The 110,507-nt window shown below is 39.0% G+C and overlaps 10 protein-coding genes across 10 annotated transcripts; 5 read left to right on the top strand and 5 right to left on the bottom strand.

Annotated features, from left to right (window-relative positions):
* Window positions 1-28,241: 28,241 nt before the first annotated feature.
* Window positions 28,242-37,744, bottom strand: psat1 (phosphoserine aminotransferase 1). Its single transcript, XM_042488141.1, has 9 exons — window positions 37,549-37,744; window positions 35,937-35,997; window positions 34,867-34,936; window positions 34,375-34,580; window positions 33,090-33,262; window positions 32,663-32,832; window positions 31,600-31,728; window positions 29,773-29,910; window positions 28,242-29,579 (listed from the first exon to the last, which is right to left on the bottom strand). The coding sequence occupies exons 1-9, from the start codon at window positions 37,603-37,605 to the stop codon at window positions 29,477-29,479; spliced, it is 1,107 nt and encodes a 368-aa protein (XP_042344075.1). The 5' UTR covers window positions 37,606-37,744; the 3' UTR covers window positions 28,242-29,476.
* Window positions 37,745-40,060: 2,316 nt separating this feature from the next.
* kiss1rb (KISS1 receptor b) lies at window positions 40,061-43,209 on the bottom strand. Its single transcript, XM_042488181.1, has 6 exons — window positions 42,990-43,209; window positions 42,118-42,242; window positions 41,695-41,830; window positions 40,768-41,006; window positions 40,529-40,681; window positions 40,061-40,359 (listed from the first exon to the last, which is right to left on the bottom strand). The coding sequence occupies exons 1-6, from the start codon at window positions 43,207-43,209 to the stop codon at window positions 40,120-40,122; spliced, it is 1,113 nt and encodes a 370-aa protein (XP_042344115.1). The 3' UTR covers window positions 40,061-40,119.
* A 4,994-nt stretch (window positions 43,210-48,203) lies between these two features.
* Window positions 48,204-54,162, bottom strand: isca1 (iron-sulfur cluster assembly 1). Its single transcript, XM_042488257.1, has 4 exons — window positions 54,082-54,162; window positions 51,235-51,288; window positions 50,012-50,117; window positions 48,204-49,238 (listed from the first exon to the last, which is right to left on the bottom strand). Exons 1-4 carry the CDS (start codon window positions 54,160-54,162, stop codon window positions 49,090-49,092), a joined length of 390 nt encoding a protein of 129 aa, XP_042344191.1. The 3' UTR covers window positions 48,204-49,089.
* Window positions 54,163-55,351: 1,189 nt separating this feature from the next.
* tut7 (terminal uridylyl transferase 7) lies at window positions 55,352-71,190 on the bottom strand. The gene is made up of 29 exons (XM_042487877.1): window positions 71,119-71,190; window positions 69,136-69,568; window positions 68,313-68,467; window positions 67,921-68,037; window positions 67,597-67,774; window positions 67,340-67,428; window positions 66,892-66,943; window positions 66,165-66,234; window positions 65,776-65,902; window positions 65,540-65,659; window positions 65,301-65,423; window positions 64,597-64,774; window positions 62,949-63,646; window positions 62,629-62,779; window positions 61,295-61,381; window positions 61,019-61,119; window positions 60,674-60,731; window positions 60,432-60,535; window positions 60,260-60,349; window positions 60,044-60,157; window positions 59,654-59,731; window positions 59,380-59,557; window positions 59,065-59,112; window positions 58,883-58,974; window positions 58,686-58,801; window positions 58,387-58,577; window positions 58,095-58,168; window positions 57,933-57,996; window positions 55,352-57,107 (listed from the first exon to the last, which is right to left on the bottom strand). Exons 2-29 carry the CDS (start codon window positions 69,548-69,550, stop codon window positions 57,049-57,051), a joined length of 3,927 nt encoding a protein of 1,308 aa, XP_042343811.1. The 5' UTR covers window positions 69,551-69,568; window positions 71,119-71,190; the 3' UTR covers window positions 55,352-57,048.
* A 1,514-nt stretch (window positions 71,191-72,704) lies between these two features.
* Window positions 72,705-74,770, top strand: LOC121943995 (cyclin-O). Its single transcript, XM_042487633.1, has 3 exons — window positions 72,705-73,058; window positions 73,876-74,061; window positions 74,153-74,770. The coding sequence occupies exons 1-3, from the start codon at window positions 72,705-72,707 to the stop codon at window positions 74,768-74,770; spliced, it is 1,158 nt and encodes a 385-aa protein (XP_042343567.1).
* Window positions 74,771-77,178: 2,408 nt separating this feature from the next.
* LOC121943973 (multicilin) lies at window positions 77,179-80,071 on the top strand. Its single transcript, XM_042487594.1, has 7 exons — window positions 77,179-77,262; window positions 77,342-77,411; window positions 77,513-77,592; window positions 78,047-78,107; window positions 78,266-78,492; window positions 79,441-79,551; window positions 79,631-80,071. Exons 1-7 carry the CDS (start codon window positions 77,179-77,181, stop codon window positions 80,069-80,071), a joined length of 1,074 nt encoding a protein of 357 aa, XP_042343528.1.
* A 2,618-nt stretch (window positions 80,072-82,689) lies between these two features.
* On the top strand, window positions 82,690-96,597 carry LOC121944700 (cell division cycle protein 20 homolog B-like). The gene is made up of 12 exons (XM_042488588.1): window positions 82,690-82,833; window positions 84,397-84,456; window positions 90,996-91,218; window positions 92,307-92,416; window positions 92,886-92,937; window positions 93,220-93,333; window positions 93,566-93,783; window positions 93,939-94,033; window positions 94,201-94,429; window positions 95,247-95,372; window positions 95,446-95,569; window positions 96,243-96,597. The coding sequence occupies exons 1-12, from the start codon at window positions 82,690-82,692 to the stop codon at window positions 96,338-96,340; spliced, it is 1,593 nt and encodes a 530-aa protein (XP_042344522.1). The 3' UTR covers window positions 96,341-96,597.
* gpx8 (glutathione peroxidase 8 (putative)) lies at window positions 86,100-89,567 on the bottom strand. The gene is made up of 3 exons (XM_042488360.1): window positions 89,295-89,567; window positions 88,871-89,132; window positions 86,100-86,649 (listed from the first exon to the last, which is right to left on the bottom strand). Exons 1-3 carry the CDS (start codon window positions 89,499-89,501, stop codon window positions 86,486-86,488), a joined length of 633 nt encoding a protein of 210 aa, XP_042344294.1. The 5' UTR covers window positions 89,502-89,567; the 3' UTR covers window positions 86,100-86,485.
* A 2,197-nt stretch (window positions 96,598-98,794) lies between the features above and the next one.
* On the top strand, window positions 98,795-103,552 carry LOC121944794. The gene is made up of 5 exons (XM_042488691.1): window positions 98,795-98,901; window positions 99,853-100,221; window positions 100,723-101,031; window positions 101,458-101,562; window positions 101,660-103,552. The coding sequence occupies exons 1-5, from the start codon at window positions 98,856-98,858 to the stop codon at window positions 101,782-101,784; spliced, it is 954 nt and encodes a 317-aa protein (XP_042344625.1). The 5' UTR covers window positions 98,795-98,855; the 3' UTR covers window positions 101,785-103,552.
* A 734-nt stretch (window positions 103,553-104,286) lies between these two features.
* Window positions 104,287-108,432, top strand: LOC121944665 (granzyme A-like). Its single transcript, XM_042488539.1, has 5 exons — window positions 104,287-104,378; window positions 104,570-104,708; window positions 106,237-106,369; window positions 107,321-107,596; window positions 107,693-108,432. Exons 1-5 carry the CDS (start codon window positions 104,315-104,317, stop codon window positions 107,849-107,851), a joined length of 771 nt encoding a protein of 256 aa, XP_042344473.1. The 5' UTR covers window positions 104,287-104,314; the 3' UTR covers window positions 107,852-108,432.
* The last annotated feature ends 2,075 nt before the right edge of the window (window positions 108,433-110,507 follow it).

Raw genomic sequence — 110,507 nt, 5'->3', positions numbered from 1 at the left:
GCTTAACCACCGCGTTCAGTCATTTAGCCGCACTAACTGACTGTGTCGAAAATCTTAATCATCTTCTGCTGCATTACCCTTTGCATTCCTTCTCTCTGTCTCTGGATTTGTTATTGCCTCTAATAGCTACATTTATAATCGTCATATGTGTGTCCCTAATTGTGTCTTTAAGCCGCTGCGCCGCTTTACCATGAGAAAGGAGGACTTCTATCATTGTTGTATCTTTTATTTTCTCTCGCTCAAAAACACACACAAGTGTATAAATTGTTATCCACAATATGACACCACATCAATCCTCTCTCACCCGGTCAGTCTGTCTGCTTCTGTCTCACTGTCTTTCCTGTTGTCTCTGCCTCTCCCTCATACATACAAGGTTTTGTGCACACATACACACTGCCTCAGCCATTCAAATACACATCTCTATCTACCACACATACAAACTAATATCTCAGGTAAGCACAGAGCCTATAGTGACCTGCTGTCGTCTGCGTGAATCCACTAAGGCTCAGAAAAGGTAATATCATGCCCTCCCTCTTTCCCCTCCACGGGTTGAAGCGTGATGTGGGCGAGCAGGGGAGGTGCAGAGGTGAGGGAGGGGGGCAGGTGAGGAGGAATAAACAGATTTATTTGCCTGCGCCCCTCTCTGATTATTTTGCCCCTGCCTTTTGTTCCAGACCTTATGAAACCCAAATGTCAAGTGAGACGAGGGCCTCATATCGAGCCCTGTCAATCACATCCCTTTGCGCACCTGAAGCCCTGACGCCGGATTATTGGCTTCAACACAAGGGCTGCCTTTGCCGCCCGCCACGACGCCTCAGACGCCTTCAACAGCCAGGTTTTTTTTTTCTAAAGAGGAACTTCATTTGGCAGCTGATGCGCAGGTGATTGCACAGGAGCAGATTTGGACGGTAGATGGGTAGCGAGCTGAATATGTGTGTGTGTGTGTGTCAATGGGGGGTGGACTGGGTGGTCTATCGACGGAGGGGGGATTAAGGGGGAGGAGGTGAGGTTGGAATGGGTTGAGGTGGGGTGTGGGTGGCCTTAACATCTTGCTCAGTGCACTGATCCCAATGAGCTATCAGGACCTGTACATATGTCTCTTAACCCCCCTGCAGCTCTCTGTCTCCAGTCCTTCCTCCTTTCACACACACACACACACACACACACACACACACACACACACACACACAAACACACACACACGTCTCTTATATTGTACTGCCTCACTTTTTACTAACTTTGCCATCCATGCACTCACACACAGACTCACTGGTCACAGTATTAAAGAAGCTTTTCAGCGATGTAGAAAAGGACCTCACATAAAACCAAACTGTCTCTGCAGCAAAGAGACGCAAATACTTTTAAAATTGGTGCTACATGATCAGAGAAAACCGAGAAAAGAGTGCTTTTGCTCAAGAGGTAGAAAACCTGCAGCTACCAGAATGCTACGCTCCCCCCGGTGGGTGACATTGGGGATTTGCTTGAGTGAAACAATAACGGCGGCTGATTCTTGTGTTAAACGACAAAAACATGTTTCTGAAAAAGTCTGAGACATGAAATGGGCAACTCAGCTTTATATTCAATCAGCGCTGCTTAATTTTACAGTTTGATCAATGTTTTTTCAGCCTTGGATTTCACTGTGCAGGAAGTAGTGTGCGCACTTCCTGTTTACCAACTCTCACCATTATTTTGAAATTGGGAATTAAATTACATTTCTGAAAATATTTTAGGTGAGAAATAGGCAGTGCAGTTACGTAACTCTAAATAATATTCGATCAGTGCTTCCTGGTTTTACAGTTTGATATTATTTTGGTCAAAGTTTGAGAGACAGAGAGAGAAAGGTGGATGTGTCTCTTGATCATCTGTATACTCGTTGAGGCGGCGGCTGGCAATGTGCAACTATGGGCAATATGAAAATGGGAAGTACAGCCTGTAGTTGAAGCAATGGTCCCAAGAGACGGTGAAACTCCACCAAATGATGTAAATTACGTTGTCGGGGGAGGAGGGATGTCTGGCACTGATTAGATGGAAGAAAGTCTACCACAGTTCATCTACACATTGTTTTGTTACAAAGCTGGTTAAAAATCAGCAAAATATCTCTTTAACCCTCCTTCTGTCAGGATTTAAAAGAGTTCTCAACCTCATCAACAACATTTACTGGCAGCCTGTCATTGTACTGTTTGTCCATAACAGTGAATACCGATTGTAACCATTCGCATTAAATACAAAAACCAGATTGCAGCAGGTGTTGGTGAGTTTTCTAGTCAAGTCGGAAAGAGGCTTTAGCTTTCTAATGAACAAACATCAATAACCTGCTTGACGATTATTCTATCATCTAAGTTGTTATTTTTTTCGGTCAAACATATGAGGGATTTCCGGGAGGTGATACATAGATTTCACAGAGTAATTGTGGATTCAAAACTTCCGGATGATCCGCTTAGCTTCTCAAGAGTTATTCAATGCAATAACACCTGTTTTAGTGCCTGCTGCATCATGCCTGAGGGAGCCAGGTCCTACCAACAAGCACATAGCCAAACCATCATGTGACCTATAAAAGCATTTCCATTGCAGTTTTGTGAAATATGGCTTTTTCGCTTGAAATACCACTTCATGCAAGCATAAAAACTTTTGCAGTAAAGGAGAGTTTTTTTCAAAATTGGCACAGTGTATTTTATATGAACAATTTCAACTTGTGCTATATAAGTGTAAATGCAAATTGAAATACCACTTCATGAAAATATTAAAACTTAAGCAGTAAAGGAGAGTTTTTTTCAAAATTGGCACAGTGTATTTTATTTGAACAATTTCAACTTGTGCTATATAAGTGTAAATGGAAACCAGCCTATTGTAGATGCAAAGGCAACTCAAAGTGCTTTACAAATACAAGAAAGACAGCATAAGACACAAATCTTAAGAATGTAAACCCTTTCAAAATGAATTAAACTGATAAAAACTGACATCAAAATGTGGACGCTGTTTTTCCTGCTGCAGGCGTCTGTTGTTGTCCTAAAGGTCAGCAGAGTTACAGAGGTATATTTGCTATAGAACAAGCACAGTGGTATTGTCCTTTCACAGCCGCACCATCCTCAGGGTATAAAGAATAATATTAAAACACCTGTCTGTCATTGTCCATGTGTGTGTGTGTGTGTGTGTGTGTGTGTCTTGGAGGTTAACTGTCTAACTAATCATACTTCAGTGAGCACTAACCACTGGCCCGTGTTCCTAAATCTCCTGTCCTTACAGCAAGCCGCGTCTAATCTCTCATGCTTGCCCCTTTAACACGTCATTAATCCCCGGCGGCCGCCCCTTTGAACAGGGAGCTTGTGTGAAGGGATAACCAGGCCTCCTCAGACACAGAGACAGAGAGGTGGAGGCAGTGCTGGATTTACTCCGCTACCAGCAGGTTAATCCTGCCTCCGAACAGAATGAGGGGGGAGAGTCGGTGTGTGTGTGTGTGTGTGTGTGTGTAAGTGTGTCTAAGTGTGTGCGTGTGTCTTTATTGGAGACAGTTAAGGATCGGCTCCATCACGGTAATGACTCTGGGGGAACATCAGCATCTGGTGCTCAAAGTCATCCAGTCCCCCAAAAGGAACATACAGATTGCTGCCATTTCTTTATTAGATTACAAATGGATGGATGCAAGTGTTTGCGCTGATAAAAACCGAAATAGCATGCAGCGACCAGATGACAAACAGACCGAGACGCTGAAGGCAGAGAAGGGGAGACAGACCTGGATGAAGAACAATTAATTAACAGGGAAGTGGTGAACAGCTGAAAAGCAGAAATCCTGAGGGCCCTAAATAATGCAGAAAGCTAATCAGAGCTACAACATCCCAAAACGTACATGACACCAGTTTATGGCAGACGTCATAGAAGAAATATTGTGGTTAACGCTTTACTTTGAGTCCCCTTGTCTATAAGCACTTGGCTATATAAACATTTCTACATGTCTTACAAAAAACTACGTATTCCAGAGTTAATAAGGACATTTAATTTAAGGAACAGTATGCTGTAAAATATGACATGTTGATCTTACTTAGAATCTTGGAAACCTATTGCCTTGAAAAAGGAAAGTAAATATGACTATAAATCTTAATATATGTGTATTTTATATCAAAGTGATAAGTTTACTTGAAATCTAGCTGTATTGACTTAATTTTGGGAAGCTGTTGCCACTTAAAAATGAATAGTAAAATTACCTTGTTCCAAGTGTTTAGCAACTTTAGTAAACCAAGTTAGTCTGACTTAGCTTGACCATCATAAAGAGGATTTTGCCAGTGATTAAGTAAGAAGATCTGCAAGTTCTGTTTTCTTAATATATTACAGCAAAAATACAAACATGGCGGACTAAAATGCAACATGAATACAGATGTATAGCACAGTAAACTTGTTTTACTTAAGTTGCTAAAACTCAGTAAGATTGATTTAATTAAACTTGTCATTTTTAAGTTGCAACAACTTTATTAAATCAATCAATGAAAAAATCAATCAGATATTAACTTAACATTAAGACTATTTGTCATATTTACTTACATTTTTCAAGGTATTCAGTGTCCTAGATTTTTTTTAAAGTGAAGTCAACTTGTCAGATTTTACAATGTATTTGTTGACAAATAGAACTTCTTGCTTCTTGCCTGGAGATATACAGAATATAAATAGTCTACATTAGCAAATACGTATATCTGCCCACAGCCCCACCCACAGGCAAAAAGGTCAAATGTATGGCATGTCACCTAGGCGAGACGACCCAGCTGCAGACTACTGTTCAGGACTGACAAACAGAACCAGTGTTTTAGCGAGTATTGCTATGTTTCCACTGGCTTTTTAGGATCCACTGGTGGGTGTTTTGTAGCATCCTGTCAGTGTTTCCTTCTGCTTTTTAGGATCCAATCAATGGTGCTTTGTAGTGACCCATCTATGAGTTTCCATCAGCTTTTCAGGCTTTTTACTAAGACATTGTGTCCCCCAATTAGGGTACCTTAAGCCAAATTATGACATTTTCCAAGTGTTTTTTGTGCCTAAATATAATCACACATTAATAACAGCACTGTTAAAAATGTGAAGTTTTAAAGTATCTGCGACATAATAACATGCCTTTTTAACGCACCGGTTGTTTGCAGAAAGGTATGCCAACATTTAATCTGGCGACTGAATTGCGGTTAGATCAGGAAATGTCTCAGGTCATGGGGAGAGAGGAGAGTGGGTTCAATTAAGAAACTCTCAACAATTTACAAAAATAAAAAAAGAAATACATTTGGTTCTAAATAAAATATTTTCATCATTGCTTATAGTTTGGATTTGCATTTATTAAAAAGTTTATGTACTGCTTAGAATTGCTTACTATGGGGAAAATAAACAGTGAACATTTTGAATTTTTACACGTGTTTTTATCTGTACTAAAAGGCATTAGTCTACCTCATGTTTGCTCCACTGTAACAAATCAATTCCCTAAATACACGCTAAAAAAAAAACTGCAAAAAACTTGCAAATGTAATTGTTGTTCAGTTTGGTGTACCGCATTCACAAGGCGACAGAAAGCATGCTAACTTTTCTTTTCAATATAAAAAGTCCTTTGTCTGCTGTGTGGTCTCGGATATGCAGTCGGACTTTTAAAATTCTGTCTCCTCTTCAGTCTAAAAGACTAATCAGCCACTCCGCAGGGCTCTGGCTGCTAACCAGTACTAATTCTGCCTCCTGCTGGCTGGTGACACACACTGGGACAGCCATGATTGGCTGTTTAGCGCCAGGGGGTACACCTCTGATTGTCTGCTTAGCATATTTTCTCCCCTCATCCTGATGGCACATACTCGCTCTTATCCTCATTGTGCGGCACAAAGCAATAGAAATGTTATAGATGTCTGCGCGCGTGTCTGCGGGTGTATGTGTTTTATATCGCATGCCACAAGAGTGTGTTTGGTAAAACAAAAAATTCATCACCAAGCTAAACCTCCATCCTCCTCTTTCCTCTCTCCTTTATTGTTCCCCCTCTCTCTCTTTTTTCCTCCTTCTCTTCCGCCGCGGCACAGATCAGATAGAATGTCACCTCTACAAACTGCCGCAAGCTAATTAGCTGTTAGCCATGTTTGTGTTCTTGACTGATGACAGGATCATTTACTCTGGTCTCCAGCTGGCTCTGTTTGTCGGAGCCATCTCATTAGCATGGCAAATTAGTCCCACTCAGTCAGGGTTCTGCCTCGCCCAATGGGAAGTGATTGGAATGCAAATCAATCAAGAGGGCGGGGAAATGGAAATCACTAAATTGTTGTGAAGAGGCCAGAATGAGAATATTGTGTAAACTTTTATTTTGGAGGGGATTACAAAAATAAAATCAAGTCGGCTTGTTTGCTGGAAACTGGAAACAAAAGTGGAAAAGGTCAAGATTGAGCCAATTTGGGATGGATTTGTTACTAGCGGAGAGAAGAAGAAAAAAACATTCAAGGGTGATGCTTTGCACTGTTGCATGTGATTGCCATTACACTGAGGAAATTGACTGTAAACTGTAGAAGCATAACTCTGAATTTGTGAGTTTAATTCCCCTAAAAGCTCAGCTTCATTCCCAATACCGACGCCCAGATCTAATCAACAGCAGCCATTCATCAAATCAGTGCCAGGACAACCAGGTACAATATGACTCTGAATTAAATAAAACAAACCAATCCTGAGGGGAAAAAAATAAAATATATCAATAAACAAACAAGATTCAGCATATTAACAAGCAACATTGCCTGGCAGAGGAACCTTGTTTGTCATCATTGCTCCGTAATTCTGCTAAGTGAGCCGTTAATACTTTCCCGGCGTAAAACAATCTCTTTAATTTAATATTCTGTCATCAGGTTTTCCTCCTCATCAGCAGGAAGTTATTGATCACTCTCAAGGCTGCTTTCGCAACAAGACAGCAGCAATTTTCTCTGCATATCATTCAAATCAAAAGGTGCATTTGCATTTCCCTTCTAGCCGTTATTTGACTGAAGTGGAGGTAAGTTTGCAGAGCGCATATAGCACATGTAGGAACCTACACTATTTTTTGCCCGTACAGAACAATAGATAACAGAGCCACTGGGGTTTTCTGGGTACATTTAAGTTGTTAGGGGTGCAGGAGGTCTCTGTCTCGCTCTCTCTTTTCTGTGTGTGTTTTACTCCTTCAAGTCAATCTCTGAGAAGCTGCCGCTATCTCCAGTTTCATTTGTCGACAGGTCTGGCAGCAAGGAGGGAGCGGAGGGAAGGGAGGCGCGGGGCTGGTGGTGGAGAGAAGGATGGAGGTGGAGAGAAGGAGGGGGAGCAGTAATGTAAGAAAATTGGAGGATTAGACGGCGAGCCCTCTTCCTGTCTGCTGCAACCCCCCTCCTCCTCCTCCTCCTCCTCCTCCTCCGCCCTTCTTCCTCCTTCTCATGCCTCCATCCAACCCTCAGACTATAATAACACAGCCTGACAAACTGACGACCAGCTCCCCTCCCTTCCTCCGCTCTCTCCGTTATCCCTAACAGATCTGTCATACCTCTTCTTTCCCCCTGGCTTCCTCCTCTTTTTGCAGATCCTCGGACTTTCTCCCTCTTACTTCATCTTTTTCGGTTAAAAGCAGAATTACACTCTATTTGCGTCTCTCTCAGCCTATCTATCTCACTGTCATTCTCAATTACTGTGCTCCCCGCCTGCCATCATCAGCTTCTATAATCTTTACCTGATCCATGCTATAAAGGAATATGCAAGATCTCTATATCCAAGTTTGAGGCAGATTTTCATTGTCACAGTGCATGCTGGGTAACAGAGTATAGAGATGTGGCGGTGACACGACACAAGGCAAAGAGGTTGTACTAGTGATGGTGGAGTTGGGTCGAGGGGGTGAGCAATGAGTGGGAGTTTCAGAGTGTACGTGGAGGGGTCTGAAAGGGCCTAAATGGATCTGCGATTGGACTCTCTGAGGTCGTCATCAGCCAAGATTGGAGGCCATTAGGGCCTATTTAAAAGAATTACTTCCAGGATGCAATCAAAAACCCTGATAGGTAATCAATGGCAACTAGATCAGAGCACAAAGGCAGTCCATGTGTCTCAATCAGCCACCATTCAGCAGGACAGGGAGATCAGTACCAGCCAGAAACTGCATTCACTTTCTGGATTGCATGCACACACGCTGCACATAATATACCTGAGACACAATATGCATGCACACAATACACACTGTTAGAAACGTGTACTGTCACTTGGACAATACTATGCATTGCCAGAATATCCGCACACACACGACAGTAAGTTGATCTGCAGATGGCCATGTTACACTGATCTGCTCCCAGACAGTGATTTATCAGGAGGCACATAATGCCTCTGACACCACCCCCTGAGCTTTAAAAGAAGAATTACAGGACATGAAGGGGAGAGATGGAAGGAGCAATGGAGGTAGAAAGAGAGAGAAAAAAATGAGAGGGGAGGAGGGTGGAGTAATGGGGGAATAGGTAAGAGCGAAGGAAGGGAGGAGGTTGTGGACAGACAGCTTGATTTATTAGAACCTTCTAGTTAACGGAGCACCTCTAGAGTAGTGCGCGCACACACACACACACACACACACACACACACACACACACACACCTGCAGCATCCAGTGCAAGTGATGAGTGGGGAGAGGTTGGTAATGCTGCTCAATGATGCGTGTGGCGTTTAGTTCAGACTGAGTGCGCCCGTTTCTCCAGCCATGCAGGCTCACAATATGCCCTGACTGGCGGACAAAGAGAGAGAAAGACAGCATCAAGGCCACAAATTGGGTCAATATGCCTCATTCATAAACAGAGCAGAACCCTCAAAGCACCCCCCGACACACTGAGGGGTAAAATTAGCACCCACATTCGAGCTGCAGGGCGTCAGGGTGCATGCAAACATGCACACATACATATGCAAACAGAGACCCAAGAATGCGCAATAACTCAATTTATTAGGTTATATACACCAGCGCATATAAATGCAGAAACACATATACCAATAGGAACAATAATAGTCCTGACATGATAAAACACCATCAAGAAGGGGATATGAAACACAGCGCGCTCCCTGCAATAAGATTACAGGCTATCAGCCCTCAGTAGATTTGCCAGCGGGAGTCCCCAGTATAATAAAATCAGATTAAAGGACAATCATATTTATTTCTAGTATATACAATATATCAAGGTTGCTCAGTAGCTCTTATTGTGATAGGCTGTGAAAAGGCGAGCCTCTGTGTACTCTCCTTCTTCTAAGTTGACGTTAGGCTGTGTTTAATGAGCTTCAGGTGTCAAGGAGTCGGGAATGTAACAGGATGTGTTGGCGAGGCTTATTGATTTATTGTTTTTCAAAGAAGTTTTTGTACTTTTGTTATTGCCTGGCTGTCACCCGTAATGTCATTTCAGAATCATTCCAGGTGAATAAAAGTTGAGGGACGGTGTGTAAATGTGAGCGTGTGATTGCTCTGCAGCTGGATAAAATATTAGAAAATAAGAAGACTCCAAGAGGTTAATGTGTATTCTGACACATAAACAGATTGCCTACTGTGTAAGCACGTGCAACCATTTTAATTTTTAGGGATTTATAATCAGAAAAGAGGCATAAGAGTTGATTACAATTAACCTGGAATAACATCCCTTTTCTTATGCTGCTTTCAGATGCCTTTCACAAGTATTTACCCTGGGAACCCTGAGCAAATGTGTCTGATTTCTTTTGAAAAAAGCAAAAAACAACTTGGTAAGAAATGTCAAGCTATTTGTACAAAATTAGAATTTTTTTACGCAGGGGAAAATGTTGAAAGCTAATCTTTATTTGTAATTATAATAATTACATATTTTAAATTGTTTAACAGAATTATTATTATCGTTACCATTTTTTTCAGGTGATTTTCCTGTTTTTTTTTTCTCTTTTTCACTTTCCCATTATTTTGTTAGTTGGTTTGTTTGTTTGCTTTTTGGCTAATTCCTATAGTTTTCAAAGAAATCATGCCAATTTTCTTAGGTTTGAAAGGCTTAACCTCAATACTATAAAATATTTGACTGTACATTTACACAAAATTACTAGTTACATTACTTTCACAGTGAGTTACTGTATTATTATTTTTTTTTTTAATAGTTAATAGCTTCCTCTGACACAATCAATCCCAAATCACACACAGTATGGAGTATAACAAATCATACCATAAAACTACTTGTTTAAAGAAAGAAATTACTATGTGTCACTAAAATGTGGCAGTCTATACTGTTTTTTTGTGTGCAGGTGCACTGCCTGTATAAATGTTACAGAGTATAATGGTTTTTGGCTCAGATGTTCCTCAGTAGGTCGTCAAACACTCAGTGCAGGTGTCCTTCCTCATTAATTAAAGCCTCAGAAGGTTACATTGGCAGGAGATATACACAAACCAAAGGTACTGTTTGCTTAAATGTGAGCTCATGACCAACATGTTTTCTTTAAAGATATATTATAAAATCTTTAAAACATTTTAAAAAAGATATATTAATCATTTCTGAAGGAAGCAGACAATGTAGACAATGTACCGTGATGCTGACTATACTGGTGTTTCTGATCCTGCAAGCAAAAAGTTTGTTGTATACATGCAGGATAAATATATAGTACCTATTTTAAATCTGCTATAATAAATGTTTTCTATTGAAATTAAATGAGTGTTGGTGGGATGAAATGGTTCTCTAATAGTGATGAACCCAGAGATTATCACTTATCTCAAACAACATCCTTCTTGGTTTCCACAGTTGCTGTTTTTCTGTATGGACACAACCAGCTCTCTATAGCTCATTTTGTTAGTCAGTTGAATGGTTTGTCAGTCACTTGGTGGACAGAAATTTTGCTCATAGGAGCCTGAAATTCAGCATGGAGGTTGCAGCTATAGCTAAGTCACACTTTTTGTTGTCTTTTTTTTTTCAGAGAAAAAGCCCTATCTACAAAGCCACAATGCATAACCTGCACAGCTCCAGGCACCACATAGACAAAGTTAGCAACTCACTGGTGAACATGGTGGAGCATTTAGTGGCTAAAGAACCAAATATCTCCATCAAGAGTTGATAGAAACCAAAAAACAGCTAGAAGAGGGTGACTTTTGACTTTTGACTTTTTCGTCGGAAGTCAGACGCTCAACTCCAAAATAAAGCTAATGTTCTATCTGTTGGACTTACAAAATGACAACTATTTGCTAACATAATCGCCATACTTCAAGTGGAAAGCAATACGTTTTCAACTTTTCAATTCTACCTCCACCCAGCTTCTCCAAGTGGTATTAGTGTTGACGCCACTGTCACGAAGACTAGTGGGATCGCTTTCCGTTTTCCTTAGAGCTCAGCAACTATCCACAGACGAGCAGTCTACACTAAACAACATCAACACACATAACACTGAGGGGAGAAGAAAAAACATGTTCCCTAAAGAGGTAAAATTGCCTAATTTTGTAATTATTGTAGATATATTTTATTTGCTTTTAAGTTAATGAAACAGATTCTGTTTCTGTAACCTAGCACTGTGACAGTTTCTGTAATCTAGCATTACTTGATTTTGATCATTACTATGAACTTCATTCGTCATAGATTACTTGTTCTTCCCTCTATACCATTTCTACTACTACTGTGGACACTTATGACAACTACAAAATCACTTGCTCACAGCAAAATTCCTTGGCTGTGAATAGTTAGCACTGGACCTGGGATAACAAACTTTTGTGTCGTACATCGATCTTTCATTTTTCCCCGAATATTGTATTTGGAGGCCAGCAGAATAGCACAGTGAAAGCTAGACTAATAGCAAACCAATTTTAACAGAGTCTTTTCATTGTTCTATAGCCATTATGTTGCGCAATTAACATTGTATTGACAATTAAATGTTTAAACAAAAAAAAAATCTCTGAAGGCTTTAAAGAGATATATCAATGTTGTGTTTGCAGTAATGCTGCTTTAAAGGTCACAGAAAACAGAGTTGTGTGATGGGATGTAAAGAAATAAATAGTAATTAACGTAACTAGGCAACAACAAATGCTCCTTATTTTGCATGACAGTATATACTAACATAATTTAGAAAATGAATGTTATCTTGTAAATTCAAAAAGACCTTTACATAAACAGAAATGATCCTGTTTCGATTGTTAATTGTTTTAACTTTAAATGCTAGTCATTGCTCATGTGACAAGGAGACCGAACGCAAAAGCCACTGAACTACACATAACTGCGTCACATTTATGAAACATTACACTGAAAAACAGTATCTCTCTTGAACTATATTAAATTGAAAGTCTAAATTAGAACAAATGGAATATACATTCTGACTAAGGTCTAAAATCTAGCATGTACGTACAGATTTGCTCTCAGTTTGTATTCTTTATAATTTTACCCTCATCTACAATGAAGCTCTCTCAACAGCCAGAAGATTAGGCATGTGGTGTTTTTTCACCGCTCTCACTGCAGTGTCTGAGGTCACTTTGCACCATGGTATACACTTAATTTGGTACTTGTCTCTTGACTGAGAAGCTCATTTCCCTCCATACTTTTTCCTCCACTGAATACAGGCTCCGTGCACTCTGCCCCCAGCCAGCTTTGTGCTTATGCAACCAGCTGTTTGTCTGCTTTGCTCATCCTGTCCAGGGAAACCAACTGTCTAAACAGCACTTGTATCATTGGACCGTAGAGGTTGTTATCAGAGCCTGATAATACAAAGAAGGCTGAAAGCCCAAATAAATTCAGCTGATTCCATCAGAGGAGGGAGGGCTGCTTCTTTTGCAACGATTAAGGTTGTTAAAAGAAGTTATCTATGCAGTGACTGGCAGTATCCTCCAACATCTTCGGCAGATTTTACTGTCTGGATAAAGGCTGATTAATAGATTGTTCTTTGTGCATTCTAGTGGAGTGAAACCATGTTTTCTCTTAAAGCCATGTTAAGAGCTATCAAGGATGATTTAACAAAACAGCAAGATGGACTGAACGCCAGATGCAATTCAAATTTACTGCAATCAGTAACGCCAAGGGTGATAGTGTCCAGGCAGGCAGGAGTACCATCATGGTATTAGCTGCTGTACCTGCATTTATGCAGGTGACAAGTTTTTGTAGTGGTGCACACCAGAAAATGGGGCTCCCGTTGAAACAGACGTCACAGCAGTGTCGCATGGCAGTGTCGCACGGCATCACTTTGACGACCAGATACAATGAGGCGGTACTATCTTCTAATGGAAAATGACCCCCACAAAAGTACCCGACACCAAAGGCAAGCAGAGTAGAGTAGAGCCGGTACCATGTAGTGGAAATGCGCCAAAAGAGAGAACTGACTGACGCTCAGGGCAGGTCTTTTCTTCCGTCTTCTCCTGAAACAATGTGAAAAAACTCTTTGAAATACCAAAGACACACAATACCACAAACAAACTAACTAATGGAGGTGGCCAGCAGCTCCCATGTTCAGCGAGGTAAAATTACTGTTTTTGTTTATGGAGTCTGGCTTTGAAGAGAACATGAATAAGTTTCACTCTACGATCAGTTCACCGTCAGTTCGCCATTCTGTTTGGGAAGTGCTGAGCATACGACTGGATAAATGAGACTTGGACAGTACTGCATGAGTAGTGTAAGAGTTTGTTAACAGATGCTTTGATGTAGTTTTGCTGTTGTTAAACATGGACCCTTATAACTTCAATTCATCAAGAATTTTCTTTGTTTTTCAATTCTTCATTCAACGTGGAGGCATGGGTTAAAAAAAAAGTTGTCTTTACAAATTCAACGTAACATGGAGTGAGTATATGAAATACAAACGGCCATTTGGAGAGTGAAGTGTTCCTTTAACAGGTGCAGAAATCCTATTTTCTTGCTAATTCAAATACCTTTTTTTCTATTCTCCAAACAACTAAAAACCATTATTGTATTAATGTTTAAATGTACAACCTCTGTCCAAGTTTGCATTAATGTTTGTATTCCTCTTTTTTAAGCTCTGGGAAATTGCAACTTTGCCTAATTATTCTCAAATAACAGCCTAAAATGCAAAACTGGGAGACTCAGACTTTTTAGCGCTCCTCTCGCCCACACGACTAGATGTCCCTTTCCTCTCCCTAAATGCCACACAATTATGAGTGGCTCCAGGTTTGGCAGGCCAAGATGGTTGGGGGTTGTTGAGGAGTGAGATTGCATGCGTGAGTGCACAAGCGTCTGTGTGTTTGTGCTGTGTGTACATTTGTGTGAACAGAGAAGTCATCTTATTTACCCACCTTGGTGTTAGGGGTGGCCATCGCCCGCCCAGCTAAATGCCATGCAAATGCTGCCGCTGCCGTCAAGCTGCCAATCACAACGCTTTTGGCATTCACTGCATGCCGCGGGAGCATTTACAGCGTCTGTGATCTTTACTAAATGAGAAATAACCCTAGCCTGTCCAAGCTGGCCGCGACGTTTAAACAACGCTATCCCCAAATTCCCACTGGAAAAATGCTGTGAAGTGAAGACATCGTATTGTGTCAGAGGAATGATAAAGAAAACAAAGGGGGTGGAGGGGAGGTGGGTGGATGTGTGGGTGGTAAGGGAGGTGTCTTACTCCCATAGTACAGCCTCATTATGATGATGTGATTTGCCGGAATGGCAGCAGCGGCTCTCGTCACTAATACCAGCTCCCCTGAGCCACGAAACAGCGCTTTATTAAACTTTATGAAAGGCTTAGCTGTCCAATTTATGAGCCTGCCTGCTGAGGACATGAGCGTGCAGAGACAGAGGAAACACTGCAGCACTACATCAGATGAGATTACACTGAACAAAAAGTTTTACCCCCGACAGTACTTTTTCTCTCGCTTTATTCAGAGATGCAAACACAAGACCTTTGTTAAATTGTTCTTACAAGAGGAGAAGGAATCAGATCAGCTCACTAACTAATAGATGTTCCCATCATCGTCCATCTGTTGAAACACTCAAAATTCTGGCTTTAATTAAAACAGTTTGATGTGCTTTTATAAGTAGAATAAGACAAAATAACATGTCAAAGTCAGGATGATTTGCAGAACTATGTTATATTCATTTGTTTAATCCTGTGATTTTGTGTGTTAACAACAGGTCTTAAAACTAAACTACAATTTTAAAGAGAAGAATATTCATAGAAAACTATAACTTATAAAAAAGGTTAAGTTACTACAAAGCCAAAAATAAAGAGAAATTAATTTGGTTAATTTTGATTACAAAATGTGACATAGCGGGTCATTGTAAAGGGACATAACCAATCAGTGCTTTGTAAGTTATAAGTTAGAAACAATTCTTAGCATTCCAATGATTTTTGAAGTTTTACGGTAAGATGCATGGTATATATTTTTTTGAAGTTTTAAAAACTATTAGCAGTTACCTTACCTAAATGTTGCAGTGTATATGATCTACAAATCAGACCAAACAAGACAATTTAAAATTTGTCTTCATTCAGGAGGCTCAATCCTAATGCGTGTGTCACTACAACTTAACCCTAACCCTTAGTTTTGCATGTTAAAAAAAGGTGGCTAACATGCTAGCTAACATTAAATTTGTTTATGACAGTCCTGCATTTACCGTGACAGAAATCACCACAGCTGATGACAGCATATTTGAAACGTCTGACAACAAACTTGTCGCTTCCAACTACTCCATTACTATTGTTCATAGAGACAAAGGGGCACTCCAAAATAAGGGGTTAGGGTAAAATCAGAGATGGGACTGGGCCAGAACATGTACAAACAATTATCATTATATTGTCAGCTGCACAGAAGAAATGCCAACAAGTACAGACAGTTTGCTGTCATCAGCATTACATTTAAAAGACATACTGTGATTATAAATGTAAACTGTAGCGGCCCACATACAGAGCCCTGAGGAGCCCCATATTTCACCTTTGGCCGTCAGGCTGTCCGGTAAAGGGTGAATAGATTTTATGAAATGATGATAGAGGGTCAAAGCAACCACTTGATATTTTATTTAAGGTGTACTGTAAGGCTTTGTCAGATACACAGATTTGAATTTTAATTATAACTTGCTCTGGAAGTCCCTGCCCACTACAAATTTAGTTTCCAAGAATTTTGTTTCCCCATCATACCCTTTCATGTTTAAAGCTGTTCAGTTTTTTATACTAGGCATATTTTATGGGTCTCAAAGCTTCCTTATCAAAAAAGCAGATCATTACACCATTAGTTTAATAGTATGATTATTCCCTATTATTCTCCCTTACACACCTGAGAAATAAAAGATAATTGTTTAAAGATGATGAGAGAAGCCTGATGAAATTCTTTTTGTACTCCTGGTGAATCTGGGACTGCAAAATTGTCTGAAACCAACATAATGTTTGAGTGGATTGATAGTTTACTGTACTGATGATGAATTTGAGTATCCATTCTGATTTTCTGCACTGTGGCTGCACAGATTACTCATGACAGTCATGATTATACACAAAAATAGTGCCCACAGAGCTGTGTGTACCTTGCTCAATCCACTCCTGGTGGCAAAAAAACTGCCTCATTAACTCCTGTGTCTTTGCTGACATTCTGTTATCACACACTGACAGACACACACAGATAAACACGTGCATTAAATATTCACTAAAGTGTTTGTGTTGGCAGAAAGACAGCCAGGCAAACACACACACACTCGTGCATGCACTTGCACACACATGAATACAGATCCCCAGGCAGCAATTAGTCCTGCCCCATAAGAGTCCCCCCACCACACCACCTCACTGAACTGTAGGTGCAAATTTAAATTTGTGTAGATGCACTGACATGAGTTTCTCATCATACATGAACATGTCAGGTTCATGCAGAGGCAAAGAGAGGTTTGCTCACTCACATGCACATTGTACACAGAAAACACATTATTAAAAGTTTTTTTTTTGTCAAGAAGAGATTTGTTTCTTGTCTGTTGAGAGCTGACAAAAAGTGTGATTAAAAACAGAGCTTATAGTAAAGCTACCGTCTGTAAAAGGGAAACAGAAGATTTTAGATCATTTTAAAGCAATTATTTGGTCATTTTGACTAATTTAGACTGCCTGTTCAGTATGTATTTTATATAATCAAAACGAACACAATTTCTCTTTAGGATAAAAAGAAAATGCTGAAGTTCATTGCCAAGTAGAATAACAACTATTGAGATCTGCAAAGTTTGTAAGCTTACTTTATCTAATGAATTCAATAGTTATCCAAGGTGATTTTTTTCTTTCATGCCAGCTATTATTTTTGAAGGTCTAGAGTGACAAAGTGTCGGCGTTATCTTTCATACTTTTCTGAATTTAATGTGATGATCTCAAGACAAAATATCGGCCGTGTCAAAGAAAAGATTAAACACATTTTTGAAGTTCAGAGTCTAACTGATGAGATGTGTCATACTGAATTAAGAATATTTATCAGCAAGTGAAGCATGTTGGTATTAACCCAATTGCCATAAAAAATGTAAGTATTGCACGATGACATTGTTCTGCAAATTACAGATACATTACCTTTGAATGTTATTATGTGGCAGATATGTTGACATTTCTACATTTCAGTTATGCTGTAATTAACGTGTGGTTAGGCTTAACAACAAAAACCTCCTGGTTATGTTAAGGAAAAGATCAGATTCTGAGGGGGTACAGATAGGTGAGTGGGGAGAGTGGGTGCCCCATGTACAAAGGCAATGTCCGTGCCACAGCGGCTGTGGGTTCACTTCCAGCCCGTGGTCCTTTGTGCATGTCATCTCCTCTCTCTCCCTCTTTCATGCTTATACTGGCCTGTCAAATAAAGCCAACAAAGCCAAAAAATAATCTTAAAAAAAATCATGTTTTGTCTTAAAATAGTCTAGCCAGTTTTTGCATGGCACAATCACAGCAGGCAAAGCAGCAATGTATGGTGCCTATCTGGTCTTCCAACCATGTAAAGCACTTTTACTCTACACGGCACATTCACCAATTCACACTTTCACACCAGTGGCTGAGGCTAACGTACAAGGTGCCACCTGCTACTCATTAGGCTATCACAGGCACTCACACACCGATGGAACAGCCATAGGGAGCAAATTGGTGTTCAGTATCTTGCCCATTACTGGACGATACTTCTACATGCAGACTAGAGGAGACCGAGAACAAACTGCCAAACTTCTGATTAGTGGATGACCCGCTCTACCTCCTTAGCCATAATAGAGGGAAAAACAGGAATAACTTACTAAACCACAACCATGTTTTGTTGGTCTCAAACAGGGTGTCCATCAGCCCCAACAAAATGTAGCAAGACGTTTATTTAAAACAAAAACAGGAGTGTGTCACGCAAGCACTGTCTTTGGTGGGGTTTATTTTATTGCAATTCAAAGATTTATTGGTAGGGGAGACAAGGTTGAACAAGAAACCCGTCGCTCAACCAGAATATCACAGCAAAATTCATGGGTTTTTGTTCTGTTTTTTGTTATTTCAAAATCATGGGTAGATGGCAATAAGCAACTTAAGAAAAAAAAAGAAAAAAGTAAAAGTAAAAAAGTAAAAATTTTAAAAAAATTATATGGCCTGAGAAAAAGGGTTTAAAGATTATAACAGTCCTGTAAAATGATTCTCTGAACATTTTCCCTTGCTTTTTAAAAAAAATAAAATTTTAAATCTACTAAATTTTTTTTGCAATTTGCAGGTCATGTCTTTTCCCCCATGTTTTTGAAAAAAATCAAACCAGTTTGCTCAGGGTTCAAAGCTTTAAATACTAGTTACCACAGGTAGATTTCTGCTAAAAAATACAAAAAATAAATTGTTCATGTAAACCCTCAAAAAACTCATTAGGTTATTATTTTTGCATGACAAAGTCCAGGACAGGAAATGTTTAGCCAACCTGTAGCAGATCAGGAAATGTGGAGTAATCAGAATAAAATAAATTCATCACCTGATTTTGTGCATAACCTGTTTTATCGCAATAATCTGTTTTGTAAACGTAGTCAGTGATTTAGCAAAACCATTTCAACAAAGCAAATGTTCAGTGATTCTGTTTCACCTGAATAAGTTAAGCACACTTGTACCTCCGCGGCGCTGAATGAATGAGTGTCAACGGTGGCAAAATGACAACGTAACACTAAAATCAATGGCACTCTGCTGCTAATGAATGACAAGGCTAATTGCAGGAACGGCTTGTTGCTCTTTGGTTTAGATAAATACTCCGACAAGTGAAGTGCTTTAATTATCCCCAGTGTGTTTGTGCCTGAGCGCTGCCGCCGCCGCTTCACTCGAGATGCCTGCCGAATGAGACAAGCTAATTAAGAGTGATTTCCCCGCTCCCTACTCATTAATAACACAGCAGCAATTAAGAGGAGCTAGCGGAACATGGTGCATTTGGTGCTAATAAGATTAGCCTCATGGAGCAATGAGTTTACGAGAGAGACAGAGACGCACACAGAAAGGGAAAGGTAACGCTGGGAGGGAGATTCAATTGAGAGGGAAAGATATAAGAAGGTGTTGAAAGGAAGGAGAGTGATAGTGTGGCTGTTAAGAATTGAGACTGGAGAAATGAGACAAGAAGAGCAAAGGAGGCAGAGAAAAGACAGAGTAGGAAGGAAAAGACAAATGAAGTTAAATGAGGAAGGGGATGGTGCAGAGAAGGAGGAAGAAAGAGACGAAAACGAGAGAAATTGCTTGCTTCGGATTCAGACAACCTATTTTTTTTTTTTCATTTCATCGCATGAATCACCAGATTGGCCTTTAAATGAGCTGTTGCATAAAGGACATTCAGTTTCATGAGCTCCCTGAATAATAGCAGAGGCAGGAAGAGACTGTGCACCTCTCATTGTGACAGCATTTAATTACCAACAATACTTCAGCCTGTGTGAGGGAGATTATGGTGGTAATAAACAAATTCAGGATGTAGACAAAAATGCAGTATGTAGGTTGTGTTTACACTCAGGCACCAGTTTATGACATGCAGGTACAACAATCGGTACACGGAACATTAACATGGTGAATTAGATCACCTCTATGAGTCACATGGCTGTGGTTTGCTATAAAAAGCAGCCAAACCGGCTTCAAGGGGTTTCCTTACTAAATGAAATAATAGGATGAGCCAAATTAGGGGCCTGAGTGATTTGGAGCAGGATCTAACTGTTAATGTTTGGTGGTTTGACCGAATCTCATGAGCAAAGACCTATAGTCTACAGCTGTGAAAGACCTATAGTCTACAGCTGTGAAAGACCTATAGTCTACAGCTGTGAAACACGACTTATGGCCCATGAGCCAAATCTGGCCCTCAGGTGCCCCCCCCCCAACCATTTTCTAATTGATAATAAAAATAAAGTGATTCACAATTTTTTTTGTTTTATTTTTACTATACACAAGGTGCCAGAGTGTATGACACAAAAATCGAGCTTTTTATCACAAAAAAAGGGCCAATAGAGGATCCCCCGACAGAGGTCTTAGAGGCCCCTAATGTCCTAGAATGCTAGAAAAGTCCTAAAATATTCGCTTAACCGAAGAGCTGTCACGGGAATAAATACAAGTTTCAAGATAAGTAATGATTAAAGTAAAATTAGTAGATTAGTAAATTAGATATTTTTTGCATCTTTTCAAGTGGCTTGACTACCATGTATTTCCTAAATTATACAATATTACAGATTTTTAATGCATTTTGTAATCTCAAATGGTTGAAAAACAGTGCATATGGCTGCCATGAATGAAAAAAAAAAACACCCGGGGGAGCATGCTCCCAGACACACCTAGATTTGGGTTAAGCCCCAAATGTTTATTAAGTCTGGCTCAACCCCTGCTGCAGACGATGCACATCTGTATAAAAATCATGGTCGTTCACTTGAAATCTAAACTATTCATAAATCTCAGGATGGACGCGCAGGAGCAGTCAGGGGGTGCCCAAAATCACTGAGACTCATCATCTGGACGGCACAGAAGTGTGTCCATCCAACATTTGTTTAAATACCTCAAGATATACCAAGTACTGACATTGCTGTGCTGCTAGAAAGTCCCAGCACTTAAACACCTCTCCAAAAAACTGAAATATGCTTTGGGGGGGTCAACTCACCCTTCTATAGTTGGAATCTAAACCTATAATGATAGTGGTTCTCTGAGCATGTTGTTTGTGTGATTTCAAACTTTGCACTTTGCAATTAACGCATAAATCTGTGTTTTTTGTGTGAGCGCTGACCTTGTTGTGGCACTGTTGAACAAACTAGCTCATTTACAGAATACAGACATTTTCAAGCACTTCCTTTTCTGTTGCTTCTTTGAAAACAAACTGAAAAAAAAACAGTCTTGTCCATGTGTTCATGAATAATAACCCTAACAGCAAAAGATTTTAAACAAAGAGCCACCCTAGACTGAATGTTGATGCTGTCCATAACCACTGCACGTACGTATATTTATTGTGCTCTTGGTTCTGAAAAAAACTTGTTTGACCAAATTAAAGCAGGTGGTGATGCAGGTTTTATGATCAATACACTGGGCATCACATAGCATCACTCTATATGACTTACAGTTGTGCATTTCCCTATAGGACTTCTGTATGCAGCAGTTTTGGAGTAAAACACATTCACTTTTTCCCTTTATGTGGAAAAGCGTACTTGATGTTCTGTAACGCACACTGAGCTGTTCCAGGTAAAAGGACTAAACTAGTTCAAGGATAAATTCTGAATTGAGTGATCCTCTTTGGGCAGACAGTATATACAGTATCTATAGAAAACAGACCCAGAGGCAATTCAAACTGTGTGTGTGAGTGTGTGTGTGTGTGTGTGTCTGAAATAGGCTGTATAAAGGATGTCAGTCACAGTAACTTTTCATGCTGCAAGCATGGAGCTCTTGACAAGAGACTCAATCAGCAGCACTAAAGCCTGCCTCTGCCTCCTCTGCCTCTGCCACCCTACTTTTGTGTCGACTAATCTCCTCTGTAGGATGTAGAGGAGCCATTTGATATTGTCTTCCCCGGTGTTTTTCATTATCACCGTCTTACTGCAGCCTGCCGGTGGCATTACCTCGACATTAGTGGGCTTGACAGGACGAGAATCACCACACAATCCTGTCACAACCTCCCATCTCTGCTGTAACCCTACTCGCATTTCAAAGCCCCTCTGCCTCTTCTTATTTTTCACTTGCTTTTTTTTGCTGCTTTGAGGCGGATCTGCAGCAGGGTCATGGACAATATTTTGGGGGGTGCTGCTGAGAGGCTAGGCAGTTTGTTGGAATCCAAATTGCATTTAGACAGAGTAGGGTATAAAGAACTTGTCACAGAGATACAAGAGCAAAATCTCCGTAGTGCAGATTGAATTCAATGCACAAACATCTATACTATTTCCACATATATCCCTCACAAATACGTCTCTTCTCACACAAAGAGTTGGAATTAGCTTCAATTCACCACTAACGAGGATTCTTTCCCAAACGTGATCTGTTTTTTCTTCACTGTCAAAAACGCACACTGCACAGTCCATTTCACAGCCACCAGCACAAACAGCAAGGTTTGTTCAACACAGTCATGCACTCGCAAACATACACAAATTGTTGACAGGCTTGTTCCAATTAATGCATGACTGCTATCAATTACTGCGCCCTCCTGTGGCTGTTGTAGCCGAAAGCAGCAGATTTGTTTAGACTAAAAGATCTGCACCTTCATTTACATGCTTTGTTCCAGTTCTTTCTCCAGTCTCTTAGCTTTGCATGAGCAGCTTTTCTCTCCTGAAACAGAGATACAAACATAGAAACAGAGATATTGGAGGAAAGATTTCATACTAATCCTTTCGCATCATTTACTGTACCTCTCTTGCCTCAGGTGACAGTGGATCTTATTGTGTTTCAGCCTCAACTTGAGGTCCCAACCCAACAGATATTTATCTCTGATTGTCTCATATTTCTTTTAACCTGCCTATCCACATGGTACCCAGAATCTTGATTCAATCCACAGTGAGTCAGTCCATCACTGTGCATTAGGGTAAAATAATGCAACTATTCTCCCCAATCTCTATCGCCCCCTGGTGTCTGTCTGCAGCATAGGTCATAAAGCCCACCCTTTCATGTTAGTGACTGGGACATTACTCAAATACACACTAAATACATTTTTCCCAAAGATGGTCTCTGTCACTGAAGAAGTGAAATCACCATCCCATAATGGCAGCACCCATATCTCGAACATTTTAACCTCACTTAAGAATAGCGGGGGAGTGTAGAGGCTTTGGTACGGACATTTGTGGTGTCCAGAGGATGAATCTCAAACACCACCATGAGACTGACAATTGTGGTTTTGAGTAAAAAATCTCTTGGACTTGGATAGACGTGATCCCCTGACTTTCTCATCAGCCTTAGCTGTACGTTGTTTTTTGTGCCAAACAGCAAATATCAACATGTTAGGATACTAAGACAAGATGATGGTAAATGGTGAAGACTCATTGCCAGCCATGCAGCATCTCTTATTTGAGGCAATTTGATTTTTTTCATTTGCATTTGTCGTTAAACACAACGACAATCACTGTCTCCTCCATACATACTTCACCAAAGCTGAGCCCAATGCAAACATGCAAGTTTGATTTGCCACGTTTTATTAACCCGACTGCTTGGATTTAATGGGGGCGAACGGGAAGCAAATAATTGCCATTATTCTTTTTGTTCATGTATCGCTCACTGTTTGTGAGCATGTTCACATGCAGATGCTAGCAGATAACTGTCCAGTTTCACAGAGCCGCCAGCTTCAAAGCTGCACAACACCTTGATCCAAACACAAGGTGTTGCAAATGTTTAAGTTGCCATCTTGGACACGGTCCCAATAGACATCCCACACCGTTCTGGAGCACCATGACTATAAAGTGCTCCAGAAGATGTTTAACCAGGAGCTGAACTACAAACACACTGTGTGTAAGCTTAAATAGCATAACTGTCTGTCAAGATGCAGTTTCAGGTCTTGGTACACTGAAGATGAGACACCAAATCATCCTAGGAGCTACAGATGAAGTGAAGAAGCAGATGTGTGCTCATGCCCCTGTGGCTCTAATGGGAGCGGAGTAGACTTCCCGCAGCTGATGAAAGCATGAAGGCTTTCAAGGCCTTTGTTGAAGACGACCATGAGCCAGAAGACAAACTGTTGCTGAAACACCTGCAGCCTCCGAAAGCTCCAGATATCAATGCAAAGAAAATGATAAGGCGGTCTCTTATCACACTGACAGAAAACTCATCTGGCTTAAAGCAATACCTCACTCTGGAAGAACATTTTTACCTTTCAGCACACAACTCTCCGCAGCAGGTCCAACATCTCCCGCTCTGGGGATCCACAGTCAACACCAGCATTCAGACTTTCTCCCCTGCTCTTGGTATTGATATTTGCTAACAGCCAAAATTACTTTTTGGAAAGAATCATCCGGGATGTTATATAAAATAATAACTCCTGGATCAACTTTACCTTGTGTTTCATTACATTTCAAAATGAAAGTAAGAAAATAGCTAGCTGCTTTTTCGTCTTTTTTTTTTTTGACTCAAAAGGAGTCCGTTTCAGAGGCGACACTTTATGATGACCTGCCATCGAGTTTTCAAGAGGCATGTTAAATCTATGTGGGGGAAAAAATGAGTTAAATGGGAAATATCACTTAAAGGATCTTGCTTTTACAAAAGTGGGCTACAACATAATACAAATGCTAAGCCTGAAAACGTTTTGAGAGGCTGCAAGGTGAAGAGTTCAATTCCCACTTATTCCACACAGCCATTCATGCACTGATAGATTTGTAAAGGATGAAAGAGAAAAGCACTGACAAAATGGTGCATCTCATGCTCTATTAACTCCATGCCCACTACACACTAATAGCCTTTTTACACGAGTTGACATCAGAGGTGTTTTTTCCTCTTATTCTCCTAAATTAACCAGCTACTGGAAAGTGAATTATAACATTTGCCTTATAACAAAAAAACTGCAAACAACATGCTTTTCTTTGTCTAATATGGATATTTTTCAGAGCTTGCGATTTATTTTCAAAGAAATAAATGCTAACGAACATTAGAGAGTGAAATGCAATCATGCTGAGCGCTCGGCATTTTTGTTTTTCTCTCAAAACATTATGAAGAAGAGATGTTTTCGGAAAAGATACTAATTTTGTTCTGTAGTTGAGCACTCCTCGCTTGTGGTGGTGACTTAACCTTATCAGAGGAAATCACACAAATCAGTGTGTGTGTGTGTGTGTGTGTGTGTGTGTGTGAATACAATACAATGCCTTTTCTTTTTTTGAGTAATTGTCAATAATTTGTTGCTTCAATCCATGTTTTGTTTGTTTTTGTATGTTAATCACCACATTATTCACATTTTTACACTATTATTACTCTATTATCATATATTATTTTCCACATGATGTTGGTCTTTTCATGTATATGCTTTGTCAACATGATTTAGTTAACATTTTAAAGAAATAAATCCTAAATGAATGGGATGGGCAGCACCAGACATCACTATAAAAGGAGTCAGATCACCTTTGATTGCCTCTATGCTTGTAAATGTTTCGTGTTTCTTGTTGAACACTTCCACCTAGAGGCCAATTGCAGCAAAAACAGTTTCTAGTCCCATCTGCCGAGACTCTCAAAAACTCTGCTATACTATGAACCATTGAGACCTCTCATGTCACCTGGGACCAGTGCCCCGTTGTGTCCCCGGAGTCAAGACTAAACCTGAAGAAGCAGCATTTAGTTTTAATGCACCACATAGCTGAAACCAAAAACCTGCAGGTCTGCTGCAACTCGGTTTTAAACAAAGGCTGAAAATGTATGATTTTTATTATTCAAATATTATTCATTTCTTACACTGCACCATCGATTTGTTTCTTGGATTGTATTATAATATTTTATTTTCTATTCTGTTGCTGTTTAACGTTTTTAATTGGATTAAAATGTTCTTTTATAATGTGTTACTTTTGATGTTTTATGTAAAGCACTTTAAATTGCCAAACTGTGATATATTAATAAACTTGCCTTGCCTTAATTCTTGAGCATCTTTTGGGTTACGAGTGTGACCTTTTCTGGTCCAGATTTTTTTTTTGTCCGTTCTGTTTTGTTTGTTTCTTGAAAAATGATTTTTAATTTGATTATTTTGTGCCTTGTTTGAAACAGTATTTTAAGTACATTATAGTTGCAATATTTTTTCAGTATATTCAGGCAGTCTCTACAGAAAACTTTTTACATATATTTGAATATACATACCTATAAGAGACTCGCTGATGAACCCCACCACCCAAATTTGTCTTCCCCTTTTATTTATGTTGACACTTTTTGTTTATCCAACACTAACCAATAGCAGAGTTCCCACACCTTTAGCATCAGATTCAGCGACTGTTGTGTTTCACCAGCCCAGTTCCCTTAAATTCAAGGACCAAACATGGCATAGCAGTATGAGACTCGGATCCAGGTTACCTGAGAGAGAATTTTCATAATGAGAAGTAGCAGGCTCCGCAGAAGCTCCCAGAAAATTAAAAAGAGAAAGATACGAAACAATAAATTGTGTAAGCTGGGTGATAGACAGATTTAATTATGAATTAAAGAGCTGTTCTTGTTCTTAAATGTAGAGAGGATGAGATTTGCAATCCATGGATCGACTGATAAATTGTTGAATGTGTGGCGGCCTTTTAGAACATGCTTGCTTAACCAGTTGTAAATATATTTATCTCCTGTTAAATCGGTGCATAATGTACCTTTGTTACTGCAACTAATGTTAGTGTTTGTGTAGGTTTTGCAACTTTTTGTTGTTTTGGAATTACTTTGTTTTTTTCCTTCTTGCAAAGAGGGATGTGGTTATTAATTTATTTTTTATTCCCACTGCAACAGACTTATGAAATAGTCACTACTTTTTTTAAATGTAGCTATGCACACTTTTTTAGATATCTATTGAACTGTTGTGTGGTTTTATGTGTCTCATGAGTGTGAACGCTTTTTTTTCATGTTGTTTGAGACCCTGACTGAAAGCAATTTTCTGTCACTATATGATATTAAATAAAGTTTTTTGGATCTTGAATCTATTACTGATACTTTGCATAGAAAACCAAATAAATCAATTGTTTGTTGTTGTTTTTAAGAAACTATTCTTGCATAGATGTATAAAATCAAGCACTTTAATGACCCATGTCTTTTAAGGTCTATTGTCTTTTAAGGCCTTAGTCACAAGCTTTCAAGGATTTCATGGACACGTGGGCACCCGGCCGTACAAGCTTTAGCCTCTTAATCGAAAATTCGCACTTCAACAATGGACAAGCCCATTAACAGACAATTCAAAAATGCCAATCTGCCTCTATGAAGCAAAGAGTTGGATATATTATCAACTTCCAATCTTCTACCACCATGAAAAGAGTGAAATTCTCCATTTTCCTGTTTTGCAACTCCTCTAGGGAGGTCAAAGGTCAGGGTGAGATGCGCTCAGCGCTCCTGGAGCGGATACGGCTGCTGCGTCTTGCTGAAGAACAGCCTCAGCGGGGTGAAGGCAGCGGGGAACTGGCCTCTGGACATCCAGACGGAGGACAGTGTCTCTCACCATGAAGCCGTCCTGCCGCCCTGCTGATGTTATGTGGACCTGTTCACTCCTACATACCGAGCTGTTTCTGCTGTCAGTGAAGTCGTAGGAGGTGACCGCTTAACCTCGCAGGCAAAAGACTAACTGTGCTTGTAAAGTAGCTGTGCTGCATATTATCATTATTTAAGAGCAACTTACTGACAGGCTAAAACGCTTTTTGTCACTGCCCCCAAAACCAGCCATACTGATGCGATTCCATTGACCTCCATTGTTTTGGGGTCGAGGCAGAAATCTTGGACACTGACATCTAAAAATCTGATCACACAAAACTTAAAAATGTCTGCATGGCTAAATATCACTACAGGTAAGTCAGAAATATGCTTTTCAGAAGTTTAGCGAACTAATCCTTTAAAGTTATATTAACCAAAGTAACAACCACAGCCAATCTGACTGGTGAGGGTACGTTTGTACAGCAGTGGGTCATTTTTCTAAGAATATCTGGATTGTGACAATTCTTAATAAAATTCCTCATTAAATCAGAACCAGACTGGCATCACATTGCTCACTTTGGTTGTGTAACACTACTCCTCTGGTCTCAGAGGTGAGAAATGGTCGCTTATTAGTGGTGTTTCCATTCAACAGTCCAGTGAATTTTTAACACTTTTAAACATGTGCAGAAAAGAAATGCCAATTGGACGCATCAGGTTTCAAGCAAGGTTATTATAGTTCACTAAAGCTAAACTAAAAACTAAAACTAAGTGTGAAAAACCGTAGTTACCAGAAATAAAATAAAAAAAGTGTTAAGAGAAAAAAAGGAAAACTAACTAAAACAATAATGTTCTTACAAAACTAAAACACATATATAAAGTAAGAGTTGTAAGTTTTATTCTTTGCCAGTTTAGTCAAATTTGTGAACACAGCCAGCATGAGGAGGCATTGGTGTATCCGTTTCTCAAGACTGGGATGTCTAAATAACTCTGAGTCAACTGCCTTCAAAAAATGGTTGCTCTGTTGTAATACCTTTTCTGAACTTCCTAAATCTTGCTCCTAAAACTAAGAAAAACTAAACGTTTAATTAACAAAAACAAAAGGGAGACAAAGCCAATCCACTCTGGTAACTAGAATAAAAATGAAAAGCTAAATACTAATAAAAAGGGAAGAATACAAACTATAATCAGCGTGGTTTAAAGTGAATAAACTGAGCTACACAAAGCACTTTTGTCAAAAAGTTGGCATTATAGGCTATTCGATTTAGACATGGCTGTGTTTTGACAGTAAACAGAGTAGAGGAAGTAGAGGCTGCAAGCTGATGGGAGAAAAATGAAGCGAGGTCTTAAAGAATTTGTTTCAAGTGGGCAAGTTTCAGTTGTTCTTTCATGTCAGCGAGAATTTACCATAATTCATACTGTTCAGGCACAAAGGCAAATTGGGAATAACCAAAAAGTAGCAGACAGTAGATAAAGTGCTTCAGTCATGTTAAATGTTTGCTACTTACTCAGCAAAGGTGTTTCCATATCCTATTTAGCGCATTAACTCTTTTTCACGAAAGGTAAAAAAAACCACCCAATGACTGTTTTTCTTTTGCAAAATTTAGGATGTTCTAGCAAATGTTGGGATCTCCGTGCAGCTTTTTGTAATGTAACACTTCAAAGTGCACATAAAAATATGTTTAGGAATCTGATATTGGCTCAAAATGGTTATAAAATACAGAATGCTGTTTATAGTAAAATGCACTCAAGACAATAGATTGTGCTGCAAAACTTAAATATTGCCAAGTTAATATTTACTGGAATGTAAATGTATTTTAAACAGCTAACAAGAATTACCTACAGTATTTACATTAAAGCACTGTTAGTCAACAAATGCATTAAAACAGTAATTCTAAGACACACACATGTATTTAAGACATTACTGGCAATAGTAGTGGTTAAAGCTTATTAGGAAACATTGAACAGGTTTTACAAAATGTGTCTAAAGGTGCACCTTCCAGATCCAACATGGATCTTATCTAGAAGAAGCAAACTTTTATTTTCAGCTGTAAAATGTAGTTTTGAAATGCTTCTGTGTGATGTCACCTGACTTTTGAGACTGGCTTGTTTTACTGGTGCTCTTTCAGGAACTCTTTCATATAGGTGGCCAGGGCTGCAGTGTCCTCCAGCGTCACAGCGTTATACAGAGATGCCCGAATTCCTCCAACTGACCTGCAGGGGGAGACAAAGCATGATGACCGACGTCCACAAACAGAAAGAACACAAATCCATCATGCATCTCATTTCTAACTTTACCTAACCTCCTTACTTATGAAAAAATAATCGGTATTCTCTCTAGTAACACATGAAAGTTAGCAATAAAGAAGTTATTAATGCAACAACAGGAGGCATGTGTTTGACTGACCTGTGTCCTTTCAGCGATATCATTCCACGTTTGGATGCACCGGCCAGAAAGTCCTTTTCCAAAGCTTCGTTGCCTTCTTTCTTCCCCACACGAAACGGTACGTTCATGCGGCTTCGACAAGTCACGTCTACGGGACACCTGGACAGGTGGACACACCCCTAAGTTTCTCCAAATTCAACGTTGCAATTAATTAGATTAAACCTTTTTTTAAAATAAATGTTACATTGATTGTAGACTGTCTGGTCCTTAGTTTGGTTCACTAGCTAAAAATAGCACAATTAAGTTGTTGTTTTTCATGTGTATGCATGACATGTTTTTTTTCTTAAGGGTTTAATTTTTTGCTTTGGTCTTTAAGGCTCAACAATAACGGTGAAAACCAATTCTTGGCCTTCGGTTAGAATCAGACAGATGATGTCTACACTGTATTAAAAGCTCCCCAGCAATTTTTATTGTGTAGCATTTTTACATAGAGTCCATTTAATACAGTGTACAGTTATTGCCTTAGTTTGATTTTTGGATCCGGGACCTGTGAAAGTTTTTTTTGGAAGTGCGTACCCTCCTCACTGCTTGTTCTTGGCCTTTGGTTGCCATCTGTGGCAGCCACTTCTTAACATATAAAAAACAGGGCCAGCAAACAGCAAAACTTCCAATGAAAATAAGTGCATTTTTAACAATAGTTGCAGAAGTATTTAAATAGAAAACGCCCCATTTAAAAACACAGCAGGTGCGTTTGTGGGTTTACCTAAGGCACAGGTGTGTTTGAGAGACAACGCTGGAGCAAATTCATTTGTTTGAGTGTGGTGTGAATTAAAAAACAAGAACCAGATGGACCTGAACAAAAAACAAACAGGAAATTTGTCTTGGGAGGTAAAGTATAGCAGCATCTTCAGCTGGACTGAAAGCATTTATAACACACACCTCAATAAGTCACACATCAAGTTTGTTTTTGGGTGATTAAGTATCTTAATCACCCAAAATATGGTGACTAAGAAAGGAAAACATATTTACAGAAATTAAAGAAAGCTCTCATTTTTGTCAATTTGTTCGAGGTCAGCACAGTAAAAGTCTGTTTGCCAAAATAATGGAAAAGCATTTTATGTTTGACGTCAAGAGCCGACTCTTTATCAGCTTTTTTTTTCAGATCAAGTGACAGCATCGTTTCATAGCTTTATTAAATTTGAAGGTGCGTGTGTGAATCGGCAGGGCTGCAATGCTGCCCTTTAGCCCTCCATCACAGACATTTAGGTAAAGATAAAGAGTATTAAAAGCAATTCATCATCAGTCTGAGGTTTGGGATAAAAGACCTTAAAGTTTGTGGTTTATTGTCTCTTTATAAGATAATGAGGCTGCAGATGTTAATTCTGTTGGGATACCAAATGATGGAAATGTGTTTTTTGTTGCTCTTGGAGCAGCTGTATTGTACACCACCACATCTCCGTCAGTTGAAGAGTTAGACCATGATTCAGCCGGGGATGCTACACAGTATTTCATGCTAATACAAGTGACTTAAAATGTAAAATTTCAGAACAAATAAATAGTTTGCACATCTATTTCCAAACAGGTGCCTGAGAGAGTGAGCACAGCTTGCAGAGAAACTTAAAAACTTGCCTAACCTGCAAAAATAATTACCTGATTGTGGCAAACCTGCCTGACCACCTGTTATTCTTGCAAGTTTGACAGTGTGCGGGAGTTTTTACTGAAAGTTTGAAACCTTAAAACAGATTGTGGACCTGGACTGGCACTGATGGTTCAGCATTCCCAGAAAGTTTGGACTTTCGTTGAATTCTACCATTTCTACCTCTGCTGTGGAAGTTTTGTTTTACTTACTCATAGAAACCATTAGAGGTGTTGATGATGTCATAAATCATGGAGGACTTCTGCTTGTTGAGCACCTCCATAGCAGCACTGCCTCCGTTGTTCTTAATCCACTCCAGAACCAGACCCATGATGTAGATACTAAAGCAAATAAGATTTAAACAAATGTTAAATTAAAAAATATGATTTTTTTTATATATAACTAGGATGATAATTCTGATTTTTAGATAAAATAGAACAGAAATACTTAATTAACCCCGTGAGGGAAATTGTTTTGTTACAGCAGCATATAAAAGCAGCAACTGAAAATATTTGTTAAAAAGGCAAAATAATGCAAATATATATACAAAGGAAGGCACTTAACATAGAATAAAAGAGAATAAAATAAAATAAAATAAAATAATAATAAAGATTCATTCATTAGGAGAATATAATATTTTGGTAAATACACTTACTTGCTTTCTTACCAAGACTTAGATGAGAAAATCGATGTTTATATGTGACATTTAAGGCTACAGCCAGCAGATGGTTATTTTAGCTTAGCACACATTAAAGCCTGGAAACAGCTAAGGAAGTACTCCAGGAAGTAAGCGGGTCCCAGTCCAGTGCATGAACCCCCAGAAAACCACACAAAAGACATATGATGTGCTGGTTAATGAGCTTTAGAGGTGCTGGTAATTTTTTTTTTTTTCTTTACCTTTAAACGGAGCCAGGCAAGCTTTTTCCCCGTTTCCAGTCTTTACGTAAGCTAAGTTATCCAACTGATGGCTGTAGCTTCACATTTAACAAACAAGAGAGTGACATCGACCTTTTCATCCAACTCCCAGCAAGAAAGCTAACAAGCACATTTCCCAAAATGCTAAACTATATTTTAAAAAAATGTCTAGTGAAAAATGCAACCAGGTATTTCAGGAGACACAGAAAAAAGTTTTAAAAAATTAACATGTTAATAAAAAAAAAAACAAAAAAAAACAAACATGTAGATTATACAGATGCATTTAACCAGCAGGCAGGTATACGCTGATAATCTGTAAGAAACATGCTTAAAGTGATAAAAACAGAGGCGAGTGTGTACCTGAAACACGGCGGTGTGTTGTAGAGGGAGTTGTTTTCAGTCTGCACCTTGTAGTCCAGGACAATGGGACACTCTTTGAGGGCGTGGCCTATCAAGTCCTCTCGCACGATGACCACAGTTACCCCAGCACAGCCGACGTTCTTCTGAGCGCCGGCGAAAATCAGCCCAAACTACAAAATGCAAAGAGGACACATCTTTCTTTATTAACCTGTGAGGCAGAAACTTAAATTCGCCTTTGGAAGATCAACACGAGGAAATGTTTTTACCTAAGTCGAATATGAGTGCTGCCAACAGAATTTCTCTTATAGTTTAGGAATAATAAATGTTTTCCTGACTATCGATCCAGTCAACATGGAAATTTGAGGCAAAACTTTGGCTCAGAAGCAAAAGAACTGAATATTTTATTCAGTATTATTCTTGTGTTCACCTTCGACACGTCCACAGGTCGAGACAGGAAGTTGGAGGACATATCGCTGACGAGAACAACCCCGTTAGTCTCAGGTGTGAAGTTGTACTCCACGCCGTGGACCGTCTCGTTGCAGCAGTAGTACACGTATGAGGCTGAGGGGTTCAGGGTCCAGCTGCTGGGGTCCGGGATTTCTGGCAGGAGCAACAACAGAATATTGTTAAAGAAGATCAACAGAGTTAAACCAGTTTCTCTGGTTAGTTTTTAAATACAGTTGTCTAAAGCAAATCACTGACTTGTTAAAAAAAAAAAAAAGAAAAAAAAGTCTGTACAGGAAAAAAGAAAATTTGCTCTGTCATTTTTCAAAACCTAGGAAAATTCCTGACTAATTGTCCTGATGTTTAAAGTTTACAGTTAGACTAGACGACCAGTCTAAAAGCACACAATAATACAATTTTGTTTTTTTTAAATTGTGCTCAGTTTTGACTATTTTCTTATATTGTAGAAGCCATTTGAAATAGTGAATCATATTTGTCCAAATAAAAGATGACAAGTCACTAAATAAAAACTGACAAATAAGAAACGTTTAGAAACAACTCATCTCCAATCAAAAACCACACACACACACGTGGTAACTGTCCTGCATGAGTGTGCAGACACACACACACACACACACACACACACACACACACACACACAGGGCTACATTCTGCCAGTGCAAACATGTGTGAGGCTCAGACATTCTTTCTGCGCTGAGCGTCTGCAGACAGCTGCAAACAAGCTAGTTGGAGCACAGAAGGCTCGACATATTTTGACTTTGTATGACAAATCTGAAAGTAATTTTGCATTTTTTTTTTTTTTTTAACTGTGAAACTGCATCCAAAATTAGAACAAACAAGAACCCTGCTGAAAGCCTCGAACCCGACCATGTGGAAAAGGCTGCTGGCATTCCAGAGTCTTTCACAGGTCGTCTGCTCTATTGTTTATTACCTAACAGCCTGGGCACGCAGCCAGGGTGTGCACAGGGACTGTCATTAATGCAGCGCGAGTGACAATGGCCACATCATCAGAGCTGAAACTAGTTTTTAATGAAGTCATTATATTTAATTAAAAAAAAAAAGAAATTTATCTTGTTATCCTTTAAACTATTTGTTACATAAACTTCATTCTAGGACTAAACTTTGTCACCAAAACATGCCTGCTATTAAAAAAATGTTGATTTAAGCAAATATTTATTTATTTTTTTTTGTAAAATAGCCAATTATTAGTCTGTCTCTGCATTGACACAACATGCACACAGACTTACTCGTGTAACTATCCAGCTTCGGGTGGACAATGTTGACTTTGCCGTATTTCTCTGCTTCTTTCGCTGCTTTTGCCGACCACGTGCCGGTCACCAGGTAATCGGCGCACATGTCCTCTTTAAGACCAATCAGGTTGAGGGGGACACCGCTGAACTGTCCAGAGCCGCCGCCCTGCAGGAACATCACCTTGTAGTTGTCCGGGATGTTTCTGTCAAGACAAAAGGTCTCGTGTTAAAACGCTGTATTCAGAGCAAACACACGTCATACTGATCTACTGTCTTACAGACAGAGACGCCGTTTACAAAATATCTAAAACAAACGCAGCATATCAGTATCTGATTCACTGGTGCTGCATATTGTGAGAGAATCTGAATTAACACACTAGTTTAGCAGTGTTACGGTGGTGCTGCGGTACAGTATGGAGGAAGGAAAGAGGAGCGGAGAAGAAGGATAAAACACTAGAAGTCATGTGAAACAACAAAATCGGCACTTACAACAACTCTCGCAGGAGATTCTCCGTTTTGTTGATGATTTTGTTGAAATCTCCTGATCGGTGACTCATCTCTGGTTCGGACAGAATCAAAAACATCATTAGCATTTACTCACCTTTTAGCACATGTGATCTTAACTAATGATTACTTTCAACTCTGGTTTCACATCTATGAACATGTTTCCAGCGAGTGAGGAAGCAGCGACCAGCTGTGAGGGCAGATAATATTGTATACGGCTTTGAGTACATCACATCATTTTTCTTGGTGTGTAAGAAATATGTCAAGTAGATATCTTCCAAGGTCACGGTCTATTAGCACAACCTTTCTCCTCTGCAGTTAAACAGGGAAACAAAGAGGGTCTTTTATATAAAAAAAACCTTGTAACAGACTTTATTTGTTCTATTCAGACCGCTGAATATCTGCAGATAAACTTTGGAATAAATGTGTGGATTTTGTCCCCATTCTTTTCAACTGAAAGCACATCATCACTTAATGTCCGGTGTGAACAGGAGAAACGATTACAGCAAGAAAACCCCGACTGAAGAACAGACCTGAAAATTTGTGAACTTGTTCTGAACCCTGAACACCTGGATCGCTGCATTCAGAATTTCTTTTGAAAACATGGGGAAAACGTAATGAGCAACTTGGCAAGACATGTCCAGCAAAAAACCTGGCGAGAAATTAGCAAAAGATGACAAAAAAATGAAAAAGTAGCTGGTTGTGATCATTTGATATTATCCAAAAACAAGGAAAAATGCAGAGAAAACTACACTTATAGATCATTTTCGTTTTTGTTTCTGTAACTTTTAACTAATTTCTTGCAGATGTTGTTTGGCTTAGTTTCAGATAAATTTTCCTTTGAACTTTTTACTTAATTCTTGGCAAATTTTTGGGCCGTCTCCAGATTAGTTGCTCATCTCTCCTTCCCTTGTCTCTTGACAGAAAGTAAGCCAATTTGCTTAGTTTTCAAATGCTTAAATGAGTCTTTCATAATATACCTACTGATCATGACTGGAATACAGAAGTTTTGTCACATAAAAACTTAAATGCCACTCATCTGTAGTTTTACTCACCGAGGACACTAATACCGAGGCCACTGAAGTTGAGGAGCTCCTTCTGAGCTTGAAGCAGCACCTGCAAAATAAAAGCATCATTCATAAAGCATTTCTTCAAAGACTTAAGAGACAGTTCACCCCAAAATCAAAAACACCTTTTTTTCCCTCTTACCTGTATTGCTATTTACCAATCTCGACTGTTTTGATGCACGCTGCCGAGTGTTGGAGATATTGCCAACAGAGATTGCCCACTTACTCAAGATAATCCACAGATATTGTTTTTAGCAATTTCACACAGGAACTTTTTTTTTTTTCGACCAAACTACACCTGCTGACGGTGCCACTGCGCAGAAGGAGACGTGCATCTACTGCCAGCTCACCTGTCACCACTGAGCCAGCTAACGTTACAGCTCAGCCAAAGAGGACATGTTAACATGTGGTACTGTCATAAATACAAACCTCTTATCCATGAGTAGATGCACGTTTCCTTCTGCACACTGATTTTGTTTACAGGTGTAGTTAGGTAGAAAGAAAATAGTTCCTACATGAAACTGCTCTCAACAAAGTCTGTGAATTATCTTCAGTGACCAGGTCATGACCTCTGGAAAGAGACACTGCTGTTGAGTTTTTCCAATTGTTTTCTTTTTAGTGCTTTGAGCTCCACAAGCTGAGTGCCATCCAGTGCTGTTATATAAAAGAGACTTTATCTGCGACACTCACGTACTATAACAAATCTAAACTGATAAGTAGCACTACAGGTAAGAGGAATCATATTCATTTTGGATTTAGCTGTGAAATGTCCCTTTAAATCCGTTTCGAAATGATGTTTCTGTAACATAACAGTTTGAAAGATAAAGTCAAAAATTAGTCAATTCCAACCAAGCACTAAAAACTGGAAAACACAAAAAACTCAAATACAGTGTGTCTTTGCAAATGTAATTAGTAAACTTAAAAAAAACGTGCATGGTTAAGTGTCTACATTTTATTATGTAGCGATTAAAGCCTTTCTGTCATGTTAGAGGAAAATGATCTTCCTGTAAACTTCTTTGGTACTTTAATAAAGTAAAAAAACACTCAATCCTCAATTGGATTATTGGGATCTAACGTTAGAGAATCTCTGACTCAGCACTAAAAAAATATCTTTATCCTCAAATGATGTTTCATGCAAAGAACCAAACACACAAATGACTCAGCGAACTTCAATGTGGCTGAATTTACCATAAAATGTGAATATTTACCATAAAATGTGACTATGGTTTCGTACGTGCTTTGATTTATTTGTCAGACACGTAAAGTGTTTTTCTGCCATCTAGAGGTTTTATCTGCTGCTGCCAGTGAGGCACAAAGGAGCAGGTTTCCACTTCAATGAATGAGGCTGATGCAACTCAACACACGATTTTCAACCCGGTTGAGCGGAAACATACAAACGCCAAACCAACAGCAGCTCTGACACCGACAATCTCACGTTACTGCGAACAAATCTCACTCCGAGGCTCAAACAGGGTCCTAACATTAACAGCGACTGAGTGGATGCGGCGTTTTAAATGTTGCACTGAGTAAGACTCGTGTTTTTGTAGCTTGTTCTCGCATAATTAAATGTTACACAAGCAGTCTGAGGATCCAAACTTACGGATTGGGGGAGTTTTGCAGGACCGGCGCCAAAGTTGATGGTTTGTTTCTGCTCCATGATGTAAGAAAAGATTTCCTGGTGGATGTTTCCTGCGTTTGGTTGAGCGATGCTGCTAATTTTCAGACGCGACTGCACTCCTGCTGCTGCTTTCCTCCGGCTGCGCTCGGCGGCGGCGTGGATGCCAATTATCAAGCAGGGTGTACAATGCTGCGTTCAGGTGCGCCCCGGAAACTCGTAAACTCGAGGAAAAGCCAAAGTCAAGCTAAACACAAATTACCATATGTGGACAATAAAGATAAAGATACAGTAAATAATGAGGCTTATAAAAAATAATTTCATGGTTATTGGTTTGATAAGTTAGCATTTTTTTTTTTTGCTTATTCTGAGATAAATAGGCTATTTTTTCACAGGAATGGAAATATGAAAACAAACAGCAGTAACAAATGTTTTGCCCCATTTTTATTTATTTATTTATTTATGTTAAACACACAAACAACAGATGCCAGTAGATACAGTTTACTACAGCACACCGTGCCTTTACACAACAATGGTTACAACAGAGACCATTACAAAGGTCACATAAGAGGCCACCATAAATACACATAACACAGGTCAGAATAACTGTCCAAGGGCTTAAATTCTGTCTTCAACAATAGTTAGGTGCCCATAGATGCACTAAAAATGTTTTAAGCTGTAATCATTCCTAATGTCAATATTGATAAAAGATCTTTTTCCAACATACTTTAAATGTATGTTATGAGGGACAAAATCCATAGCCCTTGTTCTGTTCAAATATTTATTCTTAATTTTATCTGAAATTTACATGAGGCTACAGTGTTCCCTTGTTGAGCTGCATTGGAAAATCAATGTAATTTTGGCAGATTCACACTTAATTTGTCTAATTCACAAAGCTGGAGTCTAAAAGTTGCTGTGCATTTCGTCTTATATACGGTTAATGGCCTGTATGGACATGAGACATAATTACAGCTGGAAAATCCTGTTTGATTCTTTATATTGGCACCTGACTATTGTGTTAAAGCAGGTATAGACTGTGCAGGTGGGCATGTTTCAACAAGAGATTGTTTCCAACAGTCACAAACGAGGAACCTCCTCTGGATTTGAAGTTTGAAATTCAGTCTGTCAAATGCCAATCCATGTTTTTGTCTCTGAAAATCTGAATGTCTGATATGTCTGTAATATGTATACATCTGCTGTGGGAAATAATTTCCAGTGCATAATTAATACAAATAATAATAACACAAACCCAGTCCTTAAACCCAGTTGATAACCCAGGCCATTATTGGGGTCTGTGGTTTATTCATTCACGGGCAGTTTGTGGAAATACAACTTTTTTCGGTACTATCTGAAGGCAGCACAGGGACCCAAATTCTCAGCCAGCGTTTTTATTGGCTGGTGTCACATGTATGTTTGGTAAGCAGCTGTCATTGGTGGATATCGACTCAGCTGTGGACTGATTGGCTCTAAAGTCACGCCACAAAACTCTGAGCGCGCGACAGGCATGATGGAGTCAAACAAACAAGTCCAGAGCAGGACAGCTTTACATGTAACCATTAATATCACAGTTAACAGTGTGGCATCATGGGAGACTGCAACCCCTCTGCCACTGCATTTAGGAGGAATGAAACTCTGCTGCAAAAAATGGTTTAACACACACACACACACACACACATATATATATATATATATATATATATTATGCCTCCATCTGCTGTTGAGCCATCATGATAAGAGCATGCATAATATGATTTTAAGTCCACTACAGAAGAGGCCTGATGATCACTAAAATTAGGTGGAAAAAATATTTACTTACTGTATATATATATATATATATATATATATATATATATATATATAGATATATATATATATATATATATATATATATATATATATATAGATAGATATAGATGTTAACATCAGTTATCAGACAAGTAAGTTATATATTGGCATATTGTATACTATGCTACACAAAGATAAAGCGCCGAGGTCCCAAAAATCCCAGTCTAGAGAACTCACTCAAACAGACACAACACAGTGGGAGAAGAACATGAACATTTTTAAAACTTTTTTAAGAGAACTTTTTTAAAAGCAGGTGATGACAAAATGACCTTTGAAAACTGACCGAGCAGAGTTTGTGCAGTTTGGAAACGGCGTATTTAACCCAAATTGTAGCACTTGACCTATACACTTTACTTTACTTCCTTGAGATATAGTAAAGAAGATAAAACCAGGATCTCAAACATTTTCACATCCAGTAAACTGATTGCTTCACTCCACCTAAATTGTAAAAATGTGACAAAGATAATTGTGTTTCAGCAGCTCGTGAGGGTCACGAGAGGCTCCTGATTGGTTTGTCCTTTTAAAAGATCATACAGCATGCTCCTCGTTGTGTGTGCGTGTGCGTGCGTGTGCGTGCGTGTGTGTGCGTGTGTGTGCACACTAGCAGTATGTCTATGCACACATAAACCAGATTGAGCAAACTGCTCTCATCTCCAGAACAATCTATAAATAAACAATGAGCTCACAGTGTCCGAATGCCCAGCATGGCCTTTAGGAGCCAGATGAAAGAAAGTGCATCTCTGCTTCTCCTTTGGGTGCCTGATGATCCATCTCTCCAACGTCCTCCTCTGCGTCCATGTTTCCCACCCTGACTCTCCCCCTTGTGTGCCACAGAAATATGGCGGGGAACGCGTGCTTGAAGGCCTTTCTGAAGTTATTGCCCATGAAGGCGTAAACCAGCGGGTTGACGGAGGAGTTGGAGTAAGACATGCAGTGACCCCAGATCTTCAGCTGTGGATGTAAAATTGAGATGGAGTCAGATGAAAGGCATCGATCATCAGGGTCACAGTGCAAGAGTATAGCAAGAGCATCAATTTCTGTCCTCGCAGTCCAGTCATGAGATAAATTGAGACTGCAGTCTAGTTACCTATGCTAGAAAACACCATGGTGATTAACTCACCTTGTATAAAATGTAACTGCGGAAGCCAAAAGCTTGCAGGAGGATGCAGATCTGGATGGGGCCCCAGCAGATGAGGAATAATGCCACCATCACCACCACCATTCGGGAGACTCGCGCCCGCACTGCTGCAGCTCGCTCCGCCTGAGCCTGCAGCTGGAGTTGGAAAGGCTTAAAACATTTTATTCTCTCTAGAGTTAAGAAGTACAAATACAAAGAACAATCCTATATTTTTGTCTTACTTGGTATCCGCTGTCGATGGGATTCACGCTGGCTTGCCCCATGCGCTTAAGCATGAAGGCGTAACAGGCTGTGATGGTGAGCAGTGGCAGCAGGTAGACGGCCAGGAAGCTGTAGATGATGAAGGCTCTCTGGAGGCAGGCTGAGGGGAAGACCTCACTGCAGTACGTCTGAGGGCCAAACCAGTATCCTGCTTCCAGACGCTGGTACACAGCTACTGGAATCGACAGAAGCAAAGAGCCTGCAGCGGACAGAGGACATGACTGTGTGACTCAGAACGTGGTAATATGTTTCAGTTGTGCCACAAGTTGCTGGTGCCAAACCAAAAAACAGACCATGTGGAGAGCAACTGGAAAATCCACAATTATAGTGACTTTGTGTATACTTGCTCAGTAAGTTTCTCATAGAGCCTCTAGATCAGCGTCTGCATGAGACTGTAAGATTTGGGCAATCAGCTTTTTCTGTGAAAACTACAAATCAGTGGACCACTTTGCCTGACGATGTGAGGGGCTGCAGCTTTATCAGGACTTTCAAAACCACCTTGAAAAGATGGCTGAAAGCTGCTCAGCTCTGTACTCACAGACCTTGAACTCTTGACTTGAAGATTGTGATGAGTTAAAGTGATAATCTCAAAGATTTTCACCTAAATAAATATCTGGTAAGTCACTATTTGTTGCTGAATAAGGTAACACAACAGTGACTGCACTTATGATCCTCTGATGATATTTTTGCAGTATTTTCTATATTTGCATTGTAATTAACTGGGTGTCAACGGTGACATTCCCCCAAAAAATGCTGTATTAAGTTTTCTACTGCTGCAGCTTCATATTAAAAGTATTTAAGTGGTTAAAAACTGGTTGTGAATGTGTGTGTGTGTGTGTGTGTGTGTGTGTGTGTGTGTGTGTGTGTGTGGTGTGTTTGTGTGATACCTATCCAGATAGACACAGAGACGGCCAGAGCCATGCGTGGGGTGCGGTGTCGCAGTGACTGCAGAGGATAGACGGTCACGTAGCAGCGGTCCACACTCATAGCTGACAGAGTGATGCATGTTGCCTGAGCGGTCACCTGAAACATGACGAACACAAGGAAGCTTTGTTTCTGTTTCACACTCTATACTTTTACTTTTAATTTTCCCTTTTCTTTTCTTTTGTCACTGTCAATTTAATTTTGATTTATGTTTTGTTTCTACATTTAGTATTTAGGTTTTTTGGGTAGCTGCACATCTAATTGCAGTTATTCTGCACATACAGTCCTTAGTCCTTAATGCTACAACGCCATGATATTACTATTGTGCCAAAGTCTCCAGCACTTCCAGACCGGTTTGTTTGTGTGTTTTTGTGTGCGTATCTCACTTGCTGAAGGTAGTTCACCAGTCGGCACATGAACTCTCCAAAGATCCAGCTGGGCAATGGGTACAAGGTGGCAGTGAAGGGAACGCAGCAGACCAGAAACAAGAGGTCAGTCGTGGCCAGGTTTACTGTAACAGAACAACAGCCGTAACTCCTTAACAGAGAAATTCAATTCAAGACACGCTGAAGTGAGATGCATTCAAAGACGATTGCACAAAACCACAAATACCTGTGTTAATACCCATAATACTTCCTTTCAAAATTCACCAACTGAACTGTGTGCTCACTTTTGGATTACTCAGAAGAGAGCACTAAAAATTAAAATGATGAGGTGTAGGTAATATTAAGCTACATGGGTAAAAATGTCTCAGATAAAAAGTCGGTTGGTTAAAATTGACTCTGCATTACATTTTTAAAGAGGATTCTCTATATGATGAGGATAAAAATGTTATGTGATAGAACTGATAAATTAAAGACACCTTTAGGCTAAAAGGATACAACAAAAGTGTGTTTAAGACCTAGTGTGTATGTGCAGACAGCAACCAAGTCAAACTTCTGAAAGAGAAATCCAGCACTTAATTCATATACCAGATGAATGACAACTTAATTATGAAGTTGGATGTTGTTCTGATATATAATCAAATAATCATCAATGTATAGGCCTATTATCAGGCATCAATATAATTACACAATTACACAGGGAAAAGAATATATATTTACATAAAATTAACATTACCCTAAATGCACAAGATAGGCATGGACTATTAATTTTGCCACGAACATTAATTATGCATGTTGTAGCCACCAATATATAGAACTACTGAAAGGTTACCAAAAAGACTTGATCTTGCTGCAGAAATGTTCAGAAATGTTACCTATGTAAAAGTTGGTGACGGTCTTCATTTGCTGGTGCTTGGTAACCACATGGATGACCAGCGAGTTCCCGACCAGGCCGACCAGCATGATGAGGCCAAAGAAAGTGGGGACCAGCCAGGCGTCGACCAGCACCGGGGGCCCTTGGCCCTCCTGAGCTGTGGACTCGTTGCATACCGACCCACAGTCTGGACCCTGATTGCCTGTTGGTTCCTGGACCATCTTCACAAATCAAAGCCAGGAATATTTCTAAGGTCCACGTAGAACATATTTGATTAGTTTCTAAAAAATAAAGAATAGAAAATAAAAAAATAGAAAATAATTTAAAAAACACTTAAGTTACACAAAAATCATCATATTATTAAGAATTTATATTCAAAATAAAACCAATTAAATTTATAAATATATGCCCATTTCAAATTATATTATTATTATAAGATAAAGCCTATTTAAATACTTAAGCATATTTAAAAAGTTGTTTTTTTTCCTGTGCAATAAGGTTCTACCTGACCTGTGCCTCTTTGCTCCTGCAGTGTTCCTCTCTCTGCTCTGTAAAGCCGGGTTTAGTCCCGTGTTGATCAGCGATGGGCTGCTGTTCTGTTCTCTGAGATGAAAGCACTGTTATAGACCCCCATAAGTGCGGAGGGGAGGGGGAGTTTGGGGGAGACAGGAGTCATTTCAATTTGTAAGCAGAGAGAGAGAGAGACGGAGGGAGCAGAGGCTTTCAAACTAAATCTTCATCATCGCTTGTAATTGCAGAACCGGGTGTCAGAAATGACAGCAGCTGGATTTGAATTATTTAATTTTTTTCATTGTGTCAGCATCCTGACTTTAAGACTTTAGCTGTCACATGCTGTCTAAATTCTTGTCACAGGTCAAAGTTATTCCACTACAGTGTTTTTTAATCAATAACAGCTGATTTATAAAAAAACAAAAACTCTGGAATAATCATAATGACTAGTGCTTACCTGAAACCAAAATGAAAATGAATGGGAGATGCAGCTGGGGGTCGTGGTGACAGTACAGCTTGATCTTTGTACAACAGGCAGCTTCTAAAGCTGACATTACATCTTCACCTTTTGCTGCAAAAGAGCAAGTGGCAACTGTTGCCAAGTACTCAGCGTGACACAAATGGAGAAAATGTTCAAGTACAGGGGTGACGTCTGCTTTTGCAGTTGTTGTTTGGCAGATTATGCTCGCCATCAGACATGTAAATGTCTTTTCTTCAGATAAAATAAAAGAAAACTGGTATTTTACAGGCTTTTTTTCTGTGTGTGCAAATCAAACGTATTTGGGATGTGTTCAGGGCTTCTGAAAACCTTCATTACAGCTACTCCTATTTAGAAAAATTACTTTGCATATGTTAGACCAGAAAGTGAAATATTTGCCTTTTATCAATTTGCCGTTGCAAAAAAAGAAGGAGCTTATATTTTTTTGAAGTACGTAGAGAATATTCACAGTGGAAAATGGGTTTACTGAGGCGCTCTTAGTTTGGATGTGTGCCAGGAAACATTTTCAGTCATTATTTTTTTGTCATCTGCATGCTGAGTCACTAATGTTTATACATGCAACTCCTTATTTATTTATCATGTATAACAAGCTTCTTGTTTGTCCTTGTCTTTATCAGTGCTGCAGTAATCTTCAGTCTTTTACACAAAAGTGATATGTTAAAAAAAAAAGTACACTTTCTCTGCTGGTTTCAGTTTGATTTTTATCTCTCCATTGTCTTTTCCTCAGCTGAGTGTTAAAGATATAAGTTTTGATTAGTCGTGGCGAGCAGTTTTCCACGCCGTCTGTGTGTTCCTCTGAACTCCAGATTTCTTTGAGGCACCTAAAAACAGCTTCATCTGGAGGTCCGTCAAGTCCTTGAAGTACCATGGACATGTTGACTCTGGATCAGGAACAAGCATTAAGACAATTAATGGAGGATCCATTATTGATTTACTGTTTGGTCCACGGTTGCTGCATAGAAGGTAAAAACACAAGGAATTATTATTTCATGATGAATTAAGCAGGCTTTGTTTGCTATGATCATGAAATTCTTATGTGATCACAGGTAAATGGTCTGTCTATTTATACGTTTACATCAACTTTTTTACATCCCATTCATTTATACTTGTTTATTATGGCTTCAAGAAACATGTTCAAACTAAAAAGTTAATAAAAAACAAGCTATATTATAGCTTGCAATCAGGTTTCCTTATTATCCAGTAAATAATCCCCTATACTCATGTCCTCTGTGGCTCGCCGTCCACAGGGAACAGGGTAAGTTGAGTCATGGGCATCATTCTTTTTTCTATGTTTTGCTTTCCTGTTAAAAAAAAATCAAGACTTAATCAAGACACTTAACATAGAATAAAATAAAATAAAATAGAGGCCCAAAAGTTATAACCATACAGCCATAAAGCTCAAACAATCAAAACACATGACGACAACATCAACAACAACCAGCTGTGAAAGCAACGTCATTAACCCTTAGGGACCACTTAAATATCACACGCACTTATATCCCTCTGAGCACAAAAGGCTTTTCAAAATCAAGCTTAAAAAATATTACACATTAATATTATTTTCTACTTTCAATGAGTTTTTTTATTTATTTTTTTTTTTTTACCAATATCAGTACTAATCATAAATATCAAATATTAATAACTTTTCACAATTTTAACCCTTTGAATGCCAGGTTTTTGACACTATTTTTATAGGGAAAATTATCAAACACAAAAACTGAATTATTTTAAAATGTCCTGTATGCAAAGTAGCTTTTTTGTTGTTTTAAAAACAGCACAAGCTAACTGTAGCAGGAAAGTAGTAACTGCAAAATGGCCTCTCAAACCTGACTATAGTTGAAGCACAATCCTCCAAATAATTAGTTTGTGTTGTATGGAGGGAGGTCAGTAGGGGAACTATATGTATTTGCAAATGTAACAATGAATTGTTGCTTTTTACCAGTTTGTGGAAGCTGCTCAGGCAGTGTCCTCTGTGGTTCACAGGCCTGCTGTTTGGTCCAGGCCTGCACACCCAGGATGTGTGGATGCATCTCTTTAAGCCGCTCTCTGATGGAGGAGGTCGAGCCAGAAGGCAGCATCTTGGACTTTGCTACCAGCAGTGAAAGGATGGCAGGATTTGAAGATGGTAAATGGGGCTGCAGTTGTCTCTCCTGAGAGGAGGCCACTGTAGTGATAATGGGGACAGAAACAGGTGAGGTTTCTCTCAGGTGATCCCGCCTCTTAAAGTGACACTGGGACAACCGGCTGATGTTTTCAGGGAGGACAGCTCTGGATCTGAAAGTCCCACGGGTGTTAGGAGCGCCTGTCCTAATGTTCTTCAGGGTGGAGAGAGTGGTGCTGATGTTTCGGGGGTCAAAGGTTGGTGGTTTGATCTCAGCCAAAGCCTTTAATAAGTCTGAAATCTGTGAGAAGTAGCAGACACAGAAAGCACACAAAAACTGATACAAAGATGAAATATTTGTGAAGATTCTGCCAACACACATCGTTCTCAGTGACTTTACTGCTGTAATTCATATATACGTGATGTGAATCTGGTTTTAGTGGGTCGTTGGGGTTTTTTTTTTTAAATTTTTATAATACTTAGCCACATTTTCTTTGTAAACATACTGTATTTCATAGCACAAATTAGCTAAATAAAATCAAAAAGGAAGTACAGGAGAACAATGATACTAACTGCAAAATAACTGAAAAATACCCCAAACTTTTTTAGAATTATTATAATTATCAGAAATTATTATTATTTATCTATATAATTTTTTTATTTTGATGGTTTTTAGGTAATTTCCTGTTTTGGTTCATTTACTTTTATCATTATTTTTGCTGACTAATTTTGCTAATTTGGGGTAAATTTGGTAATTTTATTGGAACTTGTTTCTTGCTCTTTTTTGGGTCATGTTTTAAAAGGTGCTCATTGCCTGATTTCCATGTTTTTGAAAGTAATCACGCGAATCTCAAGTTTGAAGGGGTTAACACGAATGGGACTTACGGACGGACAACTCAAAAACATGCTGCCTCCAACCACGGCTATCTCCATTGCAGAGTCTAAAAATAAAACTGAAATATCTGCACATCCCTCCCCGGTCCCATGATATCATTCTTTAAACAACTCAAACTTTTAATGTTAAAAGGTGTTGTGCTTGCTCTGAAAAAGCTCTTTGTAAACAGTATTATTCACTACCTTCAGCTCATAGGACTCTCTGCTGTTAGAGTCTCCATCCTTGTTTTGATGGTCCATGACCCCAATGTACCTTAAAAAATATCAAAGACCCCACCTATTACTTCAGCAGTGAGAATGCTAAAATAGGGATTAAAATAAGTCTTTAAAAGTGACTGTACCTCCCTCTGCTTCCACCTGAACAAAACACACAACAACACAAAAACAGTGAAAACAACTTGAAAATTTAACAGGCAGAATCCATCTGGCTCTGACAACAGAGCCGTCACCATGACAACTGTGCTAAATTTGTCAGTTGAGTAATGATGCAACTGTAATTCTGCCACAGATCCTACAAACTGGCACAGAAAATGGCTTTTACCTTATAAATTTGGTATTCGTAACAAAGTGAAAGAAATTCATTTCAAAATTTTGCACATCTATCCAGCAAATTCTATCATTTCTAGGTATGCAGATGCTGAAAACTCTTACCTCTTCTGTGGGCTCGCTGATGTAACTTTAATCCAATATTTTTTTCATTGTAGTATCACAATGAATTTTTGGTCTAATTTCAGTTGTCACGTTTTTAATAATTGTAACATCACTCATGATTTAACCTTTAAAGACATGATTTGTTATTATGTTGATTTAAGTAACAAATATTTGAACTATGTTTTGTTTGTTTTTATAATGGGGAAAATCTTTACCCATTAACAAAACTTTGTAGATTTACATCCCTCTGTTTATCTTTTCTTAACTAATTTCAACTCAACGCTTTCCTCTGTTGTTCTTACAAATAACAAAAAAAGTGAAAGGTTTTTAGACTATTACAAAAGTCGACTTGGTAAAACCCTCGGATGTGACATTAATTATTTTGGCTTCCTTGCTTTTGCTTCTGTCCGTGTTGAATGTCAATTATCTGTGCTCTCATGTATGTTTGTGTTCTTGTTTGCCTGACATACTTTGTACATATTTTTGTGAAATAAAGCTGTGAAAAAAAACCAACAAAAAAAAAACTGCTGAGCACAAAACAACAGCCAAACAATTCCATATGACTGGATTTATCTATTTATTATTTCATATATACACAGACATATTGCACAGTACAAACACAAAGTCCTGGCTTTAATCAAGCAACAATGAACATAGACCTCATGTACTCTTATGTGAGGGATAAGTGTTTTTTGTGCGTTACTTTTTTGTGCGTTTGTGTGGTTCACGGGAGATAAACATTCTTTATATTTACACACAGAGATAAATATACACTTTACAAGCTCATAAAGCAGTTTCAAGACACTCAAAATCTTCCACCTCTGCATACTGCGGGGTGCATGACACTGGGTGATGGTACACTGTCTTACAGTGTTTATCAAAGCTGATGTTGGCCTGTGGATTTCAGTGGATGCATTCAAATTAGAAAACAGAATACTTAATAATTCATCCAACTAAAACCTGAACAACTCTCAGCTTCAGTGAGCATGTTGGGCCATGTGGTACCGTTTCCTCCTGCATACAAGTCATGGTGAAATTTGACTAGAATTTGTGCATGTATGTGTAAAATTGCAGCCACTAAATTAAAAAAAACTTGCCTGTGAGGTCCTTCTAAGTTTTTTTTTAGATGCAGAGCATAAAAAAGCAGTTGCTGACATCAGAGGTATCCTGAACATAAAATCAACGTTGAGATCGTGACTACACAGACTGTATTAAAACCTTCCACGAAGCATGAATATGCATACTTTGTGTGTGTGCGTGTGTGTGTGTGTGTGTGTGTATGCGAGTGGTCTGCAGGAGGAGCAGTGGTAGTAATGCAGGCACGTCCACATCTCAGAGATTAACTCATGTCCGACGTCCTCGTCAGCATTCAGTCTCTCAGTCTTTATGGGTGGGGGGGGCTTGGAACAGGGAGGGTTGGGGGAGGACGGAGAGGATCCATGATGCTCAGATGTTGAAGCTTTCTCCACAGCCACATGTGCCCTTTATGTTTGGGTTGTTGAAGACAAATTCGCTGGACAGCTTAGACTCCACAAAGTCCATCTCAGTTCCCAGAAGGGTCAGCTGAGCCTTCTTCTCTATGAACACCCTCACACCTGCAAGAGAGTAACAGTAGTCTTTACTCCCACGCTCCAACCTGAGCCACAATGTTCTGGGTTTATACACTGCAAACAGTGAAACAGCCCTGTAAGTGCATTCAGATCAAATGCTTATAAATCATAAACCAATTTAAAATTAGACCCATCTATCTGCACCGAATCAGAAACTTTTGTATTTTGCATTGCAGGGTTTCTTTAAGATGCCAATAAAAACAAGCATATCCATAAAATAATCATTTATGCTCATGCATTATATCATTATTACATAATCTTATATTCCTGTTTATACCGTCACTCAACAAAATGGATATTGATCATTTCATCCATTTGATCTTGCAAAATAGTGCTGTCTTTGACAAACAAAATAAAGATTATAAAAACAACAAAGACAACATCTGGGATGTACAGCAGCTGAGATGATTTGCTATGAAAGAGGCTGCATGCAGTCGATCGGCTGTTGTTGTTCGATGCAGAGCTGCTCTCCGTCTGCTTTTTCTGCCTGGTTAGCACGAGCTAACACAGCAGGGCTAGGCACAAAATGTTTGAACACAAAAAAATCTAAGAATATTTTGTATTTCAAGCTAATTAGTTTCAGCCCCCGGTATGCCTTTTAACTCCAAAAAAATATATTTTGTTATTAAAGCCACTACGTGTGAAGTTTTATCTTTAGCATGCAGTTATACTTTTAATCTTTGTTCTGCACGTCTTCGTAACTCAAATATTCAAAATTTGTTCCAAGAAGGAAAGCATAAAAATAAGACACAGCTTACCATCCTGCAGCACTTCCTCATCCGATTTGCCTTTCTCCATGGCGTAGTCCAGTGTGTAAGTCATGCCATTACAGCCTCGTGTTCTCACTCCGACCTTCAATCCCATCTACAAAGAGCCAGACAGGCATTACCATTCGGGTCATTAAGCCCTTTACCGATCACTACTTTACAGTTTAATCAGTTTGAGTGCCACAATTAAAGGCAGAGAGAAACGCCAGCAGCCATCATACAGGATTGGGTACCAGGCTCAGTACTGTAAGGGTAGCAACTGAATAATGTCAGTACTACTGAGTACAGATTCATGTTAAAGCGAAAGGCATTCCTATAATTTCTCTTTAAAGGATTATTATTATTATTATTATTATTATTATTATTCTTGATATTACACTTGAGTCTTGTAATGCTCAGTTTGATTTTAAATTCAACCATTGTTTTTTCTTTTGTGTTGTAGTTTTGCTTTTTACCATTTTTCCTGTGTTTTATTTTTTTATGTGTAAACACTGTAACATTGGTTTTGATAAGTGATATAAAAATAAACTTTATTATTATTAAATACATCTGTCCCAGTGAGCCAAAACTGTCACTGCGGCACCAGTTACTGAATTGGTTCTGACATGTGGCCTTATTTCTTTTCTATATAATTTTACAAGCAGCCGAGTGCCACTGCTAGACGAGCACAACACATACGCACAAGCAGACAGACTGAGACAGACGATGTGGAGCAGAGCTGCGTTTACGTCTACATGTCTCCCCTTCAGCTTGTTTAAAAATTACATTTTTGTTTTTACAGAGAAGATTAAGTACTGAAAAAAGAAACTGTTGGGTACTGGTACTAAATTTCACATACCTGAAGAACATTAGCCCATCATGATCACAGAGAGGGCTTTTTGATATGGATACAAGTGCAAAGGCACAGTAAGCAAGTGGAGGCATTTAGTTGCACTCTGTTGTACACATGAAAAGTGTCACAAATTGTTGAGTAACAGATAAAAATAAAGAGCTACAGAAAGAAGTTCAAACCCAGCTTGCTTCCTCATCTCCAGACAGCTGGTCAATCACCATGTAACATGGGTTTAAAGGCGGGATTGTTGGTTTTGTAAAGTTACAGAAATGATGAGACACTAAACAACATAACAACCTACTGTCATTACTGAAGATGTGCAGAGGCATTGTCTGTTTGATGAGATTACGTGTCAGTGAATGTTGATTTATCTGTTACTCACACATTCCGGCTTTTCCTGCAACAAAAACCTGATCTTGTTCACAGCTGCTGGAGTCTAAAGGAAAGACAACAGAAGATAAAAATGGTTAATGCTGGATTCTGTTTATTTTTTGCTCAACCAAAATATTGAGCTGGTTTATGTTTCTGTTTTGGTTCCCACTGTGAGAAGTTTCTGTTGCATGGGCAAATACTTCAACAGGTCTGAAATAAGTATCCATCTACAGTATAATGAAAGAACCTGAAACCCCGTTGCTCGTGCTGTAATTGAGTGGGTGTATGTGCAGAAAAGAGGGAACACTTTGTGTGGGGCTCTAACGTGGAGGCTTTTGGCAGAGTCAGGTGAACCATGTTAGCCACATGGAGTTAATCCCTTAAACCCAGCGTGTTCATCTGTATGAGAGAAGCTGCTGATGCCAAATGTACAGTAGATCCTAACTGTGTCACAGCCTGGACTTTTTTCAGGACTATACTGTCAATCAAGTGTAATGTTAATCTCCAAAATTTAACTTGTAAGCAACAGATTGCTGCAGGGATGATGTGTTTTTAATGCAGGCCAGCCTGGAAGTCAGCATCCTCCTTGTTCCCTCAACAAAAAGCCAGTTGGATTTTTCTAGTGGATTTTGGATTATTGCAGAAAATAAGCTATGTGGCAAACAAAAGTTTGATACAAATTACACGACTCCTGTGATTTTTGAAGCTTAAATGCAATCGCCAGAAGAAAATGCTAATGTCACCAACAACCTCTGTAGTCTCATTTAGCCAACTGATAGCAGCCACCTTTTTTAAGCCAAGTAAAAGCATCAAAATTCACAAAAGGTATATTTACTAACGTTCTTTGTGTTGTAGACCAAAATGTTAAAATCCCGTTATCTCTTGTTAACCACAGACCTCGTTTCAGACATCGAACCAAAAACTTTTTCAAAAAGCAATCAACTTTGAAATGAGGGAACTGGAAGTGAAAACGTGCTGACTCATTTCCAGGTTTTAGGACTCACTCCAGGAGCACTCTGTTGTAGAGTATACGGTTAAGAGATGCATAAGTATTTTGCACTGGGTTTTTAATTTTTATATATTTTTTAATCTTAATTCATAAAGGGTAGGATGGCTAAGCACACATTTCTTAGCTTACTGTTATATCAAACTGAATGCATCATTTGGCAGCATTTCGGTTTATCATTATCCTTAGTCCCCGACAGGTAGAGTATATGGTGACGATAATATCACAATTGTTTTTTACCAACTACCTCAATAGTGACATTGCAACAATATTGTAGAGTTGACAATTAGTGCTTTCAATACATAGTCACACAATGAGATTTTTGATAAATAATTATCAGTGATAAGGATTTAATGACTAAGTGGGTAAAATCAAAAAATAGAACAGTCTGTTGAGTTAAGAAAATTACAACACAGAAAAAGACCACACTTACAATATAAATATTCAAAAATAAGAAACATTTAAGGACACATCATCTGCAATTGCCACTGTGTTGAGGGACTTCCCACCACTTAACATTTCCTGTAGCTTACTCCCTTTATCAGCTCAGACCACCATACGCACACATTATCTTGCAGCAGCACCACCATCACACCTTTTATCCCGCCCATAATGACAAACCACGACTCTTCAGCAGTAACACTATTTTATTTGCATTAATACCACACTGATTGGTTTTCCACTAACCACTGATTATTTTCTGTCATGTTTTCCTTTATTAGACAATGACGAGTAAAAAGTGGCAGTGGATTTGGGGAGAGACTGGAGCAATGACATCACATTCAGAGATGGGTGACAGAATCATTATGTTTCTCCACTCTCCCAAAAAAGATTTATTAAAAGATAAAGATTATTATTATTACTACTATAGATTATAGATAGAAGATTTTTATAGTACATAACGTATGTTAAATGCTGTAAATTTGTTTGTTGTATACCTTTACTTGTTTGAGTGATTTCTGCAGCAAATGTTTCTTTACATCTTTTGTACATTAAAGGGGTGATCAACCGCTTTTACACAAAAAGGTTTGTTTGCTATTCAATTGTGAAAACGTGTAATATCCGAGCACAGACTTTTTAAAAAGTGTACAAAACAAACACATCAAAATTATTGATTGTTTTAAGGAATTTTATCTGTCTTTTTTGGTTGTTTATATATTTTTAACTACTAGTTTTGTTGTATTTTGCATGTTCGACATCAATACATCAGTCAATAAATGTTGGGATATTTCGACCACTGCCGCATGACATTTTAACCACTTTTTGGCCGGTCTCTTGTGGGCCGGTACATCAACAAAGAGTATATTCATAAGTCAACAAACCTGCATGTTGCTGTTATTATCTAGTAAACTAATGTCATTCTACGATATGTGCTTTTTCCCAAAAATGTTTAAGAGTGTTTAATTACCGTGTATTACTTGTCATTATTGTCTGTGTTGTGTTTAATTGTTAGTACGCAGCTTACTGTCGCTATTAAAGAAAAGGGCAGACGATGACACATAGCGTTACCAAACAGCTTAGCTTAGCATCGTGCTTGGGAGTAGCATTAAACTCAGCGAAAGACAATTATAATCTTACGACCGACCTCGTGTGCCAGGCAACTACTACATCCTCACAGCCACGATGAAAATTAATGTTACAGAAAATGTCAGTAAAAGTAAAAAAAACTTATTATAACCGCGTGTTAAGGTTCAAGTCACAGACGGTTAGCCAGCTTAGCTAACTTTGGGTCACGTAACGTTACGCTACGTAACGGGCGCTTAGTGTTAACAGCGCACTTTGTGTACAAACACATCCTGAAGGAGCATAAAAATTATTTACGTGTCTTAATAACCACAGTTTGATACTTACAAGTGTCAGTGCGGCTCTTGTGGGCAGAATCTTTCTTTTGCTGACCGCTCGGACGGTCGCTCGCACCATGGAGGCAGACATGTTGCTTCAGTTAAAATCATAACAATGTACTGCGCAAGTGCGTAAAAACATCGGGATCCGCCCCAAAGAAGAAGCCCGTTCAGTGATTGGCTGATATTATGACGGACGGGTGCGAAAGCCAATAGGCGTACGGATAAGACATATAGCACATAAGCTTCTTGTGTAAGCCACTTGTAATGTTACATTTAAATACTCAAACTTTAATGAGTTTAAGCTTTGTGGAATTACTCGTTAGGAAGATGTTAATTTGATTCTCCTGGTCATACGCATTACTTTGGGAAAAAAAATCCTCTATAGGTCCACTTTCCAGCTCATCATTGTTGGTCAAACCACTACTTCCCAGTTCATTAAGGGACAGTTTATGAGAGTAAACAGTATGTGAGAGAAGGGGTGGTGCATGTCAATATTTTTTAAGCACTGGGGAGGGACTTATGTTTTTTTTTAAAATTTTGGCTTAGGGGAAGGGAATACAACTATAAACGGTTGTTCTTGTTTATTTTACAACGGATTTATGAAGAAAACGTGTCTTCAAAACCTGCGGCGGGGTTGCAAGGCATTTCACTATCATCGGGGAGGGAGGAACACTTCCATCGGAATAAAACAACCAAATCTGACCTCAAAATAGCGACATTTTGTCAAAATCACTTTATTCTACATGTCTCATTTAAAATTTAGCCCCAAATTAACCATTTGCACTAACTAAACAGAATGCTTGGCAAAAGTGAAAAAACAAAGCTTTTCTTTCCAAATCAGGGATTTGCTATTTAACTTTTCACTAATAACATTGAAGGTTAGGTTTTTAAATTTAACAAGTAATTTATGGTGGTTACTCAGAGAGGCTCAAGGAAGAGTACTTGAGGGACTATCAAAAATAAAGTGATCAAGTGGACTAACTGTACCATCCCTAATTGTATGATCTAATAATTTATGTAAATGCAAAGTTCCTTTTTCTTACAAAAACTACATAAATAGTACAGTTGTTTATGTTTACTGGTCACTGTATCGACTAAATGAAGCAAACAGAGGGGGGAAAAAAGTTCAAAAAAGTTAATCATCCACCCATAACTTCAGAGTTGTCAGTTATATTATAGGAGTTGCACATTACTAAAGATTCATTTACAGTCAGTTTGATATCAATAAACATTGTTTTTTTCCGCACAAAGTCTTTTTTCAAGGAAATATTCCACACTTGGATGCGATTTCAGTTTAATGAATGCTTTGAGACACAAAATGGATTGCAAGCCAACCTTTTGTGGCATGATCGGGGGCTCCTTAATAACAAACTAAACCTCCCATCTGAGTCCAACAAAAGAAATGCAATAAAGCTGGCATTAAAACAAAGCTACTTTAAAATGAGAAATTTGATTACGATACCATCCACAACACAGTTCTTTTAATAAAATTCAGCCATATTAGGACAACAATAAAGCAAGTCCATCTTCGAAGTTGAATTATAAGCAGGTCTTTGAGACATTAACTAGCAGCAACATAATTTAAGGGCGTGTACCCTCACACAGTGCAGCTACCAATCTGTGGCACCAATACAACAAAATCAAGCCTTTGTGGCAAATAAATACATTTATCTCTCCACTGAAACTAACTGAGATTACCTCTAGTTTAAGAGTAAGTGAACACAGTGTCTGCAGCAGTGTACACCATCAGCTGGACCAGTTAAATGTTGTTTTTTCTTTTTTTAAACTTTACAACTGAGTGTAAGCATGAAACTTTTTGTCAAATGTACCCAACTACAGCATATGTTCTTGAACTACAGTTACAACACCTCTTAGCATGTGTGGAGACACATACATGTATTGTTAGCAGTTTCACTGTCCTTCAGTTCACACTTACAAAGGCAGTTGAGGGGCATTATGTATATCTATTAAACAGGGGTGGATCAACAGTCTCAAAAAATTAAACTATGATCCTGAAAAAATATCTACAGGATGGTTTCTCCAACACAGAGACGCATTAACACACAGACATACTGTAAGTAGAGCTGCTCTCAAGGCTGAGGGAGAGTTGGACTGATGGACGTCAGTGCAGAGAACAAATTAAACAAGAATTAAAACAAAGTCCATAAAAAGTAAGATCCTGGCCATTACGTACACTGCCATTAGAACTCTTTTGAACAACCTATATTAGAATTTTGGGGGATTCAATCTCAAGAAACAATTGGGTATTCATCTTAAAAACCTTGTAATTAAAAGATAAGGAATAACAAAACTAATGAGTAACTTCTTGGTTTAATTTGAAACGACCTTCATCCTGATAATAATAACTGACCTCAAGTCAGTACAATAGCAGACAACACACCATTCGCATGTCCACTTGTTTTATAGCTGTCGTGGTGTTTGTGAACACTTTCCATACTGTGAGGACTGTTGAGCCAATACAGATTTAAAAAGTGTAAGCATTATGTATAAGACAAATATATGGTATGTTGTCTGCAAAAGATGTCTTCTTATGGTGATAAAGATCGAAGCCATCAGCTATTAACTCATGTACCAGACACTCAACAATCTAATTTAAGAGATTTCACACTGAATCTGCAATGAGATTTTCTGAAATGTAATGAGTATAAAAAATAAAAAAAAAAAACTTGACTGGCAGTGTAGTAAACAAAGACATGAGGTGCATGCAGAATGGCTTCTCTTGTTAAAATGAAAGCTTTAAAAAGTTCCTCTGAGGAGGAGAGCTTTAGGGGGAGAGAAAAAAAACACATAAAAAGGCCCTATTTGGCTTCAAGTCGAGGCGTCCTGGCTTTGGCTTTTAACGGGCTCCCATTGGCCCAACAGTTCCATTCAGATTCAATGGTTTCTGGACTTTGGGTTGCTGCCTGCCTGGACAAGAGTGGAACCATGTGGTTTGTGTAGCCGCGGCTGCTGCTCATTCCACTGGGCTCTTCCTGTGACCAGAGCGACCCAAATTTCGGCAGGCTAAACTACCTGAAACAAACCAGAATGCAATTGTAAAAATTAATTCCAAAACATAATTTCAACCTGTACCGTAACACGTAGATGTAATGTAGAATATAGAAACTACCTATGAGGCTAAATGACAAATCAGGGAAGGTTGCCTCATCCTGATGAACTGACTGCTGTATTTACTTTATTTGCAGCTTTATTTGCACAAAACCAGATCAGGTTACAGGTACAATCACTCACAGAAAATGCTCTTGGACTAAATAAAAAAACAACAAAAAACAAGAGGAGCAAAATGCTAAACTTTAGCCCAGATATCAACGAGCATATAAGACACAGTCCAGAGAAAGATGAATCAACCTGCTGCAAACATTCCTTTTCCTCATTCTGTCTCCTCACCAGCCCTAAGACAAGATAGTTGAGTCAAAATAAAAAAAAAACAAAAACTAAATGACACTGCTGATAGTTATTACTGAGACTAATTCTTCTGTGCAGAGAATACATGGCACATTGTAAATTAAATTATAGACAGTTTTAGTTCAAACAGGTAGTTGTGGCTGGGCATATGGTGAAAGATAATTCAAAAATGGTCCTAAAGAAAAAACACTTGCACCCTCAATGGGGAAAAGGGTGTTTTTTTGGGTTTTTTTTACAACAGGTGAGGTGGAATATTTTAAAATAACTTCCTCCATTACAGGACGGAATTTAAAATAAATTAAAAAAAAAACAAAAAAAAAACAATTAAATGTGACATAATTTGGCACTGCCACAATTTAAGATTGATTGCCTAAAGATTTTTAATTGAAGCCAAAAAAAAAAAAAAAAAAAAAGTACAGCAAATTTTCAAACCTGCTTGTGGACTTAAGATCACATTTTGTTGCTTTCTCTTCTTCTCTTCTTGTATCGGTAAACCCTGAAAATTAAGATGAATGGGGCACAGGTGTTGCAGTGTACAGAAATTATGAATGTGATTTAAAAGAATCATTTTAATTGACTGTCACAATATTATACCTGTCTCTCCTTCTCTCTCAAATTCCTCAAGTGGACTGAAGAGGTGGATGAAAAGCCTTCCATCTTCACATTACCTGCCAAATGACGATCGAAATGGAGATAAGAAGTCAGTTGCTTCACTATAATCTTTACTAATAACATCAATGAATAATAACTTCTTTATATTTTCAATGAAACAGAAAGTAAAACAAACTAACAAACCTGTCAGTTCTGCTATGTCGTTACAAGAAATATCTTTTGGTAGGACACAACAATGCAAGTGAAAAAAAATCTAATAAAAGACTGTGTGAACCTGCAGGGTTTCTGTACAGCTGACAGTCCTTCTTGATGTGGGCACTTGACCCACACAGGTAGCAGCAGCGCACCTCCAGTGCATCTCTTTTCCTCCAGTGCTCGCTCTTGTGTCTGACCTGATCCTCTGCTCCGTCCATTTTGTCTCGCAGGTGCTCCGGCCTTTTCTCCGAGTCCCGCCTGTGTTTGGACCTGGGCCAAAATCATCGATAATATTATACAAATATGTAGCTCCACACATTGTGCATGCAGACATTTAAAACCACGACAAATTCACACACGTATTGTGAGTACACCTACTTCTTACGCATGGGGCAGTCTTTCATGAAGTGGCCGATCTTGCCACAGATGCGGCAGCAGCGGTCATTGGGAGCCACTTCTCCTTCAGTGAGGACTTCAGGGTCAAAGAAATACTCCTGAAGACAAATTACAATTTTTAATGCTTAGATAATGCCATCATAACATGCATACGATGTGTTTAGACAGCAAACACTAACCATCAGACTGGGGTACACCGGAGGAAAGACTTTGACTGGTGTGCCAAACACTTTTCTGCCGTTGATGAAAGCCTTCATGATGAAATTAGTCACTGTTTTCATGACAAAAAAGACAAGAGATGTTAGAGAAGACACCGGGGACAAAGGCAATGAGACAATAGAGGATACAAACATAGTCATACTTTTCCTGGACAGACCAGCACCAAGATTATGATTCAGGTCAAACGGATCTGGAATATGAACAGAGACGTTAAAAGCAAAACAAATTGACAATGAAAAATATTTCAAAGCAGCCATGTTCAGTGTAACAATACCTAACATCAACAGTGAGATGAATTTATTGAACTTGATACCCAAAGCGCCACAATATTATTTTCACCAGCTTGTGTTGTTGGATAAATGGTTGCATCTATCTAGTGGGATAGTTCTTTTGCGTCTGTGTTTTATGTTTTCCATCTATTGTACAAGTCTGAACTCTGTTTGTCACAGAAGCTGACCTTCAATGACGATGTATTTGGACGTCCACTGCTTGTTGAAGGTGGTGAGGCGGTTGTGCAGACGGATGCAGACGACATGTTCTCTGAAGTCGAAGTCCTCAGTATAAAAGCGGAGTAGGCCGAGCCACAGCTCCCCCACCGACTCAGTGTTTTTGCCAAACTGTGGCAAGCGGCTGGGCTGCAGGTATAAGGAGGGAAAATTGATGTGTTATTAAGAGGAAGTGTTACATCCATCTAATTACTAACCTGAATATAAAAAAATCAATATACTCACAAGTGCTTTTAAATCATCGAAGAAGTACACGTTCCAGCCATCAACGAGCACCTCCGGCTTCTTCTTTCCATCATAGATCTACAAACAAACCGTTCAGAAGTGTGAAAATTTGCAAGATTTTGGCAAATGCATTCTAGATTTTTCTTTATGGCTCTGAAAAGGCTCACAATCTGGTGGTATTTGCGATGTAAAATATCAAAATAAAACTGGAGTAAACACTTTCAGGAGTGCCACAACAAAGAAATTACGTGAGGTCACTCTTAGTTGTTTTAACATGTTTAAATTAAAAGTGTGTTTGGACCAGAGAGATAAAATACCATTTCTGGGATAGTTTAATACAGAAACATAAAGTATGAAACTTTTTTGTTTTAACAAACATGCCATTCATACCTCTTGCAGCACAGGGATAACTGGAGGGTTTCTCTGCTGGAGAAAGTACAGCACCATGAGAGTGTAAGCGTAAGACGAGAGGCTGCCACGTGAAGCATCCCCAATGTCACACATCTGTAATGGGACAAAAAGAAATATGATGTAATAAAGTAACGCAACATACAGTATAATATATGGTCCTGAGGACATACAAAGACGTGTCTAAAGCACACTAACCTTGGCAAAAACCTTCATGATGTAACAGAGGATTTTAACTCTCCTGTCAATGGCAGCATACGAAGCTAGCAGGTTTGTGTTGTGCAGAGCCTGGGGGAAAAAAGTTTGTTTTAAGGCAATATAAGTTATCAAATACCAAATCTAAGACACAATGAAACAGAGAGGGCCCTACCAGAGTGTTGTAGAGGCTGATGTCTCCCTCCAGGCCAGTGCGAATATGGTAGAACTTCACAATCGGCACTTTAGCTGTGGTGATGGGCAGGATGTTCTTCAGACCTGGTCACAGGGTGCAGATGTGGAAAAACAAGTGAGTGTATTAACCTTTTGTGTTTCAAAAATGACAGAGGGTGTTGTATGCTGCACAGTTTGTGATCTTGGGCTACATAAATAAAGCTGCCTTGACTTATTACTAACCTGAGTGCTTCTTCAGGAGCCTTGCTAGGCTTTCAATGATACTGATGCAGTCAATATCCTGTGGCAAAAAAAAAAAATCATAAACCAAGTTACATTTCATGGATCAGAGATTAAAATGAATCTCAATAACAAGTCACTATTACCGATACTAACAGAAGCCTCATAAATTAATTTAATCCTTCATCATTTACTGAAACACTGAGCACCAACATTTTTTTTCTGTTTCTATCCATCAATAAGTTACACTCACACAGGTTTCTGAGTTAGAGAGTCATGTTGCCAAATTTAAACTGCATACAAAGACAACATCTCAGTATCTTGAAATAAGTTAAAAAGATAACTCACATCTATGGAGTCCTGCCCCTCCAGCACCATGCAGATGTCCAGGTCACTCTGTCTGAAGCCAAAGCCATTTTTGGATGATCCAAACAGTTGTAGTCGAGCTCCTGTCCATAAAAAAAAATACACAATTTGTATATTTAATCACAAATGTGCCCTCTGTTCTAACACCTTAGCAGTTTATGGTCAAGTCAATAAAACATAATAAGGTGCACAGTCATGCTGGTTTAAATCTAAAAAACATAAAAGATGCACAAAAGTGAAGATGTTAGTTAACTTTACCTGCAAACTGTCGTCTGACAAAGGTCTCCAGGTCCTGAAGGATGTGTTCTCTCACACCCACTTCCAGTTCGTCTGGGGCAAAGTCAGCTATAAAGGGAATAGACACATAATCAGATGTTTGTTTTTCATTTAATTAGAAAACTTACAGTTCAACAGCCGCTAAAAAAACTTAAATATCTACAGCTGCACTGGGGATTTTGTGAAAGTCCATCCAAGTGAACATCCTTCATTCTCGATACCTGCTTGATAATATTCTATCAAAACCGTGACTCTGTTTCAATCTAAGTCATGAACAGCTTTGTGTTAAAGATGTTTTTTTGCCATTAAACACATGTCAAACCATTCTCTTTATATCTACTCCACTCTGCTGACTTTGCTTCATAGCAATAATAATAATAATAATAATAATAATAATAATAATGTTAAAAGTAATATTGAAATACTTTCAGGTGCCTCAAAAGCAACTACTGACACCACTGCATTTTCTATAATTTCCTCTGACATTTTTGGAAGATTTGAAGGTTCCATACTTTTTTCTCCATTTAGAAACATTTAGTCTTGTATAGAAAAAAGGGTAACTGAATGAGAAGTGAGGACTGATGTAATGTCCTTGGCTGTGATTGGTTGTTTTATTGATTGACACTTGTTCTACCAGTTATGTGCAGCAAAGGGGATGCCACATGGTGCAGCTCCGTGTTCGCACTTGTGTTGGCAGCCATCAGACAAAAGTAACCTTACATAGTTTAGCTTTGGGATTTCAGTATCTGGATTTTGTTGGTGTGCAGTCCATTGTGCGCCTAAAAGAAAATGCTGTATATTTTTTTCACATTTACTTCAGAACCACACCCACCTACCAACTTGCACACCTTCAATAAATGGCATCAACAAAGAAACTCAAGTAGAAATAACCAAGAGTGTGATTCAAGCCCTCACCTAAGAAACAGTTAGCTTTCCAGTTCTAATCCTTCACCCTGTGGTGATTCAACTTTTCTTATCATCACAGATAGCCTCCTGGAAATATTTATAAGTGGTTTATGTTTATGCTAATATTAGATCTCACAAATGCACCTTCTGATGAGCAGGTGGCATTCGTCAAGTTGAAATGGGCAATTTATATCAAGGCTGCGAAAGTAAGTTAGTCTGCTGAATCTGACTTGGAGCACTTTAAACATTCAGAAAATGTTCTTGTATGAGCTTCATTGTTCATCAAATATGCTTATGCCACAAGTGACATATAAGAATATTTAAATCTAAAAATAAATCTAAAACATTTTTTGTATACAAGAAAATACAAATGTAATCATCTCCAACGCAAACCACCACACAATACTCACTGTAGCACTGCTCACAGACTTTGTTAAGGACACTGAGAAACTCCGGTGTTAACGGCGGCAAAGGATCAAGTTGCACTTTCTTGAAATCTTCAGGACAGTCTTTTTTCAGATGTCCATCACGCTTGCACAAGCTGCACACGACCATGTGTGACTGAGAGAGAATGAAAGATTAACTAAGCTCATTTGCCACAATTATTAATTTAACTTCCAGTCACCTACAAGCCCAAAGAACCCCACACTGATGTTCACCAAAATGTGTCATTTGAGAGGCATTCACAGATACTGTATAAAAGTGAAAACAAACATGAGGAGGCACTTACTTTGCCTCTGGTGAAAGCTTGCTTGGTGAACACATAGGAACGAGTCTTCTGTTGTTGGTTTTTATTTTCATGACTCTCATCCTTAATTGTGTCCTCTACATGTGGAGGTGAGAGACTCACAGGTGCCAACTCCAACTCTTCCTCCTCCTCCTCATCCAATGAACCAGGTGTGTCCAAATCTGGGCCCTCCTCATCAGACAAAAGCTCCTCCCCCGAGATCTCATCGACTGGGAAGATCTCCTCATCCTCTGTGGTGAAGCTGTCCAAGTGTTGTCTGTCATGCGTGTCCACATCAATATCCTCATCCTCCTCGTCCTCAGAGAGACTGCTTTTGCCCAGGTCCACTTTTTCCTTCTCTCGCTCTTCATCTGAGTCACTGAATTCCTCAACTTCCTCTTCTTCCTCAATAATGCAGTCAGAGTCTTCAGGGCCGTTTTCTACAGCTTTAGGTTGACTTGCATGTTGTAACTGAACACTGAGCTGACCGAAATCTGTTAGAAACGCAATGTCTTCATTCAAGGCCTCTGCGTTGGCCCCTTGAGCGGGCCCACGCTGTGCCTTTGTCTTGTGATTAGCTGCTGGCGTGTTCAGTGGAAGTGCAAAGTACTTGTAAGTAGTTTTGAGGCAGTGGAGGATGTATTCGTACATTTGTTGGCTGTTCACTGTGCGGGCCACATTTCTCTTCACAGCAAACGGGTCTGAACACAAAAACAGACATTATTTATAAGTTAAATAATGTAAAAATTATTAATCTCTTTATGCATTCAACATAAATTACATTATATTAATCATTTACAATGACTTACTTACCAGTAAGTCTAGGGTTAAGTACCATTTGACAGCCTATAAACAAAATCCCAAAGTAGCACTTACAAAATCAACAATATTAACATTTCCATTAATGGCTGTGATAGAATTAAAGTCTGGACATGGAAGTACGAAAGTGACATTTCATTTCATTTCCGCTTGTTTATTTCAATCTGGGAACCCAGTCAGGGTTCTTTCAGCTTATGGCAAGTTAGATTTAAGACTTTAAGACTCCTTGAATGCCACTCATACTGAGGTTTAAGTCTAATTTGACAATAACCAAAACTGAAGACGGATAATTTTATAATATAAAAAATATGATGGGGGTTTCTAGTGAAAAAGCTGAAGTATCTACATCAAATGTTGAAAAAAAGACCCAACCACTTTAATAGTGGAACACACAGAACAAAATGATCTTATATTATATCATTATTATAAAAGTATCTATTTGGTTTACCAACAGAAGTGGGAAATATGTGGCTTTCATGGACAGTTTTCTTTACGATCTCTCTGCAGAGATTCCACTGCTTGGATTCCCATTATGACAACTTTAAGAGGAGGAATTTTTTAATTACTTAACAAAAAGCAGATGCTGGCAATTATTAAGAGATCTTATAACGATTCATTTTCTTGATTCATAAAATCCTGCTGTCCATGTCTTAGCATTTTTAAGACTTTCAAAAAAGTAATTTAAGTCATTTTAATACCAATGAAGGCCTTATTTTTAGATTAATGAATTCAATGCATTTTAAGACTTTGTAAGGATCCGTGGGAACCCTGAAGTCAGTATTCAAAAGCAGAAACCTTCAAATTCAGACTACAAAACGAGAAATCTTCTGACCCTCCACAGCGATGCGTTTCTTTGGCCAGTCTTTCATCTCTCTCGAGAGGACAGCAGTGGTCCGTACACTTATCACATAGTCAGCCAAGTTGAACTCCAGCGAGTAGAAGCGAAGCATTTCCACCCAAAGAAGCCCAACTTCCACAGGTGGGTGAGGGCTCTGAAACACCAGTGGAACCTGCAAAGGAACACAGACAGTACATACTTGAAGCTGCAAGTCAGGATAGTGGATTCAGTGACCTCACTATGCATGCTGGACTGTTTGTCAGATAAGTTTTCTTTGAAATATTCTTCTGATTTACCTGACTCACTTTTCTGTTTCCCTGATTCATGATTGAGTCAGCAATCATGGTGAAAGATTGTTGATATGCAATATTTTTTGCAGTAGGAAAAGGTTTTATACCAAATTGAAAAGGTAATATCTCTTTTAGGTGACCTCCCAATGTATTATGAGTGATAAACGTAACAAATATTAAAATTTTAATTTAATTAAATAAATACATTTAACCCTGCTTACTAAGAAATATCACCTATGATATCAGAAATAGTCAGGCCTCTGTATTTTTTTTCTTTTACTATGTTGGAGAAAGCATCTAAAAAGGCACATTCATCATAAGCTATAAAATCAAGTTATTAACTGTCAAAAATAAGAAACCAACACCCTTTACAGACAAAAACAAATACATTGTCGTCTTCATGATTACCTTTCCCTTTATGCCCTCTGCTGGCTGTTCTTTGGAGGAAGGCGTGTAAGCCCAGTGTATATATCCATCATCTGTATGTGTGAGATTGAAGTCTGCCAATCTGCTGAGCGAAAATACCTTAATCTAAAAACAAATCAGATGATGACATTAGTATCAGTTTAAAAAAAAAACTACCAAGGATGCATACTGCAATGAATCCTCTGTATTTTATTTCAGGCTCAAGACAAACAAACACACACCTCTGGATTTAGGTAGGTCGGCAAGAGGGACTCTTTACGCTGCTGTAAGAAGTAGATCGCCATGAGAGCGAAGACATACGGAGGCAGCCCACCTTCCTCTGCACGGTCGATCTCACAGATCTAAGCCAGGAGCAGGAACAACACAAACATTAAATGTGGAGTTTTACAAACTAAAATGTAGGCTGAGCAGCTTTTATTAGTTGATAATGTGAGCAGGGTCTTAAGGTGACACATACCTGAGCCCAGCGTCTGAGGCCCAAAACCAGAGCGAGGAGGAGATGCTCTCGACTGGATAGAGCAGAAAGATAGGAGGTGGTCTGGAATGCGTTTTCATTTCCTGCACTCACTTTGCAGATCAGGCCACTGTTGAGAAAAATAACAGTTTCTGTTTACTGCTTTAATGCACTTGCTCATGTAACCCTAATATCAGCAGTAATCTTTTTCGCTCTCTCTGCATGTCACAAAAAAAACCCCACAACATTCTGCTAGTTTCATAATTTGATTATGGTCATCTTAAATATTTTTAAAAGATCATGACTTCAGAGTTTGTAAAAATAATAGAGTTTGATTCATAAATCTGATGTGCAAATAATCCAGTAACCCAACAACTGTGGGAGACACCAACCTCTTCTTCTCTTTGCAGATGACCACGGGCACCCTGGCATGAAAATCAGCTTCCATATCAACAAAGAGAGCTGAAGACACAACAAGATGGGTTACATTTAAAACAGGGTTCCTGCAGCTTTAGGACAATTAAATGTAATACTTTTAAAGACTTTTTAATGCCACTCAGGATGAAATTTAAGACCACTTCTACAAAACCCAAAACTGGAAGAAAAAAACAAAACATGAAAACAATGAACCAATTTTTTTTTTTTTTTACACAGAGTTAAGGGTTATATCTGATTAGAATTGGGAAACACCGAGCAGTTATTGGTGAGTTTTACTGGTGATCTTGTATTTCTCATGCTGTATGTGGGATTCCACTGTTTTAATTCCCATTATGAAGAGTTTAAGAAAAGGGATTTGGTAAATTATTAAAAAAAAAAAAAAAAAAAGATTTTACCAATAATTTGGAGACTTTACAATTCAATGTCACAAAAAAAAGAACAAAGTCACTTCCCATGTCTTTGCATTTTTAAGACTTTTGAACAGTTGATTTATGACATTTTAATACCAACTGAGGCCTTATTTTTAGATTAATGTATTCAATGCCTTTTAAGACTTTTTAAGGATCTGTGGGAACCCTGTTAAAACTTCCATGACAGTTTAGCACATGACTGACTTTCCTATGGCGGCTTTTTTTAAAACAAGGAAAAGTCTTGTTGTTAAATGAATGAGAGGTGACTCACGGCTCACAGAGAGGCTCTCCTTGACCAACAACAAGACGTCTGGCTGATGCATCTGTGAATACATTCCATTTCAAAGCCTTTATATAACATAAATACAATATAAAAAAGGACATATGAATGCGGTGTTTTTTACAAAACAACTTCGACAAAACAGTCACCTTTAAAGATAACAAATACAACATAATTGCAATGGAAATTTGCCAACCAGAATGTCACAACAGTCCATTTCTCACACTGATGTGAATGAATATCTAAAATAGATATGAATTATATTGAATCTCAAATGTCTTGTCGAACTGGAATAATAAAAGCTGTTTATGTATCTTTTTGTTACTGAGAGTTGTGAGAGTGTTTTCTAAAAATTTAGAAAACCCAATTAAAAACTGTTTTTTAAAAAAAGACAACAACAACATTATTCACACTATCAAACTCACACTGGGCTACTCACGTGAGGTGGATACTGAATGTCAATGTTGACATCAGAATCCTTAAATCCAAACTTAGTGCAAGATGATCCATAGAGCCTGAGCTTGATCTCTGCAAATGAGATAAAGAAAGAGAAAATAATGTTTTGTTTTGTTTTTTTTAAAAAAAAGAATGGATTTCAAAAAGGAAAAGCTGACAGCCTGTTTGCTAAAAAGCAATATCACTATCAGGATGAATTCAGGTCACGTCTCCGTCACCAAACATCCCTAGGTGACTTACCAGGCAGGACGGACAGAAGGAGGTCTTGCATCATGGAGACGACACATTGCCTCGTCTCAACATCCTGGTCATTCAGCCCATGTTCCCGAACAACAGCCTCTAGTGCCGCACTCACTGCACTGATCTGCTCTGGACCAGGGGGCAGAATCTCAGTCAGCATCACCTGCTCTTGCCTTTCCTAAAAACACCGACAAGAAAATACAGGTTAGTTACAGTTGATGCATAGAAAACATAACTACAGTGACAGTATAGTTGCACTATCTCTCTATAAAAGTGTACAGTAATTATTTAAATGGGGATTTGCATTATGAAACCATTTCTCACCCTGGCCCTCTTCTTATGCCGTTTGTCTCTGATATGTCTGTAAGCGTCAGACACAGACTCCAGCAGAACTTCACACAGAGTGCAGGTGTATTGTGCAGCAGGGTTGCTGTGGGACTTCTGAACAGATTTCAAAATGAAGGAAAATACAGACAACAGCTGCAACAATTATACTGTTATGGATGTTCTTGTCTCAGTTACACCTCATTAACGTCAAATACTGTATCACTGAAACAACTCTAATTATAGAAAGAATGCCTTATCAAGGTAAATTACTCTAGAGAGATCTGTCAAAGCAAATTAAGGGTGCAAGTACCGATTATTTTCTTAATCAATTAATCTGCATCTCTCGAGCAAAAATCCATAATTTAAGCTACCACACTAAGAGCCTGTACCTTCTTGAGGCTGTGGATCTCTTCTCTGTTAAGCCGCCTCTCTGCCTGCCGGAGGCTGCGCAGCTCTTTGGCTGAGAGTGTGGACTCTTCAATCACAGGACCCCTGTTCTCTTCAACGTAAGCTTTATTTTTGTTTCTGTTTCTCCGTCTTCTGCCTTCAGAAGGAAGATATATATGTGTTAGAAATGTGTTGAATATATTTTTGTGGAGATAGTTAATCAGTAATGGGTATATGTCAATGGCCATATGTCATATGGCAACCTGCGGTTCTTGGGCCACGTGAGCCCTGTAGGCCCTTTCCTGTGGCTTTGACAAAAATGATATGGATATGACTAACAATTGTTTTTTAAACATTTTAATTTTCAGTTTTCCAATTTAATGGCCTGGCACCTTTTCCTGGAGTTTTTGTTACCCTGCCCAGGTACCTATGCATTCCAAATCCAAAAAACAAAAAGTCTCAGGGGAAAATAGAGAATTGAATGGTGTCTGGATAGATCTGTTTGCTTTCACAGCCAATGCTGTAAAGTTTAAGTACCAAATAATTATAAATAGCCCACTGCAGAGTAGCCATCTTGTGGTAAAACATATCAGTTCAGCTCATTTAGACCAATAAGTAAAATTGATTGGCTAATTTAGACTTAATAGGCCTTGTTAACCTTAATTATAAAGGCTTAAATATGTTTTTATGGTTACAGACATACTCTTTTGATAGTAAAGGTTCCCTACCCTTCCTTAGACAGACTTCATTTTAATTTTATAAGGTATTCATCTTAAAAAAGTTCAACTCTTTTTCCCCCAGAGTCGCAAATCTTCAAATCCTCACCTGATTTATGAGCACCACCATCAGTGTCCTCTCGTCTCCCCTGCTCCCTGTCGTCCCTTGGACTTTCTCCCTGCGTACTCCTCCTCCAGTGTGGCTGCTGCAGGCGTTCTCTCCAGTTATCTTCTCTACTTCCACCACTGCTCTCAGGACCTGAGAACCACCGGAGGTCATCCTTCTGCGAGGGGCTGTGTCCACCTCTGAATCCACCAGGGGAGTAACTCATGGGCCCCAGCCCTCCTTTCTTAGGACTGGCTCTGTAGGGCCCTCCCTGGTTCTTGCCCTGCTGACCTCCCTCTGATCTGTAGTTCTGTCCTCTGCCCTGGTCCTGGATCCTCCAGGCTTCTGCCCTGTCTGCTCCCGCTCCTCTCTCCCAGCCACCTTGCCTAGCCCGGTAAGGCCGTCCTGAGTTTTCCATAGTTCACTTCTGTTAAAACTGCAAGATGAAGAGTACACTTACTATGGGAATAGTAGTCATGTAACCAGAACATCCGAAATATATGAATGTATGAAATATCTATTTTGTTGACAACCTGCCTAACTTTGTGTCTACCTGTATTTTAGTGCATAAGAATATACTGTTGACCCATGACTGTATTTTTTTGAAAATTTCATTTAAGTCCACGTTATGACTATTGTATTTCACCTCTTTTTCTGTCTATTTCTTGTTGCCATTGTTGCATGCATGTCTGCCTGTTATGCTTAGTCTGTATAGTTGCTTCATGCTGCATGCATAACTATTAGTGCTAAAAAGCTATCCATTGTTGAATAATGTTGTGTGAATGGCTTTGATGTGCTAAAACACTATATGCTGTTGCTGTGCTATTCTTTTGCACTGTTCTGCTGTTTTTTGTTACTTTGCATGGCTTGTGTGCTGTGTACTGTCTTGGGAGATCCTGTTTGTTGTAGCTGTTGCTGTCTTTATGGTGTCCTGATAATGTTGTTATGTGAACTTCCCAATTTTACAGGTTTCATAACATCTTTCCAAAGGACTACAATTGAAAATTAGCCTGATGGCTAACACTGGCACATTTACAGAAATTTTAATTAATATGTGTAGTCCTCATACATAAAATAAATGAAATTGAAATATTCATCTATTCGTTCGTCTAACGTTTTATTTTGGAAGATGCCCTTCCTTTAGCGAAGCAGTATGCCATTTTACTTGCTTTTCTATTTCTTTGTGCAGAAACGTTCACTGGCAGTAACTTCTGTCACAGCTCATCGTGTACTTCAGACCAATCTGTTGCACAATATTGCAGCTAAATAAATCACAGCTACATTGTGAAGTTAAAACCAACAGAAGTCTGGCGGCAAATTGTGTCATTTTCGTCTTGTATAACATTGCTGTCTGACATGTGCAACTTCCAGTTAACCGTTAACAGACTTTTATCGGCTGTGAACGTTGACAGTTTTAAAACCGAAAGTCTGAATCCGGTGGAAAACTAACGATAAGATTGATACTTCTCGTGTTACCAAACATACCACCAACTAATATAACATCACCGTGAGGTTAACTGGGGCAACTGTGCATACACAAATGTAACATTAGCCAACGACTCAAGTTACCTGGCTAACGTTAGCTGACTTTAAGAGCTTGTTATTGCTTGGTGTTAGCGTTAGCTAGCTAACTAGCTTATGTAGTCTGATTTGTCTTTAACGTTACTACGTCCACTTCTTCGAGTTGACTGCGTTTAACTTCACGCACGTAGCTAACACACCTTTTAAAAAAATAGCCTAAGTCACCCAATTTCATGTTAGCTAACTTGCCACATATAGCCCAAACAGCTTACATTACTGGTAGCTATTCATATTTAGCTTACTAGCTAGGACACATAACAGCTAGCTACCCAGCTAGCAACAGCTAGCGCTACTGTTTATTTCATAGATTTTACCCAACGGTTCAACCTGCAGCTGCAGCATAGCGGCCAGCAGTCGACTGTCAACGATAATTATCCACAGAGGATATTACAGTCATTAAAATACCTTTAGTACGGGTGCAGAGGGCATTCTTGAAGCCTTGCTCGGGTCTGACTTGGCATGATCGCTGGTCTTGCGCTGGAGTTTGAAAGATGACGTACAGCCTGTCTGTTTTGTAGTCGACGCGTTAAAGTTCCGCCCACCGCAAAATCAGCACAGGCCCCCCTCTGATTATTAATATTACACAAAATCCAACTGCATTAAAATATGATCCATTACTTAATACAACATATCTTTATGAACTGTGTCTATGTAGCATTTAAAGTCAGTTGAAAAGAAACCCTGTAAAACCAAAGTTGTGTCATTGTTATGGATAAATAGTGACCTCATCTCAGTCTCCTACCATCTCAGCTGTTGTTGTTTTTTTGTGTTACTGTTTTCAGAAAAATTCAATTGCAAATTGCAATTTGCAGATTTAGAATATTTTTTTTAAAAAAGCTAGTAAAATGTGTAAGGAAAGAAAAAAAAGCCATGGAAAAAACATTAAGAATGATCAACATTAAATGTTTAAAATTATGGTCAAAATCATATTATTTGAGCAACTTCTTTTAATTTAATTTAATTTCTTTATTATTAATTTTTAACTTTCATTTTTTTCTTGTTTTTTATCTTGCTAAATTTTGGGTCATTTCTTCTTTTGCAGCTCATTGCCTTCTTCCAGTGTTTTTGAAAGACATTAAGCCAAGGCTCGGGTTTCAAGGGGTTGAAGGTGATTTTTTTGTGTTACTGATTTCAAACCTCCCTTAATTGCACTGTACAGGTCATAATAATAATAACAATAATGATAACAATAATAAGGATAACAATAGGGAATGTCCTTACATTGCAAATAATGGACTGTTCATCCTATATGGGGAAGTGCAAAACAGGGGGGGCATTTCTTTTTTAAATTTATTTATTTAGGGGAGGTTTTCGTAAACATTTTAAATGCTCTCTATTTATAGCTTCAGGGAAGGTCAAAATTTAAAAAGAAAAAAAGTCACACACCACCCACCCCCTATTCTGTTAAATAAATTACAGTCCCTAAGGCATTTTGATTTATCACATTGAACACTATGTCATGTATTTATCACGTGCAACGCCATTTCACACAAAGGCAAATGTTGTTTTAAGTTAGTTCTTGTGATATAGAAAATATCTGATGTGAGAGCAAACCGCATTTGTCAAATGCAATGGACTATTACAACTGAAACAGCAATATAGGCTACAGTTGATGCATTTACGCATTCACATATGTGATCAATGAAGACTACATATTTGTTTTGTCTCTCTCTTTCTTTCTTCTCAATATTTTGCTATTCTCTTGTGAAACAGGTCCTACGGGCATCAAAAGAATTGGCCTAACATATGGCCCATGGTTTCGGATAATTAATTCCTAGTTGGGACAAGTGATTGTTTATCCTCGGTTGCCTGGCAACATGAGAAAGGTGCACTGCAGGAGCGGGGACGACCCCGGGAAAACTGACGTAAGCCAAACCAGACGGGGCTCCCCTCTCCATCCTACAACCAGCATCCAGGAGACTGCTGCTGCTGTGTTAGAGCTGGCCACTCTAATACACAACCAGTGAAGGCTCCAGTGAGAGATACCGGAGATGGTATCATTTGTGACCGGTGAATGTGGCACCGAGACTGTTTACAAACGGAGACGGACAACCGGCGTATCTCTTCCAGCAGAAGCGCGCACACCGGCGCAGCAGCGGCACACTGCCCGGCACAGGAAACAGACACTCATGTCCAAGTTGAGTGACTCCGGTTTTGAGGAAGACTTGGGATCCTCCCCGATTTCTTCCCCATCTCGGAAAGATGTTTCCCCGCTCTGTTCAGACGAGCCCCCTGCAGGACAGCTGTCCAGCTGGTACCTCCAGTACGGTGACATCGGATTCAAGATCCAGAGAGAGAAAGAGGCCCACTTTCACCCCTGCAAGAGCTTGGCCCGACAGCCACAAGTAAGACAATTTATACAGTTTTAGGGGATGTTCATGACACTGAAATGTTGCCAGACTGAATAGAAACCACAGTATAGAAATGCATAGGCGTAGATTTCTGGGGGAAACGTAGCAGATGACTTTTATTTTGACAGAATCAACGACATTTACACTAGAAATTGGTGCAAAAATTGCATAACAAGATATCAGAATGCAGAATGTTATGATCAAAATTTTCTGGTGGAGGGCCCCAAAAACCAAGTTTCAAATGTGTCCCCCTCATCCACACCCCCAACTTTTGTTAAGAAATCTATGCCCTAAGAAATATGAAATATGTGTTTGTTTTGTATGAATAAGATCACTTGTCTGTCAATTTATTCAGTTAATGTTGACCAAAAATGATACCTTCTTTTCAAAATATACCTACACTAATTAAGAGAACAGCACCTGGAATCCAAAAATTTTATTTTTTCTTCTGAAATAATAGTTTATTTACATGACTTGTGATGGTGCCTCAGAGTCAATAGATTCTCCTGTGCACTGCATAATTTTATGAGGCAACACATATTCCAGTAGAGATTATATTTGATATCTAATCATATTGCTTTTATTATCTACCTCTCAATATCTCTGCATATGTTATGAATAAAAATTTGTACTCTAAAACAGAGTACAAAATTTCAGTAGTCGGTTCTGTAGTGGCTAAATGCATGAATACTTGGGGATCAATGACATGAAAATATTTGGGAAATTGCTGTTAACATGCAATAGCAGGACACAGAAGAGGTCATATATTTCTATATGCACTGTACTAATGGTGTGTGTGTTTTACTCTCAGCTGACTGCAGAAGCACGGTGTAAGCTCGTCAGCTGGCTCATCCCGGTACACAAACATTTCCGTCTGTCCTTTGAGTGCTGCTGCCTGGCGGTGAACATCATGGACAGGTTCATGGCCTCCACGCCGGTGGCTGCTGACTGCTTCCAGCTGCTGGGAGTAACCGCACTCCTTCTGGCCAGCAAACAGGTGAGTCTTTGAGTGTGGTTGATACTTGATGATGAGCCAGTTTGCGTCTTTGGGTTTCATTTTACTCCCTTCCTGTCTCTGTGTCACCCAGGTGGAGGTGTGCTCACCGCGGATCAGCCATCTCTTGTCACTGTGCTGTGATGCCTTCACTAAGGAGCAGCTCTGCAACCTGGAGTGTCTCATCCTCCTCCGTCTTAACTTCCGCCTCGCTGCACCCACCCTGGCCTTTTTCCTGGACTATTACACCAACTGCATTAAGGCTGCTCAGCTTGAGATGGAGAACACAGGTAGTAACAGGCACAAAGTCCAGAATCCAGACACAAAAAGACCCACGCAGTGCAGCAACCTCGCACAAAAGGTGTGCGAGTTGAGCCTGGCAGATTATGCTTTCAACAAATACCCACCATCTCTGACTGCTCGCTGTGCACTGAGGCTAGCCAGTGAGATACTGAAAATTGAAAAAGGGCTTGTTGAGCATGTAACCATCCAGTCACAGGAAGACCATTTGGACAGTTTTGTGGATGAACTACATGCCGAACCATCTGCGAGCTCTGAGCTTTCTGAGGGAGACTCTCAGGCAGTGAAGGGCCACTTCCTGTCTGTGAGTCAGGGCAGCTACAACCACAGTGTGGCCCAGGAATGCAAAGACAACCTGAAGCTGCTGGTTTCATTAAACCAGGAGACATTGGATGTGATGTCTGTTATGTGATTACACAACTCAGATGTTTGCAAAATGCCAAATTCCTCTCCATTTTGGGAGTTTTAGTCTTTGGGTTATTTAACCCTTTGGAACCTGGAACGGCATCACTTTACTTGTGCTGCTTGAACATGCCTTTCACAAGTATTTAAACCTTTGAGCCCTGAGCAAATTGATGCAATTTCAATCACCGACTTGGAAAGAAATGAACTGCAAATTGCAGTTAGTACATCTAGATTTTTTTTTTTTTTAAAGCAAAGGACAATGTCCAGGCGAAAAGAGAAAAGCTAGGGAAAACTATACATGTAATTATTATAATTACATATATTATGGTCCAAACTGATATTTTCAAGTATTTTTTCTAGGTCAATCCTTTATTTTATTTATTTATTTTTTTCTTGTTCTTTTTACTAAATTCTTGCTATTGTTTGGGTCATTTCTTCTTTCGTTGCTCATTGCCATCTTTCAATGTATTTGAACAAAATTAAGCCAATCTGCTCAGGTTAGAAGGGGTTAAAGGTGATGTTCTGGTGCTTATGCAAACTTTGCGCATACCTCATAGACAATCTCTTGATTACAGCCACCGAATGTTTTACAATTTAGCATAGTAATTTTATTTATTTTAATGAGAGTAGGCTATTGTTTTATCAATGAAGTATATTAATATATTCTGGTTATTTTAATTAATTTTGAATCAAAGTCATTATTTCCTGTGTATGCACTGACTTGCTGCAAGTTTACGACTCATGTTACTGTTGTAACCTCTTTAATGAAGGACCTGGGAAATGTGCTGTAATTAATTGTTTTTTTAAATTCCGAAATAAATGATCATTAAATTAATTTGTGTTGGTCTCTGAATGGATAGTTAACCCTTTAAAACTTGGATGGATATTTGTTTTTCTTGTGCTGTGTTCAGATGCCTTTCACAACTATTTAAACCTTTGAAACTTGAGCAAAGAGGTTTAATTTTCAAAAACAGATGACAAGAAAACAACCTGAAAATAACGTTAAGAAGCGAATAGAGAGAAATTAGAAGATTATCACAAAAAGAGTAAATGTCGACTTTATTATATATAGACTAATATATTTATGGTTATGAGAATTTTATGTTCAATATATCATATGTACATATAAACATACATATATACATACATACATACACATATATACACACACATATGTATGTATATATGTGTGTGTGTGTGTGTGTGTGTGTGTGTGTGTATAAATTGCTCATTGTCTTCCTCCCATGTTGGTGAAAGAAATCAAGACGATCTGTTCAGGTTTCAAAGGTTTAAAAGTGGAGTCGTAATTCAAACTCGCAAGCCAATATTTGATGAAAAACCACAAGGCAATTGAAATAAGTCTGACAAAAAATCAGAGACTGGACAATGTGAATATAGAATCATAAAATTTGACAAACTGCACCACCTACAGTTTAATGTTGGTAACTTTATCTGGATTAAATGGGTATAGCAGTGACTATCAGAGTAGATTGCAGAAAATTAGCTCATCAGTCCAGACTGACATGAATCTAAATGTGAGGCTACAGGCCCTCTTTAGGGCGAACAGCAGAAATAAACACTTCTCTCCCAGTATACTAAGTGCTTTTGTGGCTTCTATTGTAGCTGTTTGCCTGGAGGTCAGTTTATCCACATCTTTAATTACCGTTGCATCACTATCCGACACTGACCTGTGCCAACACAGCCTGGTCAATTGAGGCTCTTTCTCTGATAATCCATTACGCGTGGCATCTCAACCTGCTGACACAGTGTCGACCACACAGGCGTATTCAGCGTTAAGGGTCAACATGGCTTACTCTTGTTTGTTTACTAATAGAGGCATTTGTCACCAGTGTTTGCTGAGCTGTCTGCTGTAATAGCCCTTTTCCTTTTCCACTTTGCTTTATATGTGGCAACAGGCCTTGACCTAATATGGATAGGTATTATTTTACGCACAAAATAATGTAAATTACGCACTTAATTTTGAGCACTGAATTAAATGCACGTGAAACAGACATTAGTTTCGACTGTGCCGACGGGCTGCTCTGCCTTAAAACTATCTAGACAAAAGCTAAAGTGTGTTTCATTTTACAAAAACAGAGTCTCTATGTGCACTTCTATCGGGGTGCAGTGAATATTTGGCCGCAGGCGGAGGGAGGGCAGGTCTGACGCAGAGAGCACCTGCTGTAATGGCGCCGCTATGCGCGGTACCACTTCACACTTCAGAAAACCGTTAGTCTGCCCCAATGTAATCTCCGAGGACGCTGACTCTCCCTGGAGACCAAATAAGTGCATTTGATTGGGCCAAAACTATAAGACCGCGGCATGGAGAGACACAAACCGGGAGAATTTCGTCTATATCAGCTCCAAATCAAACCATGGCCCTTCAGTCCTGCAGCAAGACCTGATCTGATGATGATGCAAAGAGACAAAAAGGTGTTTGGTGCGCTCTGTCCCAACCACATGGGCCAACAAGGGAGGAGAGCTACACGGAGCAAAAAGGTATAGCATCTTTTTTATCCTCTGAAGTGATGCGCACAGTACTGCTCTGAGTAGAGATGTTAACAGGCTCTACTTGCAGGATAAACTGGTGCCAAGAAGTAGCAGTCCAGTCAGTTTGTACGTTGAGCTCCCCTACATCATTGAACAAGGTGTGACATATAAGAACTCCATTCACTGCCTTTACGCATGTAAATATAAGGACAGCATGTGTAGAAGTGAATCGCATAGAGAAACTTTTCTTCTGTTGCAGCTTTTTCAACAATTGCATGGGATGATTTGGAAGACTGCGCGTCTGTGGTGAGAAGAGAGAGTGAGTCCCTCGGCTCCCAGGTGAGAAAATAACATGATAAGTACCGCAAATAAATCTCCTCTCAACTAACATCTCGTGTATTTGTGACGCCTGATTTTAACATGTAAATCCAGCAACAAATTATATCTACCTGAGAGTGATGGCGTGATGGCATATCTTCATCACTCCCTGGCTGTTAATGTTTGACACGATGTGCTGGAATTCTTCACGAATGAGACTTCAGTTTGCTCATGACACGCAGGCTTCCGCTAATTGGCTGGACCTCCCAAGTTTTGTCCAGCTCGCCCTGCGCAAAAAAACACATTACACGACGGCACACTCACTGAAATGACCACCAAGATATGTTCTGCCATAACGCCACATCATCCTGCTTGGTCATTGTGGGACTTTCAGGTCTGAGGCTGCTATAATTTCTGTGTGGAATGAGTTTTTAATTACGTATGTCCTCTAATTTACAATTTTACTCGCCTACAGGTGAACGAATCTGATCCAGATGACCAAGACTTTGGAGATTATGCGCTGGATTTTATGGCAGGTAAGTCAAGCAAAGCTGTGGAGATACAACATCACCATCTTAGCTTTGATACTGCACGTTATGTTGTTACTGCTATTAATTTTATATTTTCAATGTTGAGGAAATCCTCAAAACTACACATGCTGACTGAAACAATGTGTGTGTTTTTCTCCTGTCAGATTCTCCTGCCACTCTGGAGAGCAGCCTGTCTCCAGCTGAACTGGTACCATTTCAGGGATGTGTCATTCCCCCCCTCACCCCTCAAAGGTACCTCTCCTCTGAGGACAGTCTGCATCACTCCTGCACAGAGGCAGGCAGCACATCTGCCCAAGAAGAAACTCCATGGGAGGGCATTGCCCAGAGCCAAGGCAGGGCGTTACGAGACTCCGTGGAAGTCAACAATCAGGTAAATCCTTAAGATTTCTTTCTTTCTTTCTTTGATAATCAATGGATCTGAACTGACTGATGGCCTCTGACAAATTAACTGACATTTTTGCTGACACACTCACCAACACACAGTCTTTCAGCTGTGTCATGACTTTATATTTTCAAAATGATGCTCAGAAAAAGACCTTGAGGTCCCTTTACTATCCAACCCCGTCTGTAGTGGCGCCCTCAGAGATTCTTCACAGGGGTGGCCAGATGGGGCCACTGAAAATCTTGGGGTCGCAGACGAAAGCCATAACTGAATTTCAAGAAATCTGTTATGTAATTTAATTATATAGGCTATTTGAAAACTGAGAGTTAGGAAATCATATGCTGATTGGCTACTCATTTTACAATTAATAGTAATATTATAATAATAATAATTAATAGTAATAAAAACTGTCCAGCATACATGGACTAAAATTTTTCATTTTCATTTTCATTCAAATATCAAATATCTTAAGCTGAAAGTTCAAGGGATCCCTTTTAAAACTGCCATGCCAGTTTGTCCCTTTCAAAAATTTTGCTGAAATTTGGAGAATTATTTAGCCCCCTTCCCCACAAGCCAGTTTGACATGTTTAGTATCAATGGATGCCTTAGGTTGTCTAGTTTCACAAGACACCAATATCTTCATGCTGGCTTAAAAACGAGCACATTGCAGCCTCTTAAATACAATAATGTCAGCCTCTATTTTTTTGCCATTGTTTGGTTTGAAAATATGTATAATGGGTAGTTTGTGCAATGGCTGGCACAAGAGGGTTAGACATTTTAAATTTCTATGCATATTCATACTGCATCTTAACACTAAGATGTACATGAATATGTTACACCACGGTAAAGGAAAGGACTCTCATGCTGACAGTGACAGAGGACACACTCTCTGTCACTGTCAGCATGACTGAACATATTGTCTATGTGTGTCTGCAGCTCCATGTGACTCTACACCGGAAACAGGAAGAGATTGAGTCCCTTCAGGAGAGAAACCTTCACCTCAGACAGCTGGCCAGCCGAGCAAAGCACCTGGCCTCAGTGCTTGAAGTGAGTACATCCTGGATGCAATATTAGACCTCTTATGCATGAATAATCAGATATTAATCCTATTTCTGTTGGTCTTCAGAAACTGATGACAGTCAGAGACCCAAATGTGATAGAACCAGTGATGCCTTCTGGTGACAAAATGTCAATGAGTCCCTGTAAGCGGCAGCGACTGGATGAAGGATATGACACTGAGTCATCTGACTCGGTGGAGGACATGCTGAGGGACGTCAGCACACGCTGCAACGCCGTCCTGCATAGCGCCGCACCTGGAACGAGACTACAGCAGGAGTCAGAGACGGTACGCATGTACGGTGCTTTCTCAGGCCTACAGACTTCTATATCAAAGGTCAGCAGCGTGACAGCAGATGGAGCAGAGCCTGAAGAGAGCGTTTCATCTTTCAGGACTTCTATCAGAGAACACTGCACCATACGGACTCAGGTGTTCCCTCACGGACGGGCCTTCACCTCGAGGAGTCAGCAGGGAGGATACCGCTTCCGCTGGGTGCCCAACCACAGCTGAAACCAAAGATAACACGTGTAAACTTGGATCCATTAGTGCTTCTAATTACTGATATGAAGGTGCTATACGTCTATGAAGGAAGTGTGGGTGGGCAGTGAGTGTTAATGCCTAACTAATAATCTATAGTGAGATCTGTAAATGATTAAATAATGTCTTCCTCAGGTAGCTTGTAAGCTAATCAGTCAGAGGAGGTGGAAAGGAAATGACGCTGCCACAGCTTTTGTTTTTAGTGTGTTTCTGTTTACATGCCTGAAAATGTAATGATATATCGCCAAACAAACAAGTAATGTCATGTTTATTTTCACATCTCACAGTGTGTTTTGTATCAGAGAGCAAATCTGATTTTACCAAGTTTGGAAATAAAAGTTATGTTTTATAAAGATGACTGAGAGTTTTATTATTATAATTATTATTATGGAAAGAGGACTGAGGTGATGTTTTAACAAAAGGAAAGAAACTGTTTTCAATGTGAACTTTCCATGTTTGAGCAGTGAATGTGACCTCTTGACCTCCCTTAAGAGGCAGGGACTTCCTTCCCTTTTGTCTCTGTCTGAGTGACTGTGTGGTCTGAAAAGGACACTGAGTCATGATGTATTGCAGTCAACTTCTTAAAATCCTTCATTTTTGTAAATTGATTTAGTTTTTTTCCAGATTGCATGATGCATTGTTCCTTTAAACCTAATGCTTATTACACTTTGGCTCCATAAACAGTGAAAAAAGTCACATCTTTTCCAAAAACATTTCTCATTAATCATATTTTCTATACTTGGATAAAAAAAATTGGAGGAAATAAAAAGAAGCTGAGGAGATGAACTTATCTTTAGAGGATGTGAACTTCTGACCTTTGGGTATCTGTGATGTAATCTTCCTTCAGCATCACTGTTGAGGGCTTTAGCTGTAAAAAGTGGGTTTGTGTGAAGTGGACTGCTCTAGAAGACAATATCGAACCGCAGGTCAGACACCTGTTTAAACTCCCCAAACCTGGGCCTGTTTACTTTAGAGCAGTGAAGGCAGCACTGCAGCCTCAAGGGCTGGGGACAATTTAGAGCACTGCTGCTGCTGTCACAACACAACAACACAAACAAAGATAAGAAGATGCAGATAAACAGATGGAGGTCTGATAACACAGGCCGGATGTTTCGTTTTGGAAAGCTACATGGTAAATCTGCCTGTCTGTCTGTGTCTCTGTCTGAACATTTAGCCATAAAACTACAAGCCTAATAATAATAACTTTGTTTAAAAAGGTCCTTTAAAAATAGAGTTTACAACGTGCTTTGACAAGAAAAGCAAGAGCAGAAGCACAGAAGGCAATATAAGAGCACATAGCTATATATTTATTTCATATTTCTGGATTATAATCATTGATACATTTAATATTACAGCTGGTAAAGGTTGTTCTGATTTGTATGATTTTATGTACTGCTGGGTAGCTTGTGAATCCCCCCTCAAGATAATGTCTTATTTCAATCAATAACTATACTTATAACATGAATATGATGATTATATATCATATTTTTTTGATTATCCTATATTTTATATTATTAGTCTGAATCTCATCTCATGTAGTGGAGTGAAAACAACATTTTCCTCTTGACTGTAGTGGAACAGAACTAGTAAAGTAGCAGAAAATGAGTAAATAGCCTGCATTACTTGGGTAAATAGGAACTTAATGACTTTTCATCACTGACATCCACACCTGACTCACACTGACCCCACTGGCTGACCACAGGCCGCCGTTAACTCGTTAACTTGCTGCTGCCAACGTAAATCAATCAAGACGCTTGTTGTCAGACCTCTAACTGCACAAACCTTCACACCCAGACGCGCCCTAAACCACTTCTACTGCAAACAAATCTGCTGGTGAGAGACCAGCAGCGCTGCGCAGAGCGGCCACAGAGGGCCGAGCTTTGTTTAAGCTGGTTGTGACACATTTGACCGGTTAAGCTACCGCCAAACTGCGGGGCACAATGCGGGAGGGGAGGGGAAAATGCACACACAATGAGTTTCTAAGGTGACTAAAGCTAAACCCGGAGGGAGGCTGCAAACCACTCAGAGTCCCGCGGGAAAAGGGAAAATCATTCATTTTTCTTGCTGATGTAGCCTGGTGATGGTGCAAGACTTTTTGGCAGATATAGTAAAATGTTCAAAGTGAGGATTTAATTTTTCAGCCTTCTTATGCAATAACAGCGTTATCAGGCATATCGAGCAATATGCTGAATTAATAAAAGAATGGAAAAAATTAGACAAACTGTGCAAAACTAAATCTGCGCATAAAGTGACAAATAAGATAGAATTTCTCATTAAAAAAGAGACATACAAAATATCCTATAGCATTTATCAGTTTAATTACCTGAAAATGCCTACATTTTCCTTTAATAATGGCTTTAACCGATAACTTGTTTTCAAGACCAAAATATGCATATTGCTTTTCAAGGGTCAAAGGTGAGATTTTTGTTATTAAGTGTGGATAAACTAGCCTTTATCTTCAGTATGAATATTGGACTACATGTCTGCCTGCTGACGGAGCTCTGATGGAGCTGCTCAGACTCAGCGTGTCTGTCATTGAGAGCACGCACCTGCCGCGCTGTTGCAGGCTCGAGCTCTGGGTGTGAGCGCATATGGAAGTGGCAGGTGGCGAGAACGTGCGCTGCTCGCGCCGTTCAGCCCTCTTAGCGCCAGAGCAGCTCATCATTAGGATGGTGTGGCCCGCGGAGACAGGGCCTTTTCCCGCAAAACCAGGCGATTGTTTAAAGAAGTTACAAGTAAGCTTGAGCATAAATATTTACTAAATTGCATTAATTTTGTTGGTGTTGGTGAATTTGTTTATTTTCATTGTGAAAATTGTATACAAATATTACAAGAATTTATATTTTATTAGTTAAGTAATAAATAACTTTATAATAGTATTAGCCTACATTTTTAGTTTTAGTTTAATTATGTATTGGGATATTTAATTAACAACTAAAATAGGCCCACTCACTAAAATATTTTGCACGAACCCTGGAATAAAATTTAAATTTCAGTTTTGTTGTTAGCCCTCAAATCTTTCATTTTTATTTTATTTTTTTTAATTTCAATTCAGTTATCAAAAATATTTACTTAAATAAAAATATTTCTAAAAATAAAATCAAATAAAAAAACTTTACACAAACTCGATCTTTCGTTTTATTTATTTTTCAAATTTTATTTTAGTAGTTAAAGTATTGTATTTGACAACTGACAAAATAAACTGTGAGCTGCTACCAAGGCTATTGTGTTGACATCATGTATAGGCTATAATCTTACAAAAAACAATACCAGGATACATTGTTACTATGTTAACATTGGCCTGAACAATTTATTATTGTATCCGTGTTTTCTATCATTGTTTTGTCCTTTTTTTCTGCCTATAATTGAAGAATATATTTAAAGAGAATATATATATTCTAATTTTCTTTTAAAGGATTGTTTGCTTTAAATAGCCACCGAGTCTTTCCGTCTTTCCTATTAATAGGCTAATAGTCATATCTAATCATCATTAGTATTTTTATTTGCTTATAATTTTTTCTTCAGCCAAAGGACAGAGGCTATAGCTAAAGGGGTGAGTCAGGCAGTTAAATGATAAATTGTGTATAGACACTAAAGAAATAAAAGTCCGTCCTTGTTTGGGTCATTAACTGATATCATGTTGCCGCCTCCACCTTTAAAACATTACCGCGCTGCTCTTTTTTTCACTGTGTCTATTTGTTTCCATTAGAAACCAGAACGCGGAAGGAATCCCTCAACACGACCAGTTAATTAAAAAAAAAAAAAAAACATACCCGCCAATAGCAGAGCAGAGGACGGGGCTTCCCGCTCCACCTTCCGCTCGGGGACACTATTTAGGAGCCGAGTGCGTCCAGCAGAGCAGACAGACAACAGGTGCACCGGGCAGGACCCGCTCCTCAACCCTGCAGAGAGGGAAGAGGACGAAATTTTTAAAAACTGGAGATGAAACCTACAGGTGGTGATTCATAGACTGGGTGAGTAATTTATATATATCAACAAATAATAACAGCGGAAACAGCCTAATAAGTATTTCCTTATCATTATGACCACCTGCTGCTGCCAGGCAACCTCGTCAAACTCTAAACACATGGCTGTGTCTCTTTGGTTACTGCAACAAGTGGCAAAATTAAACTTATTTTACAGTTAAATGTTATCAAATGACACCTGCAATTCATTACAACATTACTAAAATAATCCCAGATTTTCTGAAAAAGAGATTCCAGTTTTAATTTAAGAAAGTTGCTTTTAAATGAAAATGAGCATCAACATGATTCATGTCTTTTTGTTTTCATAACCAGGACAAAATGAGGAGAATGCTGAGAGATTTTGTGGGAAAGAGGAGACACTGCCCCTTTAAGGTAAGAGGGGAAATAAAGGGAACAATCTACAGTCTGATTTTAAGGTTAAAGTGCTGGCTGCATCCTCCCGTCCAGCCTCTGAGCTGGTGGTGACAGTGTGGCAGTGTACTGCTGCTGGCTGTGTTATGTGACTGACAGCTGTCAGCTGCACGCCTCACTGCTGCTACACACTGACCTCAAACACGCTGCTGACTCAGTCTCATATCACTTGTTAAATCAAAATTTAACAGCTGAATAAAGTCGCGAAAGGAATTAATGAAAAGTGTTAAATTCTGCACTCAGCACGATAAAAAATACAGCTCAACATCAGTTCAACATAGTCAAATCCATTCATTTGCATTTACAGTGGGATGATGAGTCGTGGCTGGTTGGGAGGCAGTGTAATGTTAGCTGACGTTTCCTCTGCCAGCTCACACTGCTCTGCTACCTTAACAGTTACATTTGACTGTACCATTATCACTCATTCCCCAAATGCTATGCGGGCGGATCAAGAGATGCAAGAATCCTTTATCACATTTAGACACTTTGCACAGGAGGGAATGAGCTCAGTTTTAAAACAGAGGATGTTCAATTTAGGCAGCTGGTCTTAAGACATTCACTTTCAAATATTGAGCTTCTGGTGTGACAAAAGGGTAAAAAAAAAGAGAACAATTTAGAAGATAATTTCGTCCAGTATTTCTAATTCGTTTTTCAGCTCTCTGATCGTGGGTGGCTGGTAGGCAGTGTCTTGTTAGCTGGTTGATTCTGTGTGTGCCAGCTTACCTGCTCCTGCCCTCCAACTGTCCATCTAAATCCACGCACAGCAAGCCAGGTTACTTCTGCAATTCACATGAACTTTTATCAATTAAAAACAGCGGAGCCTTCAGAGCTTTGACGAAAAAACTTTTTTTGGCAACCGATCTTAAAATATTCCGACTAAGAGGTGACCAAGGACACTGAAATATCTATTATAAAATGTAAAATGTCAACATCTACTTCAGAATATTGGTGCCAATATGTATTTGTGTTGCATTAATTGTAAGTTGGCATCAACATTCTGCATCTGAAATGTGAATTCATGGTTCAGTTATCAGCATTTGAGATACCATTTTTGCCTTCCTGATACTGATTCCAATACCTGAAATTGCATGTAAGACCATACAGAATACAGATCCGATATCATTGCATAAAAACAAAACAAAACCAAACCAAAAACAAACAGCTGTATACTGCAAACGTTGAAACTAAAGCCTTGCATACTGTACATATTACCTTCTTCTAGTCTTAGATTCTGCCAGTATTGCTTGACATTTTACTAACACTAACGTTAGTGGACATCAATCCTTTATCGCAGCTCTAAAACAGTTCTTGACAGTGGCTGCAAGCATAACTTGCTGTGTAGAATCTGTTTTAAAGCTGCAAGAAATGACATAATATCAGATTAGACTAGTGAACTTGCAGATACTCGATCCAGCATTTTAGGTAATGCTGAAGGCATTTCCAATACTTGTATCGGTATCATAACTACTCTGTTTTTCTTGCTTTTAAAGCATGAAGTGAACAAAAGATCCTCATTACCTAAATAACAGCTATTACATTATTTTATGGTTGGATGGATGTTTAACAATTTTCTGGGTTAAAATCAGTCAAAATAGGCTAAAATGTAATGCTTCACCATCAGAAATCGATTTTAATGTAAACATTAGAAAGAGATGGTACAAGATACAGACTAAGCCAAACTGTACATCTGTAAAAACCCAACACTTCGATGGCTAAACAATCCTTCAGCTGCAGCAGTGGTCAATGTAAGAAATGTTCATTATGATTGTCATTATAAACCACAGGATGGTCCTAACACACACGGACAAACACACACACTCTGACTAGCCTCTGACGACTTGAAGTGGATCTTTTTATCCTGCATGTTTCTGGAGCGAGTCGTCACCCAACCAACACTCACTGTAACAGTTCAGAGTTCAGTCACTGCTTGCTGTCAAAGCACAGGAGACACTGACACACCACGCACAGATGCGTCCAGTGTTCATCTGCATCATAGCTCCACTCGTTTCTTCAGGATGATTTCCCTCACCAACGCCGTCACTTCTTGTCGAACGCTCTGCATGGGCTCGTCCGCTCGCCAGAACCGCACCACTTTCCCCTCTGGATTCACCAAAAACTTCCAGAAGTTCCACTTGGGGATTTTCTTCACAGAATCTGAAGCATAACACATCATTAATGATTATTTCTTCGTGCTTACGTCTAACTAGCCTCACGTAGCCAGACCGATCTTGTGCTGCTGTCTGACTGACTGAGGTGCACATTTAGGTGCTGTAAAAAGATAAAATCAAATCGTAACCTCATAGCAAGTGATGTCAATGGTTAAGTTATGACTTTCAACCTTAAAATATAAAAAATCACCCCTTGGCTACTCTCTCATAGTAGTTAGTGATATAGATAATATTGTCAATATAGAGTATATTGTGATATAGAACATTTCCCTGAAAAGTAATTGGGAAGCTGTTTGGGTGAAATAACCGGATGTTCCAGTAAATTCAGTTCATGGACAGATCAAGATAGCTCATCACATTGATGAAAACATGTTGAAGTGACAGAAACCACATTATAAAGTGTATATTAAATGATGAAAGGGTAGCAGTGCTCTACTGTGGTATGAAAAACGTATGGTTATCATACTGTGAATATTTGCCTAGCTACAGTATATATACTTTATATATAAGTTTAAATACTCTTGAAGGTCAAGGGGGACGTTAGTATAATATATAAACTGTGATGCTGAGCAAGTTGCAGTGTGTGGGATCTACTTTTCTTAAGACTCAAGTGATCCTTTCTAACAGGGGTCGACAGATTATCCGCCTGGGCGATTACTGGGGTCGATATTTGGCATTTTGCTGATTATCTGTATTGGTATTTTAATTTAATGATTGCCAACAAAATCAATTAAAATGTGAAAAGAAAGTGTGAGCATGGGAGGATTTTTTAGTTTGTAAAGCCTCAGGGAGCTCTTTTTATTCATTCATTATTCAAAAGTTGCTGGGCACTTGCTGTATATGATGTTGAATGTTTCGATTAAACATTTGTTAAAGGCATTAAAAGAAAGTTTTGTGTTGGAGTTTGTTATATTCCAAAGTTAAAATTTTGACAAAACAAGATTTTCGTTTTTATTGTAAATGCATCTCGGTTTCAAATATGGGTTATCGCTCTTATTAACTACTAATAGTCAGTATCAGTATCAGCCCTGAAAAAATGATATCGGTCGACCCCTTTCAAGTGCATCTCCATCTGAGACAGTTGGAAGTGTGAATATCTTCTTTAAAAAACAGCTTATACACATTTGTTGAAAAAAAAAAAAGTAAGAATCTTACCAGCATGTGTGCATCCCCTTTCCTCTTCGACTGCCTGACAGACTTTTTACACGTACTTCAATTATGATAAAGCATTTGTTCCAAAAAACCCAACAACTTCTGTTTTGATTCCTTTAGGGTCATTGTAAGTTATAATATTGATAATAATAACAATAACAACAACAATAATAATAATAATAATAGTGTGATGTGGTGATACTGTGTAACCGTATTTTTTTCTGAGATGGCTGTCGTACCTCGAAAATCTCACACCGTTGCAACCCTGGTATCAACATAACACTGGCATAACTGAAGAAATTCACACACTGGATATCAGGAAAGTTCACAACAAAGAATAAAAACGATTTTTTAAAACTTCTTAAGGTGTACAATCAGCAGCTTCTTAATAATCATATTTTAGCAAAACTGTAAGGTGTCACACCCAAAGTAGGCACTTAAGAACTGCTATCAGGTAAAATCCCAAATTAAAACCAAGGTTAACATAAATAACTGCAAGACTTGATATTTCAGTAACTTTAGAAGTTAACAGACAGATGTTTTTCAGATGCATGTCAATAAATATAAATGTTACCATTTTGCATTTAGCCTTTTTTTCTCCGAGGAAGCATAATTATGTATTTTATATGTCATTGCACGTTTTATTTGGGATATGGGTGTTATTGCTGGAAGGCAGGTGTAGGTGAAAACCTTTTTTCTTTCTACACATGCAAAGACTTAGTGAACACTATGGGCTATGTAAGCAAAGAAAACTGGACATCTGTGTTTTATAGGCTGCCTGATTTGAGTTATTTGATCATAAAAATAACATTTAGTTGCAGCCTCATGTGAAAATGTGGTACAGTGAAAGTAAGTAGATCTAGTTTGTGCTTCCTGTCAGACAGCTACAAAAGTTTAGCCATAAATCAGACGTCAGTATAACTTAATGCAAATACTAACATTAGTCATAGTGATGGTGAAGGCCAGTGCAGGTAGGCCTGTCTGTGCAGCCTCATCTTTGTGTCCAGCATGGAGCTGACAGCAGACAGATGTGGTATGTGGTTTTGTGTGCTGACCTGTGATGAACTTGAAGGCAGGGTCAGCCTCTGAGCCCATTATTTTGATCCTGCTGAAGAAGGGAAAGGTGACGCCGTAGGTGGACTTGGCGAAAGCCTCGATGTCCCGGCTGGTCCCGGTTTCTGTGTCCCCGAACTGTCCACAGGGGAAGGCCAGCACGTTAAAGTGCGAGGTGCCCAGCTCCCGGTGCAGCTCCTGCAGAGACAAGTAGTTCGCCTCCGTCTGCTCGCTGTGACTCGCCACGTTTACAACCAAAGACGCCTGAACAGGAGGAGAAAAAACAGGCTGCAATTATCTGTGAAATGCTGACAGAAAAACGTATTCATGCAAAGAAACACACCGTGAAATGACACTGGATGACTTGGACACATTTTGCACAGATTTTTTGTCAAACTGCTGCGCCTGGTGATGATGTGGACTTACTTTTCCTCGGTACTTCTCCAGAGACACCGTCCTCCCCTTCGCGTCTTTGACCTCAAACGCATAAAAATCAGTGTGTTTCTTCGGCTTCATCAGCTGAGTCTGCAGGAGGAACAAACAGCCGACACCCACCGTCATGCTCAGCAGGACCCTCAGCTTCTTCGCTTTCGGGTTGGAGGACTTGGTCGGGTAGCCCCCTAACGCCTCCATCTTGGAGGGGGAAGAAGAAACCGAAGTTGGAGCGGAGGCTCCTGCATAAAGTTTTGGGGCGGATCGATAAAAAGCAGCTGAGTAAAGCCAGTAAACACAACGACGGTACCGGAAATTACGCGCCAATTCCTCCAAAATAAGTAAATTAAGCGTTCTCTGCTCGTGTCGCCGTGTAGGTTTTGTACACGTTTGCACAATACAACACTATGCAGCCGTTCGGCTGTTCTGCAGATACTGCAAATAAAAACGTAATTTTAACTCATTTATTTGTTTGTTTTATTGTTGCAGAGATGCCACTTCAAGTTTTATTGTACTTTGTATAATAACAGGAAGGTCAATTCTGATTCAGTAAAATGTATCCGTTTGATAATAATATTAAATGATTTCTCAAATTATTTTGGTGCAAAACGTGTGCTGCTGTGCAGGGGCGTAGCACAAACGTATGGGCCCATGAGCAGTTTCTGTGGGCCGTCCCATCCTTCCGCTCTTGATTTATGTCTCTCTCATGTAGCCTACCTTTTGATTACTTTTGAAGCTAATTTCCTGTCTTGTCTTTCTTTCTTACTTCTCTTTATTTGGAACACCAATTTCTCTTCATTATGGAAAGATATAAGCAGTATAAGCAGTTGAGCACTCAGCTCTGGGCGAGTTTAGGGATAAATTCAAGTTCAGGGGTGGACTAAACTACTTTACACCTTTAAGGGGCAAGAGGGGACCCAGAGAGCTTCCACTAAACTTCTATATAAAGTTCAGTTGTTCAACCAATTTATTCCACCTGTTTGAATATATTTATGGCACACATTTATGACACTGATTGCCCAGCTCCCCTTTCACTGGGACTCACTTAATATTTCAAACCTCAACAACACAGCAGCAGCAGCTGTCATAGTGGAAGGGAAAGTGGGACTGATTACCCAGGGCCCAAATGGAATCAGTCCCACTTTCCCTTCCACTATGACTTCTGGTGCTGTGTGTTGTTCAGATTTAAAATATGAAGTGAGAAAGCATGATTAGGTGCTTTTAGCTACAGTAGCTTAATTCAAGCATGATTATGATTGCTTACAAAAATAACTATAGCTACATATTAGCTTTGGTGATAATAAACCTATATTGTGTGCTGTTAAAGTGCGCTGTAATTAAAATAGAATGTACAGTATAATTTGTTGGACTGGGGAAATAAAAAGAAAAAAGGCATTGCAATGCTTTTGCTTTGAAAGTTTTAACCGGAAGTTTTGCTTTTTGCATTTCGTGCTTGGTTTGAAGTTTATGGAGGTATGGACTTCATGTCAGTTTACTGTGTTTTAAAATTATTGAGACTACCTTTATTTTTTGTTTATCTATTTATTTACGAAACGTATTCATTTACATTATCATGGATACATACATCACTGAGATAAAATACACAAAAATGACAATAGGAAATAAAAAGACATACAAAATCAGAATAATGTAGGTATCATTTATTTTTTGTTTTTGTGTTTTTTGTCTTCTCAGGGACAAAACAACGCATGTCAGGTCTCTTATAAGCGCTTCAGGAGGCGGATCATCAGGCGGAGCAGTTTTGATGGTGCTGGTCCTGCAGCCAGTACACCGCTGGTCACTGGGCGGCAGTGTGAGCTCAGCTTTGAGTTTGACACAGTCTGTCAGAGACTCGAGCTGGAGTCACCACCGAGACACCGTGAACCAGCAGAGAGAGACCTGCATGGAAAACTACAAGGTATTTAAACCACACATCACCTCATAGAAAGATGTAGATCTACCTGTCTCTGTCTCCCTGCCTTTACATGACTATGCTATTTTAAGAAGTACAAGCTTGCCTGCAAACACCATTTTAAAAGTCTGATTTTAATCAATATATAAACCATAACTATCATTCTTGTTCTTTGCCACAACTTTACTGTAAATACACAAGATTAACAAAGCTCCACCTGCAAGGGGCCTGATGATGGTTTATTGCAGGGTATTATACTTTTCTATACTTTCTGTTTGTTGTTTTTTTTAATTGTTTATGTATTATTATTAATATAAATATTTTTGTAATGCTGTTATTATTATTATTAGTGGTAGTGGTATTCATTTTATCTTATTTTATTTTATTTTATTTTTTTTTTTTTCCTACTGCATGTAAAGCAGCCTTGTTATTATTATTATTATTATTATCAGCCTTGTTATTATTATTATTATTATTATTATTATATTAGTAGTAGTATTGCATTTTTGTAGTAGTAGTAGTAGTACTACATTTTGCAAGTTATTATTATTATTATTATAGTAGTAGTAGTGCATTTTTTATATTCCTGGATATGAACAAAATGCAATAACGCTAAAAAAATGCTTTTGTAATTTATAGGTCAATAAGTTGTGTAATCTGGAGCATGCCTCAGCTGTTACAGCTAAGTGTTGCATGTAAGTGAGCAGGCAGTGTTGCAGAGTAACATTTGTGGTTCAGCTGTAACTGCCTTCACCAGTATACCACCATATTTCAGGGCTGATTGCTAAAAAAATATATATACCATCTTGTTTTTTTTTTTAAATAAATGAGCACAAGCTGATAAATCACCAACATAATTTTTTATAATGACATCAACAGTGAATCAGTCACAATGCAAAAGTGATTTGTTTTTGTTATGTTGTCAGAATACACCCACTTATTACATGCACCTCATTACTTATCAACTTCACCTAAGACTGGGGCAACACACTCTGTTATCTTCACCATTATATCAGCCCCGTCTCACTGTGTGGAATCATTGCAGCATTGTTTTGTGATGGCATGTTTTCTGTGATATCACCTTTCCTCATCAGAGACGGCATCAGTGGGAGGAGTGTCCCACTGCAGGACTGTCACACCACCAAACACGCCATGCACCTTCACTGCCAGGGGACGGCCTGCCATAGAAAAAGCCCCAGAACAGGTTTGCTTAAGGAACTTGTACCATCAGTTTCTTTGTGTGTTTATTATTTTGAATTTGTTCCATTGGAGCTCAGACTCCCTCCCACTGGCTGTCTGTCTTTCTTACACAATCATATCAAGTACAATGTTGAAAACTGTGTAAGAAGACAGAAAACACAATCAAGGTTGTTTTTTTCTTTGTTTTGTTTTTGTTTTGGAAGCTTCAGTTACAATAGCAGAGAAAACATTTTGTTTCTTTTTCACCTGTTTTTCTTAAGCAAGATCACTTAAGGTGAAATATGAAAGGTGAAAAACATCCCAGTTATATCACAGCAAGAATGGGATAGTACTCTATATAACTTCATGCAGTTTATGCCATTATGCCACAAAATACATGGAATATGTCCCCCCTCTGCCAGAAAAAGATGAGATTTGTTTGAAGAAAGCATCATGTAAAGACTAAATCTAATAATAGCTAAACATTTTTGCAGGGGTGGGTATGGAGAGCTGCTGTTCAAGAACCTGGAAATGCCCAACAAGCTGGTACATTATGAATGTTTTTCCTTTACTACATTTTTACATTAATACTCAAACACAAAAAAGAGATGGTTGCTGATCTGAATGACCCACTGAGTGATACTACTGCATCTTTTAGAGCTTATGGGAAGTGTTTGGTGTTTTTTTTAATTTCTTTTTTGAGAAAGACAGCAGTGTGATTGCAATGAGTGAGAATTGATGCAAACCAGTAAACCAAAGATGTATCGCACTGGATGTCAAAATGTGTGTTGTGTAACTGTGTTTTCATGTAATATTTTTCAATTGTAGGTTCTCACGAGAGAAGACATGCTTTGCAGCCATTTGCAGTTTTGGACAAAGCTGTGAGTCTGCGAGGACAGTCAGTAATAAAGTTAGCGGCACCATCACTGCTGAATGACTTCTGTAAGAGAAAGTTCAAATCCTGCAAAAGATAACTACACTGAAAACCTCTCAGTGCTGTCTGTGTTGAAAGAACACATCATTGAAAATCACGTGTAGCAGAGCAAGCACAGAGCACACTCATGCTGTTCTGTGGTGAAATATTATCAGTCAGTTGAGTCTCATTCTGCTTTTCATTGTCTGACTCAGTCTAACCTCTGCAGCCCTTCTCTCTGTTCCATCTCTTCCCTTTCAGACACTGATCTCCTCGACTGCAGTAGTAAGGGTTTTGTTGCATTAGCGCTGGGCTCTTCTGTTTACCTCTGGAATTCAGAAACTTGTGCTCTGGTGGGATATTTGGACCCGAGTCCACAACCCGGCAGGCCGCACAACCAGACACAGTCCATCTCGTGTCTGAGCTGGAGCAGAGATGGCCGCGTTCTGTGCGTTGGGACAAGGCGAGGGGAGATACAGGTAAATGCTTTGGAGCTTAAAGTAAATGAGTAGAAAGAAGATGGAAACTGATCGACACAGACTGTGGTGTGGGGGGCTGTGAGAGGAGAAGTGTGACACCTAATTAAATCAGCAGCATGACTGTTTGTGGTCTCTCTCTCTCTTTGACATTTTAGTTGTGGGATGTTGAACACAAGAAGTGTATGAGGTGTCTGCCATCCCACACGTCTGTGGTCAGAGCTCTTTCCTGGAAACAGCAGTTACTCAGCAGGTTTGTGTTCTGTGCAGAGAATGAGCGTTAAAACATTTTTAGTGTATAACAACTACACACGTCTATACTGGTTCAACAAGCAAAAAGAAATGTAGCTGGTATGATGAGGACATCACTGTGAATATAAAGTATTGATGCAGTGGAATGACAGTTTCATCATCTTACAGCGGCTCCCTTCTCGGACATATCCATCACCTCGACCCTCGGGCTCAAACATCTCTGGTGGGCGCAGCCGTCCAGAAGGAGGCGATCTGCAGCCTTCAGTGGTCACCAGGAGACGAATGGCTGGCCAGCGGCTCCTCAGAAGGCCTCCTCCGTGTTTGGGATAGAGACATTGCAGGGCTCACTAGGTCACGTCAGCCAGTCACTACAGTGAAACAGCCCAGTGGTGTTAAGGTCAGTGTATGCTTCGTGACTGGGACTTAAAATCGAAACATGCACACGCACATTTGTCAGCTAGTGCTGTCCTCCTGACAAAACTTCTCTTCAATGCATTAACAATCAACTGGTAAAATATTAATTAAATGCATTGTTTCAGAATCCCACTTACATGTCGACAGGTTGTGTAAGCTCAATATGGTGTTACAGAAATGTCACTGATCAACAATCTTGTTCTTTTGGGGGAAAGTAGAAGATGTACCACTCACCTCTATTAGAAATTAGGAGGGAAGCTTGTCTGCTGTATTGTGGAAAATTTAAACAGAGACTAAAAGTCTACAGCCAGACTAGCGGTGGCAGTGTGCTCAGCGATGATTTGAGATAAAAGCTAATGTCAGCATGCTAACCTACTCAAAATGACAATGTTAACATGGTGATATTTAGTTTGCCGTGTTTACCATCTTACGTAGTTTAGTTTGTTGGCTAACATTTGCAGGTGTTTAGTCATAAATTATAACAATTCATCCTGAGGTGAACAGGAATTTCACCAGATTTTATGGCAATCCATTCAACAGTTAAGCTAAGATTTTCCAGTGCAGGATGATGAACAGCCTCTAACCCTTTTTAGACTGTATATGGCCTAAAGGTAGTCATACTTAAGTAAATTGAGTTTAAAAATACTGGAAAGTGGGTGGGTATGCTCAAAGGTTCAGCTGTTATTATACAGCACTTTTAGAAATATTGTTAGTTGATCCCGTAACTATTCAAGGGGTGGTTTGCTTTAACCACCAGATAACTGCTGACTATTGTATGCTTTTGTATTTTATGTGTTTAGGCGATGGGATGGTGTCCATGGCAGAGAAAGATGATCGCCACAGGAGGCGGATGGAAAGACGGAGAGCTAAGAATCTGGGACACAGATTCGGGGACTTGTGTGACTTCTGCCTACACAAATTCACAGGTGCTTAAGACTCGGACATATTTATACTGTATATGAATATCAGATGGACTTCTCATAACGACTCCCACTGCAGATCTGTTCTCTACAATGGGCTGAAAAGAGGAGATATCTGGTCACAGGTCACGGCCTTCCTCATCATCAAGTTCACTGCTGGTCCTGGGAGTCTCCCTCCCTCAGCCCCGTCGACAAGCTCACAGGTAAGATCCTGAAATATGATTAATGTACTGATAACAGCTCTCAAAACATTCACAACAGCTTCATAGGAATAAATGAACATTACACATGCTGAGTAATAGTATGACAGCATCAGTGTGACAGTTGTATCATTGCTGAGATATTTCATAGCCATTGAAAACTGACTCATTTGTGCAAGGGCTTCCAGTGAATGTGAAACTATGAATCAAACATATCAAAAGTCACTACATTTGGGATGTCACATTTTCCTGAGTTATTGTGCATTGTCAGAGGCAAAGACAGACCCACTCGTGAAAATTTCTGTTGTACTTCACTAATAATTTTGCCATCAATCAAAGAAATTTAAGGCTCTTTGGGACTCCTATTTAATCTGCAATGTCTTACTTTTTTGTATTTCGTTGTGCTTTTCTCTAGATTGAATGCATTAAAATTTGCATGATGCAAAACTTTTGTATTTTGATGTGATGCAAATTATAACAAATGCAAGTGAAACCGATTGCTTGAAAACACAAGCATCATAGTCCAGTGTTTATCCCATCTGTTTAGTAATTCTTTGTCAAAACCAGTGCTTCTTCATTTTCTCCTGGTGAAATTAACCATTGAGACACCTTGTTTGGCAAGTGGAAAGGTATTTAATCATAAAACCTCATTCATGTTGTGTCTTTTTATTTTTAGGTCATTCCAACCGAGTCCTGCACTTGGCCTTAAACCCTGAAAACACTCAGATTTTCTCTGCTGGAGCAGACCAGCAGTTTCACATCTGGAACATGTAATTATCAACATCACTGAACGTTGTCGGTGAATGTTGTTGGAGTGTAAAACCTGTCCACAGATAAGCAGCTTTCATGGTAATGCCACTGTGTTTTCTCCCCCCTTCTCTGAAATAACCACAATGAGATGTTATAAACCACAATAAAACTAGGCTATGATAGTTCATGCACCACAGTTTCAGGGTTAAATACCACAATAAAAGGTTACTTAAATTCTATACAATATGTTACTTTATTAACTGCAGATAAGTCTTAAAGCCTCCGGGAACCCAAAACTTTCTTAATATGTAACTTAGGGTCGTTTAACACATAATAAAAAGCATTTAATTCTCAGACATTAGCCTCAATCCAAAAGGCTTTTTTTTAACGATTTTAATATGGATGACAATGTGAAAAAAGTACAGAAAATACCTCCAAAGTCCAGTCAAATATGGCTCAGGCAGACCAAGTGAAACTGAGTGTGAAAAACTGCAGTAATGCTAATAATTATGCAATTTTTATAGCACCTCTCACGAAAAAAGCAGAGTGCTTTCCAGTGCAACTCTCTTTACCGTAGCCTAGATTTAAGTTGCCTTTTTGGACAGCAAGCAGTCAAAAATTGGCGTATGCACTCCTCCTCCTGACCCTGTAAAGCCCTGCAAATAATAAGAATTCCAAAAATACATTTCGTAACCAGTGCAAAGAAGACAGACTTTGTGTTTCGGCTCAGAAGCTCACTTTCAAAAGACAAATAATGTGCATGTGGGACTTATTAACACTTATTAATTTATGTATTTATTTATGTTACTTTTAAAAATGATGATGATGTTTTAAAAAAAGTTGTTGCTTTGTGTCATGCATGTAATGCTCTCTTGTAGCCTCAAAGGTTAACTTCTGAGAAAAGTAAACCAATAAACATTTTAATACCTGTATGTACCACTTTGAACTATTAAAGTAAGTTTGGAGGATTTATTTCTCTTTTTATAGGGCTTATGAGTTTTTACTCGACATTTGTTACTCATATGTCACTTTCCACAGTGAGCCAAGTGTGCCTGAACTACGACTACTTGATTTTATCTGCGCTCATGTGTCACATGTGAATAGATGCACAATGAGGTCGTCCTGACAGAGACCTGTGTGTTTAAAGATGTCTCACTTGCAAGTATGTGACCAGGCGAGACTTCGGAGAAGACTTTGTGCAAAAGCACCTGTGGTGAAGACTTCCTTTCAAAAAAAAAGAAAGAAAAAGCAAGACCACCGTCTGTTGGTTAAAATGTTCACAGGCACAGCGGTGTAGCAGAGCTGGTGCAACATGAGGTTTGTCACCCCAAATGTGTGATTTAAGCTGTTAATCTGCCCACCATTGTGCAAAAACTGTGGCAAATTTTTAACAGCTCTTTGCATATTCTGATGCTTTGCACTTTACATCTAAAACCTTTTCAAGGACCAAAATAAATTACCAATACAGAACCTTAAATATATCAGAGGCCCAATGAGTTCACTTGTTAGACCTTGTTAGACCTTACCAACAGGTGCACAAATCATAGCTCTAGAAAGATCCTTGTTTTTCTTGTTTTTTTTGGATGTGGTTTTCTTTCACATCCAAACCAGTTTTCAAGTTGCTTTTCATATGAGGTAACACACAGTGGACGCTGAGCTCACCCACGCTGCATTGTCCTTAAAATGTTCCTCTTTTTTGTAACATTTCATTCATCTCTGGAGGCTGTGGATTGTTCTAGTTACTCATTATGAGATTGAGTTTCAAAGTATGCAGAAACAGACTTTATCCAGGCTGCGAGATCTTAAAATAGACTTCAGGGTGGAGCTACGCATCAGTATTTTTAGCACCTCCTTTAAAAAGCTCAACTCCTCTCTGCTGGTGTTCAGTTTCATTCTTTAGCCTGTTTAGACACTTCACACTGCCAAACTACAGGAGTAGCCATTTTTCATATATGTTTACCATCATAATCAGAAAGTAAGAATTTTGGGCTACCCAGTAGCTCATCTGGTAGAGTGGGGGCCCCATATAAAAAGGCTATATTTTTGCTGCAGTGGCCGCAGATTCGACCAAACTCCCTTTGCTGCATGTCATTTCCTCTATTTCTCCAACTTTCACGCTATGACCCCTTTCAAAATAAAGGGCAACAAGCCCAAAAAATAATCTAAGAGAAAGTAAGGATTTTAAGTGGTGATACCTACGCAGATTGCAAATGTGTTCTAAGGATTGCATTCATGTGGTGACACTGAAATATTTTGGGAAAGCAGAATCACAATGAGGTAATGAGAAAATGAATATTGCAGAAGGTGAAAAATAAGTGACTTGGCATATTTTTTTACATGACGTCTGAAATTATTTCCTGAAAACTTCCTGAAACAAGTGAGCAGTCAATGTAGTCACTCCCATTTTCTCCGCCTCTTGCATCACCACACAGCATAAAAACACTTATTTAAATCTCCCAAGTGCAGACGACAGGGAAAGTGGTATGTCTGATGTTCTGCGAAACACACACCTTCGAGAAAATAACAAGGATTTTGCTGTATGTTTGCTCATGAGACGCAGATTCTACAGCGAGTGGCTCTCCTGGGTAACTGTTTAACTTTGGTTAAGCTTTGACATTTAATGCATTTTGTAAGTTTGTTGATTTATGTCACATTGTACAGGATTTCACAAAATAATTAAATATAATGACAAAGTGTAACAGCACCATTTAGTTATGTTATTTTTAAGTTAGAGCTATATGTCTGTCTTCATTTTGCATCCCAGTTTTTGGTTAGTGTCTTTTTGTGGTTGTTTTCTGTCTCTTTGTGGTTTGTTTCATTCCATGTTTCATGTGGTTGGCTAGCTGTTTTGCATCTCCCTGTTGATTTTTTTGAATCTCTTTTACATCACTTTTTGTTTGTTTTGTATTTCTGTAGGTTTTTTTTAAAATTGACATGTGGTTGTTTTGCATCTCTTTGTGTTTTTCGTGCATCTCATTGTGGGTGTTTTGCATTTCGGTAGCCATTTTGCATCCCTATTGGCTTGTTTGTTGTTGTTTTGCATCCCTTTGTGGTTGCTTTGCATCTCATGGTGATTGTTTTGCATCTAAATACGATTGTTTTGTATCTCTTTAAGGTTAAGGTCACATGTATTTATATAGCGCATTTAAAAACAACTAAGGCTGACTAAAATGATGTACAAAAGTACAGGAAAAAATAAATAAGTAGTTTAATGTAATTTTGCAATTCTTTGTTGTTGTTATCTGGATCGTTTTTGTAGATGTTTTGCACTTCCGTCTAGGTTTTTGCTTCTTTTTCTGTTGCATGACTCTTTGTGGTCATTTTATGTCTCTTGTAAAACTACAGCTGAACTTCAGTGTTTGGTTCACGCTGGAGATAAACAGAAGCCGGGCTTTCTGAATCCTGTTATGCCCATTAAGCTCTCCATGCACAGGCTCACAGCCAGGAAATCAGGCCAGAAATTAAGTTGAATTACAGAATGCAGAAACTGTTAATACCTCACCTGTTTTTCTCTCTGTTTTCTTCCCCTGACCCAGTTGTGTGCCATGACTTAGCAGTGGGCCATATGATCCAACAACACTTTCAGGTCCAGAGACCCGCATCCTGGTTCAAAGCCCGGGAGTTCTGCCGGAGGCACTATGTCGACCTCTCTGTCCTGAGCACAGAAGAGCAATACTTCTCTCTCCTTAATGCCACTGCTGCAAGCAAAGTCAGCTTCTGGCTCGGCCTGCAGCGTCAGAACATGTCGAGTGGCTGGAAGTGGGTTGACGGGGAGGCGCTGAGCTACGAGCACTGGTTCAGGATCAACTATGGCAGTCGCTGTGCAAGTTTGGAGGCAATGCTGAAGAAAAACAAGAAGCTACTGGCTCGTTACTGTGACGAGCTGCACATGTTTGTCTGTCAGGGTGAGTCATGCTTCAGTTCAAAAACTGGTGCCATTCATTGTGCTACATGACACCTTATTTTTGTTTTGTTTTTCATGCCTCTACCTGTGTTGAAAGAGGGCCAGTAGGTTTTACAGAAAGCATTTTAATACATCATGGCTTATACGTTGCCTTTAAAATAAAATACAATAGGAAGGGGCAACAGATTTTGACACAGAAACTAAAGAAAAATAAATACTTGAGTTGCCTTTATTCAGGTTAGCCTTTGTTTTAATTAACAACTCTAATTTCAATGCAAAAATCTAAAGTTACTATTCCATCTCCATGTAACTCCAACAATTTATTTCCTGCAATACTGAACCTTATAACAGCCATACCCCAATCAGTTATCTATGTGATGTTCAATAACAACAACAACCTATAGGGCCATGCCACAGGAAACACACTCCAGGTTTCAAGACCAGCCCAACAGGTATAAGTTGCCCTAAAACTTTTCTCTGACTTGTTCACTCGTCCTTGCAGGTCCAGTTTCTCCAGAGTCAGTAACGGTGGATTCAGTGGGCTCCAATCAAGTGATTCTCACCTGGAACGTCTCAGCATTTATGCAGATGACACCACACCGTTACAATGTGACAACATGCACCAACACATGTGAGTCGCTGCTCGTCCCGTATACTGATGGCTCTGCCTTTGTGAACATCACCATCTCCAACCTGACTGCAGCCACAGAATACTTCATAGAGATTTCGGCTTTTGTTGTTCGGCCTGATAGTGTCACTGGTGGAAACATGACCCTTCAAAGTCACCCCACTGCTTTCCAGGTCAAAACAGGTACGAAGAACTTAAATGTAAATTATGTTCTGTGAATTGTGTGGAAGTCAGTCTGTTACATGTTAGTTTAAGTTTCTCATAATATATTCAATACTGATACAGTATTGCCCTTATTTTCTTAACGTTATATTGAAGGAAACAAAAAAAAAAGATCAACAGATTAATCAGTAACGACAACAACAATTAGTCGCAGCTCTACCTAAATTGGCATGGCCATTGGGAGTTTGGGATGCCTTAGAGGCCAGCCTAAATAGTAAAATAATGAAAAGCAAATAGTTACATAACAATTATAACTTTTTAATGAAAGTATAGACATCAAAAGCTGGTCAACACTCAAACTAAGAAAAAAAAATATTAGAAAAAATCAGTGGTCTAAAAACGTAAGTATTTGTATGTGATGAGTATTTTGTCTTTTGTCCTCCTCAGTGGACTCTGGTGGGCAGCACAACATCATCATAATCGTTTTGAAGCTCTTAAAACTCGTGTCTCTGGCTCCTCCACTGTGGGTTCTTTATCGTATCCTGATAAAAGGCAAGTGTCTTTTTTGGGGTTAAGAATTGAATACATCTATATACACATGTAGAAGTATCAAATATTTATCCTTCTTGTGTCATTTTTTTTTCTCCAGGTGATTTTAAGCAGTCAGATCATGACGTCTCACCAGTGGAGCTCTCAACTGAGGAAACGACTTATGATCTGATCCCTGAGAAAACCAGAGTAAAAAATAAAGACTTCCTTGAGATCCAGGTCTAGGTGAAGGGCAGGCTATTTAGTCCTCCAATAACCTTGTTCACAATCGCATGAATTTTTCCATGAACGTAAACACAAAGTTTTCTGGACAAGTTGGATATATAACACACAGAAAAAGAGGAATTTTAGTGGAGAAAAAATAGAGATTTGGAAAAAAACTGGTCAGCTTGAGGAAAAACAGTGTTTCAGAAACTGACCAAATGTCTGACTCCCTTGGTAAGTGATAAAATCACCAACATCAAAATTATCCACATGTTTTGATCATAATCCAGTCTCAGTATTTCCACTATCACGGTGTAACATGCTTTAACCCTGCAGATGTTGTTGCATCTCTGTACAGGCAGAGCTGAGGCACAATGGTGCTTGAACCATGGGTCATTGACAGGAGGAGTCGCTCTGTTTTTACTTCAGTAGTTTTCCTGCAAAATCCTTTGCAAGCTGCCATTGTTTGGATTTAGAGGAAATTATTATTTCCTCAATAAATATTATGTATCTGCCTTTGGGGCTAGTTCTGATAAGCAACTTAATGTTTAACTGTACAGTGTTATAGCCCACTGTGGTTATTTCCTATAACCAGAAAAAGCAGTCACCGGAAGTTTTGGGGGGTATTTTTGTGTCATATTTCTGAAATATTCGGAGCCAAGCACAGATCATGGAGCACATGATCTACAGTAGACACATTGGTAATTGTTGTGTTGATGTAGAAAGTTTACTTCGAGCTGGAAAATAGTGTGTGATCTTTATTTTGAGGTTCTTATTTCTCTCAAGATTAACACGTACTAAAGGTTCAACAAAGATGACTTTGTTCTCTAAATGTAACTTAACTGTTAAACTGGAGGTGGCAGGATTTGCATCAGCCTTAATGCAACTCTACGTGACTGCAGCTCAGAGCGAATGCATACTAATCACAGAGACTGAGTCAGCAGCAAGAAAAAAATGCAAAGTATAAGCTACTTTTTTGACAAACAAGTAAAACCTCATTCAGGGATGATCCAGTTAGTTTATTTCAAAGGGCACAAGGTCAATAAATGTGAAGCCAAGAAAGGTACATTTAACCTGGTGTCCCTGGCCAGATGATAAAATAGACCCTTAAAAGTGATCTAATGCCTTAAGACTAAAACATTATTTCAGTGAAACTCTATGTGAATATTTTTGTTCCAAAAAAAGTGAACATTAATGTGAATGTTGCAGCACATTTTGATAGTATTAGTTATATTATGGCATTTGGCATTATTTTTACTTTTGCACTTATATGTTGTTTTTATTTATTTATTTTTTGTTTGATACAGTATTTTAGGTTTGGGCCTTAAATCACATGCTGATTACACCAAGTCAGATAATTATTTTTTTGTTATTATTATCCTCATCATCAGACCGTTGCTGTTATTACACTCATTTGAATGTTTTGGACCCAAAGCAAAAAAAAATCACATTTTTTCACATTCAAAACAGAAAAATAAAACTTACAGTGTTCTGATTCAAAATGAAATAATTCCCAGCTTTGAAAGCTAAGTTAAAAACATACAGTGATGATTTAGGCAATGAACAAAAGAAATTATCTGTGACAACACATACTGCCGTTCTCATGTTCCTCGGGTCTTTTGGTTGGAGTTTTTTAAGATCTGTGGTGCATTCATGATAATATATAACATTCTGTTATGGGTGATGGATGATATTTTATTCTACAATAGAAATGTACTGGAAGCAACTTGTTGCTTTCTTTGGTAGCTGCTCATGTAACTAAGAGTCAAATAAATAAATAAACTGTAAATTGGCTGATATGACTATTTCTTTACTTATTTGAGGAACAAATTTAAGCAAAAGACCCCAATTTTTGGAAATGTGCTGCTTCGTTTTCAGGAGAGTACAGATTGATACCACTCTCGTGTCTGTTCAATAAAGGTGAAGCTTCAGCTTGTTAGCTTAGCTCAACATAAAGACTGGAAATAGGGAAAAGTTTTGCCATTTACGGGGTGGGATGTGTGTCATTATTATTGGTTCTGAGTTGTGCCAGATAAAAAGCTGAGACTTTGCTCAACTCGCTCTTGGCAAGAAAGAAGATAAGTGCAGCTGTTTACCGAGCTCTCAAAATCCACCAGTCTATTGTCACATCAGCCCATATGTTCCACTTCTCACAATTTCCTGTGAATCATTATGAAGTTATTAACGCACACTCATAAGTGTTTCTGAAAGGCATAACAACAGCCTCCGCTTTCAGCTGTTTCACACGGAGCCCACCCAAAGTAAACTGTCTGTACCCCGATGATATGACCTGCCTCACGTCAAAAAAAACCACACGGCCTGTCAATGAAGTGGTAACAATAGTTACTGGGAAATGACAAAAACTGTCACCACAAGGCTTCTACATGAAGACAAGACACATTAATTCTCATGTCATGTTTGCATCTATTCTGCTGACTCATTATTCCGTGGTCAAACCACATCCTTCGAGCTGAACACATAAAAACGAGTGAGTGCATCCAGGTGGGTTTCAGAGCATTCACCATCACATCAAAGAGAGAGATAAGAAGCAATGTCCTGCCTGAAGGGTTTCAGTGTTTTTATCTCCTGTCTGGTCCTCCTCGCTGTCCAGCTGAGTGAGTAGTATATTTTATAAATCACAGTCATTTACTTTTTTATCTCTTACTAATTCATGTAAAAGTGCAGACAGTTATGCAACTTTCAGTATTACAGTTCAGCTGGAGTTGTTTCATTTGGCTGACCAATTACTGACTAATTTATTCTACTGTTTTCATTAAAATTGTTAACTGAGTGTGTTGTGTTTAAGGTCATGGCTCTGAGATTATCGGTGGGAAGGAAGTGCAGCCTCCTCACTCGCTGCCTTTCATGGCTCTGTCACTGAGTCCACCCTGCGGAGGAGTACTGATCCATCCAAAATGGGTCCTGACAGCCGCCCACTGCCTTGGGTGAGAATAAGATACGTTTCTAAAATTGTCAAATCTAAGAATATGCACTTAAACTGATGTTCGTTTTCTACTGATGAAATATGTTATCTAAACACTATTTAAAATCTTATAATAGTTTAAGTTTTAATGGAAAAAGAGAAACCTGATCATCAGAGTCACAAGCATGTCAGACTTACGCTGATGACACAGCTTTGTATATTGATGTGTCAAACTGCTCTGAGGTCACTATATGCCAGTTTTCTAACAGCCCCCAGAGGAAAATGTTGGCATTTTACATTTCTGTAAACCACAATTACCTTACATTTTCACATTTTTTTAAGTATCATACAATGTCTCTAGATTGACATTGGTTATGAGCTGACTCTCTCATCAGAATTTGAGAGGAGATGATGAGGAGATCTGTGATTTTAAAAGCAGCTTTTTAGGCACCAAGGAGGAATTTCTGTTTTGACCTGCCCCTGTTTTTCTAGGAACTTAAGTAGAAAATCCTTTCTGGCAAAAATGTTAAATCAATTTTAAGCCAAAACATGATAATAACCAACGTAAGGTTTTTTTTGCACAGTTGTTTGAATGTAGTTGCAACGTATCCACTATTTAAAATCGTGCAAATTTAACATATCTGTAGTTATCAGAAACTTTAATTTCTAACATTTTCTTGCACTTGCATCAATACTTCAGTGGTTTCTGCTTTAAGTCATTGTTGGGGGTGCATTTAGAAAATCAATAATAAAGAAACAGCAACCAACCCAGAGTGCTCAAAATATTGCAACATTTTGTTTAGCATTTTATCTGACAATACATGTAAAGTGCATGATGGACTTATACAAAGGAGAAAGCAAAAATGTCACTCATTTCAAGAAACCACAAAGGACACAGGGCTTGAGACAGGATATGCTCTTGAGCTTTGTAACATTTGTATCTGCACCTCGGGCAAACTTTAACTTGCATTTTTTTTTTTTTTTTGAAAAACAGAATCTAAGGGAGGTGCGGCTCAGATAATGTTATTTCAGTGAAGTTCGACTTTGCATGTTTTGTCACTTGCTTCCTCAACACTATTCATGGCAAAAAGACAAAGATCGTGTTTGAGAGCCATTATGTGACTTCCTAAACCAGTCCATGTCTGCATTGTAGCCCTGTTGCTTTTTAAAAACTTAATAAGACTTATATTGAATTAACCGACTTGTGTTTGCTGCACAACCAACAACAGACTAAAGGAAGCAGACACTAGAGCACTTATGTAGTTCGAAAATAAACATAACAGTTTCACATCAGCCCACACTCATAGGAGTTATTTTTACATTTTTAACAATTACCGCACAGTCACATTGGCTCCGTTTGAGGACAAACTCCCCTTTCAACACACCACTGAAGTAGGCATATCCTAGCCCCATTATATGTGATAATGCACATATGATGATGTAATTGTGTCACTAAAGTCATCATTTTATCATTAATGTGTGCACTTCTAGCATGCTAAACTTTAGTGCATGTGAGCAATTATAAAAGCCCATGTTTTCTGTTCTCGCAGCATTAAGAAGGTGTTACTTGGGGTGCACTCCATAAAGGAAAAGGATTCCAGGCAGGTCATCAAGGTTAAGAAAAGTTTTCCTCATCCCTGCTTTGATGACAAAGAAGGGGACAATGACCTCATGCTGCTCAAGGTAAGGTGAAGCAAAGATGCAACAATGTGCAATCTAAAAAAATGACTTAAGATGGAGATATTCAACACCCTTTGCCTGTAGGCCACTTCAAAGTGACAGGCGGGCAGGGGCCAGTTAATGAACAAATGATTATATAATATTTATGAATAATTCGCCTGTACGTGTCAGGGTGCTGGGGGTGATCCTGGGGGCACTTTTTTTTTATATAAACAAGCTCTAGTTTGATGCTTTTTATGCACTCTAGCACCTTATTTACATGCAAAGAACAAAAAAATAGTCTTAATGTATATCAAATAATTTCACTGTGAATTAGGAACGGTGGGCCAACCACCAGGCATACAATAAGTTGAGTGTCACTGATAATCAAGATAATTGAGAAACACATTTTGAGCAGTTTGTTTAGGCAGAAAGAAAAAGCTGCAACTAAATTTGATCCAAATCAAATCATTGCTATTGCAAAAAACAGGCAGCTGCTCATCTTCAGTTTCTTTCAAATGTTTAAAAAGAGCACTAATAATAAAGACATGAAGCAGAATATAGGCTTTCAGTCTGTCTCAAATGTAGACAAATGCAGCTAGCAGCTAGGTTTAAGGATGAGGGATGAGGGATGAGGGATCAGGCTAAGGAGTAAAGAGTAGGGTGACAAAGGCATGTGAGAGGTAAAGTGGTTATGGTGGTTATAGCCTGCAGGGCTGATTAGGGAAAGTGGAAACAGGTGAGCAGGTTAATGAGCGCCAGGTGAGTCTGACTTGCTGGAAAGTCTGAGGGCATCTGGTGGATGGATGGGGAATGGTAAGCTCAGAACATTTCTAGGAAATGCTCGGGCCTGGGGGTAATTAGAAGTGAGGTGGACACTGTGACACACATTCATGAAAACCTACTTTCCTTGTGCTGTGACGAGCGCTCAGACGGTCAGCATCATTACATAATATTCCCTTTTTTAAATTTCAGCTTGACAAACCAGCGAAGCAAACTGACACAGTGAAAAGTCTCCCGCTGGGAAACACTGTCAAAGAACCAGCAGCTGGCACAAGCTGCATGGTGGCTGGATGGGGGAAAACAAACAACAAAGTCGATAAAATGTCAGATGTCTTGATGTCCGTCAATGTGACTGTGATCGACAGAGTGAAGTGCAACTCTCCTGAATATTACAATTTCAACCCCATTATCACCAAAAACATGATATGTGCTGGTTCAGATGGTAAAAAGGCTGCTGATACCTGTGGGGTGAGTATGCTTTGTATTTTTTGTGCAGAAATAATCCTCCTTAATTGCTATGTATGTGCCTAAAGATGACATGTTATGTATCTGTTCTCTTTCCAGGGGGATTCAGGAGGCCCACTGTTGTGCAACAGAGCGCTTGTTGGTGTCACTTCTTTTGGAAGGAAGTGTGGCCTAATGAAAAAACCTGGAGTCTACTCTTTTCTGTCAGAGAAACAGCTCATCTGGATCAAAAATACAATGAAGAAGTCTGAAATATGAGATACATGCTAATTATTCTGCTTCATACCACGTTGATCTTCTTTCATGTAACAACCACTTTATTTTCAATAGATGTACTTTATATAAAAGGGATTTACATTTTTATGTTTTTGTGATTTTTTGGAGAGTCACAGACACATCTTTAAAGCTAATTGTTTGCAAAAAAATGTTGGCATTTAACATTTCTGCTAACAACGAATACATCACATTTGGATGTAAAGTGATGTAATATAAATGATGACTTTGTTATTGAGAGGTGGAGGGAATACCACTTCCTTCATCAAAAGCTCAAGTCTTGTGGAAAGATTTTGTATGAAGATTCATTCTTAGGCAAGTCTCATTATTTCCACATTATTGATTCTTATCATCATTATTGCATGAAAACCTCAAACCAGTAACATTTTTCTTCAGTCTTCAGGGCAGAGACATTTCTTTCTTATTATTTGTGTAACTTTCACAATGCATTCTCAAAACAGTAGCTCTTGATTTCACATCTTCATGGCATCATAGATTTGTGTTTCAGTTCTCTGGTCTCAGGTCATGTGAAATCACTGTTAAAATTAAAAACCTTTGATGACTGAGCTAACATGACAGAGCATTTCCTTTGTTGTCTTTCTCCTCTCATCTGACTGCAGATGAAGCTAAAATGCTTCCTTCATGAGACTATTACAGTAATGTCAAAGCAGAGAACATGAAGCTCGAACCATAAAAAAAAAGATGTTGCTGATCGTGTACTTACTCAGACCACACCACAGCAGACAAATTCACACGTTGTATTTCAAGACCCCCCACAGGAAACGTGCAAAATGTCACCAGTGTTGCATAAATGCCTTTATTTTAACACTGAAGGGGACGTTAACAGGCAAACATGTTCACATTCAAAGGAAGTGTTTGCTGTTGTAATCAAAGTTGGCACAATAACATTTTTGAAAGGATTATTCATTAGCTTCTTTGTCTCTTATCTGAAATACTGTTCTTGTTCATTCCTGTGAGCTGAAACAGTTTATTTGTCCATGCAATATTTGATCCCCACTTTAAATTCTTGTGGGTTTTTCCTGTCACACAGAGATCAGCTTAGACTTCCAGTTACATCCCACCATATACACCCAGTCTTCATGACCTGGGACTTACTGTAAATGTGCCATTGATGCTCAGTTTTAATGCTTTATCACTAGGTGGTGCTCTCGGCTGTCTCTCTGCTGTCTCTCTGCAGTCATTTACAGAAAGGAGATTTCACTCAGCTGAGGCTCAAGATTATTTCACTGTATAGGACAAAAAACCGACAACTGAGTTTTGTAAATTCGAGAAAGTTAAATAGAAAAATGCCATGTTTATTGTTTATTTATCTTTATCCTAATTTGCTTTTATGATAGCACGGATACCAACTCTTCCTTTTACAATACTTCAGTAAAATTGGAGCACACAACATCATAACCAACTTTTTTAGAAGTCACATTTGTCACATCCAGATCAACCAAAGCGTTGTTGTTTTTTTCTCCTTTGTCCCTTAGTTTTATTTACAATTGTCTATCTTTTTATTGCACAGGACTGTCATCAGTTTAGCTTGTATTTTGATTAAAAAAAACACTTTTTGACAAAAAAAAATATCATGCAACCAGAAAAAAGATTATTACAGTTGATCCTGATATAGATAGCCGAGATATTTGAGATATTGAGATATTTCTCAAAATCTCTTGTGTCACCTCATGGTGAGAGTTAAGGAGACCTCAGGGGATCTGAGGGCCATGAATGTTTGTCGAATATTTCACATAAAGCCATAAGCCATGATCACAGTAGTGGGCTGACTTACTCTGCTATTCATGCAGCTATCACAAATAAAATCTGCTTGACAACCATGTGTCATGTAGCTGAAAAAAAGTGTGGGGGAAGACCGAATTAAAAACTAAAGAGAAGTAAAAATGCTTATCTTGGCAACTGACCTGATCTCTTTTGTAAAGGTGCAGGGAAAAATGGTACCACACCCAGGAATTTCCAGCATGTCCTTTATTTGAGCTCTGAGTGAAATATCACTGACCAACCATCTGCCCGTTTGTTTACACTGTTTCCATGGTCACCCACAAAAGCTCACGGGCCCACCTCAGCGCCGTCGAAACTATCAAAGCTCACCACGCCCTTATTAACGGATTTTGTCGAATGGATGACTGCACAACTTTTTATGAATGTTTTTACTGTGTTTAAATAGCCATTTCTACCATGGAGATTGGTGTCTCACTCACTCACACACACACACACACACACACACACACACACACACAAGTAAATGTTTACCTGGGCTTGCATCACCTGTGTGTGTTGGATGAGCTGCCCACCTTGCCTCACCTTTTCTTTCGCTAATTCCTAAAAAGACGTCACACACACGCCTACACACACACACACACACACACACACAGGTGACACCTGGTTTTATAAAGGTGACTGGAAATGGTTGTATGCTGTCAGGTGAGTCAGTGTCATGGTAACATACTTTACGTTTGGCAGAGGTTGGTTGGTATCACTCTGGTTAGCCTAGCTTGGCACAAAGACTGCAAACGAGGAAAGAGCTAGCATGGCTGTGGCAAACAGAATTCGCCTACCAGCAACCTCTAAATGTCACTAATAACACATTATATCTTATACAAAAACTCAAGTGAAACTT

The sequence above is a fragment of the Plectropomus leopardus genome, chromosome 6 (assembly GCF_008729295.1).
Source record: "Plectropomus leopardus isolate mb chromosome 6, YSFRI_Pleo_2.0, whole genome shotgun sequence".
Classification (NCBI taxonomy): Eukaryota; Metazoa; Chordata; class Actinopteri; order Perciformes; family Serranidae; genus Plectropomus; species Plectropomus leopardus.
Note: the sequence above shows the minus strand (reverse complement) of the source record. Positions and strands in the feature narration are given on the sequence as shown.

Bases quoted from the DNA above. Each gene is read 5' to 3' on its own strand.
- isca1 (XM_042488257.1), bottom strand. From the start codon at position 54,162: ATGTCTGCCTCCATGGTGCGAGCGACCGTCCGAGCGGTCAGCAAAAGA. The intron at 50,118-51,234 runs GTGAGTAACAGA...GGCTCTTTGTAG, and splicing joins TGCAGGAAAAGCCGGAATGT to ATGGGATTGAAGGTCGGAGT. The intron at 49,239-50,011 runs GTAAGCTGTGTC...ACTCTCTTGCAG, and splicing joins TGAGGAAGTGCTGCAGGATG to GTGTGAGGGTGTTCATAGAG.
- LOC121943973 (XM_042487594.1), top strand. From the start codon at position 77,179: ATGCAAAGAGACAAAAAGGTGTTTGGTGCGCTCTGTCCCAACCACATG. The intron at 77,263-77,341 runs GTATAGCATCTT...CTCTACTTGCAG, and splicing joins GAGCTACACGGAGCAAAAAG to GATAAACTGGTGCCAAGAAG. The intron at 78,493-79,440 runs GTAAATCCTTAA...GTGTGTCTGCAG, and splicing joins CCGTGGAAGTCAACAATCAG to CTCCATGTGACTCTACACCG.
- tut7 (XM_042487877.1), bottom strand. From the start codon at position 69,550: ATGGAAAACTCAGGACGGCCTTACCGGGCTAGGCAAGGTGGCTGGGAG. The intron at 61,120-61,294 runs GTAAAGTTAACT...TTTTATGGACAG, and splicing joins TGTCAGACGACAGTTTGCAG to GAGCTCGACTACAACTGTTT. The intron at 58,578-58,685 runs GTAGGTGTACTC...ATTTTGGCCCAG, and splicing joins GACTGCCCCATGCGTAAGAA to GTCCAAACACAGGCGGGACT.
- LOC121944794 (XM_042488691.1), top strand. From the start codon at position 98,856: ATGTTTGCTCATGAGACGCAGATTCTACAGCGAGTGGCTCTCCTGG. The intron at 98,902-99,852 runs GTAACTGTTTAA...CCCCTGACCCAG, and splicing joins ACAGCGAGTGGCTCTCCTGG to TTGTGTGCCATGACTTAGCA. The intron at 100,222-100,722 runs GTGAGTCATGCT...TCGTCCTTGCAG, and splicing joins GCACATGTTTGTCTGTCAGG to GTCCAGTTTCTCCAGAGTCA.
- LOC121944665 (XM_042488539.1), top strand. From the start codon at position 104,315: ATGTCCTGCCTGAAGGGTTTCAGTGTTTTTATCTCCTGTCTGGTCCTC. The intron at 104,709-106,236 runs GTGAGAATAAGA...CTGTTCTCGCAG, and splicing joins ACAGCCGCCCACTGCCTTGG to CATTAAGAAGGTGTTACTTG. The intron at 106,370-107,320 runs GTAAGGTGAAGC...TTTAAATTTCAG, and splicing joins ATGACCTCATGCTGCTCAAG to CTTGACAAACCAGCGAAGCA.
- psat1 (XM_042488141.1), bottom strand. From the start codon at position 37,605: ATGGAGCAGAAACAAACCATCAACTTTGGCGCCGGTCCTGCAAAACTC. The intron at 29,911-31,599 runs GTAAGTAAAACA...CCACCTGTCCAG, and splicing joins ACCTCTAATGGTTTCTATGA to GTGTCCCGTAGACGTGACTT. The intron at 29,580-29,772 runs GTCAGTCAAACA...CTCCCCCTGCAG, and splicing joins ATATCGCTGAAAGGACACAG to GTCAGTTGGAGGAATTCGGG.
- LOC121943995 (XM_042487633.1), top strand. From the start codon at position 72,705: ATGGTATCATTTGTGACCGGTGAATGTGGCACCGAGACTGTTTACAAA. The intron at 73,059-73,875 runs GTAAGACAATTT...TTTTACTCTCAG, and splicing joins GCTTGGCCCGACAGCCACAA to CTGACTGCAGAAGCACGGTG. The intron at 74,062-74,152 runs GTGAGTCTTTGA...TGTGTCACCCAG, and splicing joins TCCTTCTGGCCAGCAAACAG to GTGGAGGTGTGCTCACCGCG.
- LOC121944700 (XM_042488588.1), top strand. From the start codon at position 82,690: ATGGAAGTGGCAGGTGGCGAGAACGTGCGCTGCTCGCGCCGTTCAGCC. The intron at 84,457-90,995 runs GTAAGAGGGGAA...TTGTCTTCTCAG, and splicing joins GGAGACACTGCCCCTTTAAG to GGACAAAACAACGCATGTCA. The intron at 92,938-93,219 runs GTACATTATGAA...TTTCAATTGTAG, and splicing joins TGGAAATGCCCAACAAGCTG to GTTCTCACGAGAGAAGACAT.
- kiss1rb (XM_042488181.1), bottom strand. From the start codon at position 43,209: ATGGTCCAGGAACCAACAGGCAATCAGGGTCCAGACTGTGGGTCGGTA. The intron at 42,243-42,989 runs GTAACATTTCTG...GTTCTGTTACAG, and splicing joins CGTCACCAACTTTTACATAG to TAAACCTGGCCACGACTGAC. The intron at 40,360-40,528 runs GTGAGTTAATCA...TTACATCCACAG, and splicing joins GCAGTTACATTTTATACAAG to CTGAAGATCTGGGGTCACTG.
- gpx8 (XM_042488360.1), bottom strand. From the start codon at position 89,501: ATGGAGGCGTTAGGGGGCTACCCGACCAAGTCCTCCAACCCGAAAGCG. The intron at 89,133-89,294 runs GTAAGTCCACAT...CCTCCTGTTCAG, and splicing joins TGGAGAAGTACCGAGGAAAA to GCGTCTTTGGTTGTAAACGT. The intron at 86,650-88,870 runs GTCAGCACACAA...GTTATGCTTCAG, and splicing joins TGCCTTCAAGTTCATCACAG to ATTCTGTGAAGAAAATCCCC.